Source organism: Zingiber officinale, chromosome 7A (genome assembly GCF_018446385.1).
Source record: "Zingiber officinale cultivar Zhangliang chromosome 7A, Zo_v1.1, whole genome shotgun sequence".
Lineage (NCBI taxonomy): Eukaryota > Viridiplantae > Streptophyta > Magnoliopsida > Zingiberales > Zingiberaceae > Zingiber > Zingiber officinale.
The window spans coordinates 126,264,488-126,408,666 of record NC_055998.1 but is presented as its reverse complement, the minus strand read 5'-3'; the positions used below and the strand labels follow the sequence as shown (position 1 = coordinate 126,408,666).

The window sequence follows — 144,179 nt, the reverse complement described above, 5'->3', positions numbered from 1 at the left end:
ACTAGTAGTCACCTGCAGCTCTTGTCAAAAACATCAAAATATTCCCCACTAGCCTACCAAGTTCCTAAAAACCTCAATAATCTCTTGCTTTTTCGATTAGTGGGGAATGGAGATTGTGAACCCTTTCCTGATAGCTCCTTCCTAAAAGAAACTCATACTCATTGATCCAGTGGTAGGGTGGGGCCCGCCCGGTAGAGGGTCAAGGTGGTCAATGCCCCGGGAGTTCGTCCGATCGGGCGACCCTTCCTTCTCAATTGGGGCAAGGAATACCCGATCCGTCACTACGATAGCTCGGCCAAATATCGAGCTTCCAACGCTCAAAAAGCTCAACAATGAAAGGACGAAGGTCGAGCGGCCATCCCACTCGGTTAAACAATGGATGCATCCCCGACCAAGCAAGCACGGCTCCCTCGCTCGAGAGGACGGAGCCGAGACAACTGACCATTGGTCGAGCGGACTCTCCTGCTCGACCCGTCCATGATGTCACCCGGACAACAAATTGGTCGTGCGGCTCTCCTGCTCGGCCCAATAACGAACAAAAGGAGTCGTTTGCGATATCTTCGTAGGGACCAGTGTCACCGACAGGTAGCATGGTTGGCGACATAGTCAGACTGAGAATCGTACGGTGGAGGCTTCCATTATCACGTCAGGGATATACTCGGGCTGTTAAGGTATGGCGTCAGTCATGCTTTTCTGACATGTCCTCTCCAGGTAGGCTTTGAGAAGCATGCACACCTTGGGAAACGTGCACGCACCTCCCGGGAGCCCTATATAAGGACCCCCGGGCTTCGACGGAGGTATGTTCACTTCTACTGTAGCTACAGTTACGCTGCTGCTCTTTTCTCTTCTCTACTTCATTCGCTTGCCGCCGATGACTGACTTGAGCGTCGGAGGGACATCGCTGGGGAACCCCTCCCCGGCTCGACACTAACGACTTGTAGTTGCAGGCATAGCTCGTTGGAGGTCCACGCCATATTCAGTCTACATCCAGTCAACGTGAGTGTCATCTCCCTAGCGTCTGTCGACTCGACTCTCGGATAAGATCAAATTTGGCGTCGTCTGTGGGAACGCACCTGAATCCCAGCCGAAAAGATGAAAGAAGCTAGACGTCTCCACACCGTGACGCTCACTCAAGAGGAGCTCGACGCACTCATTCAAGTATAATCGACAAAAATAGTTGAGCAACATCAGCAAAAGACGCTAGCCGATCGGCTGGTGCAATAAGCGACATCGGCCTCGGGAGGCCGGGCGACTCACGAAGATCGACCGGAGTAGCTTTCCATCTGGGGGAAGAATAAAATTCCGACTGGCACTCATGGAGAAGCTCCACCCACGTCCATTCCATTTCACCGGGAATTATTCCAGACACCCTCAGAGATTTCTTAGACCAACCAGGAAAGGGACTCTTCCTCAGACAAAGCTCCCGTTCGGGACTCAAGAAAAGGCAAAGCGCCCTGAGCTGATCTATCTCCTGAGCGGATCAACCGACAATTCTCCGAGGTAATTCTGCAAGATCCACTGCCGAGGTACTATGCTCCCTTAGCGATCGGAGAGTATAACCGGTCGACCGACCCTTACGACCATCTCGGTAAGTTTGATGATGCTGCTACTCTCCGTCAATATACTGACGGAGTCAAGTGCCGAATCTTCCTCACTACATTATCCGGCTCGATATAACGTTGGTTTCGGAGGTTGCCGGACGGATCGATTCGAAGTTTCAAGGACTTCCGAACGACTTTCCTTCATCAATTCACGAGCAGCAGACGCTATCAGAAAACAAGCGTCAACCTGTTCTCCATAAAGCAAGGGCCAAGAGAGACTCTCCGAGCCTACATCCAGCGCTTCAACCAGGTAGCAATGGATATTCCCTCGGTCTTGTCCGAGACCATGATAAATACGTTCACGCAAGAGCTTGTGGATGGGGACTTCTTCCGGTCGCTCGTCAGGAAGCCGCCTCGCGACTACGATCACATGTTGAAGAAGGCCAATGAGTACATAAAAGTGGAAGAAGCCCAAGCGGCCAGAAAGAAGGAAGCTCCATCTGAACCATCGACGTCGATCGAACAAAGGTCGTCGACCGATCACCAGCCACCAAAAGTTACCCGACCCGAAGGAGCACGACCACATCAGGAAGCAAGGCCACACGTTGTCCAACATGTGGCCTCCGAGCGGCCAAAGCCAAAGGGAAAGGTATGGACTCCTATGTTCTGTATTTTCCATCAGTCAACAACCCAAAATACCCACGATTGTCACAGATTCCCCTCGGTCGCCCAATCGGCGCCTAGAAATTATCGTCGTCGATCGCCTTCCCCCGACAAGCGAAATAGGTGTCGTAGCATCGGACGGCGAAAGGAGACTAGGCGATCACCTAAGTGACAGCACCATCACCAGCCAAGGAGTGGCGACCATCTCCGAGCCTCACACGAACGAGGCAGACCATCCGCTCAGGAGGAGGAGAACAGAAGCAATGCCGCCCGAGGGGAGATCAACATCATAGCTGGTGGATCGACCAGCGGAGACTCCAATCGAATCTGAAAGTCACACGCTCGACGGCTAGAGATCCACGCCATAGGCTGCAGCAAGGAGAAGGCGAGCTGGCCCGAGATCAGCTTCAGCCCCAGGGATCTCGAAGGAGTCAAAATATCGCACGACGACACCCTCATTATCCGAGCGGTAATTGCAAACTATACCATTCACCGTGTATTCGTTGACACTGGCAGCTTGATCAACATCATCTTCAAAGGGGTGTTTGACCAATTCCAAATTGATCTAAGCGAGCTGCTACCGATGACAACCCCACTGTACGGGTTTACCGACAATGAAGTCCAGCCAATCGGCCAAATCAAGTTTGTCATATCACTTGGGAGGAACCCCTCAGAAGGACGAGGACCACGAACTTTATCGTGGTAAACGCTCCCTCCGCCTACAATGTCATTCTGGGCCGACCGACTCTCAATGAATTCTGAGTGGTCGTCTCAACCTTCTGCCAGAAGATCATGTTCCCGGTGGAAGATCAGGTAGGAGAGGTCAAGGGCGATCGTTGGTCGCTCGACAATGCTACGCTGAAATGATCAAATTAGAAGCCAAGTCCACACGGAAGACACGACTAGAGGTTAGCGCTATAACTGAAAAACCTCCTAGTCTAGTTTATAAGGAAAAGGAGGAAGTGCAGATACATCCGGATCGAGCGGAGGTGACAACCTTTATAGCGGCTGACCTGGAAGCCGAGTAGAAGGCCAAACTAATCAAGTGCCTAGAGCAGAACCATGACGTATTTGCATGGTCCACACATGAGTTGCCCGATATTTCCCCGAGTGTCACGCATCATGAGCTCCATGTCCGATCAGACGCTAGACCAGTGAAGCAAAGGAAAAAAGATTTCAGCGCTGAACAAAATTTGATCATCAGGGCGGAAGTCGAGAAGCTTTTGGAGGCCGACCACATACGGGAGGTTCAATTCCTGTGTTGGCTCGCGAATGTAGTACTGGTTTCCAAGCTAGGCAACAAGTGGCGAGTCTGCATTGACTTCCGAGACCTCAACAAAGCCTGCCTAAAGGACTTCTACCCACTACCCCGGATTGATCAAATGGTAGACTCCACGGCTGGGTGCGAGCTGATATGCATGTTGGACGTATATCAGGGGTATCATCAAGTGTCGCTCGCCAAGGACGACCAGGAGAAGGTCAGTTTTATTACCGCCAATGGAACATACTGTTATAATGTGATGTCGTTCGGGTTGAAGAACGCAGGAGCCACCTACCAGAGGCTGATGAACAAAGTGTTCCGATGACATATCGGTCGTAATATGGAGGTATATGTTGGCGACATACTAGTCAAATCCCTCCGAGCGGCTGATCTCTGTGCAGATATCAAGGAGACCTGCTAGACCCTCAGAGCGTACGGAATCAAGTTAAATCCTCAGAAGTGTCTGTTCGACACGAAAAGTGGGTGTTTCTTGGGATATATCATCACTGAGCGGGGCATTGAGGTAAATCCCAGCAAGGTAAAAATGCTCCAAAATATGCCACCACCGAAAAACTTGAAGGAAGCTCAGCGCCTCACCAGTCGGATAACAACATTATCTCAGTTCATCTCCAAGTTGTCCGACCGGAGCATACCCTTCTTCAAGATATTGCGCCGAGCCACCAAGTTCCAATGGGATGAGGAGTGTGATCAGGCCTTCGGGAAACTCAAGGCGTATCTGAACTCACTACCTGTACTAGCCAAGGCAACTGCCGGTGAGCCACTCTGAATCTATTCGTCCACGACCGAGCATGCTGTGGGCTTAGTGTTGGTTCGACAGAATGGGGAAGAACAACCAGTGTATTTTCTAAGTCACATATTAAAGGACGCTGAATCCCGCTACACTGGTCTCGAGAAGCTTGCTTTTGCTTTAGTACTTGCCGCTAGGAGGCTTCACCCATACTTTTTCGCGCATTCAATCGTTGTCATGACCAATAGTCCTCTAGGGAGGGTTCTTCTCAATCCTAAGGTGTCCGAATGGTTGATCAAGTGGACAACAGAGCTCAGTGAGTTCGACATCCAGTATCAGCCCCGAACGACCATCAAGGCACAGTCCTTGGCGGATTTCATCATCGAGGTGCAGAATCCTGAACCCGAGACTGCTTGGAGGATATATGTGGATGGGTCGTCCACTCGGTAAGGGAGTTGAATCGGCATACTGCTTATCTCCACGCAAGAAGAGCAGATGTAGTTGTCCGTTCGGCTAGAATATCGGGCCACTAATAACGAAGCTGAGTATGAAGAGCTTATAGTCGGCCTACAAGTCGCTCGGCATGTCGGCGGCAACAAGGTTCTGATCAACTCTGATTCTCAATTAGCCGCTCAGCAGCTGACTGGAGCATTCGGGATCAGCAACGTGCGGCTCAAGCTGTACGCGGAAGCCTTCGAAAAGTCGAAGACCAACTTTCAAGAGGTAATCATCCAGAAGATCCCCCGAACAGAGAACCAAGCGACGGGCGAGCTGTCCAAACTGGCGGACTCACCTTCCCTAGCGATTGGAGGACAGGGATAACAGAGTTTTTACGATCGGGAGCCACGCCGTCTGATCGGAAAGAAGCCCGCTTATTGAGAAGAAGAGCTGGTCGTTTTACCCTGATCGGGGATCAACTCTACAAGAAGGTTTTCTTCCGGCCTCTACTTAAGTGTGTCAACTCGGAGGACATCAACTACATTTTGCGAGAAGTACTTCAAGGCTCCTACGGAGGACATCCGGGCGACCGGTCGCTAGCGAGGAAGATTCTATTGGCTTTATATTTTTGGCCTACCTTACAGGAAGATGTCGCTCGGACAGTGGCCACTTGTCTGTCCTGCCAAAGGTACCATAACCTTTTGCACCGATCCACTGAAGAAATGAAGGCTTCCATAGTATCATGCCCGTTCGACCAATGGGGTATGGACATCGTGGGGCCCTTCCCCATGGCGACAGGTCAGCGGAAGATCTTGCTTGTCGCAGTGGATTATTTCTCCAAGTGGGTCGAAACCGAGCTGTTGGCGAGAATAACCGAGCAGATGGTCCAGAAGTTTATATGACAGCACATCATCTGTGGGTTCAGGATTCCGCATCGACTTGTCTCAAACAATGGTAGACAGTTCACCGGGCAGAAACTCAAAGAATGGTGCGAGGGGTATGACATTCAGTAAGCCTTCACCTTCATAGTATACCCTCATAGCAACGGACGGGTTGAAGTAGTCAATCGGGAGATCTTGCGGATTCGGGTCGACCACGTCGGAGGAAGCTGGGTGGACGAGCTCCCCGGTATGCTATGGGCAATCCGCACGACCCCTAAGGAAGGTACGGGGGTAGCCTCATTCCACTTGGTGTATGGAGGCGAAGCAGTCGCTCCCGTCGAGATCGGAGTCGAGTCCGACTGGATACAGAACTACGGCGAAGACAACGTTGAGCAGAGGCTATTGGAATCAAATAGCCTGCTTCGATCATCCTCTCAAGCTTCAACCTCGGTGGAGAGTTTCACAGCAGCTCATCTCGATCTTCTAGAGCCATCGAAGGGTGTTCCCTCCGGTGGAATTTGGCTCGCAGCAAGTCTCTGTTCCAACGTCGTTTGGAGGTGTTCTTCCAATCGGCGACTCCGATTCTCATCAGCGACATTTGGAGGTGGTCTTTCGGTGTTCCTGAACTCCATCCGACAGTAATCTGCAATCCTATCCGACAGCAATCCGCAACTTCATTCCAGATCCAGAGATTCCATGTAGCAAAAATCCAGATTTTCTGCACTTGGAGTGGGTTTAGGGTTGTTCTAGCTCATCGGAGGTGGTCCGTCGACGTTCTTGAGCTTACCTTGAACTGAGACGCAGCTGAAGTTCTTCATTGAGGTCCGGAGTTGAGTATTCTCGACTTCGGCACTCTTGTGTGAAGGCGCCAAAATTTAATGTCAGCTCGAGTGTCGTGCTACAGGAGCTTATCAAATTACAATTAAAGTTACCGAACTCCTCTGCACTAAAGTAGTATAGAGATGACTCGGGTCGTCTCCCAAAGAATGTAACGATAGGATGATAACTTCAGGATTGGTTATGACTTTTGGATTTTTGATATGAAACTGGGGGGTTGGGTTTTGAATTTTGAACTACTATATGAAATAACAAACAAGTATGAAATTTAACCTAAGGAACAAAAGTGCAATGCAAGTATGAAATCTAATACTAATTAATAAAAGACATCTTATATATCCACTAGTAGCGATCTCATAGGGCATTGTCACTCTACGCTACGATTCACCATTAATGGAATTAAACTAAGGAGTAAAATAGTAAAGCATTAAATGAAATCTAATCTAGTAAATGAAAGACAGTGCAAGTAGGAAAACCTAATCTATCTTAAACTATGATTGCAAAGAAATTAAAGACAACATAAAGTAAGCAAATAATGAAATTAAGTTTGGAACAAAATCTAACCTTACCTAATTGCAATTAAATCAAGACATAAGCATAAGAGAACTATGAATCATTCAATTAACTAAGCATTGCAAGAATCTAAGCTAAGAAAAATGCAAAACTAGGATGACAAAGATGGTTGGGCCATTTCAACAAACACTTGGTAAACATTAAGTAAACTAAGCAGAGTACGTGCAAATTGAAACATAGGGAAATCTATCAAATACATTCACTCCTACTTAACAAACATTAACAATCAATTCAAACAAAATATCTATGACAAAGAGGGCTGCTGCCGAAATCTGATGAAGGAAGAACTGCTGATGAAGGCAGAGCTGTGATTGTGAAAACGTGGAGAAGATGTTGCTGCTAGAAGAAAAGGTCTGCTGCTCGGACTGGAAACTCGCTGTGGCTGTCCAAATTTGGAGAAGGGCTGCTAGAAGAAAAAGGCAGGGATGGCGTCGGAATATGAAGAATCTCACCGGAGAACCCCTCCGGTGAGGTGGATGATCGGAGAAGCAGCGTCGGACTGGCGGCTGTGAAGAGGTAGAGATGAGGAAGATCTCCCTGGCGGCTCCGTGAATAGAAGAAGGAAGGCGATGGTGTCCGGCCGGCGGCGGCGGTGGAGTGGAGGTGGCCGCCGGCCATTGGTGAAGGAGGAAGAAGAAACGACGGTCGCGAGCCCTAGCTCAAGCGAAGAGGAAGACGCGAACGGGATCTGGTCTCCCGGTTCTGTGCCGTGCGAAGAATAAAGGAAAGGAATGGTTTTCTCCTCCTTTAATCTGGGTCGTCCGATTTGATGACGATGGATCTATTTGATCTAGTCGATGAAGAGATGAGTGGTGCGAATCTAGTTGCCTTCTTGCTTTTGGATATAATGGTCCATGTAACTTCAAATCTAGATGGAGGGCTGGATGGCTTAGATCTGAATGAAGGAGGAAGATCTCTCTTGATCTGGATCAACGGCTCATATTAATTCTGCTTGATCTCCCTCATTTAACCTCCAAATTAAGTCTAATTTGATCCGATTCGACCCTAATTGATGGCTCTTTTGATTTCCTACAAAACCATATTAAAAATATGAGAATTAATTCCACAATTATAGGAAATTTATAATAAAGTCTAAAATAGGTTTCTACTCGCAATTCGTGATATAAACACAATAATAAGCATGCAAGAAGGTGAAAATATTAAGTATAAGAGCAAAAAATAATGCATAAAGATGATAGTTATCAACTCCCCCACACTTATTCTTGCTCGTCTCGAGCAAATAAAATAAAACTAAGAAGCAACTAAAATCTTATCTCCCTATCAATTCCCATGCAATACTATGAAAATAGTAAAAGAAAGGTATTTAGGATCATCAAGTTTTAAGAATCAAGGTATTCATGGTTCCAATTCTCACAAAAGTCAACAAGCATGGTAATTTCAATCAACTTGAAAAGACTAAGCATGATAAAGGCTCACAAGGACAATATATACACTCATGCTCACATAAATAATAGACATGAAGGTGGAGCTCTCTCCAAAGCAACTCATGACATTGCACTACCATATGCTTGCTTATTTTCTACTTCTCCACTAATATAAACATAAGTGCACACAAATCAAGAGGACTTGTCATGAATAATAATGAAACCACAAATGTAAATAATGGAACAAGAAGGATAGACAATAATGGAATTCAAAGAGAATATGAGAGCATTGGGGTAATCAACATGAAGAATACAATCAAATAATATGCTAAAAAAACCCACTCAAACATCCAACACTCAACTCTCCTTGCACATTCTCAATTGATATACATCAACCATTATACCATCTCCAAAATACATGTATTCACAACTTAACTCATGAGAATCTCTCAATAACAATATAAAATGAGTATACATCAATCTTTCCATTGAGACGTTCCTTCTTATTTATCACTAACAAAATAACAAATGCTTGAGAATTTTTCTCTCTCTCTCTTATTTTTTTCAACTTTTTTTTTTCTTTCTTTCTTCTTTGGTTTTTTTTCTTCTTTTTTTTTTGCTGTCTTTTTTTTTTTTGCTGTTTTTTTTCCTTTTAGTACATAGAGAGATTTTTTTTCGACAAGGATTCGTCTATACAAATTTGCCTCCCCCCACACTTAAACTTGTCCATCTCGGACAATACAACAAATCATCTAAAACTCAACAATAGGGGGCTTAAAAAAACAATAAAGATATGCCAAAGAAAATGTAACTTTTCATGCAATCACCCAATTCTCTCATCAAAGGACTAGGGAATGAATGAATCGATAAAGATATGCTAGTGAAAATATAACAACAATGAGAATATATGACAAGGGAAGTACAATGATAATGATAATGAAAATATAATGGCAATGAGAAGATATGACAAGGGAAGTACAATGAAACATGAAAGCAATAGGTGAAATGGTTACTGGTAAGAACAACAAAGGAGAGGAACAATTAAGAGATGAATAAGAAAATTTGCCTCTATCATATTCATGCAATCTTATGTTACCATAATTTCAAAAAGAATCAAAGTAAGTTCTAGAGTGTCAAGTATCACAAGTGCTATCACACACAAGAGGATTAAGGATAAGCGTGGAAAAAACCTCACTAGGTGAATAACAAAATATCATGCATAATCTAACAAGATAGAGTCCATCACCACAACAAATGACTAATGCAATTAATGTATCCAACAATAACAAGGAAACCAAAACTTGATAGCCAAACTTAACTGTTTTTCAATTCTCAAAGCATTATAAAGAGACATCTAGGGAGATATGACTCAAAATCAAGCAAGGTATAAACAAGACCAAACAAAATGCAAAACAAGAAAGCAAATTATGAAAGAAAAGTATGGAAGCAAAGTATAGAAACAAACAAACATGCAAGTGTAAAGATAAAGAGAAGCAAGAAAACGAAAGGAAAGGAACGAACTCCCCTTTATTCCTGGCGGCTGAAGACGGTTTAGAAGTAGTATCCACACAGGTAGTGGAATGATCCTTCCCGGTGGTTGCAAACGATTAAGGTGCAAAATCCAAGTTGAGAGTGGAATGTTTGCATTTAAAGTAAAGACCGCTCCCTTCACCCTATTCTTTTTGAAAGTTTTTCCCGGAGGTTGAAGGCGATTCAACTTAAGCATCCACTCCAAGGGCTTGTAAAAACCTGCAAGGTCAAGGACAGAATGCACCTTCCACATGCATGTGGGGTAAGGAAGAGCTGAAACAATATCAAACTTAAACAACCATGAATCCAAATATGAGTCACATCCAATAAAATCAATATTAGGAACCTCTATGGAATTCTCTAAAAGATCACAAGAAATATTTACCTTGCTGTACTGAAATGTACCTGGAGGTTCTAGAACAGTGGATGTGACTTCCTCTTCATCAAATAATAACTCAGACTCTGGTTCTGGCTCAGGTTCTGGTGGTGCATCAAAAAGAAGTGATTCTTGGGGCTTTGTCTCCACATCACAAGTCCCTACACTCTTATCATCAGGTGGTCGTGTAACAAAACTAGGTGATTCTTGAGACATTGCTTCCACCATGCAAATCCCTACACTTTCCTTTTCGATAGATGCATAATCAAGCTCAGCTAGCTCCTCAACATCACCAACAACACATGTATCTACAATATCTGCAACAACAATATTAGAAGAAGCAAAATCATCTACAACTACAACATCATCACATAAAAAGGTAGAGGAGTCCTGTATGGGAGTATAATCAGGGTCAGGGCTATGACATTCTCTCAAATCCATCTCCTCAGTCCTCACTAGATAATTGGGCTTGTCGCTGGCTGATGGATGCTGCAAATTGATCTAGATACCTCTGACAATTCTGTAGTGATGCCTCATTTCTTTGTTGAGACTGGGTATATGCCTCTTGTTGTTGCTGCATCAACTACATTACATCCTTCAAATCTTGAAATATTGATTGACTAGGGACATGAACTTCTTCAGTGCTCTCTTGAAATGCCCCCCAAGGAGCTGGTTCGGTCTGCTAGACCGAATGTGACCATGTGGGCATAGAATCACCCTGAAATCCTTGTGGCCTCTGATATGATGGAAAAGATTGATCCACTTGTTGTTGCTCATTCCCATACATGAAATTTTTATGGTCTATCCAGTCTGAATTGTAACACTGAGGATGCTCAATAGTCTGTTGCTGTGTATTCCCATACTGCTCAAGAATCTGGGGTTGAAAGTACTGAGTTGAATAATTACCTCAGTCCTGACTATAGGTACTAGGAGCTGGATCATATATAGGCCTGTTGATATTGATGTTGAAAATACTGGGGTTCCATAGGAAATCTAGCAGTCTTTTGAATGAGATGACATATAGCAACTGAATGCGATGGACTGCCACAATTAGTACATATGTGTCTCACTTGCCCAGTATCCAAATTATGATATTCATTGAAACTTCCAAATTGCTGAAAATAAATATCCATGTTGAACTGAAAGAATTATCCTGGTCTTGTACTGAAACACTAACAGACAAGATTAGAAGACACAGAAGTATATGATATCAAACACATGAATCTATGAACATTAAAGCATTTGACAATTTTTTTTTTTAGAAATTTTTTTAAGAAAAAATAAGAAAACAATCCTAAAATTATCAAACACCACTACAAGATCCCCGGCAACGGCGTCAAAATTTGATGTACAATGTCTGTCACACTCGTAAATCAAATTAACCATGTATATTCCATGAACCCCTTAACCACCCAATAATGTTGTAATAACGAGCCCAGGATCGAACCTCGAAGAACCAACGGTAAGATGTAATCTAGGATTGTATTTTATTCCTATTTTTGGGGTTTTTAACATAAAAATAGGAGTTTAAACTTGAATCTAAGTCTAACAAAAGTGAAGTACAGCAATAAAGAAATTAATCTAAAGCAAGAGTGAAACCTAACTATGTGCCAATGATCAAACCATAATGCATTGTCACCCTACATTATAATTAAACCATCAACACACTTAAACTAAATATGAAATAATGAAATGCAATTAAATCTGATCTAGAACACCAATTAAAACCCTAGCTTGAACTTAACAACCTAACAATTAAACGAGCACCAAATAAGACTTAAACTAAGCTTTAACAAGGTGATGAAATGCTAAACTACTACTAAAAACATAACAACATCAAAATAAATCTGTGCCAAGCTACAAAACAGGACTAAAAGGAACTAAAATGGTAAACCAATCCATTCTCACAACCAATCTATCAAGCAACACACTCTTGTCGTCACACAAGAGTGTCGAAGTCGAGAACATTAACAAGGTGATGAAATGCTAAACTACTACTAAAAACATAACAACATCAAAATAAATCTGTGTCAAGCTACAAAACAGGACTAAAAGGAACTAAAATGGTAAACCAATCTATTCTCACAACCAATCTATCAAGCAACACACTCTTGTCATCACACAAGAGTGTCGAAGTCGAGAACACCCAACTCCGGACCTCAATGAAGAACTTCAGCTGTGTCTCAGTTCAAGGTAAGCTCAAGAACGCCGGCGGACCACCTCCGGTGAGCTAGAACAACCCTAAACCCACTCGAGTGCCGAAAATCTGGATTTCTGCTACCTGGAATCTCTGGATCTGGAATGAAGTTGCAGATTGTGGATTGCTGTCGGATGGAGTTCAGGAACACCGGAAGACCACCTCCAAATGTCGTTGATGAGAATCGGAGTCGCCGATTGGAAGAACACCTCCAAATCGGCGCTGGAATAGAGACTTGTCGCGAGCCAAATTCCACCAGAGGGAACAACCTTCGATGGCTCTAGAAGATCGAGATGAGCTGCCGTGAAACTCTCCACCAAGGATGAAGCTTGAGAGGATGATCGGAGAAGGGGTCGGAATCTCGCTGGAAAATGCTGTGGGATGAAGCTATGTGCGAGGACTCGACGACGCAGAAAGAACACTGTAGCTTCCCTTTTGAATCTGATCTCAGAAATGATCGGACGGCTGGGATGCTTCGGAGCTAAATCAATAGTGAAAGTTTGCCTAAAATCCGATCCGGAGGTACTGATCTTGAGCTAGGGTCTGGATCTACTCTCTCTTAAGTCGGATCGACCAGATCTTCACTGGATGGTTCTGATCTGCCCAATCTTTGATGAATGGTCCAGATTAATTCGGGCTTGATCAATGGCTGTATGAACTCAGATCTGAATCAAAACCTTTGGATCTTCATCTATGGCTGAGATCTCCTCCTCATTAAGTTGGATGGACCAGATCTTCAATGGATGACTCAGATCTGCTTGATTGTAGATGAACGGTCCAAATACCTTCAAGGTTTGATCTTCTCGTTTCAACTCCGATTCGAGCACAAATTTGGTCCAAATAGATCCAAATCCAAGATCCTTTGATGCCTACAAAATAAGAATCAAATATTAACATCAAATAATACAAAAATATAATAATTTGCAATTAAGTCCAAGAATAAGACAATGTACAAAAATGTGATGTAACCATGATTTAAACCTATGAAATCAACATCAAACCATGCATATATGAATCAAAATAATACAATAAAATCATGGTTATCACCGTGCGGGTCGCACCCATCCGATGACGCCAAAGGAGAAATTTCCCAAGTGTAAGTCCTCAGGGGGCCGAATGGCCTAGGAAATCAGCCCTACGTGGACTGATCGAGACGCAATCCATTGGCCGATCGGTCAATCGGTCACCAGACTATTTGTCCAGCCAGTCAAACTTGCAGCCTCCTTCGACTAGACTTGAGGGGGAGGCACATGATCCAGTGGTAGGGTGGGGCCTGCCCGATAGAGGGTCAAGGTGGTCAACGCTCCAAGAGTTCGTCCGATCGAACGATCATTCCTTCCTGATCGGGGCAAGGAATACTTGATCCGGCACTACGACAGCTCGGCCAAATATCGAGCTTCCGATGCTCAAAAAGCTCAAGCATGGAAGGACAAAGGTTGAGCGGCCATCCCGCTCGGTTGAACAGTGGGCGTAGCCCCGACCAAGCAAGCACGGCTCCCTCGCTCGACAGGACGAAGCCGAGACAGTGGACCATTAGCCGAGCGGACTCTCCCGCTCGGCCCGGCCATGATGTCACCCGGACGACAGATTGGCTGAGCGGCTCTCCCGCTCGGCCCAATAACGGACAAAAGGAGACGTTGGCGATATCTTCCTAGGGACCAGTGTCACCAACAGGCGGCATGGTTGGCGGTATGGTCAGACGGAGAATCGTACAGTGGAGGCTTCCACTGTCACATCAAGGATATGCTTGGGTTGTTGATGTATGGCATCAGGCACGCTTTTCTGACACGTCCTCTCCAGGTATGCTTTGAGAAGCATGCACGTCTTGAGAAATATGCACGTGCCTCCCGAGAGCCCTATATAAGGACCCTCAGGATTCGACGGAGGTATGTTCATTTCTACTGTAGATACAGTTACGCTGCTGCTCTTTTCTCTTCTCTACTTTATTCGCTTGTCGCCGGTGATTGACTTGAGCGTCAGAGGATCATCGTCGAGGAACCCCTCCCCGGCTCTGCACTAACGACTTATAGTTGCAAGCGTAGCTCGTTGGAGGTCCACGCCATCTTCAGTCTACATCCAGTCAACGTGAGTGTCATCTCCCCAGCGCCCGTCGACTCAAATCTCGGACAGGATCACTCATGGTAATAGATAATTTTTCAGTGCATTAAAGTTGGATGTTATGTTATCTAACCTTGTTACCAAGTATGCAAGATTTGACGGGTCTGGAGGACCTGACACCAGGCTGAAATCTATCTAGGTTTGTTAGACTTGATAGCTGGTGGGAAACCTAGATAGGTCTGGAGAACCTGATATCTGGCAGGAAGTCCAGTTGGGTCTGCCAGACCTAACAGTTGGACGAAGTCCAGTTGAGCCTACGGACCTAACAACTGCCAAGAAGACATGGTGGGTCAAAGAAAAGTCAAGCGATGCTGCATGGTAAGTGAGGTAAGTCATTGGAGAATAGTGATCTAATAAGAATGAGTCTCAGTTAGAGACTTTAGGTGCTAGTCCAGTTTGGATCCATTTTGAAAATTTAAGCTTATATCAAAACTAGATCCTGGTCTCGAGAAAACATGATCTAATTAACAATCTTCTTAAATTGTGCTAATTAACTCTATTTTGTAAGTTAAATATCTTTCTATTAGACTAGTGAATTTTTATAGGAGCAAAAATAAAGTAAAGCCTCAAATGAAAAGTCTGAGGTGCCTTGGAGGGTCGAGGAGGCCAAGGCGCCTCTGAGTTACATGGAGGTGACCTGGATCCAGAGGAGGCACCCTTACGTCGATGAATTTTGAGGCTAAAGTTCTCACGGCGAAGAGGTGCCTTGGAGCTCACTAGAGGCGTCTCAGAGTGCTTCGGAGGCGCCTCCGAGCACCTGGAAGGTGACCTCGAGTGGATAGAAGTCGCAGTCTGCGGGACTTATCACGACTGAAGCTTAAGGGATCAGATTTACACTTGGAGGCGCCTCGAATGAGGTTGGAGGCACCCTCAACACTCCTTAAAAGAGTTATTCGGCCAGCAAAATAGACAAAATGATATTCGAGCTACTATGACCTTTTTGTTGTTATATCTTCACACTACTGCCTTGCTACTCTGTGCTACTATCACATCGACCACTGTCAACAGACCGATACCAACACACGAGCTCTCAACTTCGACAATCACGTTTTGGTAACTTTTAATTAAAGTTAGTTACATTGTTATTATTCAAAAGGTAGTGTACGTTGTTACACTATCCTTTATTTTTGTACTCGATTCATTTTTTCAACAGTTTCGGAAGATATTTTTAGTGGATTACCTATGATATGGTCCGAGATATTGTGAGTCTTGGAGTAGAAGTCGACGAAAACTCCGAACCAAGTAAAAAAAATATTTATGCCCCTTTTTACTTGTTCATTTATTTTTTTACTGCATACTCGTATTTCTAAAATTAGAAAAGGAAAATTTTAAAATACATGTGTTCCCCTCCTCCCCTCTCATGTGTATCGATCCTACAAATTCTTCCAAATGGGCGGAAGCAGAAGCTTTGACTAGAATTACCAAACACGCGATCATCAAGTTCTTATGAATCACCATCTTATGTCGATTCAAGATTCCTTGGAAATTGGTATCTGATAATAGAAGGTAATTCCAAGGACACAAAATTATACAATGGTGTGAAGGCTTTTTATATTCTTCAAACTTTCACTTCGGTGGCCTATCCTCAAAGTAACAGTCAAGTAGAAGTTACCAACTGAGAGATTATCCGCAGACTTAAAACTAAGCTTGATCGTGTAGGTGACAGCTGGATCAAGTAATTACCAAGTATTTTATGGGCATATCAAACCACTTCGCATGAAAGTACTGGTTTAACACCTTTTCACCTAGTTTACGGTGGGGAGGCAGTAGTGCCTATAGAAATTGAGAAGCAATCTACTCGGAGGTTACTTTATGACCAAGGCAACGTCGATTGGCGTCTCCTCAATCTAGATCTCATCAGCGAGACAAGATAGAAAATAGTCACTCAGCTAACTGCATATAGGCAGAGGATGAGACAAAATCATGTACTACCTACAAGATGCAAATGGTAAGAATCTTGGCTGACCATGGAGGGCAAATTATTTGCAACCCTACATGGCTTAAAGGTACTTATAAATTGCTTGAAAGACCATGGAGGACAAAAATCTTCTGATTATTGATGAAGTTCTCAGGAATATCCACTATTAAGTACCTGGCCTCACAAAGTTATTTTATAGCCTCATTCACTCCAAAGGTAAACATCTTCATTGTTCAGTCATCTAGTAGGGCGTTGAAATCATCAGAGCAGAGGTACTCAATCATTTTTGCCTCAAGGTGCTCAGCTTCCCAGCCTTGTAGCTAGCTATTTATGCCTTTAAGGCCTCCAGTTTGACTTCCTTAGCTTCCAAAATCTTTTGCTTTTCTTTAGCCTGTAGATTTTAGGCTAGTAGGTCGGCTATTTTTTCTGCCAGCTCTATGACATAAGTGGTCTCTACTTCCTTGAGTTTTTGCGAAAGGACCTTGGCTTCAATAGTCTTTTTGTCCAGATCTGATAGAGTCCTTACTTTCCGAATGCTTTCCGACTTGACCTTGGACTTGGCTGTCTGAATATTAGCCTGGAGCCTTTTAATAGTGGTCAACTGGGAATCCCCCATCTCTTTTTCCTCAATAAAAACTTTCTCAACCTTAAACAACAACTCATTTTGGCCAGCTATCTCCTTCCTCAAATGCGCCAGCTCCTCTTGGGTCTGTTCAAGAGGGGCATGGGAGGATTCCAACTCCTCCACTTTCTTCTTCAGGACCTTGTTCATTTGATCCAGGCCTGCTAAAATTTAGCAAATGTCCAGCCCTGTGACCCAAAACTAGAAAAATACAAAAATAGTGAGCTTAAGGAGAAAACAAATGAGGTGCAGAAATAGACTTACCCCTGTCACATCTTGAGTGAAGTCATTCGTCAAAAGGCTCGGCGTGCAGTTGGCAATGTGCCCCCACAAAGTCCTCTCGGGCCTCAGTAAGTTTTTCCTTTAACCTTATCAGGTGTTGTGGTGTAAGCAATTTAGAAGAAGTGGCGGGCCAACCCCTCTGGGAAGGCAACCTAAGGGTTACTCTAACCTTCATTGAAGTATGCCCGCGTGATGAGCTGGGCCTGGAAGCAGAACCCCCTAAGGGGAGCCGATCAAAGGGGTGGTAAAAAGGAGATTGGCTGAGCAGGGATCGGGTCGATAGGCGATAAAGGATTCACCAAAGGTTGATTGTCGAGCAACTTAAGGGCTAAGTCTGGAACGACAACCTACTATTCTCGAGCAACTGACGTCGAGCTCTCCCTTTGAACGGACAAGCATGGTAAAAGAGTCTCTTGAGCATCTTGAGCAGATGGAGTAATCAGTTTGGGCCTTTTGTGGTGCACCCAAAGTGGTTCATCAGACTCTGTGGACTTTGAAGAAACCTTAACTGGCACCATAAAAGGACAAGGGGGTTGTAGTTCCCCTGTACTTGCCACTGCATCACTGTTGTTGGATGTTGTGCACGTGAGAAGGGGTTGAATCACGTGATTTTAAAAAACAATCTTTTCTTTTGAAATCAAGTGTACAACGAAAAAACTAAACTAAGTAAGAAAGAAAACACTACAAGAAAGCAAACACAAGTATTTTACTTAGTTCAGAGTCTTCGGCAACTCCTACTCTAAGACCTAGGTCCTTTGGACCTTTTCGATGGGTAATCCACTCATTTCAATCAAATAATTATAATGTCATAGAAAGTTAAAGTGCAAAATACAATTATACCAACAACAAAATGTAGAATCTTGAACGTTGGTTATCAGGATAGCTTCTTAGCGTTGTGGAGAGCGTTTTAGTGCAACACATAAGTAGAAGAGTTGTAGCAAATGATGATTTGAGGCTGCTAGTCGAAACCTCTTTTATAGGCCTTTCCGGGCACTTGGACCACTCCTGGGTGTCTGGATCGAGGTCTATATGATCCTTTTTTGTTGTGGAATTATCTACTTCCAGGTGCCTGGACCCGATCTGAGCGCTCGGACCGCTACCATGGGAGAACCTCAGCGAAGCTCTATTAGGTAGCCTCTATCCACTCTTGGGTGCTTGGGCTAGCCTTGAGCGCTTGAACACTGACGTGTGTTGATCAATCAGAGTGTGTCACCTCATTTGCGCAAGTGTTTAGGTTCAGGCCAATCTAGGCACCTGAACCTGGTCCGGGCGCTCAGAATCCCTTTTTCCAGCTTTTACTCTCCTTCACCACAAAGTTAATTAGCACAAGAAATAATAATATGTAAAATTATTAATTAGATTCTGTCTTATCAAAATCAGAATCTAGTCATGGTCTTAGCTTAGACTTCCAACATGGATCTAAGTTGGATCAACGCCTATAGTCCCATCGGGGCTCGTCCTTACTAGATCTCTCTCCTCCAGTGGCTTACCTTCACTTACTAGTTGCAGTCTTTACTTGACTTCTTTGACTCACCAGGTCTTCCTGCTAGATGTCATATCTAGACTTCAGCCAGCTATCAGGTCTCTCAAACCGAGCTAAACTTCCTGCCAAGTATCAACCTACATAGGCTTCAGCTAGTTGTCAAGTCTCATTGACCCAACTGGACTTCCTTCCAGGTATCAACCTACTTGGGCTTCAGCCTGGTGTTAGACCATCTCCAACCACAAACTCTATTTTGGTGCACTTTCAACACCAATTTGGTGTCATTTGAGCACCAAAATTTTTTCCAACTCCAACCATGAGACACCATTTCCTACACTAAAAGGAATATTCTTTAGAATATTTTATTTTTTCATCTTATAATTTATTATTCAACATACATATTAATTTGTTAAATATTTTTATTACGATAATAATTACTATTAATTTTTATGACATTATGTTTTTAGTTACAAGAAAATTAAAATTAATTGTTATGTATTTTGAAATTTAAATATTTAATTGTGTGTTTGTTATGAAATTACCAATATTATAAATTTTAATATATTTATAATCTTAGCAACATAACCAATATTAAAATTTATAATATATATTTAATTGAAATTTATAATATATAAAATTTATATAATAAATTCAATTAAATTAAATCATATTAATTTATAATATTTAAAAATATTTTAAATATAACTTGTCTATTATGATATTTTATATTAAAAAAATCTCTACTTGCACCAAAATGGTGCAAGTGAACAGTGCGGCACCAAGATGGTGCTGCACTGTTTACTTACACCATTTTGGTGTAATTTTTGGGGTCACCATTGGAGAGGATATGGTGCCCTTTTTACACCAAAATGGTGTAAAAGGGCACCGGTTGGAGATGCTCTTAGGTTATAAGCCTTAGACAAACATAACACCTAACTTTAACCTTTTATTATACGTCAAAACCTAAATTTGATTGTTAGTGCAAACTGCATTAACAACAACCTCCTACCCCACTGACCTCTGCCTCACTGGCAATGACTTCATTTGTAAAGTCGATCGGAGGTTCGTGTTTTTCCAACTCGGCTTTTCCATGCTAGTTGAACTCCTCTTGTTGAAGCTTGAGCGTCTTACCCACGTTAGCCTCCCATATGGTTTTAGCTGCATAAAAGAGGAGATGACCTCAGTTAACTGTAATGTTCGGGTAAAAAAATAAAGCCCTTACCAAAACTAAAGGGCAAGCTGGCATTGATCGGCCTCAACCCAAAAAATATATAAGATGCCCTCTTGGAGCAACTTCTTCATGTTAAACTTCAAGTCGTCTAGGGTTTCATTGGCAGAAACGTAGATCGGCTCCCAGGGAAAGTCACCTATCTTTGACACAATGGGTAACTCATCTGCTAGCCAATTAGCTAGGACACTAGAAGAACTGGTCGGATGAAAAAATAGAAGGATTTTTAGCCTTTATTAGACAAAGGCATCTTATCAAAAAAGACAAACTTCATCCTGACTTGTTGGATAAAGACCCCTGCTTCTGATTTTTTTGGATAATAGAAATAATGAAACACACAAAAGGTTAGGGGACACGATATAAGTAGAAGAGAATAACCACACCACACAATAGCTGGATGGAGTTCAGAGCTAACTACTGAAATGGTATGTGGAAAACTGAGAGATCTCTGAGAAAAAAGAGCGGACGGGAAACGAAGGCCCTCTAGAAATTGATCATTGAGGAAAGTAATATACCCAAGAAAAGGAAGATGAGGACGATCATGGTCATTAGGGATAATGATGTGGTTTGGAAGTTCATAGGTTAGCCACACTTGATCCACCTTCCCGCCATTGAAGTCGGAAACGATAGAGGTATACCATAGAGTGGGAATGTTCACAAGGACATCTGAAGCCATAGAACAAGGAAAATTAGAGGATGCAAAAAACTCAAGGAAAACTTACAAAAGATAGAGTCAAAAAACTAGATCTCAAGGGCAAGCAACAAGCACAAGAAGAAAGTAGAAAGCATGAGCAACAAAACCCTTAGTCGGTAAGGCTTATAAACTCGAAGGTATTAAGCTACCAACGTCTCATCTCGCTAGGGTAAAAAGTGGTCTAATCACTATGACTGTTGGATCAAAAGGCTAGAACCGCCAGTCATCTACTCCATGAATGTCTCTTCGAGAATTAAAAAAGCTGACATGGTCAAAGCAGTTGTCAACATTATAGGAAAGGACATTTATGATAGATGTGATTAGCGAATCAGTGCCATGATATGCGTCATGCGTATTGTCGCACATTACTATATATTTATGGCGTATGACATTCACCCCTTTTTCAAACAAAAAGGGAGGGAATAAATCTCCAAGGGGGATCACCACTACTAAAAAAAGACCCTTTAACGACGAGATTTCCCATTGTTAAAGGGGTGATTCCCGTCATTAAAGTTCATCAATGATAATAATAAAAAATTGTAGGAGGTTGTAGCTAAAAGTGTCCGTCGAAAAAAGATTAGTGACTGTGATAAAAGTGCCATCGATAATAGCACTTAATGCCGGTATTCATTACCGTCGTTATCGATAGTATAACATGGAGGAGTGATGAAATCTTCACTATAGAATTGATTGACGAGAGGCCCAAGAACAGGGGGATTGAGGGCAAAAGAAGAGGAAGAGAAGAAGAGGTTTAGGTTAAAAGAAGGGTTTGAACTTTGAAGTGTTGAGAAAAAAATAACTAGGTTTAGAGAATAAATAACCCACTTTATTAAATTTAGATAATTATTTTTTACTACATATACTACATCATATATATTAAAATTTCTACAATCTTTAATTTTTTATTATTTTCTTTTCTTTCTTTTATTTTTTATTATTATATTTATGAAATGAGTGGAAGGAGAGAGATTGAAAAAAATTAGGAAAGGAAAGAGATTAAAAAGAAATATTATTTTACTTTTATGATAGATGTTTCATTCCCTAAATTTAGAGAATCACTATTCATTAAATCTAAATTTAGGAAATAGATAGGGTAGTTGATACAAAGGTTTTTTTAGTTATTCTATCTAAAATTTAAGGTAAAATCTTTGAATAAGGTAGATGATGTGGATCCCCTTAATATGATTCACATTTATACAAAATGTCAGTATAGATAATCTAATATGAACTTTTATTTTTAGAATTAATAAATTTTAGTAAATATCATTAAAAATTACTTATTGTCACATTTTAAATAAAATGTTCTTAAGAAAAATCTGTTGTTAAAGGTCTTACAATAATGACAGGAGGAATTTCTTTCATTAAAAGCATGAAATTAATAATTGAAATATAAAATACTGTCGTTGATGATAAAGCATCAATGACAAGAGAAAACATCGTCGTTAATGCATATACATCAACGACATACACTAAATCCAGTCGCTATTGAACCACCAATAATGACAGTATTTGATGTCGTCGTTAATATTTCATCGTTAAAAGCAATTTTTCTAGTAGTGCACAGAGTGATGCCAGCAAAAGTTTGAAAGCCCGAGCAGGAAAATTAGAGGGCATAGGGGTCTAGTAAGTATGAACTAAACCTTCTTCAACTAGACTTGAAGGGGAGACATGTGATACGAAAAATAGGAGAGGACCTTTCAGTGGGACCTAAGGGGTTAATGGGCCTACATAAGTGAAAGTCAAAGTCCAAGGGAGAACTCACTCGGGACTCTGCTCCCTCTCTCTTGATCAGTCCTGCTGATCAAATAGCTCTTTATAAACCCCATTCTTGGCTCAGACCGGATTCCCTCGGGGCTCTGCTCCTCCTCTCCTGATCAGCCCTGCCGATCAGACAGCTCTCTATAAGCCTCATTCTTGGCTCAAACCGGACTCCTCGGGGCTCTGCTCCCCCTCTCCCGATCGGCCTAGCCAATCAGATAGCTCTCTATAGGTCCTGTTCATAGCTTTGACCGAAATCACTTAGGGCTCTGCTCCCCCTCTCTCAATCGACCTTGTCTATCGGACATGCCATAAAGGGATCAACATGGGCTTGCTAGACCACCCATAAAACTTTACCCCCTTTATCGGGGCATGTTGCTAATGTCGGTGTAATAGACCTTTAGGATTTTGATATTTTTTTGACAATATATTTATCAGAGTCTAGTCTAGTCAGGTCTAGCAAAGGGGTGAGAGTCTTGGAGGAGTGAACTTCAAGTAATGTGAAAGTCCTAGTGAGTGAAGCTAGGTCCTAATGAGTAAAGCTAGGTGATGAAAGTCCCAGTGAATGAAACTAGACAATGGAAAACCCTAGGGGGAGGTAACCTTGGATAACGAGAAGTCTTGGAGGAGTGAACTCCAAGCAAGTTTGACGTGCACGGTCGACCGGACCAGAGGATTTTGGTAAACCTAAGTATAGTTTTACCAACACTATTTTACATTACTATTATTGTTGTTGTGCTAATTTAGTATCGTAAGAAAAGTTTTAGTAGATTAAGCGATCAAACACTAAGCAAAGAAAGTCCAAACAGGTCTGGAGGATCAGATGTTTGGATGGTGATTTGAGGTAAGCTCCTGGAGTAAGTATAGTAAGGTTGTGTCCCAATTTAGGACAACCCTTAGGCGCTGATCCGACTAATGAAACCAACAGCGATTTCTAAATCGAGATCAAGACAGACCTATCTCTCATTCTTTTATCATGTATATATATATATATATATATATATATATATATATATATATATATATATATTCTAATGTTGTTTTGCAGGTAAATATTATTTTTATGCTAATACTATTTTGTAGGAAGTGAACCTTAAATTATTCTATCGATGGGTAAGATGGTTCCATCGACGGATCCGTGAAAACCTAGAATGATCAACATTATGATCAAAACACAAAAGGAAAATGTTGTTCCATCAACTTATCAAATTTATCAGTCGATGGATCAGGGATTTGCGGAGATTAGATTTAATCTACCAAATCCAACAAAAAAAAAAGATAATATTGGCTCTGTCGATGGATAAACTTGTTCCATTGACGGATCAGAAGTTATCATGAAGATCAGACCGATTAGCTAGATCTAGGGGAAAGGAAAGTTTGGGTTTCGTTGACAGATAGAATGGATCAGTTGACGGATTAAATGATTTCGGGGTGAATCAGATCGAGAAGCTTCACGAGAACCCGGGGAAGTTCATTGGGTTCTGTCGATGGATCATCAGGATTAGAGCCGTCAATTTGGGTTGGGCCCGTCGGGTTGGCCCGCCCGGCCAAACAATTTAAGCGGGTTGGGTTGGAATTTTATCAACCCAAGTCCGTCGTGGGCAGACCCGCCTAGGCCCGCGACCCGCGCGGGTCGACCCGCTCAGGCTTGGGTTGGCCCGCGGGTTGAAAAACACATGTAGGCTAAGTTTTAGGCCAATTTATTATCTTTCTTTGTTATAATTTTGAAATAAAAATAGTAGTTTTCATCCAACATAAATATTCGTTTGTGTTCATTTATATTTAAAATACATGTTTATGTATACATTTAATTGTAGAAAACTTTTTCGAAGTAAAATGTTGAAGATATGAAATTTTTTTAATTTTTTTTAAAAATTTTTGATGGGCCCGCAGGTTGGCTCGCCAAACCCGCAACCCGCCTTAGAATGAGTTGGGTTGGAAATTTCCCAACCCGCCAAGTTGGCGGGTTGGCCCGCCCCGCCCCGCCAAATGGTTAGCCCGCCACGGGCCGACCCGCCCTGTCACGGGTTGGCCCGTCTGACTGCTCTACTCAGGATCAGTCGATGTATCAAGTCCGAATTTGAAAGTTTAGCCGAATCAGTGGGATCTGATCGGCCGGTAGCTCAGCTATAAAAAGAAGGCTCAAGAACAAAGTCATATTATCACTTTTATGAAGAAACGACTACTCTATATCATGCTCTCATTCTTCACGCCAAGTTCGTCTTCGAACAAGTCTCCACATCGAGAGTAACACTGACAAAATGCTTCAACTACTATCATTCCTTTGTCAGTAATATTGTGCTTAATTGCATATATTATCATATCATTGTAATCAAAATATTGCTACTGAATTAACCAATGATACGATCCGATGGATCGTGAGTTCTTGGAGTAGGAGTCGACTGAGCTTTGAACCAAGTAAAAATCAAAATGTCATTTTCTGTTAATTTTCTTATTTCAATTTCCACTGCATACTCGATAAGTTCTTTAAAAAGAAAATTTTTTAAAGCAATGAGATTCATCCCCTTCCCCTTCTCTCGTTCTCAACGGTCCTACAGGTAAGGCCCATTTAGGCCACATATATAAATGGACTCTTTAATAAGTACATCTTCTAACTAACAGCCTAACAGTCGAAATGACCCTTGACCCAAAAGTCTATTTTTCGCCATTAATACAACACGTGGATTTATCAAAGTCAAAAAATTATATCAGTATACAAATATGCAATACATGCAATATATGCCACATATTATCCCCATGCTTGTGGTGTGCCAGCTGCATATGATATAAGCATAGTGATGGGACAAAATGTCTGATAGCAGGATAATATCTCATTAAATGCAGAAGTTTTAAGAATCATTATAAAAGAGGTCCTTCTCCATTGGTACAGGTACACGTGCATGTCTACATATTAGTCTTCATTTTGAGTCTTTGCATCACCATTGCTTTCTGACTTAATTATTGGAGTAGCTACACCAAGGACCCTTCTCTGACTTGTTTACTGACGATTTCTTTCTCCCTTTCGTTGATTGTCCACAAATCATCGAGGTTCTGTAGCTAGGCATTTTGCGAAGTTCTCAGAGCAAGTCAGATTTCATGTCACATCATCAGTGGTCCACCCTTCACCGCTTCCAAATGGAATCATGTGCCAATCTCCTTTTGAAATGTGATCGCCACCTTCTAACAATATACAAGGCCCTTGTTTTAGTAATGGTATTGGATCCCCTAATCAATCACAAGATTCATCTACTTATCTCAAAAGGCAAAAAAAAAAAGAAAAAGAAAAAGAAAAAGAAAAAGAAAAGTTCAATTCTTATGACCAATCCTGAAGAAGAAATATGAGTGTTAATATTCCTCCGACCTCAATTAGATAAAAAAGTAAGCTCATGCCTGCATTCCTCTAGCATGACATTATTAGCGCAAGTTCCACTTTTAATAATATGTTTAGTTATAGTAAACAATGGTTATATTATCTCACATATTCGGTTGAGAATTAACTCTTATTCTATTATAATAAAACTGTCATCTCCTAATTAATTAGCACCTCGTGGGAACATAAAGATCATTTAGGGATGGATTATGTTTTTGATTTGTTTAGTGTATTCTTTTACTCATTCTCATGGCAAAACTTTTTGAATTTAGACCGGTCTCTTTGGTAGATCATGGGCCCATGTTGGAAGTCGGGACCTCTGAAAGACTAGTAACTGTTGGATTGAGTTGTAAGTGAGAGAGGGTGAATCATATTATTTTTAAAAATAAATTTTTCCAAGAACAAAGTATGAAGAAAGCGAAATAGAAAAGTAAGTAAAAGAGTGTATTCGGTTTTACTTGGTTTGAAGTATTCGGTGACTCTTACTCTAAGACTCAGATCTCGTGAATCTATCGATAGGTAATCCACTAAAATACCTCTTCCGGTACTTCCAAAAGAGGTAATCGAGTACAAAAGAATTCAGAATAAGTGCAACACACTGTACTTGTCCTTTACAGTAATTAAGTACATAAATGAAAAGATTACCAAAACACTCTTTCAATATGGTCAGCTTGAGCTTGGTGTTTAGGCAGCTTCATAGTAGTAGATGAGTGCAGTAGCATCGCAGCAAAGTTGTAGCAGGAAGCCGAAGTGTTCGAAAATCCGATTGGAAGTGCAAATGTTCATATGAGTATGTGTTTTGATGACTTGGGCGAGCACACCTTATATTGAGCATGGAATGCGCCTTCAAAGGCCTTGAAGACGCCTCCAATGTGGTAATTCTGATCCCGAACAACTTGATTCTTATCTTTGACGAATTCTGAACTTTATCCTAAGGAAGACGCCTTCCATGTATTGAAGACGCCTTCTATGAACAGTGTCAAGGCACCTTCAGTGCTTGAAGGTGCCTTGCATGAAAGCGCCTTCTATCTCCTGAAAGGTGCCTTGGGTACTTTTCACCTGAGGCTTTTTGTACTCTTCTTACCCTGCAAAGCGTGCTAGTCCAATAAGCCAAATAATAATTTATAAAACAAGTGTTAATACAATAATACTAGTAATTTGATCCTGTCTCCCCGAGACCAGGATCTAGTTAAGGTATCAGTTTAGGGATCCAAAATGGACCTAAACTGGATCGACGCATACTGTCCCTTAACCGGGATGCGTCTTCACCGAGTCACTCAAGTGACTTCCCTTCACTTACCAATTTGTCGTCGGTTGACTAGCCTCTTGACCTACCAGGTCTTCATGCTGTTGTCAGATCCGCAGATCCAACTGAACTTTTGTCGGTCGTCAGGTCCCACGGATCCGATTGGACTTTTCGCTAGATATCAGGTCGCCCATTGACCTATCTAGACTTCGCAGCAGTTATCCGGTCTCTCGGATCTAACTAAATTTTAGCCTAGTGGCAGGTCCTCCAGACCCATCAACTTTTACATACTTAGTTAAATAATTAAATCACAATAATACCTAACTTAACTCACTTATCATTTATCAAATTAGAGCATTATTACAAATTGTACCCACAATTACTTCCTTCTCTCATTATCTCAGACTTTTTTTTTTCTCCGTCACGTTGCTTTCATTTTATTCAAGTGTAATAATACAGATTTGATAAGTTATTCTTTAACTTAGAGAATTATTAGATAAATGACACTTGTGTGTTGATGTAACTATACTACAAAGTGACCGGATTGAAAACTAAGTTAGTTTGTGTTTGACAAGAGTTTAGTTAAGCTCATCAAGTGTTTCTAATGCGTGCTATCAATTAGGGATTTAACTAAGACTGCGTTTAGTAGCCTGTAATCTACCTTATAATGTAATCCAGATTATATTACAAAGTCGATTATTTTGTTTGGTTTGATTTAAAACTTGTAATGTAATGTAATCTGGATTACAAAAGGTAGTAAAGATTTGTAATCTGGATTACAAAGCAAATGCTATGTAATCCGATTACATTACGAGGTCATTGTTTCACCAAAGTTTAAATGCCGAATATACCCCTAGTCTGTTGTCGACCGCCACCCGCCACCGGTCGCCGTCCTTCGTCGCCGGCCGCCACCGGTCGTCGGCCGCCGGTCGTCGCCTGTCGTCGGCCGCCGGTCGCCAGTCGTCGGTCGTATCCCGCCACCGATCGCCGCCGTCAATCGGCCGCCACCGCCGCTGCCAATTGCCGGCCGTCGATCGCCAGCCGCCGATCGCCATCCGCCTCCGCCATCGTTGTCCGCTGGTCGTCGCCCACCGTCGCCCGCCTGCAGTCGCCCATCGCCGCCGATTGGCGAAGATGGTGGCCTGCTACGACGACCGACGGTGGCGGCGGTAGCTGGTTACCGATGACTGCCGCAAACTCCGGCAGAGGTGTGGCGACCGCCGATAGAGGTCACAGGATATTTTTGTCATTTTATAATAATATGAATTACATTCCTTATAAAAAATAATGGACATCAAACAAAAGAATGTAATCACCTTTGTAATCAAAGATTACATACATTGCATTACCAAACGTAGTAATGTAATCAAAATTACATTACATTACATTACATTACAAATTTGATTACATTACATGCTAGATTACATTACACCCAACCAAACGTAGTTTATGATTCAATGTAGTGAATATGCAAAAGGTAATTCACTCGTTTTTATCATTCCTGTCAATTCGTCTCTAGATCAATACGGAAAAGATAAATTATGAATAATTACTAGCCATTAGTATAAGTGGTCAAGGCATGAGGAAGGACATGCTCGAACATACCGAGTTTTGACCTCAAGATCTCATATGGTAATATGTCATAGCATCGTCATGAAAGAACATCATTCAACATAGTCAAGATAGCAAAAGACGAATACGCTCGATCATTCAACATAGTCAAATTATTATGATAGATGACTTGATGAAATTGAACTTTATGATCAATGGCTCAAAGGATTCTATTGAGATGGAATTCTTTTAAGAAGAATGATAGGAAATATTCCAGAGAGTAAAAATTCCTTGCGAGATGGACTACTCTATGAAGGTAAGCGAAATGTACTTGTAGATAAATTCGATGCCAAACCCGGTATATTCTTTTGAAGATATAAGAGCATCTATATCAGTTACCCTATCTAAAGATTTTATCCTAAATTTTAGATAGGATAACTAAAAATTCTCTACATCAATTACCCTATCCATTCCCTAAATTTAGATTTGATGAATGATGATTCTCTAAATTTAGGGAATGAAACCTCTACCCTAAAAATAAAATAATATTTCTTTTTAATCTATTTCCTTCCACTCAATCTCTCTTCTTCCACTCATTCCATAAATATAATAATAAAAAATAGAAGAAAGAGAATAAAAAAATAAAAAAATAAGGATCATGGAAATTTTAAGGTATTTGATGTAGTGTGTAGTGAAAAGTGATTATCTAAATTTAATAAAGTGGATTATTTATCTTAAAATTTAGATATAGTAATAGAGAAACTGACGTGGATGCTCTAACCTGAGTGAAGTCATTATCTATTTATCTTCATGCAAATTCAACCTACCGTCGGATATATATGAATGGAGAAGCGATCGAAAAGAGAAGAAGTTTTATTGTGAATAGGACTTTAGTCTCATATTGAGAATTTTAAGGTATTTTAATGGGTTTATATTAATTCATATGCTTTGATGATGTGAATAAATATATAGGGAGAGACTTTCTCTCATGTGTAAATGCACAAGGGGGTATAAATTTAGGATTCAAATTACACTGAACCATGTTGACTCGTGTGTGGGCACGACATGTGCACGCCAAATGCCAGACCAGTCGGGACAAAATTTGCTCAAGTGGATTAACACCGTCCATTGGTTTGAGCTCCTATAGTAGTCGGGTACCGGTCGCACACTCGCCTGGTCGCTCGTTAGTTCGGCCGTCCTTTCGCTCATTCGATCACCTTGGTACTCTGCCTGATCGACCACTTCACTGCTTCGCTCGTCCAACCGCGCGCCTGATCGACCATTTCACTGCTTCGCTCGCCCAACCGCGCGTTCACTCAATTGCCCGAGTCTCTTGCTTGGTCGTCTACTCACTCAATTATTAATAGACTGAGATTATCAATTTATGTCATTTCAATAGATAAGTTGAATTTAAATATTAAATTTTTAAAATCACCAGTAGATTATTTTATCAAACACAACCAACTTTGACAAACATTTCATTTCTGGTGCTAAAGGGAGATGACAACTTTTGTGGCACTTTGAGGTTTTTATTTTAAGAATAATAATAAAATTTTAAAACTATTATTTTCTCTTAAAATCCAGAAACTGGATGGAATCATAGAGGTATTAAATGAAAAAATAATAAATGGATGGAGCTAGAAATTTTATATTAAAAGGGTAAAAAATATATATTTATATTGAGGGGAGAACATCTTTAATTAAGAGGTTGTTATAGATGCAACGTTTGATCTTTATATTTTAAGCGAGTTAGTAAATTTTAAATAATTTCTTTCCTTTCAAATTTAATAAAATGGGTGAGAACAATAATGAATAATAAATGATGCATAAAAAATTAATAATGTAGGATAAAAAAAAGTTATATGAAGATTTTTTTATTGTGAAAAAATAATAGATTTTTATGTTTTTAATATGATATTGAGATGATATTAGAGATTAAAAGAACGCTTATAAAAAACATGAAAAATTTATTTTAAAGTTTAAAGAAAATTAAAAGAGTATTTTGTATTCCACTCATTTTTTAAAAAAATTATCAAAAACAAGATTTCCCTCATGATTATTATTATTTTATTTAAAAATATAATAGAAAATCTTAATAAAAATAAAGCATTTAATTGTTTGTATTTTTTGTTTTAATAGCTAATTATAAAAAAATAGAAGAAAAAAAAACAAAAAAAATTTATTTATGAAGTTGTTTTGCCCAAGACAGCACAGACCAAAGCAGGTCCACCAAAGATCGAAGATGGGTGGGGTTCTTGTTCTTGTCGGATTTCAATTTCGGATCCTTAGCGGATCCAAACAAACCCGACTTCGACGCCATTAATTCTCACTGTAAAACTAGGAAAGCTGGTTGTGTGCCCCCACGGGCGGGATCAACCGGTTATGACATGATATTCTTGCATCATGAGTCGGGAGGTCGAGGGTCTGCGGCAGCAAATGTGATAACATCAATATCTGTCCGTGTTAAACACCTGAGATAGCCATGTCATAGCCGGGCCCGAATTCACCGTGATTTAACCTTTTGCATCATCAGGAAAGCTGGTTGTGTAGTCCAGGAGCAGCCGTGCGCGGGCCAGAACGAAAACCTCGGCGGCGAGTGAGGATGGCGGCGCCCAACCTCAAGGCGGAGACGATTTCTCTCATGGACATGAGAGCGTCCATGGAGGCCGAGATGGACGCCATCATCGAGTCCCTCTGCGGCCCTTCCGGCCCTGGTCTATCCGGCAACCTCGTTGACTCCGAGGTCACCAGCCCAACCTTGCAAGTTTCCTTTTTCTGCTTGAAGAATCTCATTGACCTTCTTAATGTAATCTGATTCTCTCTCTCTCTCTATCTATCTATCTATGTTGATGTAGGGATTTCCGAGGACAGACATCGACCTTTCGGCTGTACGATCGCAACGCCGCCGGCTGGCTGGTATGTTGAAAATGGAAAATTAGCAAATATAGAATTAATAAAATGGTTCACGGGGAATTAGTTGTCGAAATGTTTGTGTTCTGATTTATACTCCACCGAAGCTTAATTAGAAGCGTTGCGTTTGTGTTCTTAGCAAAATGTGGGGGTTATTTATTTATCTATTCTTATCATTAATGGATAGATTTACTGATGCTCTTTCATTATGTGGCACATTCACCAGCTAAAGAAGAGAGTAGTATATTGGAAGCTATTATTAGTTAAATATAATGCTTCTATAGCTGAAACTGAGCCCTGGCATGTTGTAAGTCATTTGATTATTTGAGTTTGTGTGTTTTGGAGTTCTCAAAACCAAATAAATCGTGAATTTGCTACTTGTCAGATGTCAGTATATATATATTCTCATCAGTTATTTCTTTGGCTGAGTTAACAGGCTAGTTTTAAGGTTCGTAAGCTCTTAGTTGGACCTCCTTCTATCTTTATGTTAAATCTGCTTTTCTTTTGGGTTTTCAGAGCTTCAAAATGACTACAAGGATATCACAGGACAAATTGAGAAAAACCTGCAGGTGCTGCACTCACTAAATAAAGTCACTCCACTGCCACCGGTGAGTTCAGGTATGGTGATTAAATAATATACATTTCTTATTTAGTTAGGCTTATTATAAATAGGAATATGCCATCATTTATGTTGGGATTGTATGTTTGATAGGAGCCATTAATTTTAGTACATGCTCTAATAGTAGCTTATATTCTCTGTACCTTTGTTGCATAATCATATTCACATGTATAGTTTGTTATTTTTGTTTTCATGCTTATTTGAAACCTTCATTGAAGTTATAACCACATACACTTGGTATGCTTTTGAGTTGCTAAAAATGCTTGTGACACAATTGTACACCATAGTCACAAGAATATAAGAGCATAAATCAACAAGGAATAACAATTTAACTTGAACAAATAGCTTAATAAATGTTATCTATATTTACAAAGTTTCTCATTAATAAAGCAGTTCATGACAAACATCGAAAACATAAAATGAAGTGTGGAGAAACCTAAATAACTAAAAAAGGAAAGTCCATAAATTGCAAGAACTCTGAACCAAGTGGTATCAAGTTTCAAAACACCATTAGCACGTCTATTGAGTGGACTTAACACCTCTAGTAGTCTCTGATTGATATGAAGAGAATAATAGACTTGTCAATAGAAGCTGGTAGGAGAGGCCAAAAATAATAGAAGTAAGATAATGTAAGAGAAAAGCAATGTTAATGTTTGAATCTCTATCATGGAAATAATTGGAATCTTAATCATAATCGCATTGTTAAGAGAGGGACTTGGCCTAGGCAACCCTCTTGGATTGAGAGATAGATATAGGTATGTACATGAGATTATAGCATTTGCATTTTTATCTCTTATTTATCTTCTCTAATTTTTTGCCTCCCAGAAATCTCTTCTATCAGTTTTTTACTTATAAGCCTACTTTACATTTATCTTTAAATCAGTCTGCAGATGCTAAGTCAGTTTATTAGACATGCTACTCATATTTTTAGATGTTGCTACAACTGTGTTCGAAGTTCATACAATCTTTGCAATTTTCCTTTCTAGTTATCTATGTTTCTACACTCCTCATTTTATGTTTTCAATGTTTGTCACGTGCTGCTTTATTTATTTGAAACTTTGTAAATATGGATAACATTTGTTTGGTTTTTTTTTCGAGTTAAATTGTTATTATTTGTTTGTATGATGCTCTTGTATTATAATGTATGGTTGTATTTTGAGTATTGTCTAGTGACTTAGAGGCATAACCTTTGACCGACTCGAGGGATGTGTCAATGAAATTGTCCATCGGTGATGGGACTATTCCTAACCATGGGAAGGAACATTTTGCAAAGAAAGGGGTTGACATCACCCTGTGCAAAGTGGAACACACTTTTCTCATTGATACTACATTATTTCAAAAGTTTGCATGATTTGTGACTAAATCAAATATCTCTGGAGTAATTTGGACACAATTCACTAACCATATCTTTGTCTTTAATGCAGACCAAACTTCTTATGGAAATTTACCTCAAGGATCTCCTATGATAGAGGATCCTGTACTCCGGGTACCTTTTGCTATTATTGATGAAATTGCAGATGACTCGCCATCTGCAGAAGATGGCTTACAACTTGGCGACGAGATTGTGAAATTTGGGAATGTCCAGATGGGTGATGAATTACAAGCAAGGCTTTTGGCAGAAGCACAATCGAATCATGGCAATCCAATACATATGGAAATAGTTAGGCAGGGTGTACTGATGCATGCTACTGTGACACCTAGAGCATGGCGAGGTCGTGGACTTCTGGGGTAGGCTTCTTTATCTTCTATTTCTTTCATCTTAATACTTGAATGTTGGAATTTATTTGCTCCTTGCCCCTCCTAACACTTGATGCTTACAATGATGGTAGTACGAACAAGGGTATATAGCTCAAAGTTTGGGTAAGCGTGTACCTAAAAGTTTGCTAATTGTACATTCCGAAGTTCTTAAGTTATTCATCTTCTAGTCCATCAATTGTATATAGTCTAGCATTCTTCAAGCATTTGTTTTCTTGAACCTCTAAACTTGATTATTACTTGGTTTAGGAACTAAATGTCAAGTAACCAGCAGGTCACATGTTTTTTTTTTTCATTTTTATAAGTTGCTTTAAGATGGTTGCCAATGCATCTATATTTTCACTACTTAAGCTGGGCATATTAACTTGTTTCTTCTCTCAGTTATATTCTGAGTTACATACTCTTGGCAATCATTTATTGTTTATAATTTATGTTTCTGTTTCCATATTCTTTAGTGATTGAACAGAAAATTAAAATTTCCAAGTTTATATAGTCACATAAACTTGTGGAGTTAACTATGAAACATGTTTTGAATCAATATTCGGTTTTGACCAAAGAGCACACTTTCTCTTACCTTCATATTTTAATTCCTGAAATACTCTTACTAAGTAGTTTTAGCTCTATTAACCATCATTGAATAATCTTAGTTTAAAAATTATTTGGAAGATCAAATCAACTTTAAATAAAATACGACTTGCTATTTGTTTCTGAGAGCATAAGGAGTGTAAATTTGACCTTAAATTTTTCCCAAAGTTTTTAGTTCACGTTTTGACCAAGATTGCTTGATGATAAAAATTGCTCTAAATAACAAAATAAAAATGGACATATCTTTGTGGTAGTGTAAATATCGGTTTTATTATGTGATTTATGAATTCAATTGATTTTCTTAGGGTGATAAAAACTGGTCTTTTCAATCTGATTTTAGCTCGTTTAGATACATAATCGATTTGATTGTATAACCCATAGTCAAGGATTGCAATCTCTAGTGTCGGAGTTTTAGTCATTTCAAGTAACATGACCAGTTGTCTTGATTTTCCAAAAATTTGCCTAACAGTTGATTTTCATAAAATTGGCCAGTCTGACTGTCTGGTCTTCATAAAATTGGTCTGTTCTATTGGCTGGTTTTCAGAAAACTGGCTGGTCCGATAGATTTTTTCACATGCCCAATCTATGAGCTAACTTGGGAAAATATTCGGTTTTGGATTTGAATCATCGCCCGGTTTGATTTTTATAAAAATGGTAAAAGTGGACTGGTTCCCTAGTTTCTATTTTCCACTTTGACTGGATGATGCAGTTTGTTTCTAGTAACTATGCCGTGAAGAACCATGAAAATTATATATATTTTTTTCTACATGAAAGTTATGTTTGTCTCCTTTTGGTTTTGTTTAGGTTTTAAATTTTATTATTTTTGACAAATAAGAGAATCATTGAATTCATGAGATCAAGATTTATTTTATTTGAATATTTTTTTGTCTTTTTGAGTTGAATTGAATTGTTTTCGTCCACCTAGCGAAGTTTTGACCAAAACTATTTCATGGATCAAACGTTTCAAAATCAAAGATTAAAGACAGATTTGAATTCTTTAAGTTCTCAGGAATAATATCTTGTATTATTTTATAGGTTCTCTTATTTTTATAGTTTGGAGTTCATTTGATCTGTTAAAACTTATTTTGAATCAATATAACTTGACAAGAACATTTTTGGGAGAAAAAAAGAGGAACTAAGAGAAGGTGAGGTGCGTTCTTTGGTAAAAGCAAATAATGAAACACTTATAGAAAGAACTGGAGCACAGGAACACCTTTAAAAATCTACCATTTATCTTTGTTCTTTTCCTTTTGCATTTCGACTATGGAAAAGGTGTACATTTTGAATTTCATTCCAAACTGCATTTTCCTGAGCATGTATGTATTGGAACAGTTAAACTTTGTATTTTCTTTTTTCAGTAGAGAGCAAAAAAATAGCCGCTGTAAGTTTATTTGATAGTGTAATTCATCATTTTCCCATTGTTAATGAATTTAAAGTACGCTGCAGTGTTGCATTTTTAAATTGAGAAAGCCATGCTTCTTTTTGCAGTTGCCATTTTCGCCTCCTGTGATGCTGACGTCAACATAGCTGATTGGGGGAATCTTTGTGGACACATTTCCCTAATATTCTGATGTATTGCAACGTATGAGATATTTCAGATCCGCTGTCACTTGCTTATTGTTGTCAACTTGAGTACTTCTGTAGTTGAAGTATCATAGATAGTTACTTGTGACTTTCTCAAATTCTTCAAGATTGCTAAAGTCCCCTTTGTATCAAATCTTCTTGCTTCAATTTTTTGCAATAATCGTTTGTTCAGCTTTATATGATTGAGTTCTTTATTATGCAATTGAGCTTGCTGGGAGACGTAATACTTCAGTTGTCTTTTGGTCTCTACGTGATAATCTTTGCTCAACAATTTTTCTTCACACTGATCCAACAACATGATTTACAGCCGTGGAATGTGCTTAAACCTCTTTTTTTTATTATTTAATTACGAATACAATGGTGATTATGTCTAATTTAAATTTATCCAATTGTCAGTGTTTCACCAAGGATGCTCGCCTAAACAATGAAGCCATATATTTAGGGTGGTAAATGAGTCAAACGTAGTTAAGTTTTGTGGTATTTAAATTTGTTTGTTAAAATAATTGAGTCTTAAGTTCAGCCTAAAATAAATTAAATGGTAGAAATGGTTATTCAAGTTTGGCTCGATTTTTTTTTATAAGCTTGAATTTGGTTCAAGTTTAGTTTGAGCTTGGTTCATTTAGATGTCATTGAAATGAAAAAAAAATAATGAACCAAATAACACTGAATCTGGGATAATTAGCTTAGCTTCATAGAAGTTTTCTACCGATTGTCAGGATAAATCGAGAAGTACTCGCGGCGAACGGCCTAGAAGCTGAGCATTCCGTGGCTATGTATCTCATTTGGAGAAAAAATCTCAGCAAATGTGTCGTAATTGCAGATCGAACCGTGGGTGTCTGGGTGACAATTTGACGTCCTTTTGTTACAATATAGCATCGGGGGCTTGTTTAGATATTATCGAACTCTTAGTTTAAGTTTGTTTGATTATTTAAAAATTTTACAATTTTTTAAACATGTTTTAAACATTTTTGTTACAATTTTTTAAGTTAGTTTAAATTTATTTGTTCATTTTGAAAGTTTTTTATTTATTTACCTTGAGGAGAGATTTATTAATAAACATTATTCATAAATATTGTTCATAAACATTGTTCACGAATTATTTACAATCTTTGTTCATGATCATTAACGAGCTGAATATATATGTGTTCAAATTTGTTCATTTAATTTAATTTGTTGTTAAGCTTGTTCATTTAGTTGATCAAATACTAAACTTGCACATAAACATTTGATTCATTCATAGCCCTAAATATATGCAGAATAAAATTTCTCCCCTTACGCATCAGTACATTGTGGTTGTAGAACTAAATCAGCAAGCTCCAACCATATTGGCCAACTGCAAAATGTTATTTTCAACGAATTCCATGTATAATTTTCTGGATATTATCTTATCAATTTTGATCTCGATCATTGCACGAACTGTTAAAATGGAAACAAGGAGAACTGATGCCCATCAGGTAGACTGTTTTGTTTCACTCCCAGATAAATTTAACAGTCAGTTATTTCTATGTAGGTATCACATATACCTTTCTAAATTCAGCACCAAAGAATAATATCAGACTTGTTGCATGATTGCATCATCAATCAAGGCGATGGAGAAGGTATTCCACTTCCACTTGCTTTGTGAAAGGTATGACCCAATTTCCATAAAGATGATAAACTACATTTGGATCAACCTTGTACTGGGGACGACTGCTCTCGTTTGTGCTTGTTCCATTATCTACAGTCACATCTTGCCCAAACACCTTGGCCTTCTCCTCCACCCTCCTCTTCACTGTTTCTTCTTGAACCTCAAACGTTAGCAATCTCATCAAAGCATCCCTATCCTGTACAAATATGGACGTCTCTGAATTTTTATTTTTTTTGCAAGAGGGAAAGAAGAAAAATGGAGAGTAATTGAGATACTACTTTAGCTCTGATTGCACTGCTGTAGTTATTTGGGGCATCTCTGAACTTGGCTTCTGACACAAATCTTCCATAGTGGATCCTCCTTGAAAGTGCCTTCAAACATGCAGACAGCTAAATTATTTCTTCTTTTCTGAAAATGACAAGCATTCATTTGTGATTGTGTTTGATAAACAGCTATTTACCTGTAAACACACAAGATCTGCAGCTGCTGTGAGTGCATATCTGCCATCATCTCCTTTTGAAGTGAATTGTGGAAGAAGTTGATCAAAATACATTTTCCATATGGTGTCTCTAACATTCACTGATGCAGCAGCAGGATATAACACCTGTGAGTGCACTTCCGAGAATTAGAATCATCACCAAAATCTACAAGGAATGAGCGGAGAGGAACTAGCTGCAACTAGCCATGATAGGTGACTCAATTCTGTATTTCTTTCTTTGTAATTAGAAGGAAATTTTTACAAAATTGTTGCTATATCGATCGGCATATAATAGCAATCGAGTTGTATTGATATTACCTTTGGATATTGGTAAGGAGGGACTAATGGCGGCACCAGACTCTCTGGGAAGAAGGGAATCTCCTCTGGGTTTTGATATCTTCCGGCCTATAGAAAGTTGAAAATAATGCAAGTCAACCCTTTGAGAAAACGTGGGAGATGGAAATGGAAGTCTAACTTCTTACCCTGGCCTGCACTGCCTCCGACTCCCTGACAAAGATGTCGACCAGGGAATGGTTGTGGTATGGGAAGGCTGCTCCGGCCAAGTAAGAAGGATCATAAACAGGAAAGTTGGAGGGGTATTTGGCCCTCTCTATGAGGCTGAACACAATACTGTCTTCCTCCCTGGTCAAGAACTCTCTCACTGATGCGAGACTGAACTGGTTGTCCTTCTCCTCGAGTTGTCTGCAGCTGCAGATGGAAGCAAAGGCGAGGAAGGAGAAGGCATAGAGGAGAGAGCGAGAAGCCATGGACATGAAGCTTGATTGCCAGGTAGAGTTTCTGAACTCCCCTCGTTTATATAAAAACTTGAGTTGTTACAAGGGAAGAGAATTTACACCTTCATATTTTTAGCACTACTTCCCATGAAATAGCTTTTTTTTGTTTGAGTCCTCCTTTTAAATATTGGTGTAATGCAATAATGCATAAATAATTTTCTTTTTTTAGAATTTTAGAATTATTTTATTCTACTTTCCTGAAAATCGTCTTTTTGTAAAAAATAAAGTAAGGCGTGTACAATGAATCCTTTTCCGGAATTCCGCATAGCGAAAGTTTCTTACATCAGACTTTTTTTTGTACTTTCCATCAAACTAATGTTGATTCCCATCAATATGATTAGGGATGATCACGGATCGGGTTGGTTCAATTATTAAGGTAAAAAACTATCCGACTCTACTAGATCAGATAATATAATATCATGATCTACATCCGGTCTTATATCCGACGATTATTATGTATCAGATATCCGACGAGTTGTCAGTTATTTGGATATCTGATCCTATATCCAATGAAATATAAAATATAAATATAAAACAATAAAAAAAATAAAAAAATTTAAAATGATAATGGGCAATATTTATTGCACGTTGTAGCAGCTAATCGTCAGTAGCTGCTACAACGTGTATTCACTTATCGACAGTAACTACTACAACGTGTAACAATTTATCAACAATAGTTACTATAAGTAGGGATGATTATGGATCGGATTGATTAAATTATTGGGATAAAAAATTATCTGTCCCTAATAAATCCGATAATATAATATCAAGATCCTACATCCGACCTTATATCTTATGGAATTTTTTTTGTTCGGTTCACTGCTCGCCCCTAAATATGATAGCATTAATTGTCTTCCATGTTGGTTCAGAGCAGATGTTGGTGAGGAGATATAATAAATAAACAACGATGTATTATTTGTTTTTTTTATTGTTTCTTTATGAATTTTGTACAGAGCGGATGGTTTTTCAAAGGTTTGGTTGGGAAGGAGAGAAAGAAATAGGCGGCGAGTCTTGATTCTCTTGGATTGTTCGATGAACATATCGATCAATTCGAGTTTCAGCAGATGCTTTTCTTTGACTTTGGGACGCTGTTGACTTTTGAATGTTAGTCAACAATTCCGCTTTCGAGAGAATTATTTTCACAATTATATATTTGAGAAATAGCACGGTTGACATTTGGATTTATGATGGAGCATTCGTGGAAAGATTGTTATCCCTTTCAAACTCTGACCCTTGACCACTTACCATCTCGGCGATCTCGCTACCTCCCCGTTTATTGCATACCATGAAGTTGTCTATCGAAAGTTGTTTATTAGCTGTTATCTTGAGTCCAAATCTCATGGTCCATATGTTTTGGATTAAGGGATGGATTATATAAAATTATGGTTGGAGTGTGACGATGATCCAGTTACAATTCATTATGATTTCTTTTTAAGTTCATTGTCCCCTAATTTATGTTTGGATCGGGACGGATGACTCGCGACCAGTGGTCACATCGGTAGTTCGGACGGTTTCCAACCATCCGTCCAAATATAAATTATAATATGGGAGACGATGATCTTAAGAAGAAATTACAATCAATTATGATTGAATCGGTGTCATGATCCGACTACATAGATGGGGGAGGAAAGCTAAAACTAAAAGTAAAGAATAAATTTTCAACTCAATTCATATATTTGACTAAGGCATTCTGTGAGTAGAATAAAATTCAACAAATCGAAGGTCATTCACATGTTTCACAAGATTGATTTATCTAAGCTGAGGAGTAACGTAAGTTTATTTTAACTTCATGGTCTAAAGTTTTAAGTTTTTAATCTTATAGTAAGATGATAAATTAAGGAAGGTGGCTATTTGACAATCATGATCCTTTCCAATTTATTTGACGAGTGGAAAATAAGGAATTAATTAATTCTTAAAAATTAAATATCTGATTAAATAATAATAATAATCTTAACTTATAAATAATATTGAATAAATATCTAATACATATTAATTTTTTTTTGGATGAAATAAATGAAATCAGATGATAAATTTAGTTTGGATTTAATTAAAATTAACTGGTTTGTTTGAACCGGGTTAATTTATTCAAATAGAATTAGGGAGGTAATTAAGGATTTAATTACTCTTCCCCTTTTTCTCTCCTAGGTAACACCCGCTCGTCAAGCGCCGCCTCTTCTTCCGCCAGACGCCTTTCTTCTTCCTCGTGCGACGCCGGCCATCCCAATCGCGGGCAGCCTCCTCCACCAGCCGTCCTACCTCCCGACGGAAGCCCTCTCCTCTTCTCTTTTTTCTTACCGTACCGTCGCAGCCGCCGTCGCCGATCGAAAGTGGAGGACAGCGGCTGCTGACCTCCCCTTCCCTCTCCTTCTCCCTCCCAATCTCCTTTCCTATTCGCGCCCGTTCATCCACGCGCACACGGCACCTTCTTCTCTCTTCTTCTTCTTCTAAATCAGTATATCGAGGGTTTCCTCCACTCCGTAGCAGCGCATCTTCGTCCCTTCGTGTACGGTGAGTGTTGCAATGGTAACTCACTTGCTTCTTATGCTTTGGTTATGCATAATGAGTTGTTGCCGCTTTTGACTAGATCGGGTTGCTTAGATCGCGAGCAAACATTGAGCCTTACTTTTTTTTTTCCCTTCCCTCGCAATGGGCTTATGGAGATATAAATTCTATACTGCTGCAATTTTTTGGGATATTGTACGTTCCATATTGAGATAAAACTTTTCTTTTCCATCTGGCACGATCTTGACATATTCAGTGATTGAAAAACTCCAATTTTGCAGTTATGTATTGAATCAACATGGCCGAGATCTTTGAGTGCACTGCTCACAGTATTGCGTTCACCAATCTGGTTATGAATTAGTTCAGACCTTAGCAGTAACGATTGGCAATGTGGAATTTAACTCGACAATGAGTCTATTATTATTAATGCAATAAGCAATAGGCATGAATCTCCTTTTATTCAACTTTTAATGCTTTATGTATTCATTTATGCAAGGTTCGTTTGGATTTGATGCAATGACATTCAATGGTTCAGAGGTCCATACCAGGCTTCAGCATCTCCTTGTTCAACTCCAAATTGAGGCTGGAGTCCTTGATCGAATTGTCTACAGGAACAAGAACCAACATCGACATGGCTCTTACTTTCAATATCTCTTAAAGGTCCTAGTGTTTTTTTTTTTGTCTCCATTTATTGCATGTTTTATTTTGTTCTCTTTTTTTCTGACTGATACTTCTTGCTAAAAGGTGAGAAGAGACTTGAATCTTCTTCATTCTACTGAGTTAGGGCGAATACTGAAAATGCTCTTTCCCATTATTGATGGGAAAAAACCTGCTCGAATGGCGATTGTCCCCACACGGTATTTGTGCTTTCAAATATTTTTTTCTTGGTGACATTGTGAACCTTTTAATTTTGAAACAAATTGTTGCTATTGGTTTTTATCCCTTGGAGTGTACATGAACAAGACATTGAAGGAGCCAGCTGTTATTATAATGTAATCTACATCGGCCATTTTTTTAACCAAAATGTGTCTTTTTTGTTATATGCCAAAATATTTCCTTAAAAGTTTTGAGCAATTTGTACTCTTATAGTAGATGCTTTTAGAAACTTAAGGAATGACATCAAGATATACAATCAGCATATCGGCTTATGGTAGTTGAGGTATTAAAATAAGATCTTTATATGGAATCTTTGCACTCTGATGGAAAAAAGAAATCACATCTTCATGTTATTTGGTCTTTTTACCATTTCAATCATATGATCTTCTCTTTTATTACATCTAACAATCTTAGACTGGTAATGACTTGGACAATTGAGTATGAAATTGAGTGAGAGGAATTTTGCAGAGTTACATCTAGATGGTACAGGTGCATTTTTATTGTTTGTTATCCTTCCTTATTTGTATAAAACCCTGGTAAAGGGTAGAACAATTATTATTTTGAGGTGTTAATTGGTAAGAGCTAGAAACAGCATTATTTTTTCAGCAAATTACAATTCATGTGTAAAAGAAATTTGTCAGAACCATTATTTCTCCTTTTCATAAGAAAAAACATTTCAAATTTCTGTCATATATCATTCCTGTTGGAAAAAATAGTATCGCTGCTAATCAAGCATTAACAAGAAAGAGAAAGGTATACCTTTGGCACAAACTTTTGATAATTGGTTTTGCATGCCCTAGTTTATTTAGTTATTATTGCAATACATTTTGGAAATTGACAATTGTCACAATAAGAAATTATTAAGAATACACATGTTGACAACAATTGTCTTATTTATGACACAATTCATTTGCACCTATATTGTCTATGTTCAAATACATGCATGCCTCCATCTTTAAGAATAAAGATACTGCAGCTAAATATGTTATGATTTTTTTTTGCTTTTCAGTTTAAAGTCAAACGGCATTGGCTCAAATCACAATTTGAAAAATCGCCTATTAGGATGTGCACGTTTATTATCTCAGGCATGTGCACTCTGTCTTTATTCTCTGTCTTAATTTTTGTCTTACCATATTGATATGTTATTCTGCTTCTGCAAAATTATGCATCATTGCGCTTTGTTAACTAGATAGTTGTGTTTGATAAACAATTTATATAACCCACAAATTTGTAATACATAGGCTCTCATAGTTTTGTATTCTGAAATTTGTATATATTGAGCCTTCTCAATTTTATTGTGTTTGTTGACTCTTGAGCTGTAGATCTTATCCATTTCACTTATTTACTTTTATGTAAATCTTAATTGGAAACAATACAAGTTATACTCTTTAGCTAAGTTCACATAGACAAAGGGACTTGGATTTGTATCTTTTTTCTGTGTATTATGTATTATTGAAAAGTTATCTTGATTTCTATTAGACATGGTTGGCAAAGTAAGTATCCTGCTTCTGGCCAGTTATTGTGCTCACACATTTTATGTGCAAGCATGTAAAAATGTTCTCATAGCTGAGATGCAATTTGTAAATTCTACTTTTTAATTTCTTTATCTGTTAATCTGACTTGTGTTGTTTTTATCTTCTCCAGATGACAGAACCAATACTCAAGGCAGCAATGTATCCTCAATTTTGTATTTTTTTTATTCATTTGAAGAACTCAATGCACCTCAACTGTTCTTTTTGATTGGCCTCTCACTACGTCAGTTCCCTCTGTTGCAATGGTTCCTGATTCTACCACATTGATGACAATATAGTCATATTGAATATGTCTAATTAGTGGTTTGCTAGTTTTATCTCCATATTTATGAGTAACAAGTTCTAAAGTGGACCTTGTTTGTCCTCCAAACTTTTTGTGATCCTTGATTCCATATATCTTATAGATATTTCTTGCTCATTCCTGTTTCTATCAAATCATATTTTCCCAATATTGTCCTTGTTTAATAACATATAAAGACTTTTGCAGTAGTGTAAAGCTTACTTAAATAATGAAACAGAAAATGTAACTTAAAGCTCGATGAAACTAACCATCAGCACTCAGTAATATTTGATGTTCCAGATGAACAATATGATATATTCCTTTACTTTTTATGCAGTCAGATATCCTTATTGCTTGCTAAATCATTTTTCTCGGGATTTTGTATCACTGTAATGGCTTTGCTTGCGCGTCTCAGGGTTCTTGTTCAGCAGGTAGTATTCGTCAAAACAAATTATCATTTTGGTTTTTTGTGAAATTATGATCTCACTTCTCAGAAACTGAATGATTTGACCTGATGAATTGCTTATGAGAGGCTGATGATTGATGGTAACACAAGATTCTTAAAGTGCCTCATTATTCCAACCCTCCATTGTTTTATCTTATTCATGATTGCTTCATCGGTATCTTGTTGAATAATAGATCTAAGATGTTTTAAATTCTACCTTTCAGGAATTTCAGAAAAAACAATATTAATCAGCAAAAAGTCAATATTAACTTGATCATGACTGTGTTAATGATCCTTAACCTGCTTAATTCTTATGTGCCATAAGTGGACACTATATTGTTTGTAACCACATATGGGATTATGAATGGTTTTGGGGTAGACTTTTCAGAACAATGGGTAAAATGATTGGACCTTTGAATTTCGTATAAATGTGTATCTGGCGAACATGTTATTATTTCATCTCTTTTCAATTTTATATACATACATTAACTCTTGTTCCTACTTGTTGGACTGCTATGAAGCATTGCCAATCTTACAACATTGTAGTAGCTAAAATATTTTGTCTTTGATGCTTGAGAAACATACATGTTCACCAGATGCCATATTTGGCAGTCTTTTTTTTTTTTTTTGTTCTCATAGCCTATTGTTGTGCTCTTGTGACAGATGCTACAAGACGTGGTTATGGTTTTCAACAAGGTTTCATTTCTTACTACTGAAAAGCAATCTATAAAACTATCTCAAGATGGCGTAGAGGTCTGTTTCTTTTCTCATATTAAGTTTTGACTAATTCATGGCTGATTGGTGGATCTGTCTATGTTTAGTTTCTTGCTATGATTTTAGCTATTCTCTAAATAAAGAGTTATTATCCTGTGCACATCCTTGGGTAAGGAACAACGGCTTAATCTCTTACCATTTCAAGCTAATGCAGGTTTACAGGGAATTCCACCGTTCAGTACATAAGAGGATTGTTTTGGAATGTGTTTGGAAAGGAGATAAATATTTCTTGCTTGAGAGGACAGAAAATAAGGAGGATGAAACCAGAGAAGAAGATATACAAGCTACTCCATCCTCCACTACAACTATTCATTACAGAACATTAGAACTCTTTGATGAAGGTATCTTCTTTGCTCTGCTGTATCGTTTATTAGTTTAGTTAATTCTTCTTCTAAATAGACTGTTTTATCTCTCTCTATTTTGCTTAATTCTTCTTTTTCTAAATATTTAACTATTAACTAATGAGCATTTTACCGAAAAAGTGGCCTTCCTAATTAGTATTCATTCAGATGTGCTCTTATAGATTTTTGTACCAAAAACATTTTAGAATTTTAGGGGTCAAAGAATGAATTTTTTGATCTTAAATCTTGCTGCAAGATAATTTACAAATCCACTTGTAGTTCATTTTATGCTATTATTCACAACACAAGTTTATTTACAAATCAACTTGTACTCTAAAAATCATAAATAATTTATAGTAAATTTATTTTTCAAACACCCTAAGTTCAACATTTGAAGTCTTTTGATGTCTAAGAGTGTATTGTTTTGTTGCTAAATCATAGCGAAATAATTTCTAATCATCCTACAACACTTTTCTTACTGCACCTTTTGGTAGGAAAATTAAATTACAACTGTGGTTAAAAGATTTGGGATGTCTTTTGATTTGTCTTCTTTTCATAAATTGCTGTACTTGCATTCTTTCATTATTTGCAATGGTACCATGTTATATCGGTCTGCGATAACTGCTTCACCATGAAATTGTTGTGAATTTTCAGAGGAAGAAACCTCATGTCCACCGACAGATGCAACTAATTCGTCCCAAGCCCAAGTGGATAAATTTACTGCAACTACTGAGGCAGCAACAGGGAATGTGCCTGTGGAACCCCAAACTCAATCGAGAAGGAAGGTGGCCTTTGTTTCAGTGAAAAGACCTGCTGCTGCTGCTTCTAACTCAAACGAACCTGTCAAAATTCCAAAACTTGACTTGGTTTCAAACAATTCCCTAGAAACTGTCGATCCATTTTTAGATCTACTCTTTTCTGGAATAAACAGCTCTTGTGCTACAAACAAGTAATCGTATACCTTTGGTTGGACTACAATTTGGGGCTTAATGAAAGAGGGGAAATGGAAGAAGCAACAAATATATATCTAAGTTTATTTTTCTTTCATTTATTTACTTTGCTAGATGAATGCTCCCGAAACATCAAGCTTAATTTGGATCCACAATTAAGTTCATTGGAGTAAGTCTAATCGTTGTTGAACAATAATTGAGCCACTAAACAAGTTGAAGAAGAGTAATTTCTTCAGCGATTAATGCATGTGCTCCAATGATTCCTGCTACTTGTAGAGTTATTGAGCATTGATAAATCACAATCACTCAGCTTAGTTAGAAACGTACGGTTTATGGCCTGTGTACTTATATGAACCTTCCTTCATATCCGTGGGGCCAGCGCTAGGGGGGCCGTTAAGGTAGCAGATCTACCTTTTAGTTAGAAACGTACGTCCACTATCTGTTCACAAATCACAACGGTGCTATTGATCGTTGTCCCAATTTAAGAATTTGAACTCGATTTCCTTGCAAAGCTGGTATAAAATCGCCTTCTTCGATACTGTTTGGCAATGCGTTCTATCTTAGTCTATTAGGTACCTTATATGATAAAGAATAAATATCTTAGCCTATTAGGTAACTTATATGACAAAGAATAAAACATTATATACAAAACTGCATCTGTCATTAATTGCAAGAATCAAAAAATTCCTTGATGTTCGTGGGATGTTTTTTTTTTACGTATTTTAATTTGAATCCTATACCACCCTTTGGATAGACGTGATTCTATGTCTGAGCTCAATTATCTAAGGTGTTAAAAATTCCGAATAATCATGAAAATGACCGGTCCAAATCTATAAAAAAATTTCTACTTATTATTAGAATAAATCAAGAAACACTAAACAATATTACAAATAATTTAAACTCTTTAGATATAATATGCACTGAGTAACATTCGAATTCTCATTGTACTTACTATCACACCAAAGTCCAGGGCAAAATAAATCATATAAAAGACAAAATACTACATTTAAATAGAAAACGTCCAATTATTAATCTACACAATCATTAATATATATAAAATGTATCTCTCACATTATATTAAATCATCATGTGCAATTTTGTATAAATATTTAATGTGAACCTAATAACTCATATATAACATATATAAAGCATATATTACATAATAATAACACAGTTTTAATTGGTTACAAATATAATTGATCCACTCCACCTCGTTCATTTATCTAATAGGTAAAGTATACATCAGATAGAAAATTTCAGACCTTGGTGAGAAATTAACATCAAGTGGACTCGATCGGTTGGTTGGGAAGGAGGAGCTCAGGTCGGCGGGGAAGCTTCGACAAAGACTACCGATCGACCAGTGTCGATGGGTAGGGAAGAGAAGCTCCTGGAGGTACTAAGCGACGGATAATCTCAAGCAGCTAGCGTTGATTGGCTGGGGCGGAAGAGCAGCAGTAATAGAAAACCCTAAATTACTGTCTTCCGTTCTCCCTTTCGTCGGCTCGCACATAGGCAAGAAATTCTCGCAACTCCTCTAGTGTTCTTTTCTCCCTTGCACGTCCTCCTTTCCCCATTACTGTACGGCCATCATTCTCACATTGAGATAAGATTTTTCTTGTTTCATTTTAATCTTGCAAGATCTTGGCCGATTCAGCGATTAGAAAAACTCCTATTTTACAGTTGAGATAAAAGATTAATAGTTCATTAAATAAACACTAATGTAAGTAATAAGTGAAAAAAAACAGACAATATAAAACTTTAAGTTGTAAGTGATCAGCCCACTACCAAAATTGATATTAAAAATAAATATAACAACTCTAATCATAATTAAACAAACTTAATAAACTCACAATCACACGTAATAAATTAAATCATGATGGATAAATAAACATTGAATATATAACAATAAAATATATTAAAATTTCACCTTGAGCAAAGAGGGGAAGGCGCCATTAGGTGGGTTATAACTATTAAAAAATAAACAAAAGAGCTATAATCAATAAAATAAATTTACAATCACAAGTAAAACAAAAATTGATATTAATTAATAACATTAAACATATAATTAGCAAAATATATCATATTTCACATTACAAGAATGACAGAATCAGAAATCTGTTCGAAAATCGATGAGATAAAAATTAAGAATGTGGGCATTCTATTGACCGCTTGTAGACTCCGTTTTACCTGCAAAATAGATGACGTTAGTGCCGAGCTAGGGAAGGGGTCCTGGTGTTGACCCTCTGACACTCAAGTCAGTCAACGGTGATGAAATAGAAGGCGGAGCAACAAGAACAAAGACTGTAGTAAAAATAGTGTATCGCGTACTTTCGCCGATGTTTGAACCCCCCTTTATATAGAACTTCTATAGCGCGCGTGCCCACTTCCCAAGGAGAGCACGCTTTCCAAAGTTTCTCCCGAAAAGACTTGTCAATAAAGTGTCCCTAACACAATACCTTAACAAGCTGAGAATATCTCTGATGTGGCAATGGAAGTTTCCGTCGTACGATCTTCTGGTTGACCATGTCTGGTGTCAGCGATACTAACTTCCAAAAGGATGTCAATGGATAACACAGGGAGTCTGCTGCTAGGCCGAGTGGAATAGTCGCTTGGCCAGAGTTGTTGGGTGCTACTTGGAATTCTGTTTTGTTTCCCTTGTTCAAAAATTTATACAAGAATAGAACTTTTCCTAGCAGCCCATGTGCTCTACAAAAGTTAAACTTGGATTGTAAACGAAACTTAACAATTTTAATCCAAGTTTTTCTTCAGAAATTAAACTTGGATTGGAAACGGAACTTAACATTTTTACTCCAAGTTCAACCCATGTGTTCTTCAGAAGTTAAACCATATTACAGAAGTTGATTAAATATCTATTTCAAAGATTGGCTTTCAGGTTAAACATGGCGAGACACTCGACCTTCTTGGATATGAGATCATCCACCACTTCCTAGACAAAGCTTTTCAAAGAAATTGAATATTTAAACTTCTTACAATAACCTTAGGTTTAACTATAGAGACCACAATAGAAACACAAAATCGAAATACAAAATCGATAGCCTCTTGTGTTGGTATTTCAGGATCCATACAAAGAACACAAATTAATTATGCAGCAGAAATAAATAATTAGTTATACCTTTCTTTGCAGCTAAAGACCTCTTGATCTTCTGTTGTATTCCTCTCCTCCTCTTGGACGTCGTGTGAGCAACGATCTACCAAAATGAAGACACCCGACCTTCTCCTTCTTTTCCAAGCTTTCGACCACCAAAAAATACAAAGTGAAGAGACCTCCTCCTCCTTCTTCTCCTCCAAGCAACCACCCACAAGGTGAAGATCCTTCTCCAAGTGCCGCCGACCCTTACGAAGAGGAAAGGAAAAAGAGGGAAGAGCCGACCACAAGAAATTAGAAGAGGAGCCTTGGTTGTTTTAGTTTTTGGGCACCTCCCTCCTCCTCTTTTATAATCTTTGCTAGCGGGTAATAAGGAAAGTTTTTAATAAAATTTCCTTTTATTTGCTATTGTAGATGGTTACAAGAAAGGAAAGATTTTAACAAAATTAAAATTTCTCTTTTAAACCATTGTAAATAGCTATAAAAGGAAAGATTATAACAAAATTTTATTTTAAACGAAATCTTCCTTTTATTCCTATAATGGTTGGTTACAAAAAAGGAAAGATTTTAACAAAATTAAAATCTCTCTTTTAACCAAAAGAGGAAAGATTTTAACAAAATTAAAATATCTCTTTTAACCATTGCAGATAACTACAAAAAAAGGAAAGATTTTAACAAAATTAAAATCTATCTTTTAATCTATTGTAAAAAGCTATAAAAGGAAAGATTTTAACAAAATTTTATTTTCAACAAAACTTCCTTTTCTCTTCTTGTATGGCCGACCCCATGCTTGGGCACCAAGCATGGCTTGGCCGACCCATATCTTGGGCACCAAAAGGGCTTGGCCGACCCCTTGCTTGGACACCAAGCAAGGATGTGGCCAACCCCTCATTTGGGTAAGAAGGAAAATCAAAACGGGTGAACGCGAGGTTTTATAGAGGTTACAACAGGGACCGATAGGAGGAATTGGTTTTGGCCTCCCGATGAGCTTGAGCTTCCTGTGTTCGACCCAAACACCCAACTCAAATTCATCAATAATAACTCATACCACTAAAGAGTCATTATTGAACTACCGCACCAATCTCATATTATATTATGGGCTCCTTCTTATCATGAGTACATTAATCTCCCTGTGTTTAAAATATCGAATATCCATTAATTAAATGAGTTACTGACAACTCACTTAATTAATATCTAGCTCCAAGAGTAGTACCACTCAACTTCATTGTCATGTCGGACTAAGTCCACCTGCAGGATTTACATGACAATCCTTATGAGCTCCTCAAGGGGACATCATCAACCTAGATAACTAGGACACAATTTCCTTCTATAATCAACAACACACCATATAAATAATATTATTTCTCAACTTATCCGACATATTGATTTAACGAATAAATCTCACCCATTGATAAATTAAAGAAATAAATACTAAGTATATGTGCTTGTTATTATATCGGGATTAAGAGTACGTATATCCATAATAACAGAGGTTATGTTCTTTTATGCAGCCAGTATAAAAGGAATAACCTCAAATAGTCCTGCTCAATACACACATAGTGTATTAGTATAATTTTATAGTCAAGATAAAATAATACCAAATTACACTATAATCATTCCAATGGGTTGTCCCAATCCATCTTGGTTGTGAGCCACTATTTATAATTTATAAGGAACTGATAACGTGATCTTCTGTGTGACACCACACACCATGTTATTTATAATATAAATTAAAATGGACAACTGTATTTTACTAAATGTAGACATTTAACTAATGTGATTCTTATTTCAAAATAAATGTTCATACAAAAAACTAGGCTTTTAGTATACATCCTAACAAGAGTTTCACTGCGTCCGTACTACGTCAGCTCGGCCGTAACTCCACTGCGACTGTCGAATCTTGTTGTCGGGCCGAGCGGGGTAGCTGCTCGGCCAGGATACCGTATCCTCTTGGCGTCCAACACCTCCTTAAGCGTTGGCTGTTCGGCGGATCCCCCCAAGTCAAAGGTAGGGTCGGATCGGGCACCTTCTCCTCCCAGTCGGGGACTTGATGACCCGACCGGCCGATACACTTATCGTTCATCCGGCCATATGATAACCGAACGTTGACCCCCTTGACTTTGACCTCTATCGTGGCAACTATCCCCCGTAGGGTGGGCCCCTCCTTATTGTTGGGGGCAATTTCCCTTGGTCAAGGTTGACCAGTTTGACTAAGCTTGAGTTGAGTTAAGCTTGAGTCGGGGGTTGAGTTTTGATGTTTGACAATATATGGAGATTGCTAGGGCAATCGTCTAGTTATGGAGATGGTCAAAGGGTTGACCAGGTTGATGAGAATACAAGTCAAGTAGGTCAAGGTTGGCAGGAGACTTGACTAGGAAAGTCCTAACTAGAGGTTAGGCATATGGAAGTCCTAACTAGAGGTTAGGCGTATGTGAAGTCCTAACTGGAGTTTAGGCAGTAGTGGAAGTTCTAACTGGAGTTTAGGCAGTGGTGGAAGTCCTAACTGGAGGTTAGGCAAATTAGAAAGTCCAAGTGTGATCTTGGCAAAAGAGAAAGTCCTGGTGAGAAGCCAAGCAATTGAAAAGTCCAAGTATGATCTTGGCAAAGGGTGGAAAGTCCAAGTGTGATATTGGCAAATGAGAAAGTCCTGGTGAGGAGCCAGGTAATTGGAAAGTCCAAGTGTGATCTTGACACAGGTTGTAAGTCCAAGCATGTGGTCTTGGCAAGGTAAGTCCTAGTGTAACTTGGCAAGAAGAACTCGATAACTAGGATGAGGCCGAAGGAAGCTCTTGAAGGCAAGGTGTGAAGGATGGAGAGATATCCGAGGGACGCAAGGCTAATGGAGGAGGCTAGAAGGCTAGTTCGAGGTTAGTCGAGTGTGGTGGTATAATTCGACAACTAGGATGAGGCTGAAGGAAGCTCCTGAAGGCAAGGTGTGAATGATGGGAGATATCCGAGGGACGCAAGACTGATGGAGGAGGCTAGAAGGCTAGTTCGAGGTTGGTCGGGTGTGATCAAATACTAGGCACGGAGACCCAACAGGTCATGGTTGACCGGGAGTTGGGTTGGAGGCTTTAGACTTGAGTTTAAGTCAAGTCCAGGCTGGTCAATTGATCAGGTGATCGATTGAACTAGGGTCCAATCGATCAGGCGATCGATTGGTGTGCGCTGCGATTGTGGGAAGGCCTAATCGATCGATCGATCGATTGAGATGTGAAATCACAAGCACAGAAGTTTTCCCAATCGATCAAGCGATTGATTGGGAGCTGGCCAATCGATTGGGCAGGGGAGTTCTCGCATGATCGCCTTCTGAATCGATCCACCGATCGATTCAGATGTTCCCAATCGATCGGTCGATCAATTGGGATTCGAGCGTTGCGTAGGAAACGAGCGATGGATGGCTACGATGAAGCGGTGTTGACGTGGCAATCGATTGAGGATGAATTGGATCGATTAGGAGCACTGTTTAAAGCCTGGGAGGAGCGTTTTCTCCGTAGATTTTTGCGATATGGTTTCTGCGATTTTCAGCGATTCTTCACAAGCTTTCTCTAATCTACTCATGTCAGTTCTTGAAGGCACTTGGGGAGTTTCTCCAAGGTTCAAGAGGCGACGACAAGCACAAGTAAGCAAGAAGAAGGGTGTATTACATTGTATTTTTGTTTCTTCTTCTTGTGTTCGTGTTCGTGTTTGTGTGTGAGTACTGTACGAGGCTTCTCCGCCTCCGGCTGCGATCGAGAAGGAGGTTTTCAATAGTCGAGTGAGCGTGTCGTGTGGATCTTTGGATTAGTTACCTCTTCTTGAGGTAGATACCAAGTAAATCCGTAGTATTAGCGTTGTGTGTGTCTTGTATTTATTTCCGCTGCACATTATCAAGACGAAGCAACCAACAAGCGCGACGAAACGCTATTCACCCCCCCTCTAGCATGCACAAAGGTTCTAACAATTGATATAAGAGAGAGGTCGCTCTTCTACGGACTAACCGCCAAGAGAGCAAGAAGCTAGAGGAAAAAGAAGATGGACTTGGGAGGTCCACTTGGATGGGACATTCGGATTCCTCCACCATACGGCAAGGAAGACTTCGCCTTTTGGAGGAATATGCTGGAGACATGGTTCCAAATGGAGTGGAACCAATGGGTTGTCTTGAGTGATCCATTTGAAGCTCCTACGGACAAGAAGGGTAAACGCCTCCGACCTCGACTTTGGACCGAAGAGCAACGAGAGCAATCGGAGGTGGACAAGGAGGTAACGAGAATTTTGCATAATTTACTATCTTCTAATATTTTGTTGAGTGTAGGTGAAACCACAAATGCAAGTGATCTTTGGAAAAAGATCATTGTCTATCATGAAGACCCTACACAAGTCCAAGGAGTGGAAGAGCCCAAGGAGAAAGACTCATTGGTCCAAGAAGAGAAGGACCAATCCGATGTTGACACGAGGTCAACATCCGAAGAAGAGGAGTAAGTAAAGATGCAATCTGATGTTGACAAGAGGTCAACATTCGAGGAGAAAAAGGAAGAGAAGGAAGAGGTGGAAGAGGAGAGATCTTCCACATCCTCAAGAGATGAAGAAGTGGAAGAGTCCACATTCTCAAGTGAAAAGGAAGAAATAGAAGATGATGCCATCTCTACATTGCAAGAAAAATCAAATGGAGGATCAAGCATCAACTCTACAAGCAAAGGTATAAAGATTTCAATTATTAAAGATAAAAATCATATCATTTGCTTTGAGTGTAGGGAGTATGGGCACTACAAGAGCAAATGCTCCAAATTGGCCAAGAAGAAGGCCAAGTAGTAACAAAGGGCAAAGAAAAGCTCAAGGAAACCAACCCCACAATAAAGAGAAGCAAGGAGCACATTGTGTGCTTCTCTTGCAATCAGAGAGGACATTACGGAAGTCAATGTCCTACAGGGAAGAAGCCAACCAAGGTAAATTTTATTAATGCAAATTCTCTTAGAAATGATAAAAAGCATGCTAGTTCAAATTTAAATCGTTATAATGTTGTTTATCATGAAAATAGAATGCATGATAAACCTAAGGACAAATATATACCTCCTCATGCTAAATCTACCATACCTAAGATTAGGAAGGTAGATAACTACTTAGGCAACAATTCTAAGGACTTTAGATATAAGTCTAAGGCTAGCAATGCTCATAGGAATCAACAAAAATCCAAATCTATGGATTTAGTAAGGGAAAACCAAGTCTTAAGGTCAAAACTTGATAACTTAGAGAGACTTAGCAAGAATGAAAAACTTGTTTAAGGGGCAAAGTGAGCACAACCTTTGAAAAGCTAGACAAGAGTCATCCAATGGCTATAGAGGTTTAGAATACAAACCCAAAGCCAAGAAGGATGTGACTTCTTTTCATAGAGTTCCATATAGCTATGGGATCAACCCTATGTTTAGAGGTCAAGTCAAAGATGCAAGGGAAGGAATCCCTAAAAGTATTTTTTGGCAAGACCAATGTGACTAAGACTTCCAAGAAGTCTAACAAAGTCACAAAGAAGGTCACAAGGGAAGTCATTCCTAGAGTTGACCTAGTAAAGGTAACTAAGGTTCCAAAAAGGCTAAACAAAGTCACAAAGAAGGTTACAAGGGAAGTTATCCCTAGGAGTGACCTAGTAGAAGTGACCAAGGCTTCTAAGAAGCCTAGGTCCTTAGGAATGTATCTAGGGAAGTCATCCCTAGTGAGTACCTAGAGCATCCAAGGAGCACCAATAGATTTTGGGTTCCTAGGAGCATATTCTCTACACCCTAAATGAGTTTAGAGAGTGTCAACTCAAATTGGAAGGGTAGTTAACCCAACCTTATTAAAGTTGACACTTGAGAACATTTTCAAGGTTATTGTTAACCTTTGAAAATGAAAAGGATTATGGGGTTACTCTTTGAAAGAGTAATATATGTGCCAAAATTTAAAGAGTTGAACTTAATCTAAATTGGCACACTTAAGAAAAGTATAAGAAAAATCAAGTTAGAATTTTGATACTTTCTTAAGGAATTAAGAGACAACCCAGGCTTTAATCAAATGAGATTAAGCCTTGAAGGGCAAAAAGATGCCAAGTGTTGAGGAATTTGTTTAATTTAAAATGACACAAATGCAAAAAGAAATACTAAGTTGGAAATTTGGTATTCTGTTGAGGGGTTAAGGAAAAATTTAAACCTTAATCAAATTAATTACTCTTTGGAAGAGTAAGTTGTGCCGAACCTTGAGGAATCACATCAAAGGTAAGTTGACATACTTGGAAAAAGGATAAGAAATGTCTAGTTGAGATATTAGTATGTTCTTAAGGGATTAAGAGCAAAATTAAGTCTCAATCTAAATGTTTGATCCTTAAAGAGAGTAATATGTGCCAAACAAATATTTGAGGATTGAATTCTTAATTTCAATTGGCACAAATAAAAAGGGGGTAAAAGAAATGCCAAGTTAGGTTTTGGCGTTCCTTCAAGAGATAAGCAATTTAGGCTTAATTTTAAGGTTTTAGTTAAGGTTTAAGGATACTTAGATAGATTATCTAGGTGTATTTTATTTATGCTAAAATGCCATGATTGCCTATCATATGTCATGACATCATGCGTTGCATTCATAATTATTATGAAAAATACAAAAATACCATGTCATGTCATACATACATCATGTAGTTATAGGAAATTTTCTTTTGAAATATTGCTTATTTTGATGTATGCCATTAATCATCATGCATTATGTAAATTTTCTTGTAATTAGGGACAAAAGACATTTATTATGAATATAAGTGTCTCAACAAGTGGGATCATATCAAGTGATATCCTAGATGGATAATCATGATTTTCACAATGCCTAGATAGAGATACATGATCCCTTAGTTTAGGGAAAACCCAAATATACATCTCACAAAGAACCATAAGGTGACTTGTATGTGTTTTGGTACATATTAGATACAAGTGAGATATTAGGATAGTGAACCAAACTCAAGATGTTGATTTAGTGTATCTTGTTGAGTTTTAGGTTCATCAAAACACATAGTTATGTGTCTTCCAATCATTGGGAAAGCTAATGTACAAGTCATGTGCATTGAGCCCAAAGGACATGGTTGGATATTGGTTTTGAAAATCATTTTAAAATACATTTGGAAAACCTTGGTGAAGACTATCTTTTTATAGTAATCATCATTGGAAAGTTAAACACAAACTAGGAGAAAACATTGAAGTTTTCAAGACTTTTCAAGTTTGTGTCAATATTTGAAAATAGGTAGTATTTTCATAGAAAACTATTTTTCCTTGATAAAGTATACCCTAAATAATGTCTACATGAATTTTCATGATTTTTAGAATTTTGTAGAATTTTTGGAGAGTTTCTGAATTTCGCTGAAATTGAATTTCAGGAAATCAGGAACCCAATCGATCAGCTGATCGATTGGGATGTGTTCGATCGATTAGTCAATCGATTGGGAAGCCAATTCCCACGAACAAAAGGGTAGTGAATCGATCACCCGATCGATTGACCAAGGCTGGATCGATCAGTCGATCGATTCAGAGGGAATTTCTGCGAGCAGTAGCTTGCAGAATCGATCAATGGATCGATTGAAGTGATTTCAATCGATTGAGTCCCAACTTCAATCGATTGGGAAGTTTGATTTTGGCCCGAAAAGCTGATTTCAGCACTTCAAGTCACTTCGAGTCTCGTTAATCACTCCAAACATCTTGGAATAAATTTGTATACGTTTAGGGGGAGTTTTTCATGATGAAAACAAGTATGGATTGGTTAAAAAAAACCAAAGTGAAGTTTAGGATAAGGTTTAGTTTCAATTCTGAATTGTAGAACTTTAAAACTTCAAGTTTTGGTTTTCAAGGGTCATTAACCATTCCTAACCCTTTGGAATACATTTGTATACACTCAGGGGGAGTTTTCATGATAAAATCAAGCATGGATTGGTTAAGGTAGACTTATGTGAAGTTTAGATTGGGGTTTAGTTTCATTATTGAATGTTGAACCTCAAAACTTCGAGTTTTGATTTTCCTAATTATTTAGGAACCCCAAGTCATGTTGGTGCAATGATAGAAGTTTGACCATGTTTTTAGAGGGAGTTACTCTTTGAAAACATAAAAATCTTTTCAAAGACCTTGGAAGGGGGTTAAACCTTCGTGATGAATTAATACTAAGGGTCGAGGATTGGGGAGCAATGGAAGATTGGTTATCTTCATTACTAGGATGATAAATGCTCTCGGATGAGCATTGTGGAGTAGATTACTGCTCAAGGGGGAGCATTGGGTTAATGAAGGGGATTAGACTTTCATTGGTTAAGTGGAAAATGCTCTCGGATGAGCACTGTGAAGAAGAGTTAACTCTTATGGAGAAGAATTTGTTTTCTTGGTTTGATGTGTGAAAAAGGGGGAGAATGGAAGATTAAGTTAGGCCTTCATCCCAAGTAGGGGGAGTTTACACTCTAGGAAAGGGAGAGAATGAAGGAAACCTTCATTCAAGCCTTGATATAAAGAAGAGGTTAAGACTATGGAATTTAGCCTTAGTATAAAGAAGAGGTTAAGGCTATGAGATTTAACCTTGGTGTAAAGAAGAGGTTAAGGCTATGAGATTTAGCCTTGTGATAAAGAAGAAGTTAAGGTTATGAGATTTAGCCTTGTGATAAAGAAGAAGTTAAGGCTATGAGATTTAGCCTAACTTAGAGGAATTGTCAAACATCAAAAAGGGGGAGATTGTTGGGGCAATTTCCCTTGGTCAAGGTTGACCAATTTGACTAAGCTTGAGTTGAGTCAAGCTTGAGTCGGGGTTTGAGTTTTGATGTTTGACAATATATGAAGATTGCTAGGGCAATCGTCCGGTTATGGAGATGGTCAAAGGGTTGACCAGGTTGATGAGAATACAAGTTAAGTAGGTCAAGGTTGACAGGAGACTTGATTGGGAAAGTCCTAACTAGAGGTTAGGCGTATCGAAGTCCTAACTGGAGGTTAGGCAGTGGTGGAAGTCTTAATTGGAGTTTAGGCAGTGGTGGAAGTCCTAACTGGAGTTTAGGCAAATTAAAAAGTCCAAGTGTGATATTGGTAAAAGAGAAAGTCCTGGTGAGAAGCCAGGCAATTGGAAAGTCCAAGTGTGATCTTGGCAAAGGGTGGAAAGTCCAAGTGTGATCTTGGCAAGTGAGAAAGTTCTGGTGAGGAGCCAAGTAATTGGAAAGTCCAAGTGTGATCTTGGCATAGGTTGTAAGTCCAAGCATGTGGTCTTGGCAAGGTAAGTCCTAGTGTAACTTGGCAAGAAGAACTCGATAACTAGGATGAGGCCGAAGGAAGCTCTTGAAGGCAAGGCGTGAAGGATGGAGAGATATCCGAGGGACGCAAGGCTGATGGAGGAGGCTAGATGGCTAGTTCGAGGTTAGTCGAGTGTGGTGGTATAATTCGACAACTAGGATGAGGCCGAAGGAAGCTCCTAAAGGCAAGGCGTGAAGGATGAGAGATATCCGAGGGACGCAAGGTTGATGGAGGAGGCTAGAAGGCTAGTTCAAGGTTGGTCGGGTGTGTCAAATACTAGGCACGGAGACCCAACAGGTCATGGTTGACCGGGAGTTGGGTTGGAGGCTTTGGACTCTAGTTTAAGTCAAGCTCAGGCTGGTCAATCGATCAGGCAATCGATTGAACTAGGGTCCAATCTATCAGTCGATCGATTTGTGTGTGCTGTGATTGTGGGAAGGCCCAATTGATTGGTCGATCGATTGGGATGTGAAATCGCAAGCACAGAAGTTTTCCCAATCGATCGAGCGATCGATTGGGAGCTGCCCAATTGATTGGTCGATTGATTGGGCAGGAGAGTTCTTGCGCGATCGCGAGAACACAAAACACTACTGAATGATCCACTGATCGATTAAGATGTTCCCAATCGATCGGTCGATTAATTGGGATTTGACTGTTGCACAGGAAACGAGCGATGGACGACTACGATGATGCGGTGCTGACATGGCAATCGATTGGGGATGAATTGGATCGATTGGGAGCACTGTTTAAATTCTGGGCGGAGTGTTTTCTCCGCAGATTTTTGTGATCTGGTTTCTGCGATTTTCAGCAATTCTTCACGAGCTTTCTCCGATCTACTCACGCCAGTTCTTGAAGTCACTTGGGGAGTTTCTCCAAGGTTCAAGAGGCGACGACAAACACAAGTAAGCAAGAAGAAGGGTGTATTACATTATATTTTTGTTTCTTCTTCTTGTGTTTGTGTTTGTGTGTGAGTATTGTACGAGGCTTCTCCGCCTTCGGCAGCGACTGAGAAGGAGGTTTTCATTAGTGGTGTGAGCGTGTCATGTGGATCCTTGGATTAGTCACCTCTTCTTGAGGTGGATACCAAGTAAATCCATAGTGTTAGCGTTGTGTGTGTCAAGACGAAACAACCGACAAGCGCGACGAAACGCTATTCACCTCCCTCTAGCGGGCACAAAGGTCCTAACACTTATCAGCGCATCACATGCCTCTTCCTCAAGTCTAGTCGAAGGAGACTGCAAGTTTGACTGACTGAACAAATTGTCAATGACGCTTTTCACCCGATCGGCTTATGACACTCGACTTTTGATCGGACTAACATGACCCAACGGTCGGCTATGTGACCGCTCTTTGTTGGTTGGCCTGTTGAAGATTGTCGTTCGACCATATGTCTACTCCCTTAAGCCGATCGGCACAATGAACATTCATACTTGTAAATGTTTTCTTAGGCTTCTTTGGGTGAGCGCGATCTGGATTTACATTACCCATATTTCTGGGAAATTGTACAAATCCCTACGCATTATGACTGAGCGCGCCCCCATGCCTTTGAATTGCCTTCATTAAATATCAACCCATGGCGAGGCGCCACGTGTACCCCCTATTGCAGCCGCACGCTGGACGTGACAAGCAGATATCCTCTGGTGATGTGACGTTTGGCGGTTTAAATTCGACGACTAGATCTATGTTTAGGTATTCGCGACCCTTGATCGGACGACTCTAATCGATCGGTCTTGGGGTTTATAAACCCACTGCATCGCCTTCTTCCTCTACACTTCCCCATCTTCGAGCTTTTTGGCATCACCCCGTCTTCGTGTTCCGGCGAAATTCTTCCTTTCCCGCTCCTCCAGTGACCTTCCAGTAAGCTTCCTTCCAATCGCATATCGTCTTCTTCCTCTTCACTTCTCCTTCTTCGAGTTTTTCAGCATTTCTTCGTCTGTGTTTCGATGATATTCTTCCAGTAGGCTTCCTTCCAATCACATCTTTTTGTTGTCTTTTTTTTGCGATGGCAAGTTCCTCACAACCTCCTATCGGTGTCCTTGGGCCTTGGTACACCTCTACTGAGTCCAGATTTGACGCCGGGGACGCTGAGAGCCTGACAGCCGCATTTGAGTTCCCTTTCGAATATAAAGTTGTTCTTCCTTCTCCTTCCGATCGGCTAAATTCTCTGTCGTCCGGTTCTCTTTGTTTCTTTAGAGATCAGTTTACCTTCGGTCTGCGATTTTCCATCCACCCCTTCTTTCCTGCCGTATGTAAATACTTTCGCATCTCCCTTCATCAATTAGTATTGAACTCCTTTCGGCTACTGTGCGGGGTAGTGGTTTTGTTCTGCCTGCACGACATTCCCCTCACTCCCCAGATTTTTTATTACTTTTATTATCCCAAATTGTCCGAGCCAGAGACTTTTCTTTTCTAAGCCCGAATGAGCTTAGTTTTTTCGATAAAATGCCGATCTCCAACAAGCATTGGAGGGAATACTTCTTTTTTGTGCACCTTCTCGAGCAGCCAGACTTCCCGACCAATTGACAGTTTGAAGTGGTGAGTCAACCTCCCTTAAAACAGTACAAGAGTCGATCGGATTACCTCAATGCAACTTCAATGTTGGCCAGTTAGAAATATAACATTCACAAGTTGCTACTAGATGGTGTCCTCTACATTTTCGGCTTGAGTCCGATCTGCACTGGCTTCAGTCCAGCCTAGGTATACAACTTCTTCACTCCTTCCTTTGATTCTAACTGATTTTTCTTTCTCTTTTGAAGTTAAAGTAATGTTATATGCGCGTCTATCCAGAAAGGCTAAGCTTGCGGATGCCGCAAGATGAGTTGAAGAGTCGTGGTTTGCAACCGGTCGACTCTAAAAAAGATTCGCAAGGCGAGAGCGAAACGACTCCAGCCTTGGTAAGCGTAGGGGCAGACAGCCGGACGCCTAGCGGTGGAGCGGTTAGTAAATCACAACCTCTCTCCGAACGACCTCCGATTGTTCGGGTTGAGAGGGCGACGGACTTGGCCTCCTCCGGAGAGCCCCTGATAAGGCGCAAGAGGCATCAGGCGGAGATTTCATTGTGATCCGCCTCCTCGATGGTGTGGACCCCTATTGGCACTAGCCCGCGCCCTTCCATCGAGCGGGTTGAAACCTCAATCCCCGTTCCAGCTCATGAGATTGCGGCCCCTATGTCGTCTGACCAGACGCCATCATTATCCGGTCTGCCACAGGGAACTCTTTGCGCGCCGCCGATGACCTTCATACCACCGCCATCGAAGGTCAAAATGTCTGGCATCCGTCTGGCGTCCTCATTTCGGTCGTCTGGCCGAGCGACCTCGGCCCAATTAGCTCCGAGCGGCCAGCGCCACATAATGGCGGTTCTTCATCTGCTGATTGCGGAATGGCGTGAGTCAGCTAGCGTTGAATCCCGAGCCCCCGAGCACCAAATAATTATTCAGGTGTCGCTTGTATAGATATAGGCTGACACCCGAGCCCATGCAACGATGATGCCTCCGGGGGCGCTCGCAGACAGTCACACCCAAATGTTTACTAGGGTAAGTGTTATATTCTTCTTAATTTATCTCCGATCAGCGCTTATATTTTCCTAGTTACTCGCAGTATTGGGTAGAGAGTCTGGTCATGTGTCAAAGACTTGCATTTTTAGAGTAGGAGGTCAAGCAGCTGAAGATGTCGAGCGACCAATCATCTGCCTCTTAGGAGCAGTTGGAGTAGGTGAATGCTGAGGCGGCTCAGCTGGCAAAGAGCACCGAGCTGCTAAAGGCTGAGCGGGGAAAGAGCGCAGAACATGCCTCTCTACTGGCTCGGCTTAACAAGCAAGTCAACACTTTTGATGCCAAGATTGAATCAGCTAATGCGAGGAAACTCCGGGCCATCGAAGACCTGGACCTGAAGAATAAAGAGGTCCGGGCTCTCGCTAAGAAACTCAAAGAAGCTGAAGATTTTCTGATTGCCGAATGGAAAAGCCGGTCGGCCGAAGAAGTTGTCCTTCGAGGCCAACTCTCTGCAAAAAATGATAAGCTAACCACCGCGAAGGATGAGCTGGGGGGCCTCTCGAGCAGCTTTGAAAACTTATCAAGATGTCGAGCCTAGCCGGTTTGAGGCTATGACGAAAAACTACATCCGCTCGGACGTTTTCAATGACAAGGTCGTCGACCGGGCACTTCGCTTGTTCGACCTGGCGATCGAAGGGACGTTCGACAAACTCAAGGCAGGCGACTACCTCCCTGCTGCTCTATCAAGCAAGATCATCAGTTGGTACAAGTTGATTGTGTCTTGGGCTATCTAGAGTGATCTCTGCTCGAGTGTTTTTCTATTCATCCCTCTATTTTTAATCCTTATGTAAGATGTTTGTAATCCTTTGTAGTAGTAATGAATGATCGCCCGTTCGACGATTTTTTCTTATTCATTCATCCCTTTACCGCCATTCGGCTTCTCGATTTGACTCGTACTTTAGTTCGTGCACCACGAAAAATCCTTAGCAAGATCACAAGTTGCTTATTGCGACTTGGTGGCCTTCCGATTGGTGACGAGAAGTCATAGTAGAATAATCCCGAGCGATCACCGTATCTTGAAGACTTGGAGCTTTTTTGAGTAGCGCGTATCCATAGTCGGTCGTTCGTCGTTCTTGCTTGATCGCTCATTGGGACCAGGGTTTAAGGTCGCCGCTCGACCGTTGGTGTATATGAGGGTTGAAGGTCGTCACTCGACCATTGATGAAGACGAGGGTTTAAGGTCGTCACTCGACCGTTGACGAAGACTAGGATTTAAGGTCGTCGCTTGACCATTGGGGAAGACAGGGGTTTAAGGTCGCCGCTCGACTGTTGGGAAATATGAGGGTTTAAGGTCGTTGCTCGATCGTTGGGGAAGACGAGGGTTTAAGGCCGTCTCTCGACCATTGGGGAAGACGAGGGTTTAAGGTCGCCTCTCAACCGTTGGGGAAAACGTATCTCAAGAGTGGCATTCTTTGCTTTTATTCATATTTGTCATGCGTTTAGGAAACATACAAAAATACATGTATTCACTCGTGCACCTCTCATCCGGTCGTGTAGGGTTGGAGATGATTCGCGCTCCATGGCCACTCGAGCTGTCTTCCCCCCTCATCCTCCATGTAGTAGGCGCCTGAGCGAAGCTTTTACACGACCTTGAAAGGTCCTGCCCATGGGGTTTCGAGTTTGGTGGCGTCGCCGACTGACTTCACTTTTTTCCATACGAGATCACCTAGCTGGAAGGACCTCGGGATTACCCTCCGATTGTAGTTCTGCTTCATCCGTTGTCGGTACGTCATTAACCGAACCGCTGCTTTCGCCTGCGCTTCGTCCACCAAGTCGAGCGAACTCTACTCTGACCTCTACAGGGATGGCTGCTTCGCCGCCGTATACCAAGTGGAAAGGAGTTACGTCGGTTCCCTCCTTTAGAGTTGTGCGAAGGGCTCACAACACACTTGAGAGCTCGTCGACCCAGTTGCCTCCGGTGTGGTCGAGCCGAGCATGTAGGACCCTGAGGATTTCCCTATTGACGACTTCTGCTTGTCCGTTGCTCTAGGGGTAGGCCACCGAGGTGAAGGCTTGCAAGATGCCATAGCCCTCGCACCACTCCCTGAGCCTCTGACCGGTGAATTGTCTCCCATTATCTGATACAAGCCGACATGGGATGCCGAACCGACATATGATGTTCTGCCAAACAAACTTAATGACCATATGCTCGATTATTCTTACAAGCGGCTCGACTTTCACCCCACTTCGAGAAGTAGTCCATCGTGACGAGCAAAAATCTCCACTGCCCTGTCGCCATGGGGAATGACCCAACGATGTTCATGCCCTATTGGTCGAACGGGTAAGATACTATAGGCGCCTTCATTTTTTCGGTCGGCCGATACGAAAGGTTGTGATACTTTTAGCAGGACAGACAGGTGGCTACCATCCGAGCAGCATCTTCTTGGAAGGTCGGCCAAAAATATTAAGCTAAGAGTATCTTTCGGGCTAATGACCGGCCGCTCGGATGGCCTCCGCAAAAACCTTGGTGCATTCCCGCATAATGCATTCAGCATCTTTTGATCCGACACACTTGAGTAGGGGCCTAGAGAAGACTCTCTTATAAAGCTGGTCTCCAACCAAGGTGAACCGTCCTACCTTTTTCTTCAGTAAGCGAGCTTTTTTCTGATCGGTCGATGTAACTTCCGACCGTAGAAACTCTATTAGAGTCGTCCTCCAGTCGTTCGGGAAGGTAATTCCTTCCATTCGATCAATATGTGCCATGAGCGATACCTATTCGATGGGCTGCCCTATCATGATCGGTGATAACAAACTGACTAATTTTGCCAACTCGTTTGTTGCCTAGTTCTCCAATCAAGGGATCTTTTATATAAGGACTTCCTAAAAGTTAAACTTCAGCTTCTCATAGGCTTTCGCATAGAGCCTGAGTCGGGCATTGCTTATCTCAAACGTCCTTGATAGTTGCTGAGCGGCCAATTGAGAGCCCGAATGAATGAGGACTTTAACAACTTCCACATGTCGGGCTGTCTGTAAGTTGACTATCAATGCCTCATACTTTTCTTCATTATTAGTGGCGCGATAGTCAAGCCGAACGGATAGCTGAATCCGATTTTCCCATGGTGAAATGAGCAAGATGCTGATCCCGCTACCTTGTCGAGTGGACGAGTCATCAATGTATATCTTCCATGTAGTCTCTGGCTCGACATTCTGGATCTCTGTGACAAAATCTGCCAAGGCCTAGGCCTTGATTGTCGTTTGGGGTTGTATTGTATATCGAATTCGCTTAGCTCGGTCGTCCATTTGATTAGCCTTCCTGATGTCTCAGGATTAAGAAGGACTCGCCCCAAGGCACTATTAGTTAACACGATGATTGTGTGCGCTAGAAAGTACGGACGAAGCCTCCGAGCAGCGAATATCAGTGCATAAGCTAATTTTTCCAGACCGATGTAACGAGATTCTGCATCCTTCAATATATGGCTTAAAAATATGCATGCTGTTGCTCTTAGCTGTTCTGCCTTACTAAAGCCGACTCAACCGCATACTCATTGGATGATAAATAGATTCATAGCGGTTCACCAACAATTGGCTTGACTAATATAGGCAAAGAGTTAAGATATTCTTTAAGCTCTTCCAATGCTCGATCGCACTCGGCGTCCCACTGGAATTTTGTAGCTTGGCGAAGCACTTTGAAGAATGACAAGCTCTGGTCGGATGACTTGGATATGAATCTGAACAGTACCGTGATCCAACTAGTTAAATGTTGACCTTCCTTCAAGCTTCGAGGCGGCGTCATGTTTTGTAGCGCATTAACCTTGCTCGGATTGGCTTCGATGCCCCGCTCGGTGACGATGTAACCCAGGAATCGATCACTCTTCGTGCCGAACAAACACTTACTCGGGTTCAGCTTTATGTCATAAGCCCTTAGAGTTCGGCATATCTCCTCGATATCTGTGCATAGATCAGCAGTTCGGAGGGATTTTATTAATATGTCATCGACGTATACCTCCATGTTACTGCTGATCTGCCGTCTCAACACAGCGTTCTTCAGTCCGAATGACATGACGTTATATTAGTACGTCCCATCGGCCGTGATGAAGCTGATCTTCTCAGGCGAAGGACACTTGATGATACCCTTGGTACGCGTTGAGCATGCAGATCAGCTCACAACCTGCCGTTGAATCCACCATCTGGTCCATCCTGGGTAACGGATAAAAGTCCTTCAAGCACGCCTTGTTCAAGTTGCAGAAGTCGATGAAGACCCGCCATTATTGCTTGACTTGGAGACCAACACTACATTGGCTAGCCAACTCGGAAATTGAACTTTTCTATTAATGTCAGCCTCCAGCAACTTCTCTATCTCCGTCGGATGATCAATTCTATTTTCCGTTGAAGACCCTCTTTCTTTGTTTCACAGGCCGAGCGTTCGGTCGAACATGGAACTCGTGCTGAACCACACTCTGGGAGATACCGGGAAACTCGTGTGTCGATCAGGCGAATACATCATGATTATTCCTGAGACATGTGACCAGCTCTGCCTTCTTCTTAAGTTCCAGATCGACCGCGATGATGGTGGTGGCCTCCGTCCGGCTTGGGTGAATTTGAACCTCCTCTTTTTCTTCGTAGACCATTCCAGGAGGCTTCTCGATGACGGCGTTCACCTCCAAGCGCGGATTCTTTCGAGCGCTTCTCGCTTCAGACTTGACCATCTCAACATAGCATCGTCGAGCGGCCAGCTAGTCACCTTTGACTTCATCCATCTGATCGTCCGTTGGGAACTTTAACTTTTGGCAATATGTAGACACCGCCGTCCAAAATTCGTTAAGAGTCGGTCTGCCCAATATTACGTTATAGGCCGACGGAGCATCCACCACTATGAATTTTGTGGACCTGGTTCTCAATGGCTCTTCCTTGAGAGAGATGGTCAGCCAGGCCTATCCGAGCGACAGTACTTCGTTGCCCGTGAAATCGTAGAGCGAGGTTGTCATAGGCAATAACTCGCTTCGATCGATTTGCGATTGATCAAACGCCTTCTTGAAGATGATGTTCACTGAACTCCCTATATCAATGAAAGTTCAGTGAATAGTGTAATTAGCAATTACCGCCCGGATGATCAGCGCGTCGTCGTAAGGGATCTCCACTCCCTCCAAATCTCTCGGGCCGAAGCTGATTTCGAGCCATTTGGCGTTCTCCCTGCTGCATCCCATGGCGTGAATTTCTAATCGCCAAGCATTTGATTTCCTAGCTCTGTTAGAGTCACCGTCGGTTGACCCCCGACAATCATGCTTATTTCTCCTGGGAAAGTGTTGACTCTGTTATATTCTTCCTGAGCGAAGGATCTATTCTGCTCAACCGGAGCATGGGAGGGGTTGGTGTTATCCCTCCGCTGATGTTGATGGCGTCGCTTGGGCTCCCTTCTTTCGTCCTCTCGCCGCCCGGTAGATCGAAGTCTATGTCGTCGATCGAGAGATGGAGATCAGTGGCGGTATCCTATTGGGGCCAGTCGATTGATAATCGATGTCAGATCGTGTTGTGTCACCGGCTGATGAAAAGAGTAGAATATTTGGCATCCATACCTTGCCTTTTGTCGTCTTCTGTCGACTGGAGGCCATATGCTGCACGACATGTGTTCTGGCCTCCGGGTGCGGCCTTGCTCCCTCTGCCCTTGGCCCTTTGGGCTACTGGTGGTTGTTCGATGGTCGTTTCTCGGGTGCTAGCACAGGCTCGGCCGACGTTTCCTTCTTCCTTGCTGCCTGACTTCTTCCACATTTATGTATTCATTGACCTTCTTGAGCAGGTGATCAAAGTCCCTGGGCGACTTCCTGATGAGCGACCAGAAAAACTCTCCTTTGACGAGCCCCTGGATGAAAACGTTTATCAGCATCTCAGAAGAGACCGATGGAATATCTATGACTACTTGATTAAAGCGCCTGATGTACGCTCTGAGCGTTTCCTTAGGCCCTTGCTTTAGGGCAAAAAGGCTGACACTTATCTTCTGATAGCATCGGTTGCTGGCAAAATGGTGCTAGAATGCAACTCGAAAGTTCTTGAAGCTACGTATTGATCTGTCCAGCAGTCTTCGAAACCAGCGCTGCGCGAGCTGGAGAGAGTAGTGAGAAAGACTCGGTACTTCAACCCATTTGTGTACTAGTGCAACGTGACCGTGTTATCAAACCTATCCAGATGATCATCTGGATCGGTCGTTCCATTGTATTCCCGAGAGCATCGTCCTAGGATGATCCTCATTCCTGGTTCGCCTGAGCTATTTCTGAGGGGATTTGGAACAAGACGCGGTGAAAGGGGATGGAAGTAGGCGACGCTTCCTCCTGCGTGCCGGTCGACCCTCTGTTCTGCCCTCATATGGAAACTTATTCGGGTCAATCTTCTAATCTTGCTCGCCCTCTTGCTGCCAATGTCGCCAGCTGCTGCACTTGCCAATCGGCTAGTGCCTACTGTTGCTGCTACTCGAACATCTTCGTCGCTCGGGCTTGCACGAGCATGTCGAGCTCTTCTTTGGTGAGTGTCACGGTGGTGAGTTATCGAACGTCCTCTATCTTCTCAACTCGGATGTAAGTTAAATTCTCACAGACAACACCAATATGATCATGTCCGAAAGTCGATGAGATAGAAAGTTGGGAATGCGAACATTCCGCTGATCGCTTGTAGACTTCGCTCCGCCCTATAAAATAGATGACGTCAGTGTCGAGTCAGGGAAGGAGTCCTCGATGTTGACCCTCCGACGCTCAAATCAATCATTGGTGATAAAGTAGAGGCGGAGCAACAAGAACGAAGACGATAGCGCAAACAGTGTATCGCGTACATCCGCCGATGCTTGAACCCCCTTTATATAGAGCTCCTATAGTGCACGTGCCTGCTTCTCAAGGTGGGCATGCTTCCCAAAATTTTTCCTGAAAAGACTTGTCAATAAAGTATCACTGACACAATATCTTAACAAGATGAGCATATATCTGATGTGACAGTGGAAGCTTCCGTCATACGATCTTCTGATTGACCATGCCTAGTGTCGACGACACTAACTCTCGAAAGAATGTTGAAGGATAACACAAGAGGTCTGCTGCTAGGCCGAGCGGAATAGCCGCTCGGCCAGAGTTTCGTTGCGTCCGTATTACGTCCGCTCGGCCATAACTCCGTTGCAATTATAGAATCCTGTTGTCAGGCCGAGCGGGGTAGTTGCTCGGCCAGGATATCATATCCTCGTGGAATCCAACACCTCCTTAAGCGTCGACTGTTTGACGCATCCCCCCGAGTCAAAGGTAGGGTCGGATTGGGCACCTTCTCCTCTCGGTCGAGGACCTGATAGCCCGACTTGCCGATACACTTATCGTTCATCCCGTCATATAATATCTAAACATTAACCGCCTTGACTTTGACTCCCATCGTGACAACTATTCCTCGCAGGATGGGCCCCTCCTTATCACTGCATCAACAAAAATTTTAAATTAACAGGTACACATTCGAAGAGACCACAAAGCAAGACAACCAGACAACACAGCTAAAGTAAAGGAAAAATGGTTGGAGGATGGCTGAAAATAACCAGTGGCCACAAAACGAAAATAGATGGTAGAGTTGCACGTCGAGTCAAAAATACTAAGGAGTCAGGAGTTAGGAAGTAAAACCATGGATAACACTTCAAATTTTATCATAATTTTTTTTTTTTTTGATTCAGTAAACATACCGAGACCATTCAAGGGGACTGTTTGTGCTGCATAGGTTACCTAAGTAGTCTACTTGAACCACTTTTTTAATGACTAGATGACTTTGTCTCAATTTTTAGTAACCCGAGAGCGACCCTCACAAGTTGCGAATTCATTTTCAAACATTGATCCATATTCAAGAAGTTCATCTACTCAATCTTCTCTCCTTCATGAGGTAAAATCGTTGTTGGCTCATGTTGAAGTAGAGAGAGCAATTGTGGCATCGCCTTTTTGATCTCACTTATGTCTTGTGACTTTCAGAAATTGTGTCCTTAAGGGTGTTCAAATGCTGTCCGATTCTGCAAACAAATGCTTGTATCAGGGTGGAAACCCTAGTGGGATATGTTGAAATGTGTGTTATTGTAGTTCTGTAGAACATATGTTAGGCAGATGATATTTTGCTGATGTTAAAACTTGCGCGTGCAATGTATACTTTTAACTATTTAGATTTATACTAATATTGGCGGGCATTGTACCTGCCATTTACCCTTTTTTAAAAGGGAAAAAAGAAAAACAAATGATAGAAGAGTAACTTCAGAATCCAAAGTTGTTCTGGGGATTCATACGCCAACAAAATTCACTAACCCTGGACTAGCGGATAATGATGCCCTAGGTGCTCAAGAAACTTTCTTTAGCTATAATGTGGGAGTGGTGCATCTAAAAGGCAAGAAATAATTGCCTTTTCAGGAACAAAATTGGCAATTAATTAAAGACCTACTTTCTAAATTACTAGATCTGACTACAACCTGTGTTCGAACCGGATTTGACCCAGAACTTGATTCCGATCAACAGGCTCAGCCCATAATCAATCTGTCTTTAGACAGGTCAGTAAAGGGTCGGGTCCCAAATGAACTGTCGATTCAATCACAATTTAACTGCAAATAATTATCGTTTTATTAATATGTTTTAAAAAAAAGATATATTTTTTTAATTTTGTTTTAGATTTTTTTTCAATAAGAGCCTTTTATTTAATAATATTTATAAAAATTTAGTGATATTAATGGTGTGGTTCAATTTAAATTAACCATTTACTTTAAATTTTTCCAAGATCATTCAACTTTTCTATTGAAGTTACGTGACTATTTTACTTTTAACTTATTAAATTTATTAAACTCATTTAACTATCTTAATAAGTTATTCATGTCTCAATCTATCTTTTTTTTCCATTCAACATTGAATTTACAGAGACTATTTGACTTGTATAATATATCTAATAATAAATTTGTCAAAGAATATAATTCATTCAACAATAAAATTATATAAATAATAAAGATTATCATCGAACATACCAAATTAATCAAAAATATAACTTAGGTTATATATATGTCATACTAAAATATAATATTAATGTTAAATTAAAAAAACATTGATATTAAAATATAGTGATGATTAATTCATGATTTAGTATAATATTGTTCTCGATCTACTTTAGCTCTCAACTTTTTAAAACTAACACACTACTTGATAATTAGTTGAAAATTATGAAAATAATAAAAAAAAATATATATAACTTTCAGAGGCCGAATTAGAATATATTGATATTGAAGGAATAAACAAATTACGTGATTTTAATTCCCTTATATTTTACGTGGATAGATAGACAATATAAATAAATTCGTACATTTATTTTAATTTTTAATTTCTCAACATTTATAAATCTTTAAATATATATTTTTAAAATATATATAAATAATAATCTTGAACCATCGTGGATGTGGATGGTAAACTAAACCATAACTGACAATTTCAAATCATAAGCCGTAATTACCTTTAAAGATTAAAGATCAAGATTTTTTTAACTTAAACAGTCGAAACCTTGATCTGGTCTATTATATTACTAACATTCTTAGACCCTAATAGCACATTTCTTCTGTACTAATTTAAAGCCTACAACGCAAACTAATTCCCATGCTTCTAAGCTCATTTCAAATTCTGAAATAGATCTTAGGGATATTTGGTCCCTCCTTAACTAAAATAAAGTTGGTAAAAATATTCTCCAACTTCAAAGAATAAACCTCATAGAATATAATAGCAATCTCAACGACAAAAATTAAGAGATAGATTAGTTAATTAGGATATTATCGACAAATAATTATCAATAGATGTTGATGGCATGTTTACCATGTACTTCTTCTTTGATTTTTTTATCTTGATTAATCTTAAAAAGGATATAGAAGAAGGTCTATAGATTAGGTATAAAAATTCTTCCATTCAGTAATCTCTATTACTTAAAAGACTCAAGCTGTAGAGTTGAGTATTGGAGCAACATAAAATGGACAATTTTTTTTCATGACTAATGATTTAGAGATTATTATAAATCATGAATCATTTTCAATTCTAACTATCATAACTAATCCTTGAAAACAATTCTTGATTTAATATATTTATATTAAATATTGTATGATCATCAGAAGAAAAGGTCTTAGCAGAAATTATTTTGACTAAAAGATAATTTTAATGATAAGTAATATAACTTGCACTACATATTTTCTCATGATGGAATAATAACATAAAATCATGAAGATAAATATATCTGTATGTCTATGTAATCTTAATGAGATATTTTTAAAATGTAGGTAGGCAATATTGCTCTAAATCCTCCTTTTAATGACAGGGAAATTCATGAAAGGATATCATAATAAAACAATTTGTTGCACTAACCTAATTAACCATAAGCTCAACGAACCATCTGAGCATGCAATGCAGGTAATAAAATATGCCAAGTTAAAATCCGTCAGTCAAATAAAATTAAGCTCTTAATTTTTTTCGAGCCCAAACATGGCATGTCACCCTGTGGATATATAAAAGCAAATAACTAGAATACAATGTTAATAATATTGATAAAACTAAAGTGGTATACCGACATGTCTCTGACTCAATTATAATAACAACCAATTTCTTTTTTTTAGCAATTTGTCTATAATTATTTTTTAAAGAATATTTCTAGGAAATCTGTTTGCCTTTGACCATATATATCTTGAGACGCAATAAGACAACAAGAATTGATGGAGAACAAGACTTACATCTGACACCCTTGTTTTGTCAGTATAGATTCCTTTCAAGAGATCAATATTGCCTCCACTTAAGGCATATACATATATGTTTTGTTCATGTCCAATTTACTTTAGGTTTGGATGATTTGATTGTATATCCTGGCGAGATGATGCACAATTTTAAAGAATTAAAAGGAGCAGGTATAGTTATATCATTGTTTAAAATGAAATCATATCATTTTTCAGATTTTATTCCAGCATGAAAATAATTAATTCTAAATAAACAGCATATAGTATTATTTTATTCTCTCTTCTTAATTAATCAGGACCAATAAAGTAATCACTCTATAGAGAAAGCATGTGAACTATAAACATACCAAAAAAAGAAGCAACAAGAAGCCTTCTTCTTACCTCAAAGTGAGAGATATCGATGTTTCTTAACTTTCTTCACTATATATTACATGAACTTTTGACATCTTTTTTTGTAAGAACAAGAGGATCTGTGAGAAATATTATACGTATTGTTTCAAGCATGACGAAATTAAAGTGAAAAAAAAAGTAACAATAAGCTCTTTCCTTATCTTACCTCGATAGATGGAAGCTGTTCACAGAGCGTATTCCATTAATAATGGATGTAACTCTATCAGTTACCAGATGAAAGAAACAAAGCCACGCTCAACAAGGCCTCTTGGAGCTTCGTCGTCAAAGAACACACTTTCCCAACAGAAAAACAAACTGACGAACGGACTAAAGGCGAACACACTTTACCATATCTGTCGAGAAGATGCTGACAAATGGGACTAAAGGCGAGGGTGGTCCTTTTGAATCACAAAATGAAGATATCAACAAAGAAATGATCGACTACATATTTGGAACAAATAAGAGTGTGGAGATGGAGATATGAGGGCTCTAGAAATCAACCTGCAAGGAAGAATAAAAAGGGAAACACAGCAAGTAAAAAGAATTGTTTTTTTTTAAACGAATAAAAATAGAAACAGATGAAGAACAGTGATTCCGTTAAATTCGAAAAGATGGCATGCAGAAGCAAGCGGTACATGTATGTATTCAGCGATGCAAAGTACTCGCCTAGGATTCGACCCCCGCAAAAAAATTAATCTCGGAAGTCACGCTTCCAGGCTTAAATCAGTAGGAAGATGTTTTTTTTACCATTTTTATTCAGGTTCTCGTTCCAATCTGGTCTAAATCGAGTAAAATAAAACCAAAATGAGGAAGCGTTCGAGACGAGAAACAAGTACACCCTGTAATCACATGCTGTTGCCTCCTCGGAAACCCACTCGGACAAGACTCCAGCTGACGGGACAGAGTGGGGAAGATAAAGGTAACCGACATCGGATAAGATGAATGGTGGCCTGCATCCCAAAGCTCGAGGACGAAGGCAAAACCGAAAAGATAAAATAAAATAGAATAAAATAAAATAAAGCTCGATCGAGCCAACATCTTGTTACTCTCGTCCCATTTCTCCATGGAAGCAAGAAACAGGACGCAGATCTGGGCGGCTGGTGACTGTGCGGCGCCGGTGGCGCAGAGATCATCGGGATGACAGACAGAGCAGTGAGCACGCAACAGCAATGTCACCGCAGCTGATGCCCTCCCCGCTGCGTGCTCACTCTCTTCTGTCAACCCAAATCATCTCCCAAAAACTACAAAATAAAGAAGAAGAAGAAGATTCGTGCATCGATCTACCAGAAGAAAATCCAAAGAACATAGAAATCTTAGAAAAATAATCAACGAACAAATAGCAGTAGATCATCTCCCCTCCGCCTCCGCTCGATCTCCCCAACGCTTCCTCTCTCTCTCTCTCTCTCTCTCTCTCACCCAGTTCTAGGGTTCACGCCTCCATTTATCGCCAGCCTGCACGTGCGGTTTCAACGTCGTACGAAATTTGAATTAAAACATTTTTGAGGACTAAAAAATAAATTGGACGCGGCATACCTGGAAGTCGTACACGCACAGTGGGAGTGAACGATCGATCGCATGGACGCAGAGAGGGAAGCATTTTATGGGATTGTCCCGAGGCCATCGTCCGTATAAGCCGTCCGCTCCTTGGCAGCGCGAATCTGGATGCGGTTCGTGGATGCGAATCTACGTATATATTTTAGGAAAATAATAATAATAACAATAATAATAATAATAATAATAATAATAATAATAATAATTAAAAGGAATTTGTCCCCTAAAATCCTTAATAAAGGCTTTTAAATTCGCTAAAATTGGTTAGCACGTCTGATTAAATCAACTCATGGCGCAGTAATTTTAATTAAAAATTAAAAATAATAAATAATAAATAAATAAAAGAATTTTAAAAGAAAATTAAAAAGACCTTTCCTCTTTATAAAAAACTGCTAAATCATTAAAGTCAAATGGCTCAAAAATAATTACATAAAAATTCAATTCAAAATTATTACATAATTATTTTTTACTTAAAATATATATATTTAAATATATAAATGCATTTAAGATATAAATAAACTTTAACTATGCTTTGAAAGTGACCGACCGCGCATGATCAATGCACTATAATTTCACTGAATATTTTAGGATTTATAACATGGGGGAGCTTATAAAACATATAATGGCCCATAAAATTATTCTTTCAGGAACTATAGAAACGCCCAGCTAAATTGGTTATCCTACTCTTTAAGGACAAAAAGTTTATGCACAGTATATATATACATTCTTCGAAAACATGAAATCAATCAATAATTGATTACCTTCTTCTTGCAACATATCTACACTTTCCATCTTGTTGAATCAATAGCTTCCTGACGAGTTGTAGGATTCCTTTTCTTTTTTTTCAGAATAATATGTTGCTGCATAATGTAAGTCTCAAGTCGATAAACACTACTCCAATCGAGACTAGTGTAGATCTTGTCGTCAATCTGGGGTATTAGAGAAATAAGGTGTGGCAATGCCTATTTCGAGTTCGGAGTCTTTTTATCGTTCTTGTGCATGGCAAGCTTCATCTTTGCTTGCTCTGCTTCTCTATGGGCTCTTTTCCTTTCTAGCTCTTGTTGTTTGGAGTTCTCCTCGTGTGCACGCTCAAACATTCTTGTGAAGTTGAAAAGTGTAGAGATGACTATATTAAACAAATCAATGATTATTAGATAGGATTGAGTTTATAATGGTCCAGGTGACAATGTAGCAGTAAATTAATAAAGTAGTTTGTTGTATAATACGGTACGTGAAGAGATAAAAGGAGAGAGAGAGAAGCCATCATATGAAATCCAAGTTCAGGGTTAAAGGAGGTCAACCTTGCTCAAACGAACAACGTGCAGGATCTTCACCAAAATATTGAACCAATGCATCTGCATTTCTATTCTGAAAAGAAAACAAAGATTTTCCAGAGCTAATATAAGTTATATGTAAATACGAAAAACTATTATATAACATTGAAGACTTACGACTGCAGTATAAAGTGAAGTAAGGGATCTGACTTCAGCTTCAGCAACAACGAGAAACCTCTTCAAATGCTATAACAATAGTTTCGTAGGTTAGCAAAAAAAGCTTTCAAGAGAACAGGTAGGTCTTCAACATGACAAAAGATAATCGAAAGTGGAGACTTCTATATATCATGCAGCCAAAAGGAAAGCGAAAGTGCTTACTGCTAGCATTCACTTGATTTACAATAAGGCTCAAATGTCTGATTCTGATGAAAGGAAAAGGAGCAATTTTAATTCGGAGTCACAAACCTAAAGCAATGAGGTTGTAATCTTCCTGATAAGGAAGCAAGGTGCCCAAGAAAGGATTTGTCATTTGGTCAATTGATTATTTCAAAGGTGGAAAATATTGTAGTTTAAAAGCTTGGTTGCATGAGCCCATGCAACCAGGAAATACCAAGGAATTTTATGAAACCTGCATGATATGCCAATAAGCATTCATGGAAATGTGCATATTCTAAAATCAAGATGAAAGTTGCATAATATAATAGAACAGAGATCCCAAATCTATAAATAAAGCTATGTGCAAGGAGGTGTTGGTACAGCATTTAAGGAGAAAGTACTCATATAGAGATTAAAATTTTATTAAAAACGGAGATTGATCGAAGAAGTGTATCAGGATCTCTTTTCTAGACCCAACAATAATTTAGTCTCTTAAAATAGGCTAAGTTTTCTAAAAATACTGACATAAAAATACTACAATTCTAAAAATATACTAGACCATTATCTGATTTATTTTGCCGACTAATTTATTTCTAAAATGATCCATTATCATTTGTATCATTCTCCTTAACCAAACAATAGGATCCATTATTATTTATTTCTAAAGAAGAGAGATCCCAAATTATATATAAAGCTATGTACTCTCGGTAGGAATGACAATGAGATGGGGTGAGGTAGAATTTCCATTTCCATCATTGTCCCGTATACGAAGTGGGGTAGTGCGGGAAAAGAATTTTTTTATATCACAAAAGCTTAACTGAAAAGATCCAAAACATCCAACACATTCGACATTGGATCAACTCTAAAACATTAAAATCAAGCCCAATCTAAGCCCGGCTTCAACCCAACACAAACCAAGGATGATCTACACCTAATCTAGCCATTAATTAGCCAATCTAATACCAACAAAATTGAACTAGATTATCACAAGGTCGCAGCTTCTAAATATCCCAATTCAGTCCTCAGTATAATCCCAAATATGTATAATTATCCCTACTTCTCAATTAAACCTTGAAATGTACAAAATGTTATCCTCATTCATTGGCTATCTTATTAATTGTGTTCATTGAATGGTAAAATGTATTCTTCTGTGTCTTAATCCTTAGATAATTATTTTTCTCAATGACTGAGAGAGTTTATAATTGTCTGTTTTGTTCTTGAATCAACTTGGACTTAGATATGACAATTAATCTTAGATTCACATACTTCTATGCATCTTACTGCCCAATTTATTTTCTTAACTAATTTTAGCCTTTCTTTTCATGAATTTATCTCGACTTTGTCAACTTTATCCTCTTCTAACAAACTTTTATCTCCTTAAAAGCGATGACTAAGTGTCCATATGTGTTTCAAGTAATCCGGTGTTCATGACTACACTAAAGAAATTGAAGTTGATTGCTATTTGTATGAGACGTTATGTCCAAGAAGATCAACATCGTCTACTTTTCTCAAAGCATATTATATTTTTACTAAGTCATTTAATGAAAATTGATTATTTTGTGTGTATAAGATGCTGAACATGAAACATGACTATGCACTAAATTGGATTCTCTGTAAGATGAATGTATTCCCATCATGATGTATGGCAAACAAAAGGAAAACATTCCTAACTAGGCAGATATTTCACATTCCACTAGGAAGGTTGGCTTCAATCAACTGCATTTTCTTGTAGTTATAGTGTTTCTTTCTAGTTAACACATTGCATATATGAACAGATTGTGTGAGCAAGTTCATTCTTGCATTTTAGTTTTAGTACTAAAAGAAAAATTAATTTTAACCGATTAATGGTTGATTGAAAAAAAAATCAAGAAAACATTGGATACAGGATAATGAGACTATGGAAATCATTATGCAAATAAATACCTCACAAAATGTTTCTGATACAGGGGGGTCATCATTGTTAGAGGATATTAATTCTTGTTCAACGTTCTTCACTCCATTACTAATGGCCTGCATTTCTTCAGCCAAAATCTTGAACTCTAACTATATATGGTCATATTGTTCATTGTTAAAATTAAATGAAATATAATGTGTTCATACAAAGAAAGTAAATTAAGAACCTTTGATGCAGCTTCTAAGAAAACAAGATTTTTGTGAAAATCAAGAACTTCTGGAAGCTTCTCTTCAAGAACCTGTATAAAAATGTAACAGGTGAAGATCTAATTTGGCTGCACTTTACTAGTAGCCTAATACCATTTTATACGACACTTAGAACATAGATCAGCATGCTTCTAAATTCTAATAACATTGATTAGCAAAGTTAAAAGTGCATATAATAGGAGGAATATTCCATGGAAGCTGACTGCAGAGTTGAAGCGGCAAGGCCACATGCAGATGCCAGAGGATCACGATTGGAGTAACAAGAAACTGAAGTGGAAAGCAATCCTGCCACCTTTAGGGAGTTATATCTCCTTCACAGATGCAGTGATGGACAATATTTAGGGCTTTGTAGGCACAACCAATGAGGACCCTTGAGAAGATGATGAAAGTCACCTAATGAATGCAATGCTTGAAAAATCAACCAGTGATTACCTTGCCAAATGGATACCCTATGTCAGCTATGGGTCCAGTGGCGTTCTTCTAGAGTTCTTGGGAGAAATATCAATTATAGTGACCTTAAGAATAGGCTAGCCGTGCTAAGAAAACCAAAGGCTTGCTTCTCGTTCATTGAAATTAGACATAACTTTTTCATTGTTGAACTTTCAAGCATAGATATTCTTCTCGATGGCCCAAGGTCAATCTTAGATCATTATATCTCAGTTTAGAAGTGGTCCCCCAATTTCTTGCCAAGCAATTACGCTCGACAAGGTGGCAATGTAGATTCAAATTCCAAAACTCCCATATGAGTACCTCAATGATAGCTGCCTCCAACTGCTTGGTGACATAAGACAATTCACATTGATGAATTTACTAGAAATCTTTCACAAAGAACATATGGGCATTTGTGCATGGAAGTGAATCATAATAAGAGCTTTATCTCTCCTCCTTCTAGCTAGGGAAGAGATCTTACAGAGTATGAAAGTTACACTTAGTGCTTCAACTGCAATAAAATCAAGCATATCCTAGATGCTTGTATTTCCACTAAAGCTGAAAAAAGGTATTTCCCATCCTGAGCCTGTAGGGAAAATCCACCACACCACAGTGATGTAGGGCACACAACTCAAACACCCATGATAACTCGAAGGATCCTGAACTGCTATTTGCTTTCTACTAAGACCAATCAGTCCCACACTGTATCCCACATTAGGGATGGGATATGACACTAGAAAGGATATAATCAACGTTAACTCCACCAGAGATAACTTTCCTTCACAGTGGTTGTGTAACTCTTGTGGTCATGGTTGATAATTAACTTTAGCTTCTCGAGGTTTCTAGTTGGAGAGTTGGAAGGTACTTTTAATCCTTCCCAATCTTCCTAATTTTTTTTCTCTGGAGGTGCTTTCTTCAAATTGAAGGGGTTGGTGAGTCTTCTTTTTGAAGAACTGTGATGGATCTTATTAGATTGCATCACCCAGGTATTATCATTCTTTCTTCAGGATATTAGAATTAGCAACACCAAGTGATTGAACTAGAAAGAGGAATTTCTAGTTTCAAGAAGTTTCATGTAAGTCATCTGACTTTTGTGGAGGCATTTGGATTTGGATTTGGATTTACACAAGCCACTAACCAATCAATGGAAGGAAGCTTCAATATTCTCTTAAAACTACTGCTATGAACATATCTGGTCCTTGGCTAGTTTTGGGGATTATAACGAAATTAGAGATTCGTCTGAAAGAAAAGCTAGGGGGCTCATAAATAATTGGTGTGCCCTTGCTTACCTACTGTCACTTGATGGTTGTGGACTTTTGGTGTCAACATCTTAGGTCCCCACTTCACCAAGGGGAGTGGCAAGTGCAATGATATGGACAGACTTTTTTTTAAAAAAAAAAAACTAGGAAATTTCAGTTTTCATTCTACCTAGAGAATGACATTCTCAGAGGGCTTGGCTTTGACCCTTCAAATTCACGATGGCTTGGCAATTTCATGCTGACTTCAGCAGAGTCCTATCTTTTGGTTGGTACCAAACCATCAACTGAAGGAAAGACAACCATCCAAAGGAAATATGCTTCCTTGGAATAAGTAGGTCCTTGGGAATATTCATTACTGAAATGGTGTTTAGCCAGACTCAAAAGGTATTCAATCCGGTTACTTCCTAGGGAGCGACATTACACAATTTGTAATGTGAAGAACAATGTAGTTATTAGTCAACATGTTTACTCAATAGGAATATACAACTGAGCTAGAACAGAAGAGATTTGTGACCATACTCTTGTGCATATTAAGTGACAGATAAAAAGGTTATAATTACCAGTAAATGGACTGATGGAGTCAGTTCAGGAAATAGTTGGGCTATAAAAGAATCTGATGGCTGCCTTTCAAGTTAGCCTATGGTCCATACTTCAAGGGAATACTAGACTAATGTGCATTGACCCAACTTTTGGACATATTTGTAATGTTTTGATCTTTTCTTCCCACAGAATCAGAGTAAATTTTTTCTTTTCCCAGAATAAACAATGCAACTCTAACACCAGCATCATATGGGTCATCTAAGGTGTCAATTACTAGAACAGGGTCAAAATCTAAACATTCAACTAAAAAAGATTACATAATATTTTTCAAACATCTTCATGCAAAAAATCTAAACTATGGCTATCTCCCAAATCATTCAATCTTTGATTGCAACTGTGCAAGTCAGCCTTCCTAATGTTTGTTGTCTAGTTCTATCAAAATCTAGTACCATTACGACTCATATTTGACTGGACATGCTCATGGTAATCAATATTGCCTACCCTTATCAACTATTATACCTTGAATGGTATACAGCTTTTCCCACAAGATGTTAATAAGCTTGTGGAAACAATAGAAATTGAATCGGCAATGAAGAGCAAATACTACTTTGCTTCTAAATTTTTTTATAAATTATAATTTGTAAGAAAATGTTAAGAAGGTATATAGCCACAAGGAAAGAGAAAAAGACACCTTGCATAGGTAATGCAGTAGAGTCATTTTATTGTTGCGCGCACGAATATCACTAAGCTTCAGGAGGCTATCCAACCTAAATCCAATGGCAGAACCTGTAAAAGAAGGAAAGCTGTCCAAATTCAGTTTCTAGGCATGTTGCAGGAGACGACATCAGCAGATTTACCAAGACAATTTAGTCCCAGATAAGTAACATACATAATTTTTAAAAAATCAAGACTGTTATTGTGCACATGCATCAAAGCATAGTCTTGATGCAGAAAACCAAAATGAAAAATGGTATCTCAGAAGAACAATGTGCTTGATAAAACAAGGAAATGATGGAAAACTTAAACTAAACAGATTAGCGTCATAGGCTTCGAAATGTCCCTTCATGTGTTTGGGCAGGCAGATAACCATATCGTAGCAGGTATGCCATTCATACTGGCCAGAAACGGTCCATTTAACCATTTTTGTCTTCAATCTACCTTGCAAATTTGTTTTTATAGATTGTGACGTGGTGGATAGGTAAACCTACACATGGCAGGGCCAAGTCAAAAGTCAAGTCAACGGGTCAAGAGTCAAGCAGAGATGGAGGTCAAAGTGGTCACCCGACTCCTCCTATTCGATCACCTGACATCTCCAACTCGGTTCACCACACTCCTTCAGCTTGGTCAACAGATTCCTTTAGTTCACGAGACTCCTTCAGTTTGGTCAACTAACTAATTCAGGTCGGTCATCTGACCTCTCTGATTCGGTTCACCCGACTCCTCCTACTCGGTCACCAAACTTCTCCGACTCCTATTCAATCATCTGACCTTCCGACTTGGTTCATCGGACTCTTTTACTTCAGTCACCCTCAGTTGAGACCTACATCTTATGTGGCTTACCGTACCATTTTTTCTGAAGAACGTGAGTGACATAACCGTTTCTCCCGGAAGACGTGTTCAACATAGCCGTTTCACTAGGAAGACATGGGCAAATGTGTGGGTAACGTAAGGACACAATTACAACCCTTTAAAAGGCTGCCTGCCTTCGCGGACAGAGGTACTCGCACACACAGACACTGTTTTTCACCTTTCTCTAGCCCCTATTGCTAACTTGAGCGTCGGAGTGGTCATGCCAAGTCCAACCTTAACGCCCATTCTAACCTCTTGCTAAGTGTTTGTAGGAACTTTGTAATTCCCCTTAGCCATCGTGTCGTCTACAACTTTCTCCACAACAGTTGCTCTTCGCGGACTCACCCGACAATGATGAACAGATTATATCAAACAATTTGGTGTGGTTCTAGGCAAAGCCCCTGTCCAGACCAAATCAAACTATTTAAGGCACATGTATTCGCTGATGCTCATTGGGGATCATATAACCATCCAATGAAAAAGAAGATTGCACTTCCATCTAGCCAATTGTTATGAGTAAGTCTAGATTGGTCACCTCTTCTATGTTCAAACAGTTAGAACTTGTAGATAAGTGATCAATCAATCACATTTACAATGATATGGAAGAAATTCTGTCCATGAATCCTGGCAAAAAATGCTAATCACAAGTCAATCCATGTGTGGGCATGGACAGCAACTCCATTTCAGTTTATCCATTCAATTTGATGGGAAACATCAAGAGCATTAAAATCTAGTTTGATCTCCTTCTTATAAATTTGAGTTTTGAGGATCAGAAATCAGTTAATCACATTTAACACTAAGAAATTGAGTTCTTAGCAATTTGTTCTTCCTTAAGAAGTTATAATTATCTGGTAAAGCAAACAAATTATCAAGCAGATAATCTTAATCCACTGACGTCATCATAGGAAATGTGTATGCAAGAGCATCTGATGTGCTCTTCAATCACTAATGAGGAATGCTTCATCAGGACAGCACGACAAAATTTTATTGTTGCAGTTCAGTACTCCTATTATCAGTAGGATAATAAATTACCTCTAGCAGTTCCTTGGTTTAATGCATTTCCCAATGAAAGAATTGCCTGCATGATCCTTTTCAGCTTAACAGAACCTCTAATCTGAGGATGAAGAGGTTCCAAAATTAATCATAGAAATCTATTAAATTTCAAATGGGTAAACAAATCGCTTAGATTTTACCTCTTTGGCAACAGAGTTTATAGTGTTCAAATTGATTCGAAGATCAGCAACCTATAACAATCATTCTACAGTTGGGTGTTATGTCTCAAGGAAAATGCTTCCTCAGCACAGAAAATAACATACTAAAATAGAATAAAGACCTGGGAGCGATATTGTATCTTAAAGTAAAAGACTCGCAGTTTGGATTCCACTCTTGGTACTTTCATTAACTCCAAAAAGAACTGGTTATAAACAATAATGTGCAATATTCAGTTAGCTTGGATTTTAACACAACATAATTTGGTGCAATATGGAGGAAAACTATGTTAAAAACTGAGTAGACCCATTTAAACAAACATACAAGCTTTCTAATGTGGGTGAAATTGTCCGCTAAACTCAGTGACTTAGGATAGTTGGCATGTGCATGCTATGAAAATTAACATTGTGAAAGGAATTTATTTAGATGTTTGAAGATTGACCAAAGGTAAACTGGCATGTATCCAGTCAACACAGGGAAGTTGTTTAAGGGATAGGCTAATTCACATGAGCTTCTTGGCTAGATGGTGCACATTGTCATTGGGTAGATGCTCACTTTGAGGCTATAAAAGGCATGTTAGGGCAACAAAGAAAGAGACTTCTGAGGGGAGAAGCAGGGAAAACAAATAACATTAGTCAACAAGGGTGGCAACTACTTGCCACCTCAATCAACTAGCCTTGTTTCACTCCACTCCGTAGCTAAACACCAACCTAATCTGTGTTACTAGAGTAACCTCACTTCAACTCACCTCACAGGAATTGCTTATAAATTTGCCAAATTCAACTCACTTCAACCGAACTCTGAGCAAACAAACCTTAACCCAACTCAGCCAAACTCTTCCTGACTTCGTCTTCTCTATCCATCTTTCCTGGTAATTTTGTTGACTATTATTAATAATATCCTTTCATGCTTTGGTTAAAGAGCTAATATCATGAGTTCATAATATGTACTTTAAATAAGAAATCTTTAGTGACTTAGTTAATTAATTGATACAAGAAAGAATTGATTTACTAACCATACCAAAGTTTTAGTTTATGACTGAACAATATAGTTTCAGTTAAAGGTTTAAAATCTTGACCCGTATCAAAATTTCGGTCCTAGACCGAAAGATACGGTTTCGAAAGTGCCGATATGGTTTCAATATTTTTTAAATATAAAATATATAAACTAAAAATAAAAAATTAATCTAAATATTTAAAAATAAAAAAAATTAAAATATATATTAAATTAATAGGATAATTTTATTAGGTTTAATTAAGACTATTTAAATCACAGTTCAAAATTTCATTCCGTGCCGGGCGGAAAGGGCGAAACTTACCGTTCTGCCAGCGCATCGAAACTGACACCAAACTAGCGAAGATTTCGTCGCGTCGTGCGTCACGTGCAGAGGAGTCACGCACGCTCTAGAAGGAATAGCGCATGCTCGTAGTCGCATGACAGCATGGGCAGCGTCGCCAGCGCTTCCAGTGCTATCGGAAGCTTCGTGGGGCGCCTGAAGCGTCGCGGGCGCTGGAGGCATCGCAACGCGATGTTTCTGGCGGCGCCAAAGGCGTCACGAGACTCTTCCGAACGCCTCCGGTGTCGCCGGATGCCTCCGGCGCCGTTGGAGGCGTCCGCGAGAGTCAGAGGCGCCGCTGGTGAGTCACAAGCGTCGGGTGTGGGAGTCACTATGCAAAATTATGAATCAAACAATTCTCACTCCCACTTAATTGTGATATTTTAAAGAGACTTTCATAAACCCTAATTAAATTATCTCAATAAAATATAAAAAATATATTTATTTTTTTTTTAAAAAATAATAAATTTTATTAATAATATCTTGAAATTATTTTTACTATTTTAAAAATTTAAAAAAATTCTTCAAAATTTTATATTCTTATAATAAATAAATATATATTCTTATATATATATATATATTTTTTAATTATTTTATATGTTTTTACTGTTTTAATGTTTAATTGATATTCAAATTTTTTTACTATTTTAAATATATATTATTTAAATTATTAATTAATTAAATAAACAAATAGTTAATTTATATGATTATTATATATAAAATAAGATTTTGTATTAATTTATATTATTATGATTATTTAATCTAGACATTGGAGAACTATAAAGATTATCTAAATAAAATATTACAAGAACTAGTGTTTCCATTTGATTCACGTCACTCCTTTTTGCAAGGTAGCATATTATGATATTATGGTGTATCAATTTTTATTCAAGTTATTTATCGTTCGAAATGGTGGTCGAGGCGGCTGCCTAGGCATCGCCTAGGCGAGAGGCAGGCATCAACCGCACCTTAGGCTGAGGTGGTGCTTTAGGTGGTAATTTACCTTCTTCCACCATCGACACACCGGGAGTCGCCATTGCTGCTGTTTCGGACACCGCGACACGTTCGGATATATGGCTTGAGCCTGACGATGAGTTAGGATGGGTCGTGCGAGCCCGAATGCGACGTTTGGCCTGTGATGCATCTGGAAGCGTCGTGCATGCCCGGATGCGTTGCCCGAGCTTGGCGATGGGCTCGGATCGCCCGAGCCCAACAATAGGCCTCGACACATTGCTCAAGCCAGTGACACGTCCGAACTTGTCGTGCAATCTCGACGATGTGTCAAACTCGTCGCCCGATTAAAACAGAGTACACAAGTAAGTTGTAAGTTAGGGTTTAATTATATTACTTTATGTTAACAATTTTAATGAACTCCTAACTATGATTGGGATAAACTAACCTAATTAACCATAAGCTCAACGAACCATCTGAGCATGCAATGCAGGTAATAAAATATGCCAAGTTAAAATCCGTCAGTCAAATAAAATTAAGCTCTTAATTTTTTTCGAGCCCAAACATGGCATGTCACCCTGTGGATATATAAAAGCAAATAACTAGAATACAATGTTAATAATATTGATAAAACTAAAGTGGTATACCGACATGTCTCTGACTCAATTATAATAACAACCAATTTCTTTTTTTTAGCAATTTGTCTATAATTATTTTTTAAAGAATATTTCTAGGAAATCTGTTTGCCTTTGACCATATATATCTTGAGACGCAATAAGACAACAAGAATTGATGGAGAACAAGACTTACATCTGACACCCTTGTTTTGTCAGTATAGATTCCTTTCAAGAGATCAATATTGCCTCCACTTAAGGCATATACATATATGTTTTGTTCATGTCCAATTTACTTTAGGTTTGGATGATTTGATTGTATATCCTGGCGAGATGATGCACAATTTTAAAGAATTAAAAGGAGCAGGTATAGTTATATCATTGTTTAAAATGAAATCATATCATTTTTCAGATTTTATTCCAGCATGAAAATAATTAATTCTAAATAAACAGCATATAGTATTATTTTATTCTCTCTTCTTAATTAATCAGGACCAATAAAGTAATCACTCTATAGAGAAAGCATGTGAACTATAAACATACCAAAAAAAGAAGCAACAAGAAGCCTTCTTCTTACCTCAAAGTGAGAGATATCGATGTTTCTTAACTTTCTTCACTATATATTACATGAACTTTTGACATCTTTTTTTGTAAGAACAAGAGGATCTGTGAGAAATATTATACGTATTGTTTCAAGCATGACGAAATTAAAGTGAAAAAAAAAGTAACAATAAGCTCTTTCCTTATCTTACCTCGATAGATGGAAGCTGTTCACAGAGCGTATTCCATTAATAATGGATGTAACTCTATCAGTTACCAGATGAAAGAAACAAAGCCACGCTCAACAAGGCCTCTTGGAGCTTCGTCGTCAAAGAACACACTTTCCCAACAGAAAAACAAACTGACGAACGGACTAAAGGCGAACACACTTTACCATATCTGTCGAGAAGATGCTGACAAATGGGACTAAAGGCGAGGGTGGTCCTTTTGAATCACAAAATGAAGATATCAACAAAGAAATGATCGACTACATATTTGGAACAAATAAGAGTGTGGAGATGGAGATATGAGGGCTCTAGAAATCAACCTGCAAGGAAGAATAAAAAGGGAAACACAGCAAGTAAAAAGAATTGTTTTTTTTTAAACGAATAAAAATAGAAACAGATGAAGAACAGTGATTCCGTTAAATTCGAAAAGATGGCATGCAGAAGCAAGCGGTACATGTATGTATTCAGCGATGCAAAGTACTCGCCTAGGATTCGACCCCCGCAAAAAAATTAATCTCGGAAGTCACGCTTCCAGGCTTAAATCAGTAGGAAGATGTTTTTTTTACCATTTTTATTCAGGTTCTCGTTCCAATCTGGTCTAAATCGAGTAAAATAAAACCAAAATGAGGAAGCGTTCGAGACGAGAAACAAGTACACCCTGTAATCACATGCTGTTGCCTCCTCGGAAACCCACTCGGACAAGACTCCAGCTGACGGGACAGAGTGGGGAAGATAAAGGTAACCGACATCGGATAAGATGAATGGTGGCCTGCATCCCAAAGCTCGAGGACGAAGGCAAAACCGAAAAGATAAAATAAAATAGAATAAAATAAAATAAAGCTCGATCGAGCCAACATCTTGTTACTCTCGTCCCATTTCTCCATGGAAGCAAGAAACAGGACGCAGATCTGGGCGGCTGGTGACTGTGCGGCGCCGGTGGCGCAGAGATCATCGGGATGACAGACAGAGCAGTGAGCACGCAACAGCAATGTCACCGCAGCTGATGCCCTCCCCGCTGCGTGCTCACTCTCTTCTGTCAACCCAAATCATCTCCCAAAAACTACAAAATAAAGAAGAAGAAGAAGATTCGTGCATCGATCTACCAGAAGAAAATCCAAAGAACATAGAAATCTTAGAAAAATAATCAACGAACAAATAGCGTAGATCATATCTCCTCGCCGATCTCCCCAACTCGCTTCCTCTCTCTCTCTCTCTCTCTCTCTCTCACCCAGTTCTAGGGTTCACGCCTCCATTTATCGCCAGCCTGCACGTGCGGTTTCAACGTCGTACGAAATTTGAATTAAAACATTTTTGAGGACTAAAAAATAAATTGGACGCGGCATACCTGGAAGTCGTACACGCACAGTGGGAGTGAACGATCGATCGCATGGACGCAGAGAGGGAAGCATTTTATGGGATTGTCCCGAGGCCATCGTCCGTATAAGCCGTCCGCTCCTTGGCAGCGCGAATCTGGATGCGGTTCGTGGATGCGAATCTACGTATATATTTTAGGAAAATAATAATAATAACAATAATAATAATAATAATAATAATAATAATAATAATAATTAAAAGGAATTTGTCCCCTAAAATCCTTAATAAAGGCTTTTAAATTCGCTAAAATTGGTTAGCACGTCTGATTAAATCAACTCATGGCGCAGTAATTTTAATTAAAAATTAAAAATAATAAATAATAAATAAATAAAAGAATTTTAAAAGAAAATTAAAAAGACCTTTCCTCTTTATAAAAAACTGCTAAATCATTAAAGTCAAATGGCTCAAAAATAATTACATAAAAATTCAATTCAAAATTATTACATAATTATTTTTTACTTAAAATATATATATTTAAATATATAAATGCATTTAAGATATAAATAAACTTTAACTATGCTTTGAAAGTGACCGACCGCGCATGATCAATGCACTATAATTTCACTGAATATTTTAGGATTTATAACATGGGGGAGCTTATAAAACATATAATGGCCCATAAAATTATTCTTTCAGGAACTATAGAAACGCCCAGCTAAATTGGTTATCCTACTCTTTAAGGACAAAAAGTTTATGCACAGTATATATATACATTCTTCGAAAACATGAAATCAATCAATAATTGATTACCTTCTTCTTGCAACATATCTACACTTTCCATCTTGTTGAATCAATAGCTTCCTGACGAGTTGTAGGATTCCTTTTCTTTTTTTTCAGAATAATATGTTGCTGCATAATGTAAGTCTCAAGTCGATAAACACTACTCCAATCGAGACTAGTGTAGATCTTGTCGTCAATCTGGGGTATTAGAGAAATAAGGTGTGGCAATGCCTATTTCGAGTTCGGAGTCTTTTTATCGTTCTTGTGCATGGCAAGCTTCATCTTTGCTTGCTCTGCTTCTCTATGGGCTCTTTTCCTTTCTAGCTCTTGTTGTTTGGAGTTCTCCTCGTGTGCACGCTCAAACATTCTTGTGAAGTTGAAAAGTGTAGAGATGACTATATTAAACAAATCAATGATTATTAGATAGGATTGAGTTTATAATGGTCCAGGTGACAATGTAGCAGTAAATTAATAAAGTAGTTTGTTGTATAATACGGTACGTGAAGAGATAAAAGGAGAGAGAGAGAAGCCATCATATGAAATCCAAGTTCAGGGTTAAAGGAGGTCAACCTTGCTCAAACGAACAACGTGCAGGATCTTCACCAAAATATTGAACCAATGCATCTGCATTTCTATTCTGAAAAGAAAACAAAGATTTTCCAGAGCTAATATAAGTTATATGTAAATACGAAAAACTATTATATAACATTGAAGACTTACGACTGCAGTATAAAGTGAAGTAAGGGATCTGACTTCAGCTTCAGCAACAACGAGAAACCTCTTCAAATGCTATAACAATAGTTTCGTAGGTTAGCAAAAAAAGCTTTCAAGAGAACAGGTAGGTCTTCAACATGACAAAAGATAATCGAAAGTGGAGACTTCTATATATCATGCAGCCAAAAGGAAAGCGAAAGTGCTTACTGCTAGCATTCACTTGATTTACAATAAGGCTCAAATGTCTGATTCTGATGAAAGGAAAAGGAGCAATTTTAATTCGGAGTCACAAACCTAAAGCAATGAGGTTGTAATCTTCCTGATAAGGAAGCAAGGTGCCCAAGAAAGGATTTGTCATTTGGTCAATTGATTATTTCAAAGGTGGAAAATATTGTAGTTTAAAAGCTTGGTTGCATGAGCCCATGCAACCAGGAAATACCAAGGAATTTTATGAAACCTGCATGATATGCCAATAAGCATTCATGGAAATGTGCATATTCTAAAATCAAGATGAAAGTTGCATAATATAATAGAACAGAGATCCCAAATCTATAAATAAAGCTATGTGCAAGGAGGTGTTGGTACAGCATTTAAGGAGAAAGTACTCATATAGAGATTAAAATTTTATTAAAAACGGAGATTGATCGAAGAAGTGTATCAGGATCTCTTTTCTAGACCCAACAATAATTTAGTCTCTTAAAATAGGCTAAGTTTTCTAAAAATACTGACATAAAAATACTACAATTCTAAAAATATACTAGACCATTATCTGATTTATTTTGCCGACTAATTTATTTCTAAAATGATCCATTATCATTTGTATCATTCTCCTTAACCAAACAATAGGATCCATTATTATTTATTTCTAAAGAAGAGAGATCCCAAATTATATATAAAGCTATGTACTCTCGGTAGGAATGACAATGAGATGGGGTGAGGTAGAATTTCCATTTCCATCCTTGTCCCGTATACGAAGTGGGGTAGCGCGGGAAAAGAATTTTTTTATATCACAAAACCTTAACTGAAAAGATCCAAAACATCCAACGCATTCGACATTGGATCAACTCTAAAACATTAAAATCAAGCCCAATCTAAGCCCGGCTTCAACCCAACACAAACCAAGGATGATCTACACCTAATCTAGCCATTAATTAGCCAATCTAATACCAACAAAATTGAACTAGATTATCACAAGGTCGCAGCTTCTAAATATCCCAATTCAGTCCTCAGTATAATCCCAAATATGTATAATTATCCCTACTTCTCAATTAAACCTTGAAATGTACAAAATGTTATCCTCATTCATTGGCTATCTTATTAATTGTGTTCATTGAATGGTAAAATGTATTCTTCTGTGTCTTAATCCTTAGATAATTATTTTTCTCAATGACTGAGAGAGTTTATAATTGTCTGTTTTGTTCTTGAATCAACTTGGACTTAGATATGACAATTAATCTTAGATTCACATACTTCTATGCATCTTACTGCCCAATTTATTTTCTTAACTAATTTTAGCCTTTCTTTTCATGAATTTATCTCGACTTTGTCAACTTTATCCTCTTCTAACAAACTTTTATCTCCTTAAAAGCGATGACTAAGTGTCCATATGTGTTTCAAGTAATCCGGTGTTCATGACTACACTAAAGAAATTGAAGTTGATTGCTATTTGTATGAGACGTTATGTCCAAGAAGATCAACATCGTCTACTTTTCTCAAAGCATATTATATTTTTACTAAGTCATTTAATGAAAATTGATTATTTTGTGTGTATAAGATGCTGAACATGAAACATGACTATGCACTAAATTGGATTCTCTGTAAGATGAATGTATTCCCATCATGATGTATGGCAAACAAAAGGAAAACATTCCTAACTAGGCAGATATTTCACATTCCACTAGGAAGGTTGGCTTCAATCAACTGCATTTTCTTGTAGTTATAGTGTTTCTTTCTAGTTAACACATTGCATATATGAACAGATTGTGTGAGCAAGTTCATTCTTGCATTTTAGTTTTAGTACTAAAAGAAAAATTAATTTTAACCGATTAATGGTTGATTGAAAAAAAAATCAAGAAAACATTGGATACAGGATAATGAGACTATGGAAATCATTATGCAAATAAATACCTCACAAAATGTTTCTGATACAGGGGGGTCATCATTGTTAGAGGATATTAATTCTTGTTCAACGTTCTTCACTCCATTACTAATGGCCTGCATTTCTTCAGCCAAAATCTTGAACTCTAACTATATATGGTCATATTGTTCATTGTTAAAATTAAATGAAATATAATGTGTTCATACAAAGAAAGTAAATTAAGAACCTTTGATGCAGCTTCTAAGAAAACAAGATTTTTGTGAAAATCAAGAACTTCTGGAAGCTTCTCTTCAAGAACCTGTATAAAAATGTAACAGGTGAAGATCTAATTTGGCTGCACTTTACTAGTAGCCTAATACCATTTTATACGACACTTAGAACATAGATCAGCATGCTTCTAAATTCTAATAACATTGATTAGCAAAGTTAAAAGTGCATATAATAGGAGGAATATTCCATGGAAGCTGACTGCAGAGTTGAAGCGGCAAGGCCACATGCAGATGCCAGAGGATCACGATTGGAGTAACAAGAAACTGAAGTGGAAAGCAATCCTGCCACCTTTAGGGAGTTATATCTCCTTCACAGATGCAGTGATGGACAATATTTAGGGCTTTGTAGGCACAACCAATGAGGACCCTTGAGAAGATGATGAAAGTCACCTAATGAATGCAATGCTTGAAAAATCAACCAGTGATTACCTTGCCAAATGGATACCCTATGTCAGCTATGGGTCCAGTGGCGTTCTTCTAGAGTTCTTGGGAGAAATATCAATTATAGTGACCTTAAGAATAGGCTAGCCGTGCTAAGAAAACCAAAGGCTTGCTTCTCGTTCATTGAAATTAGACATAACTTTTTCATTGTTGAACTTTCAAGCATAGATATTCTTCTCGATGGCCCAAGGTCAATCTTAGATCATTATATCTCAGTTTAGAAGTGGTCCCCCAATTTCTTGCCAAGCAATTACGCTCGACAAGGTGGCAATGTAGATTCAAATTCCAAAACTCCCATATGAGTACCTCAATGATAGCTGCCTCCAACTGCTTGGTGACATAAGACAATTCACATTGATGAATTTACTAGAAATCTTTCACAAAGAACATATGGGCATTTGTGCATGGAAGTGAATCATAATAAGAGCTTTATCTCTCCTCCTTCTAGCTAGGGAAGAGATCTTACAGAGTATGAAAGTTACACTTAGTGCTTCAACTGCAATAAAATCAAGCATATCCTAGATGCTTGTATTTCCACTAAAGCTGAAAAAAGGTATTTCCCATCCTGAGCCTGTAGGGAAAATCCACCACACCACAGTGATGTAGGGCACACAACTCAAACACCCATGATAACTCGAAGGATCCTGAACTGCTATTTGCTTTCTACTAAGACCAATCAGTCCCACACTGTATCCCACATTAGGGATGGGATATGACACTAGAAAGGATATAATCAACGTTAACTCCACCAGAGATAACTTTCCTTCACAGTGGTTGTGTAACTCTTGTGGTCATGGTTGATAATTAACTTTAGCTTCTCGAGGTTTCTAGTTGGAGAGTTGGAAGGTACTTTTAATCCTTCCCAATCTTCCTAATTTTTTTTCTCTGGAGGTGCTTTCTTCAAATTGAAGGGGTTGGTGAGTCTTCTTTTTGAAGAACTGTGATGGATCTTATTAGATTGCATCACCCAGGTATTATCATTCTTTCTTCAGGATATTAGAATTAGCAACACCAAGTGATTGAACTAGAAAGAGGAATTTCTAGTTTCAAGAAGTTTCATGTAAGTCATCTGACTTTTGTGGAGGCATTTGGATTTGGATTTGGATTTACACAAGCCACTAACCAATCAATGGAAGGAAGCTTCAATATTCTCTTAAAACTACTGCTATGAACATATCTGGTCCTTGGCTAGTTTTGGGGATTATAACGAAATTAGAGATTCGTCTGAAAGAAAAGCTATGGGGCTCATAAATAATTGGTGTGCCCTTGCTTACCTACTGTCACTTGATGGTTGTGGACTTTTGGTGTCAACATCTTAGGTCCCCACTTCACCAAGGGGAGTGGCAAGTGCAATGATATGGACAGACTTTTTTTTAAAAAAAAAAAACTAGGAAATTTCAGTTTTCATTCTACCTAGAGAATGACATTCTCAGAGGGCTTGGCTTTGACCCTTCAAATTCACGATGGCTTGGCAATTTCATGCTGACTTCAGCAGAGTCCTATCTTTTGGTTGGTACCAAACCATCAACTGAAGGAAAGACAACCATCCAAAGGAAATATGCTTCCTTGGAATAAGTAGGTCCTTGGGAATATTCATTACTGAAATGGTGTTTAGCCAGACTCAAAAGGTATTCAATCCGGTTACTTCCTAGGGAGCGACATTACACAATTTGTAATGTGAAGAACAATGTAGTTATTAGTCAACATGTTTACTCAATAGGAATATACAACTGAGCTAGAACAGAAGAGATTTGTGACCATACTCTTGTGCATATTAAGTGACAGATAAAAAGGTTATAATTACCAGTAAATGGACTGATGGAGTCAGTTCAGGAAATAGTTGGGCTATAAAAGAATCTGATGGCTGCCTTTCAAGTTAGCCTATGGTCCATACTTCAAGGGAATACTAGACTAATGTGCATTGACCCAACTTTTGGACATATTTGTAATGTTTTGATCTTTTCTTCCCACAGAATCAGAGTAAATTTTTTCTTTTCCCAGAATAAACAATGCAACTCTAACACCAGCATCATATGGGTCATCTAAGGTGTCAATTACTAGAACAGGGTCAAAATCTAAACATTCAACTAAAAAAGATTACATAATATTTTTCAAACATCTTCATGCAAAAAATCTAAACTATGGCTATCTCCCAAATCATTCAATCTTTGATTGCAACTGTGCAAGTCAGCCTTCCTAATGTTTGTTGTCTAGTTCTATCAAAATCTAGTACCATTACGACTCATATTTGACTGGACATGCTCATGGTAATCAATATTGCCTACCCTTATCAACTATTATACCTTGAATGGTATACAGCTTTTCCCACAAGATGTTAATAAGCTTGTGGAAACAATAGAAATTGAATCGGCAATGAAGAGCAAATACTACTTTGCTTCTAAATTTTTTTATAAATTATAATTTGTAAGAAAATGTTAAGAAGGTATATAGCCACAAGGAAAGAGAAAAAGACACCTTGCATAGGTAATGCAGTAGAGTCATTTTATTGTTGCGCGCACGAATATCACTAAGCTTCAGGAGGCTATCCAACCTAAATCCAATGGCAGAACCTGTAAAAGAAGGAAAGCTGTCCAAATTCAGTTTCTAGGCATGTTGCAGGAGACGACATCAGCAGATTTACCAAGACAATTTAGTCCCAGATAAGTAACATACATAATTTTTAAAAAATCAAGACTGTTATTGTGCACATGCATCAAAGCATAGTCTTGATGCAGAAAACCAAAATGAAAAATGGTATCTCAGAAGAACAATGTGCTTGATAAAACAAGGAAATGATGGAAAACTTAAACTAAACAGATTAGCGTCATAGGCTTCGAAATGTCCCTTCATGTGTTTGGGCAGGCAGATAACCATATCGTAGCAGGTATGCCATTCATACTGGCCAGAAACGGTCCATTTAACCATTTTTGTCTTCAATCTACCTTGCAAATTTGTTTTTATAGATTGTGACGTGGTGGATAGGTAAACCTACACATGGCAGGGCCAAGTCAAAAGTCAAGTCAACGGGTCAAGAGTCAAGCAGAGATGGAGGTCAAAGTGGTCACCCGACTCCTCCTATTCGATCACCTGACATCTCCAACTCGGTTCACCACACTCCTTCAGCTTGGTCAACAGATTCCTTTAGTTCACGAGACTCCTTCAGTTTGGTCAACTAACTAATTCAGGTCGGTCATCTGACCTCTCTGATTCGGTTCACCCGACTCCTCCTACTCGGTCACCAAACTTCTCCGACTCCTATTCAATCATCTGACCTTCCGACTTGGTTCATCGGACTCTTTTACTTCAGTCACCCTCAGTTGAGACCTACATCTTATGTGGCTTACCGTACCATTTTTTCTGAAGAACGTGAGTGACATAACCGTTTCTCCCGGAAGACGTGTTCAACATAGCCGTTTCACTAGGAAGACATGGGCAAATGTGTGGGTAACGTAAGGACACAATTACAACCCTTTAAAAGGCTGCCTGCCTTCGCGGACAGAGGTACTCGCACACACAGACACTGTTTTTCACCTTTCTCTAGCCCCTATTGCTAACTTGAGCGTCGGAGTGGTCATGCCAAGTCCAACCTTAACGCCCATTCTAACCTCTTGCTAAGTGTTTGTAGGAACTTTGTAATTCCCCTTAGCCATCGTGTCGTCTACAACTTTCTCCACAACAGTTGCTCTTCGCGGACTCACCCGACAATGATGAACAGATTATATCAAACAATTTGGTGTGGTTCTAGGCAAAGCCCCTGTCCAGACCAAATCAAACTATTTAAGGCACATGTATTCGCTGATGCTCATTGGGGATCATATAACCATCCAATGAAAAAGAAGATTGCACTTCCATCTAGCCAATTGTTATGAGTAAGTCTAGATTGGTCACCTCTTCTATGTTCAAACAGTTAGAACTTGTAGATAAGTGATCAATCAATCACATTTACAATGATATGGAAGAAATCCTGTCCATGAATCCTGGCAAAAAATGCTAATCACAAGTCAATCCATGTGTGGGCATGGACAGCAACTCCATTTCAGTTTATCCATTCAATTTGATGGGAAACATCAAGAGCATTAAAATCTAGTTTGATCTCCTTCTTATAAATTTGAGTTTTGAGGATCAGAAATCAGTTAATCACATTTAACACTAAGAAATTGAGTTCTTAGCAATTTGTTCTTCCTTAAGAAGTTATAATTATCTGGTAAAGCAAACAAATTATCAAGCAGATAATCTTAATCCACTGACGTCATCATAGGAAATGTGTATGCAAGAGCATCTGATGTGCTCTTCAATCACTAATGAGGAATGCTTCATCAGGACAGCACGACAAAATTTTATTGTTGCAGTTCAGTACTCCTATTATCAGTAGGATAATAAATTACCTCTAGCAGTTCCTTGGTTTAATGCATTTCCCAATGAAAGAATTGCCTGCATGATCCTTTTCAGCTTAACAGAACCTCTAATCTGAGGATGAAGAGGTTCCAAAATTAATCATAGAAATCTATTAAATTTCAAATGGGTAAACAAATCGCTTAGATTTTACCTCTTTGGCAACAGAGTTTATAGTGTTCAAATTGATTCGAAGATCAGCAACCTATAACAATCATTCTACAGTTGGGTGTTATGTCTCAAGGAAAATGCTTCCTCAGCACAGAAAATAACATACTAAAATAGAATAAAGACCTGGGAGCGATATTGTATCTTAAAGTAAAAGACTCGCAGTTTGGATTCCACTCTTGGTACTTTCATTAACTCCAAAAAGAACTGGTTATAAACAATAATGTGCAATATTCAGTTAGCTTGGATTTTAACACAACATAATTTGGTGCAATATGGAGGAAAACTATGTTAAAAACTGAGTAGACCCATTTAAACAAACATACAAGCTTTCTAATGTGGGTGAAATTGTCCGCTAAACTCAGTGACTTAGGATAGTTGGCATGTGCATGCTATGAAAATTAACATTGTGAAAGGAATTTATTTAGATGTTTGAAGATTGACCAAAGGTAAACTGGCATGTATCCAGTCAACACAGGGAAGTTGTTTAAGGGATAGGCTAATTCACATGAGCTTCTTGGCTAGATGGTGCACATTGTCATTGGGTAGATGCTCACTTTGAGGCTATAAAAGGCATGTTAGGGCAACAAAGAAAGAGACTTCTGAGGGGAGAAGCAGGGAAAACAAATAACATTAGTCAACAAGGGTGGCAACTACTTGCCACCTCAATCAACTAGCCTTGTTTCACTCCACTCCGTAGCTAAACACCAACCTAATCTGTGTTACTAGAGTAACCTCACTTCAACTCACCTCACAGGAATTGCTTATAAATTTGCCAAATTCAACTCACTTCAACCGAACTCTGAGCAAACAAACCTTAACCCAACTCAGCCAAACTCTTCCTGACTTCGTCTTCTCTATCCATCTTTCCTGGTAATTTTGTTGACTATTATTAATAATATCCTTTCATGCTTTGGTTAAAGAGCTAATATCATGAGTTCATAATATGTACTTTAAATAAGAAATCTTTAGTGACTTAGTTAATTAATTGATACAAGAAAGAATTGATTTACTAACCATACCAAAGTTTTAGTTTATGACTGAACAATATAGTTTCAGTTAAAGGTTTAAAATCTTGACCCGTATCAAAATTTCGGTCCTAGACCGAAAGATACGGTTTCGAAAGTGCCGATATGGTTTCAATATTTTTTAAATATAAAATATATAAACTAAAAATAAAAAATTAATCTAAATATTTAAAAATAAAAAAAATTAAAATATATATTAAATTAATAGGATAATTTTATTAGGTTTAATTAAGACTATTTAAATCACAGTTCAAAATTTCATTCCGTGCCGGGCGGAAAGGGCGAAACTTACCGTTCTGCCAGCGCATCGAAACTGACACCAAACTAGCGAAGATTTCGTCGCGTCGTGCGTCACGTGCAGAGGAGTCACGCACGCTCTAGAAGGAATAGCGCGCGTTCGTAGTCGCATGACAGCATGGGCAGCGTCGCCAGCGCTTCCAGTGCTATCGGAAGCTTCGTGGGGCGCCTGAAGCGTCGCGGGCGCTGGAGGCATCGCAACGCGATGTTTCAGGCGGCGCCAAAAGCGTCACGAGACTCTTCCGAACGCCTCGGTGTCGCCGGATGCCTCCGGCGCCGTTGGAGGCGTCAGCGAGAGTCAGAGGCGTCACTATGCAAAATTATGAATCAAACAATTCTCACTCCCACTTAATTGTGATATTTTAAAGAGACTTTCATAAACCCTAATTAAATTATCTCAATAAAATATAAAAAATATATTTATTTTTTTTTTAAAAAATAATAAATTTTATTAATAATATCTTGAAATTATTTTTACTATTTTAAAAATTTAAAAAAATTCTTCAAAATTTTATAAAAATTCTAATAAATCAAATTTATATTCTTATATATATATATATATTTTTTAATTATTTTATATGTTTTTACTGTTTTAATGTTTAATTGATATTCAAATTTTTTTACTATTTTAAATATATATTATTTAAATTATTAATTAATTAAATAAACAAATAGTTAATTTATATGATTATTATATATAAAATAAGATTTTGTATTAATTTATATTATTATGATTATTTAATCTAGACATTGGAGAACTATAAAGATTATCTAAATAAAATATTACAAGAACTAGTGTTTCCATTTGATTCACGTCACTCCTTTTTGCAAGGTAGCATATTATGATATTATGGTGTATCAATTTTTATTCAAGTTATTTATCAGCGTTCGAAATGGTGGTCGAGGCGGCTGCCTAGGCATCGCCTAGGCGAGAGGCAGGCATCAACCGCACCTTAGGCTGAGGTGGTGCTTTAGGTGGTAATTTACCTTCTTCCACCATCGACACACCGGGAGTCGCCATTGCTGCTGTTTCGGACACCGCGACACGTTCGGATATATGGCTTGAGCCTGACGATGAGTTAGGATGGGTCGTGCGAGCCCGAATGCGACGTTTGGCCTGTGATGCATCTGGAAGCGTCGTGCATGCCCGGATGCGTTGCCCGAGCTTGGCGATGGGCTCGGATCGCCCGAGCCCAACAATAGGCCTCGACACATTGCTCAAGCCAGTGACACGTCCGAACTTGTCGTGCAATCTCGACGATGTGTCAAACTCGTCGCCCGATTAAAACAGAGTACACAAGTAAGTTGTAAGTTAGGGTTTAATTATATTACTTTATGTTAACAATTTTAATGAACTCCTAACTATGATTGGGATAATTTAAATAGACTTAATTAAAACCTAATAAAATTATCCTATTAATTATTTATATACATGGTTTAAAGTGTAGTGCCGAGACGATCGAAACGGGTGGACATCTCGTTCTGCTCGGCAACCGGCACCGGCACGACCCCAGCACCAGACCTACAACAACTGCGATGTGTTGCACGATCCCCTGGCAGCAGCAGAGGGGTTGCTCCACCCCACAACAACAGCAGAGGGGTCGCATAACCCTTCCGCCGCCGCAGAGGCATCGTGCGACCCTGCGGCCGCTGCAAAGGGGTCGTATGACCACTGCGGTTGTGCCGGAGGAGTCATGCGATCCCTGCGGCCATGGCTGAGGGGTCGCGCAACCCCGCTGCAGCATAGAAGTAGTGCGAGATCGTGAGTGGTGTCGGATTTTTTTTTTTAAAATTAAACTTAGGTTAATTATTTTAATCAACTCCTAGCTATGATGGAGATAATCTAAAGAGGTTTTATTAAACTCTAATAAAATTATCTAATTAATTTTATATTTCATTTATTTTAATTTAAAAATTATAATAAAATTTGTATTTATTTATTTATCTATTTTCATATTTTTTTTAAAGATTATTTTTTATATTGTTTATTTTTTAAATATTATGTTAAATATTTTATTTTTTAATTAATATATTTTATATTTAAAAAATACTGAAACTATATCGGCACAGCATGATACGGTACCGAAACCATATCGTTCCGATCTAGGACCGAAACCTCGACACGGGTCGATATTTTAAACCATGTATATATATATATATATATATAATTGAATTTTTATTTAGATTAAATATTTATTTTTTAATTAATATATTTGATTAAAAGTAAATATTATAAAGAATAATGATTATTTATAATATTATGTATAAAAACAAGTAAAAATTATTCAATCGCCTAGGCACTGTATAGGCGGCCGAGGCGGTAGCCACCTGCCGCCATTTACAACACTGTTATTTATACATCAATTGTTTTTTTTAAAGAAAACTATATTTAATTATTTTTATAACAATATTAAGTTGTTTAATAATAAAGAACTTATATAAAATCAATATATAACTTATTTTTAAATTATACACAATAAATACATTTATCTAGTAATTACTATATATAAATAAAAAAAATACCGAAACCGTATCGGTACAGCACGATATGACACCGAAATCGTATCGTTCTAGTTTGGGACAAAACATCAGCACGAGTCGAAATTTTAAACCTTGATTTCAATTATACCAACTATAACTAGGAGTTGAATGAAATTATTAACTTAAGTTTTTTTAAATTAAAGGATAAGTTGACTGTTCTTCCACTGTGTTTTGCGCCATCGCAAATCTGAGGCCCATGTGTGGCATCTGCGGTGATCGCAAGGCCCACGCGTGGCCTCCACGAAGGCCGTGAGGCCAGCGCGTGGCCTCCACGAAGGTCGTGAGGCCAATGCGTGGCATATGTGGCGACCTCGAGGCACTACGTGGCCTCCGCGAGGCCATCGCATAACCTCCGTGGCAGTCGCGAGGCCATCACATGGCCTTCGCGGCGGCCGTGATGCCTGCATGACCGTGAGGCCCACGCATGGCCTCCGTGGCAGTCGCAAGGCCATTGCGTGGCATCCGCGATGGCTGCGAGGCCATTGCGTGGCCTTCGCGACGGCCGCAAGGCCATTGTGTGGCTGTCGCGAGGCCCACGCGTGGCCTCCGTAGCGGTCTCGAAGCCCAGCGAGGCCTTCGCGAGGCCTTTACGAGGCCTTCGCGAGGCGCACACAACGCCTCCACAGCCGTAGTACCTTAGGCGTGCCGATTTCGATCAGCGGGCGGAATGATATATTTCGCTGGTATGGGGCGACATAACATGGTATTTTAAACTTTAGTTTCAATACTATATCGTATAGTGCCGATACAATTTTAGTATTTTTTTAATATAAAATATATTAATTAAAAATATTTTTATTAATATTTGATGGCTATAGATGCTTAGTATGGAGTTATATTTGCGATGTTGAATCTTGAGTTTAAGTTTTGATAGAGATAATTGATGCTTATTATTATTGCTAATAATTAAATAGTCTTAAATACTTTTTATCAGTTTAAAAAATTAAATCAAATTTATATATAAAATAATTTAGTTCAATCATAATAGTATATATAAAGGAAGAGGGCAACGTTACGTTACGTTGCCAGTCAGCGTCAAAACTATGGCAAATATTCAATGAATAGATCCATTAAACTATTGTGCTAATGCTAAGTTGGTCCTCGGAAGGAACACGTTGCAGGGTCCGACTGTAACGTCACGGTAAGGACCGCTACATCTCCAGAACTCGGGTGTAGTGCTAAATATGCAAGAGTTCGCGTTATAGGGTCCGACTGTAACATATCAGCAACGACTGTCATATCTCCATGAGAACTTGGGTGTAGTGTTAAATAGGCAAGAGTTTTCACACCATAAGTTGGATAAGAACAAATATGATAGGAAAACTAATAATTTAAGATTTGAAACATGTAACATAGAAACTCTCACTAGTAAATCAATGGAGGTAGTAGATATGATGATTAGGAAAAGAATTAGTATTTTGTGTGTAGAAGAGACAAAATGGACAGGCGAGAAGGCAAAGATGATAAAGAACTCGGATTTTAAGTTATGATACACTGGAAAGAGTAAAGCAAGAAATGGAGTGGGTATTATTGTAGATAGTTTGTTAAAGGATGAAGTTGTAGGAGTAGTTAGAAAAGGGAATAGAATTATAACCCTTAAGATAATAGTGGCGAAATAGTTTGTTAAAGGATGAAGTTGTAGGAGTAGTTAGAAAAGGGAATAGAATTATAACCCTTAAGATAATAGTGGTGAAAGAAACTATGAACATAATTAGTGTATATGCACCACAGGTAGGATTAGATGAAGCTACCAAATCAAGATTTTGGGAGGACTTAGATGAAATATTACAAAATATTCCACCAAATGAAATGATTTTAATAGGAGGTGATCTAAATAGGTATGTCGGAGTGAAAAATGAGGAATATGAGAGAGTACATGGGAGTTATGGATTTGGAACGAGGAAATTTGAAAGGGAAACTATATTAGATTTTACGATAGCATATGACCTTATATTAGCTAATATGTTTTTTAAGAAAAGAGAAGAAAACTTAGTCACATTCAAAAGTGAGAATAATAAATCGTAAATTGATTTTCTTATGGTTAGGAAGAAGGATAGAAAGATTTGTAAAGATTATAAAGTCATCCCTGGAGAAAGCTTACCTACCCAACATAGAGTAGTAGTGTTAGATATACGCCTCAAACATAGTAACAATAGAAAGAAAATATATACGATTCCAAGAATTAAGTGGCGGAAGTTAAAGGATGAGAAGCAAAATATATTTAAGGAGAAGGTAGAAGTACAAGAATTAGGTAAAATATACGATGACTCTAATAAAACATGGATAAGATGGTATCAAAGTTGAAAATAATAGCTAAGAGTGTACTCGGTGAGTCAAAGGAACATGCACCACTAAGTAAAGAATCTTGGTGGTGGAATGAAAAAGTACAAAAGAAAGTGAAGGAAAAACGAATAGCTTATAAGAAATTATATATTTGTAAAAACGAGGAAAACTTAAAAAATATACAAAAGCCAAGAAAGAAGCTAAGAAAGTAGTGAGTGAGGCAAAAAAAGAAACTTTTGAATGATTATATAAAAAATTAGATACAAAAGAAGGAGAAAGAGACATTTATAAAATAACTAAAGTGAGAGAAAGGAAACAAGAGATCTTAGCCAAATAAAATGTATTAAAGATGAATGTAATAAGGTATTAGTAAATTATGGAGAAATAAAAGAGCGGTGGAAGAGGTATTTTCATCAACTTTTTAATGAACGTTTAGGCGATCAACTTAACTTAGATAATTTAAGTAGGTCAAATGAGTATAGAAACTTTAATTTTTATCGTAGAATTCAAACTTCATAAGTAAAACAAACTTTAAATAAGATGCACAATGGAAAAGCCGTTGGACCAGATGATTCTCCGATAGAGGTATGGAAATGCTTAGAGAAACAAGGTATTAAATGGCTTACAAAATTATTTAACATAATATTGAAAACGAAAAAAATACCTGATCAATGGAGGATAAGTACTCTAGTTCCCTTATATAAGAACAAGGGAGACGTACAAAATTGTGCAAACTATAGGGGTATTAAATTAATGAGTCATACTATGAAACTTTGGGAAAAAGTAATAGAAAAAAAATTAAGGAAGGAGACTGCAGTGACAGAAAATCAATTTGGGTTTATGCCTGGAAGGTCAACAATAGAAGTTATACATCTTCTCAGACAATTAATTGAAAAATATCGGGAGCAAAAACAAGATCTACACATAGTATTCATTGACTTAGAAAAAGCTTATGATAGAGTCCCAAAAGAAATTATATGGAGAATTTTAAAAAAGAGAGGTGTTAGCGTAACATATATTGAACTAATTAAGGATATGTATGAGGATGTAACGATCAGAGTAAAGACTTCAGGCGGAGTAACCGAAGCATTTCCAATAAAGATAGGATTACATTAAGAATCAGCTCTAAGCCCCTATCTTTTTACACTAATTACGGGCGAACTCACTGCGTGTAAAATACCGGAAAATGACGGATAATAATAAGGGATTTTTCTGGAATTTTTAGAAATTTTTCGGAGCTCGTACGGACGAGTTAACGGGGATAAAAACGAGGCCCGGAAAAGCCTGTTGAGGTTACCCAATCTAAGCGAGGAAAAGTTTATTTATTTTTATTCTTTTCCTTTTCTTTTCTTTCTCCCCAATCGTCGTTTTCTCTCCCTAACCGCCGGCCGCGACGGTTCCATCTCCTCCCGCGTGCCTAAAGCCGAGACCAAGAGAAGCCGGCATTTCTCTTCTCCTTCTTCCTCCCTGAGCTGGTACCACTGCCTTCTTCTCTTTCCTTCTCTTGTGCCCTAGCACCCCTCTTCCTCTTCTCCTCTCCGGCACCGATTCCTCCAGCGCCGATGGTTGAAATGCCTCATGAAGTTCAACCGGTGGCCGTCCGAGTATCCCGGAGTTTCTTCTCCTCAGACTGCCACCCGATCCTATCCCTTCGGCAACCCAAGCTTCTTCCTCCCGGAGCTCGTGACATTGCCGCTCTTGCTGTGCTCAAGTAGTAAAGGACCGTGCCCTAGATCCCGATTTGTGGTCGCCGCCGCACGGAGCAGTGTCGACCATTGCTGGAGATTTCTTGCTTCCGTGCCCTAGCCTCGGTCCACTGCCACCTCTGCACGCGTTTGGTTTCGGACAGGAGCAAGGAGTCGAGGCCCTCTTTCCGATCCAAGCCGCCATCTTCGATCTGTCGAGGATAGTAGGCTGTGGTTTCTGTCAGCGGCCAGATTGGTGACATTGCCGGCAGCGATTTGGCTGCCGATCCTTAGAGAGGAAGGGATTTTTGGCACAGAAATGGGGTATGTATGATTCGTATCAGATTTTATTCTTGTCTGGTCAGTATAACTTAGGTTAATACTGATTACGGGTGATTCACGATTCCGATGATCCAGTTTCAGCGGTGAACTCCTTGGGTCGTATTCCACCAGCAGTAATAAGGCTGTGAATAGAGGGACTAGTGTTGATTGGGGATAATCGCATAGAGGGCAGTAGCAGTTTACCTTACTCCTACCACCAATTTCCAGCAGCGACCATCCTATGTTGTGAGTCAACAGAGAAGTCTTCGAATTGGTAAGTTTTGTGTTAAGTTATGTTAGCAAGAAATGTTCATGTAGGTATATATATTGAATTAGGTTTTTGGATTATATGGTTAGATGATAGATTTATATTAGGTGAGATTTGGTTGATTTAAAATCTAAGGGTGTAATTTTGGGGTTAATGAAACTAACCCTAGATGTTTGGTGGATTAGGAAGTTGTTTAGCTAATTGTTTAATTAACTTAGCTAAACTGTACGATTTACTACATGACTTTGACGCGAGACGGGTATCTCGACGTCGGAATTGGACCAGATACGATCCTTTCTATTGGAGGCGGGTACTTTGACTTATGCCTTTTGATATGTATAATAATGTGTTTAACATATAGCAATGATTGTGTTTTCCATTTGTTTCGGTTGGTCACTACATGATCTGATTCATGCTTTCTTGTTTACTTATTATGCACTACATGTTAGTACTTACCTGATCATACCTGCTTTTAGAGGTAGTGACACAACCATATTATACATTATGTTCAGGACCTAGGGTTTATTTGATACCCTATCTGATCTGTACTTTTGTATTGTATATGTTATATATTTTATATTTATATATGATTATCTTGATGATATTGCTCATTTTGTAGTTGTGCATCATTTATGATCGTATTGTATGTGCGCGATAGTCTGCTCCATTATTATCGAGCACATCGCCCCATATCGTATCCGACACGCCACTCAGCGTGGGTTAGTGGTAGATCGTGTGTGATTCACATGTTTAGCCTTGGTCCAGGTGACTCGGTGGTGCGGTGCCAGACGCTTCGCCTGTTGCTCCGTTGGTTTAGTGTAGCAGTGGTAGTCGCGGCGGTTGGACTCTGTTTGCTCCGGGTCCGCCATGGGGTAGTGTGACGACGCTGCGCGTAGCAGAGATACCTCCCGTCATCGGTCTCGAGATGAGCATCGCGCCCCCACTTATGATTTGGGGTAGGAGGATAGGCGATACTCAGATCCCGTCCACCTCGGTCACTTATCGGGGTAATGATGTCGAGTTGGCGGTATCTGTACCCATTCGGACTCACATTGAGTTGGTCGATCGTCGGGGGTGACCGATGACATTGCGCATCATACGCGATCGTCATTATTGCGTTCACGCATTGTTGCACTGATTTATATGGACGATATGATGACATCGGCATACGGATTACGACACTCTCGATCGGCGACCCCTAGTACCCTTATACCTTGGTCGGGTTAGATGCACTTTTCTCCTGCGATTTCTAGATTGCTTTACCTTTCTTGTCGTGAGTACTCTCGAGTGTTGGACTCACACCCTCCTCGCTATTTCGAGGTTGATCATTGTGAGAGAGTTCCATCAGCTAGTCCCCGCACCACGAGGATGGTTATTTATCTTTTGGCTTGATGTACTAGACTATGTTTTGAACTTGTTATGTTTTGAATACTTTGGATCTTGTATGGATTGTTTTACTTGTGGATGACTTTTATTCGGATTTGTTTTTACTACATGCCTGCCTAGAGGACAGAAGAGGTAAGTTCGTTGTGATTTGAGCTTTATGAGTGTAGTGGAGTAGGATATCGGTTTTGAGCTTTACGAGTGTAGTTGAGTAGGGTTGTTTTTGAGTCATATTATCCCTGTTCTAGTTTGTTATCTATTTAACTGCATGGATGGCTGTGTGATGTATCTTTATTATTGTTATTATTCCAGTCGCATGTGGCTAAGGTATATGGTGATTGTAGAAAGTTTCAGATTGTCAGATTGTCCGCCGTACAGGGGAGATGCTGCCGAAATTTCTTCGGACAGGGACTCCTCCAAGGTGTGACACTGCGCACATTCAAGACATAGTACCGTGGTGCATGTTGTTTGCAGATGATATTATTTTGGTAGATGAAACACGTGAAGGAGTAAATGCTAAACTATAATCTTGGAGGGAAACATTAGAAGGGAAAGGTTTTAAGCTTAGTAGATTAAAGACAGAATATATGGAATTTAAATTTAGCAATATTAGAAGTAATGAAACAATTGTTAAGATAGGAGAGGACGAGTTGTCCGGAACCAAAAGATTTAAATATTTAGGATCATTTTTGCAAAACGATGGAGGGATTGAGAGAGATGTCTTACATAGAATACAAGCAGGATGAGTGAAATGTAGAGGAGCATCGAGTGTTTTATGTGACCGTAAAGTACCTCTTAAACTTAAAGATAAGTTCTATAAAACCACAGTTAGACTTGATATGTTATATGAAGCTGGATGTTGGGCTATGACTCGAGCACATGAGCAGAAGATGAGAGTTGCAGAGATGAGGATGTTAAGGTGGATGTGTGGATATACGAGGATGGACAAAATAAAAAATGAGAGCATTAGAAAGAAAGTCGGAGTTGCATCTATTGAGGAAAAACTCCGAGAGACACGTTTAAGATGGTACGGACATGTACTTAAACAACCAATAAATGCTCCAGTTAGGCGATGTGAAACTATGATAAACATGCATATAAAACGAGGAAGACCAAAAAAGACTTGGTTAGCAACAATAAAATAAGATAAAATTTATTTAAATATAGATGATGATATAATAGGAGATAAAACTCAATGGCGTAAAAGGATTCATACAACCAACCCCACCTAATGGGAAAATGCTTGATTGTTGCATAATAGTATAATTTATAAGATTAGAAATTATATTATAGTTAATTCTTCTTTCTATCTTTCCTTATAATCCATCTCCACCTCCATCCTTAATGAGGTTTTCTCCCTTAGTCTCTATTTACCCTCGTAGATGGATGAAGGAGAGAAAGAAATTAACAAAGGGAAAAGAATTAATTAGGTAACAACGGCCTCATGGAGGCCTTACCACCTTGCAAAGGGTCGGTAGCCTCGCCTGGCCATGAGGCCGCTGCCACCTCGCGACTACCAAGCAACCATCAAATTTTCTAGTTAATAAATAGTTATAGTAAGTCACTAAAGAAAATAGTTATAGTTAAAGTTAGTAAAGAAAGATAAATATGGAATAAAACAGGTCAAAAAATTATTCTAACTTGGCATGACATGGGGTCATGAGTGCTTTCTTCTTCTTTTTCTTCTACCTTCAATTTTGGTCACTCATTCTTACCATGGCCTTTCTTTTTCACCCAAAATATGTGACATTTAATTTTGATTTCTCTTCATTATCCTTCTTTTCTTTACTATAGCTCTTTCCCTTTTTTCCTCATCTTCAAGTTTGGAATTTTATCTCTCCATTGTGCATGTGTATATTCTTCTTCATTATCTTTCCAGTCATGTTGGCCATTTCACTTGCTTTATCGTCGTTTCTATCATCAATTTGGTAATGCTCCTTCTAAGTCAGTGAAGCTACATTATGATAAACAAGCACTTTTAAATCAGAATTCACAAAAAGACAACATATAGAGAGATTGATTGTTACTTTATTAAGGGAAAGCGTGGCTGAATGAAATTATCTCCTCTTTCATAGTTCTAATGATTAACTTACAGATTTGCTAGAAGTTTTCAGGAAATCCTAGAATTGAATTTGCTCGAGTCCAGAATTGAGTATATTCAAAGCAAGCTAGGATTTTATACTATTTTCAAACCATCTTCAAAAAAAAAAATCATTGAGCATCAAACTTAAGGATGCAAATGTAAAATGACAATGAGTTATAGCGGGGACTATCTTATGGAATAATCATAATAATTCCCCCCTTTTAATAGTTTTAAACAAACAAGAATAGATTAAGAAATACTTACATTACATATAGATAACATAGATTTGTTGAAGTGTTTATAAATACAGTTTTGACTTCTAGTTGCATTTGCACAAGAGTACTGTTGTCGACCATAAAAGCATGGTTTGAGATCTCATACCATGTTAGGCGGCGAAATGGTCGAAACATATCATTTTAGTAAATCAAAGAAACTCGATACCACTCGTCACTAAGGTTCAAAATGACGAATCGTGTTGCAATCTCAATCTTTAAGTGGAAAGATATTGTTCGAGTATCATACTGATGCTCTGATGCATGGTGTCGATGACAAATTGAAGGATGAAGGAGAAAGGAGATGAAACAAAGGAATAATACATTGTATGTCTTAAATGGTATTAAATTTTGATAATTTACCGGAATAATATGTTTCGATTATTTCGTCTAACATAGTATAAGATTTAAAACTATGATCGACACAGATATGGACTCTCCTTCTTATGCTTCATCTCCTTCGTTTTTCAACTCTAATCCATTATTGGCACCATGCATCGAAGCATCAGCATGATATCGAAATAGTATCGTCCCACTTAAAGACCGAAACTTCAGCACGGCTTGAGATTTTGAACCTTGCATAAAAGGCACAATTTTCTAGCTAAGATCAAAATCATGCCAATATATATATGACGTCTCAACTTTATACTCATGATTAGGGTTTTATTTTAAATCTCCCCCTCCTTATGTGGATAAGGTATATTTCTTAACATTTTCTAATGAAAATATCAGAAAACGAAATGTTTTGTACTCATGTCTGACTTGTTATCATTGGCAAACAGCCACATTAAACAAGATCACTAATCAAAGAAATAAATTCACTGACCTGCTCGCATTTCCCAAGGCTTTCTGTATCTCCTTTGTAGCCCTGGAATTGGTTGATATTTTACATCAGAGAGTGACAATAGAGAAGTGAAGAATTTCGACCAATAAAAGAGAGAAGTAAAGATTTAAGGCTGATTGCAGTATCAATGTCAATGACAGTAATATACCTGCAATAGCTCCATTTCTTCTTTTGTTGGACAGAACTTTATCAGATTGTCGACCTGATCCACATCTAAAATAGACTCATCAAGTGCCAGCATCAAAGTCTGTAATGTAACAAGGAGAAGCAAAACTTAATCAAGGAACAAACATTTTTAAGATAACATATATGAATTCTAAAGCACTATGTATCTTCATGTTAATCTAGAGAGATAAAATCAGTCCAGATTATGAAACCTAGGCATAGAAAAAGAGCCACAATCTAGTTTCATGTTTTAGAAGCAAAGAAGATATCCTATTACAAGTTTATAACAATGGTGCATAAACATAATGCAGAACCTGTTTAATTTCATGTTTCTGTACTTTAGGAAACAGAGTTACAGAAGGCCACTGCCTCAAACTTGAAAATCAATGTTTGAGAACTTACCATTAAATCATGTATTGGAACCTTGACTTTTGTAAGCATTATTTCGCAATTATTTGCTCGCTTAAGATCAATCTACAATAAGTTAAATATAAATCAATAACACCACCAGAATCATGTGAATTACTAAAATTTACATTGGTAAGACTTGTAAATCTCAAAGTTGTGCATTAGAGAAGATTCAGGCATGATATTTGGAGTTCGACTACAATCTCTACCTTTAACTATCTTCTTTGAATATTGATTACCAAGACAGTGGATTAACATTAACATTTGCCTCCTTAGATGATATTTAATGCGTCCAGAGTAAATCATCTATTTAAGGTTGAACTGTCTTCAAAATATCAATGCATCAACTAGCACATTACAGAGATTAGCACCAAAGAAAAGTAAAGGACATTTTTAATGAACTTGTGATGTAAAAGCATCAAAGTAGAACTTTTAAGTGATTTAATACAAGTAAATTTTTTAAATACAGGATTAAAGTTGCACAATTGGTGCTTCCTGATACACATAGTAGCAGCATTTGTGCAATAATCTGCCCTTCATTTTGTACTTTATGAAACCTTCATTTTTCAAGACAAACTACCTTAATGAGCTAATATGAATACATGGTAGTTTCAAGTTTCAAAAATGGTAGCTTTTCTAATTACCAAGTCAATAACAATACCATCTTTCCTAATAGTGTGATGAAAATTAAAAGGAAAAGATGGAGAAGATATTATGAGCACACTAAATTAATTTAATGCAAGTTGATAAAGGCAAACAAAGTAACATACAGACAAGTACATTGCAACTGAATACATGTCAGAAAATCCTTATCTTTTACTGAGACTAATTACTTTTCTACCCCAAGTTATACATTATAAGAAGGCATACTAGATGGATTTTGTTAGATTTTCCACCCACTGAGGCACGAGGTTTTGAGTTTGGCACTGCTGCAGGGAACAAACTCTCAAGTTCGGACATGTCAATCTCTAGAATCCTAAAACAGATAAATAGGAAATATAAAAAAAGTAATAGAATCACAATAGATATTTTCACTTGATCATCGAATAGTACTTAGAGAGCTCATCTGATTTTTGTGTCTCAGCCCATAAGCTTCCGGACATTACTCTTGTTACTTTAACCCAGTGCAATGGCTTAAGAGATGTCTTTCTTGATGCTGATTGGACTGAGTAAACACTCTTGGAACTTTTGACACGTGTCAAAGTTTTCTTGGTTCCTAATGATAAGCTAGTAAGTGAGCTACAAGAAGAATTAGGTGGTGGTGGTGGTGGTGGTACAAACTGAGTGTTATTAGACTGAGAAGCTACCATGATACAGGAAGAAGTAGCAGGAGGTGCATGTGAAAAAGGTTCCAATGTCAAGGAAGAAGATTCATCACATTGCTTTGATTTGAGATGAAGTAATGGTGGTGGAGGTGGTGGCATGATGCTTGTCATTTTAGTTTTCTCCATAGGTGATGTAGGATGAGAAGTTGTTGGGGGTGGATGAGAGGCCAATGTGATGGTTGTCGGCTGAGGAGGTGAGGGCATAGCTGATGGTGGAGGTGAGGGGATGGTTGAATATAGAAGAGGTGATAGGACAACTAGCTGAGGAGGTGAGGAGACAGCTAAACATGGAGGAGGTGGAGGTGGAGATGGTGGTGGTGGTGTTGGAATAACCGGTGGTGAAGGAGGTGAGTTGATAGATAAATGGGGAGGAAGTGGAGACGATGGTAGGACATCTAGCTGCGGTGAGGAGATAGCTAGATACGAATGAGGAGGTGTTGGAATCTGTGGTGGAGGAGGTGAGGAGACAACTATACATGAAGGTGGAGGGGAGGGGATAACTTGTAGTGGAGACGAGGGGTTAACTCTTGGTGGAGTTGAAGGGATAATGGAATATGGAGGAGGCAAAGGTCGAGGTGAGGAGATATCTAAACGTGAAGGCAGAGGAGGTGGAGGAGATGAAATGATAGCTGAGTGAGGACAAGGAAGAGTAGATGAATACTTGTTTAAAGGGTTTCCTAAAGGTTGCAAATGGTTCTCGGATAGATCATTAAGGTTATCACATATGTTGGGTGATAGGTTTGAACTAGGGGAAGGAAGAGATACATCAACAGAAGTCAATGACTCAGTAGCTGATATCTCTTGAGGTTGCAGTGATAAGAGCAAAAGGGATTTTGAAATTGCCGATGACGGAATTGGAGATTTTCTATGTGGTTCCAATTTTGATGGGGGTTGTGATGGGAGTGGTAATGGAGATAATGCAAGTGAAACATTGTTAATAGCATGAAGAGATTGTATTGATGGTGATGGTGGTACAGGAGGAATTGCCACATTTTTTTGCTTAGAGATAGCATAAAACGATAGCTCTAAAGATGGTGGAAGTGGTGGTGGCAGTGGTGGTGCTGCTGGTGAGGGTGATGGCGGTTGCAGCAGTGCCGAGTGCACAATTTTTTCAACAGGTTCAGATGATGGTGGTTGAGACGTTGATGTTTCAGAAGATTCGGATTGTCCAGAAACAGAAGTAGAACGTTGTGACAAAGGAAAGGTCAACTTCGCTCTAGCAGTTTCACTTTCAGATACATCACCTTCATTTTTGTCATTAGACTGAAGCTTCTCTGAGATAATTTTAGTGTTAGAAGACTGTGGTGGACTATGGGATTCCACTTCTTCTGAGTTTGGTGATACCATCTGTCGGAGAATCTGAAGTGCTGCATCTTCCTTCTCTTCTAGCGAATCCAAGTGGCTGAAGATCTCATGCACTTTAGAAAATGCTTCCACAGGAAGTCCTTTATCCTCAATATCTGTCAATTCTGTAGTTGTAAGTGATGAAGCTACATCCATATCATTAAGAAGAACCTGCAAGCAAGAAAGTTCTTGATCAAAATAGAACTAATGGGTAAACTATGATAACAGCTTTACTACACAAAAGGCACCTCAGCTCTGAAATCTTTTGAGAAACGGTCTTTTGCACCCCACAAGATATCAATTTGATCACGATTTAACATTAAGATATTTGACCTGATGAAAGCTGTGTTGAGTACAACTGTAAACATCATTTCTTCTTGTTCCATATCTTTGTCCAAGTTAATGCACTCGATTACAACATCTCCTTGAATGTGGCAACCTATGCCAATTTTTACTAGTTCACACTCTGCCTGCAAACCTTAAATACATTAGTACTTAATACAACATGGACTTAATCTATGCTCCTAAAGGAGTTTCACTATTGTTTGTGTTAACAAGATGAATATCAGACACAATTATAAGTATAGGTAGCTTACAGTTCAATTGACATGATAAAAAAAACTAACATGCAAATGTGATGTATAACTTAAAAGAATCCCTTTTATATTCCATGGAATTAAGAAATCAAACTAGGACTTAAGATACTAGAAACTGATACAAATACACAGTTACATGCTCTAGTTCTCAACAAAAATTACACATGACTAATGTGCAAATTTGCAGTAACCTGTTTGTAATGTCGGACCAGTTTGCTCTTCTTTGTAGTTGAAAACAGAACTTTCGTTGTCTTTTCAGAAAGGAAAAGTGGATCTTGTCCATAAATTCGAAATATAGGTCTGCAACCACCTTCTGAATCAAAAATTGGGATCATTCTGAGAATAATACAGTCCAAGGTAAGTGCTCTATCAAGTGGAGGCCACTCTGAAGCAACACTCCTTGAAACATACTGTAAGTATCTTAGCTGAGAAGGGACAGGATTCAGGGGTGAAAGAAACTGCAGAAGCTCATGAGGGGCCTGCTTGTAGACCATATCCAATGTTCTCTGCTCCCCTGAATACTGCTTTAGGTATATCAAAAGTGCAGCTAACATGAAAGCCAGAACTGGCCATCCTGCTCGCTCACAGTGCATCAGTAAGAGGTTCCGCTGACCTAAACAGAGCCAACTCTCACATGACCTCAAGAAATGGCGGACCATGCCCATCTTAAGCAATGGACATCCTTCATAATGTCGAGGGTAATCCATCACAGTCATATCAAACTCAGACAGGATGTTGGCTATTTGGCTTTCAGTCTCTCCATCCCAGAAATTAAAAACCATAAACGAGCCATCTGGAAAATGACTCCGGCATTGCATCGCGATAGCTTCTATGTATTCTTTATAATCCTCTTCCCTGACAACATCAGTTGAGAAGCAGTGATCAAACACTGCAAGAAGAAAATTCTGATTAATATAGGGAAAAGTGTTTGTGCTCTAATCATGCATCAGCTAGAAAATGCTGCCAAAAGAAATTGCAAACTTTGCTTTAAAATAGCATCAATAATGAGAAAAATTCCAACTACCTGCTTCTATCTGCACTTATAACTTCTAAATGAACCTCTTATAGAAAGAAGTATGTATTGCGAAATATATGCATATCTTGTAGGAACTAAATCAGTCTTTGAACTTAACACAAAGTTTTACAAGGTGGAATTTCACCTTAGCTGGACTAGTTAACTTATTCACAGCTTCAATTCTCTTGGTTTTCCCCCAATTATAACTGAATAATACTCTCCTTCCATATTTTATGTGAAGTGGAAAAAACTTGAATATTCATTAACCCCTTTCTTGTGACCTTGCAATAGAATCAGCGTTGCTTGTTTGGGAATCAAAAAAATCAAAAATACATAAGCAGACAAAATTTAGTCTTCTTTTGCAAGAAAATAATATGATTAATTTTGTGTTTGATTAAGATGAAAAGTTCTCAATACATGCTTAGACAATTATATACACTATCCACGAGAAACGATAAAAAATGGAGAACATTGCTGCCACACTAGTGATTCCGAAACAAGTTTCACTTATTCAAGGCGAACAATTGCTTTTAAAAAAAGAGCGGCCATTCCTGCTAAAATAGATTTAAAAACAAAAACACGATCCATGCAGTAACAGTACACAAATCACACATAGACAACACATACGGCGACGTCATTTTCTTACCGTAGACCCTCTCGGAGATCTCAAGCAGCCCGTCGGGAGGCTTCCTGAAGAAGAACCTCTTGAATAGCGCCATGTCTGGAAACCAACCAAATCAAACCCTAGAAGTCAAGCTGAGAATCACGCGCTCCCCTGGACCAATCAGCAGGTTGCCAAGGAAGTAGCGACTCAGACACCAATTCCACAACTTCAAACGAACCCCGCTCTCTGCCGGCGAAAGATTGCCGCAGTTTCAGTTGCCAAAATTGAGAAACAGAGGTCAACTTCGGGGATACACCGATCCGTTGAAGAGATGAAGCAACTATCTGGGAGCTTTAGAGGTCATCGCCGCGAGAAGACGTTGGCGCTGTTTGTTCTCGTTTGTTAAATGCCCTCCAGCGTCGCAGGCTAGCGAGATGTTTGCCACGACGGAGGGCCTCGATCGTTGTTGGGGTTTGGTGCAGGGGTAGTCGTGTCATTTGGGGAGCTGTTGGACGGCGCTGTGGGCGGCCGTCATCTCGCCCCTAGCGGTGCAGCAGAAAACGGTTCGAGTTAGGCGACCGTTGTCTGTTGGACGTGGCTCGTTGGACCGGAGCCGTGGCTAAGGGCATCTCCAATTATTAAATCTCTCTATAAACTTTTTTATAATTTTCAATATACCACATTAACACCACATCAATTGGAAAAAAAACCTATTATTTTTTTCACAATCAAAAAATCTCCATACAACTTTTTTATGGGTCCTACATTAAAAATCACACATCTTTATTTATTACTTTTTTCATTTAATATCTCTATATAATTTCTACTTAATAATTTATTTAATTCTCATCTTTAATTTAATTTATTTGTAATTTTTAATTAATAAATTAATGAATTTATAATTTATAATTTATTTTATAATTTATAATTTATAATTTATAATTTCTCATCTTTATTTAATATTTAATTTATAATTTCTCATCTTTATTTAATATTTAATTTATGAATTTTAATTTAATTATAGTGATTGTTATTTTTTTAACTTATCAAATATATTTATTTTCAAAAAAAGATTACATATTTAATCATTCATGAAATAAAATATTATAATTAAATGCTTCACAAAATTATCTTCATCTTTCATTATCTTTCATTGATTATTTTCATCAAGTGCCCATATATGTTCAACCAAGTCAGCTCGAAGTTGATGATGTGTTTCACTGTCACGCAACTCGCAATTTCTCCAGATGTATTCTTGGAATTCGGGTGTGGAGCCTTGTTTTACCGGCGTCAGATGATTTTCTTCATCTCCCATCCAATTAGATACTGCATCTCCTTCATCTTCAATAATCATATTGTGCAAAATAATGCACGTATACATGATATCTCTCAATATATCTCTCGACCAATATCGTACTGGACCTCTGACTATTGCCCAACGAGCTTGGAGAACTCCAAATGCCCGCTTGACATCTTTTCTTGCAGCCTCTTGTCTTTCCTTGAACTTTTTTCTCTTTGGATCCTCGGGACATGGAAAACTCTTGACGAAGGTAGCCCAAGTTGGGTAAATCCCATCTGTTAGATAATATCCTTTAGTATATGTCGTGCCATTTATTGTAAAATAAACCTCTGGTGCACCTCCTTCCAAAACTTTGTTGAATAGAGGTGATTCGTAAAGCACATTTATATCATTACGTGATCTCGCAGCTCTAAAAAAAGCATGTCATATCCATAAGTCAGCAGATGCGACTGCTTCAAGCACAATTGTTGGGTGTCCATGATCGCCTCGAGTAAACTAACCTCTCCAAGCGACGGGACAATTTTTCCATTCCCAATGCATACAATCAAGGCTACCCAACATGCCAGGGAAACCATGCCTTCGCTCATGCATTTCAAGTAAATGTTGGGTGTCAGCTGCAGTTGGTCTTCTCAAGTATTGGTCCCTAAATACTTCACATACACATTTGCAGAAGTTGATCAAACAGTCAATAGCAGTGGTTTCAGCAAGCCTTAGATATTCATCGGATTGGTCGGCAGGGGCTCCATATGCCAATTGGCAGAGAGCTGTCGTGCATTTTTGAAGTGGTGACAAGTATATCCTTCCCGTTGCATCAATTCTCCATTGAAAATACTCTGAATGATTTTGTAATTTTTCGACAATGCCCAAAAATAACTCTCTTCGCATTCGAAATCTTCACTGAAACATTTCATCGGTATAAACTGGTTGATCAGAGAAGTAATCATTGAAAAGACGAGCATGTCCGACTTCACGCTCCCGATCCAAATATGTTCTTGTATGTGTTCTGCCCGCTAAATAACTCATTCATACTTCCATCAACATTTGGTGTTGTTGCATAAGCATTAGCATGAATCTTTCATCAGCATCATCCGTCAGTTCATCACGTAAGAATTGACAGATCCTATTGCTTCTAGCTAGATTGTCGTCGTTTGACATTAGAATGATAGGATCAAATGAGAAGTTTGGATGAGCAATAAAAAGATAAGAAGCAGCAATGACTTCTTATCTCTAAAAATATGAATGGAAAAGATAAGAGAAGTAGAAGTTTGAATGGAAAAGATAAGAAGTTCATCACTTATAAATAGTAAAAAATTTAAAAATTAAATAAAATAAATATACTAATGTAAATATAGCAATGGATAATTGTTAAAATTTATTTATACTAACATTGTAAATTGAAGCAGGAACGACTAAAATAGCAACGGCTAAAATAATTTTTTTAAAAAAATATTTTTTAATTATTTTAAAAGAAGTCAACATACACTATTATTTCTCAATGATTGGTAACTCCATCCCCAAGAGAAAAAAGCAGGTTTGATATTTCAAACCTGCTCTTAAAATAAAAACCTCAAACCTTATCTCTCCACTCATTAGAGCTTTTTTGTTGAGCTTTTTTATTTTTACAAATCTTTTAAAAAGCTTGCATTGGAGATGCCCTAAGCTCGTTAAGTCATTCGGAGAAGGGCCACGCTCATTTACGAATGGATCAAATGACCGTACTATACGTGATTACTATCAAAGAATGTACTTAATTGACTATTCTTTCCGTTCTTCTCTTCTATCTAATACATACAATTTCTCTTATATTTCCTCTCTTAGATATATATGCAATGCATAATATGAATTTAATATGATTTCATATCATACTCATGAAGTTAAAATTTATCTGATTCTTCCGATAAAATTTTAATACCTTTGGAGAAGTTAAAATATACAATGGACAACACCGTTGAACTTCTTATCGTCTCAGAAATCTCCAGAATCTAAAATGGGTACAATCAAACTTGTTTAGGTTTATCAATGAATTTTGGTCAAAACTCACTGATCGATTAGAAACTTTAGATTGTAATTATCTCAGGTCTTGTGGATTTTTAAGACGGTAAGGAGTCTAACAATATTATTTATTACATATTTCGATTTCTCCGAAGGTATTAAAATTTTATCAAAAAAATAACTAAAAAATATAAGTCCATTCATATCAAACCCAATGTGAGCTTGATATTTTTCATATCAGGCCCATGGGGTTACGATTTTATTAAATTTTTGATAAAATTTCAACACATCTGGAGAAATTGAAATATGCAATGGATGACATTGTTGGACTATTTGCAGCCTTAGAAATCCCCATGATCTGAAATGGATCCAATTGGACATATCTAGGTCAATTAGTGAGTTTTAGTCAAAACGTACTGATTGTTCTATAGACCTCAAATTGTAATCATTTTAGGTCCTATGGATTTTTAAAGCTTCAAGGAGTCCAACAATCTATTACATATTTTGGCTTTTTTAGAAGTGTTAAAATTTTATCAAAAAAATCAACTAAACCATAAATACATTCATATCAAGCCTATACGGGTTAAGGTTTAACTATTCTTCCAATAATATTTTAACACCTCTAGAGAAGCCAAAATATACAATATATGGTACCGTTGAACTCCTTGTAGCATAATCTACAGTACCTAAAATTAATCCAATTGGACTGGTTGAGATCCATTAGTGAGTTTAATTTGGTCAAAACTCATTGATCGACTTAGAGATTTCATATTGCAATTATTTTAGGTCCTGTGAATTTCTGAAGCTGCAAAGAGTCCATCGTTACCGTCCATTGCATATTTTGACCTCTCCGGATATGTTAAAATGTTATCGAAAGAATCAGCTAAACATTAACCCCACGGGCCTAATATGAATGTGTTTATAGTTTAGTTGATTTTTTAAATAAAATTTTAACACTTCCTGAAAAGCTGAAATATGCAATGGACGGAACCGTTGAACTCCTTAGCAGCCTCACAAATCCACAAAATCGGAAATGATTGTAATCTGAGGTCCATAGATATAGATTAGTAGGTTTAATTTGGTTAAAACTCATTGATCGACTTAGAGACTTCAAATTACAACCATTTTAAATCATGTGGATTTCTGAGGCTGCAAGCAACCTATTAGTACTGTCCATTGTATATTTTAGTTTCTCTGGAGGTATTAAAATGTTATCGGAAGAATAAGCTAAATCCTAACCTCGTGGCCTTGATATGAATGTGTTTATGGTTTAGTTGATTTTTTTTTGATAAAATTTTAACACCTCCAGAAAAACTGAAATATGCAATGGATGACACGGTTGGATTTCTTACAGCCTCAAAAATCCATAGAACCTAAAAATAGTTACAATCTAAGGTCTATAGGTCGATCAATGAGTTTTGACCAAAATCCACTGATGGACCTAGACATGTTCAATTAGACTCATTTCAGGTCTTATAGATTTCTGAGATCGTAAAGATTCCAACGATGTCGTCCATGCATATTGTCACTTCTTTGGAAGTGTTAAAATTTTATTAGAAAAATCAGCTAAACCCTAACCCCTGTAGGCCTGATATAAATGTGTTTATGATTTAGTTTTTGTGATAAAATTTTAACACCTCCGGAAAAGTCAAAATATATAATGGACAGTACCGTTAAACTCCTTGAAGCCTCAGAAATCCATAGAATCCGAAATGATTGTAATATGAGGCATATAGGTCAATTAGTGCATTTTGACCAAAATCCACTAATTGACCTAGACAAGTCCGATTTGATTCATTTCAGATTCTGTAGATTTTTAAGATTGCAAGGAGTCAAATGGTGTCATCCATTGTATATTTTGACTTCTCTCGAGATATTAAAATTATTAGTGCAATTTTCCTAGGTCAAGGTTGACCAATTTGACTAAACTTGAGTTGGCCCAAGTTTGAGTCTTGATATTTGAGTTTTGATGTTTGACAACATATGGAGATTACAAGTGCAATTGTTCGTTATGCAAAGATTGGTCAAGGTTTGACTAGTTTGATGTGAAGAAAAGTCAAGTAGGTCAAGGTTGACTGGATACTTGATTGGAAAGTCCTAACTGGAAGCTAGGCAAGGGAAAGTCCAACGGGAAGGTTAACAGAAGAAGAAAATCCAAATATGTCAGTGTTGACCGGACACCTGGTGTGGAAAGTCCTGGTGAGTGAAGCCAAGTGAAAAGCTCTAGTGAGTGAAGCTAGGCAAATGAGAAGTCCTAGTGAGTGAAGCCAGACAGTTGGAAAATTCTAGTGAGTGAAGCCAGGTGAAAATCCCTAGTGAGTGAAGCCATGTGAAAATCCCTAATGAGTGAAAGCAGGTAAAAGTTCTAGTGAGTGAAGCCAGGTAAAAGTTCTAGTGAGTGAAGCTAGGCAATGAGAAAGTCTTGGTGAGTGAAGTCAAGCATGTGGAAATCCAAGTGGGTCAATGGTTGACTAGACACCTGGTAATTGGTAAGTCCAAGTGGGTCAATACTGACCGTATACTTGGCATGAAATGATAAGTTCAAGTGAGTCAAGGTTGGTTAGACACTTGGTGATTGGAAGTCCAAGTAAGTCAAAGGATTGATCGAATACTTGGCATAAGAAGAAAAGTCCAAATGGGTCAAAGGATTGACCGAACACTTGGTGAAGAAGTCTTAGCAAGTCAAGATTGACCGGATGCTAGGCAATGAGAAGTCTCAAAAGGTCACAGTTGACCAGATATTGGGTAAGAGAATCCTAAACTTTATTTTAGAAGTTAGGATTTGGTAATCGATTAGGCTAATCAATTACCATAGCTTAAGCGATTAGGGTAATCGCTTAAGCTCATCTTCGCGAGTGCCCAGAGAGTTGCCTAATTGATTAGGCTAATCGATTAGGCAAATCTTAAGCGATTAGGGCAATCGCTTAAGAAGTCCTCTGTGTGAAACAAAAATTACGGTAAGCAATTAAGCAGGGAAGCTTAATCACTTACGGTCTATTCTCGCGAGAACAAAAAGGCTCTTAACCGACTCAGCTAATCGATTAAGAACACTTAAGCGATTAGAGTAATCACTTAAGGTTGAAAACTAGTCATTGTACGCCCGATAAAAGATTTCGCGTGTACTGTTCAATGCATCTTTTCTCCCACTCTCTTCACTAAGGTCAGAGGTCATCACCGTCGATTCTTGAAGCTTCTTGGAAACAAGTGCTACTACACTTCCAAGGTCAAGAGGTGTTCCCAAACAAGAAGAAAAAACAAGCTAGGGTTTCATGATTGTAATCTTGTAAGATTTCATTTTGTATTAACTTGTATTTTCCTCTTCTTGTATTTCTTTGTGTGTGAGCTTGTACAAGGCTTCTCTGCCTCTGGATTATTTTCGAGAAGGAGTGTTTCATAGTGGAGAGTGTGCATGAGCCAAATCCTTGAATTAGTCACCTCTTCTTTAGGTGGATACCAAGTAAATCCATCTTATTAGCATTGGTGAGCTTTGCGTCGAGTTTATCCGCTGTAGCACATCATCATCGACAAAGCATGAGAAGCTATTCACCCCCTCTAGCTTCGAAGTGACTCAACAAGTGATATCAGAGCAAGACCGCTCTTTATCAGAATCATCGCCAAAAGGACAATGAGCTAGAGGAAGAAGAAATTGAAGCCCCAAATTTCAACAAGTCAAGATTTCAAAAGTTCAACTTCAAGATAAATTTCTGAAATGGACTCGGATTCGACACGAGGGTGCCTCCACCATTCACAATGACAAGCTTCAATTCTTGGAAATTAAGAATCGAAAACTTCTTCATGATGGAGATAGAGCAATGGTTTGCTCTAATGGAGGGTTTTCAAGCTTCAAGAGATTCAAAAGACAAACTCATCTAGAGGAGCAATTGGAGCGAGGAGCAAATTCAAAGAAATGAGGCAAATGACAAAGTGACCAAATTATTGGTCAATTTATTGTCAAGCAATATTTTGAGGTAAATTGGAGACTATGAAGATGCTAAGGAGATTTGGAGTAAATTGGCAAGGATTCATCAAGATTCCTCTACTATACTAATCAAGATAAATCCAAAGAGAGAGATTCATTGGATCAAAAGGAAGAAGAAGAGGACTCCAAAATTGAGAGGTGTTCAACATTGGAAGAAAGTGAAGAAGAGTCATCTTCAAAAGAGCATGAAGACAAAGGCAAAGGAGTGTACTTCTTGTTTCATATGCATGAGGATGAAGATGAAGAGGCCTCCACCTCTAGGATTGAGAGGAAGCGTCATTCATTGACACCTGAGCAAGAAAAGGCTTCCACATCCGGATCAAATGAAGAAGATGGTGCCACCTCCACAAATTAAGAAAAATCTAATAGAGGATCATGTGTCAACCCTACAAGCAAAGGTATAGATATTTTAATTTGTAAAAATAAAAGTCATATCATTTACTTTGAGTGTAGGGAAAGAGGACATTACAAGAGTAAGTACCCAAAGTTGACCAAGAAGAAGAGTCAACCAACACCAAAGGGCAAGGAGAAGCCCAAGAAGGTCAGTCCCTCGATACGCAAAGGCAAGGAACACATTGTGTGCGTCTCTTGCAATCAAAGTGGACATTATCGGAGTCAATGTCCAAAAGGGAAGAAATCAACCAAGCTTAAAAGAGGAAGCACAAGTCAAGGGAGAGCTCTTAAGAGCAAATCCAAGGTATTTTTTATAGATGTTGTTCCCTTAAGTCATGAAAAAATGTATGATGGAAATAATTTATATCATTTTAATACAATTTATTATGAAAATAAGAAGCATAATAGGATAAAGGAAAAGTATATAACTTATCATACCAAAACTACCGTACCTAAGGCTAGAAAGGTAGATAATAAATTAGTCAATAACTCTAAGGATTTTAAATATATGTCTAAAAATAAAAATGCTCATGGGAATCAAGAAAATTCTAAACCTATGGATTTATGGAAAGAAAATCAAGTCTTGAGGTCAAGGCTTGATAGATTGAAAAAGATCCTAAAAAGAATAGAAAATATCTTTAAGGGGCAAAATGAGTATAACCTAGGTTTTGATAGGCAAGAGCCATTCAATAACCATAGAGGTTTGGGTTACAAACCTAAAGTTAAGAATAATATGACTTCTTATCATAGGGTTCCATATAGTTATGGAACTAAACCTAGGTCAAATGGTCAAGCCAACGTTACAAGGGAGGTCATCCTTAGAGTTAACCTTGAGAAGACCAATGTGACTAAGGCTTCTAAGAAGTCTAAGAAAGTCACTAAGAAGATCACAAGGAAAGCTATCGCTAGAATTGACCTAGAGGAGTCTAGCATGATCAAGGTTTCTAAGAAGTCTAGGAAGGTCATTAAGAAGGTAACTAGGAAAGTTATCCCTAGTGAGTACCTTGAACACCCAAGGAGCATCAATCGGTTTTGGATTCCTAGGAGTGTGTTCTCTACACCCTACATAGGTTTAGAGAGTGTCAACTCTAATTGGAAGGGTAGTTAACCTAATCGTGAAAAAGTTGACACTTGGAGGATATTTTGAAGATAGTTGTACTTCTTGAAAATGAAAAGAATTGAATGTTTACTCATTTGAAGAGTAAAATGTGCCAAAATTTAAGGCTTTGACTTAATTTAAATTAGCACAAATAAGAAAAAGATAAAAGAAATGTTAAGTTGAGTTTTGACATTTTCTTAAGGAGATGAGGGCAATCTAGGATAATTTTTAAAATTTAACAAATAATTAGGGATATTTAGATAGATAATCTAGGTATATTGCTTATACTAAATTGCTATGGTTGTTTGCCATCATATGCCATGACATCATATTTTACATTTATTTTCGTTATGAAAAATATAAAAAAAAATCATATTATGTCATACATACATCATGTAGCTAAAAGAGTTTTTCTCTTGAAAGATTTGTTGGCGCAGCAGGCCGGCAAGAGGGGAGGGGTGAATTGCCTGCAATAAGAAAATACCCTCCTCGATCTTTCAACTCTAAAATAGCAATAATAAAATAATAATAATAATAAATAAAATAAATAGAAAATAAGAGACTCAACAATTTGACTTGATTACAACCTAGATGGTTGTTAATCCAAGGTGGTTAAACAGCGCACTAAGAATCTCCTTCTCTGACAGCGGAGAAACCTTTTACACACTTAAAGAGCTCAAGAGTTGCTAGGAAATCGAATACAGAGTTGAATAATTAATTCCTAGCTCTATGGGCCTTTATATAGCTCCTGGAAATCCTATCTCGAGTCTTGAGGGCGCCTCCAAGGGGATAAGTGGATACAACTTTATTCGCTCGCAAACGGTTTGTTTGACCCAATTGAGGGCACCCTCAAGGGCATTGAGGGCACCCTCAATGCTGTTGAGGGCACCCTCAATACTGTTGAAGGTGCCCTCAATGATGTTAAGGGCACTCTCAAGCTAAGAGGGCATAGGTGCCTCCAACGACTGTTGAGGGCGCCTCCATCTGCTTTTCCAACATTTCTTCATCTTCTCTTTAGCTTCCGAAGTTCCGATTGCTTGGATGATTACGGCCAACCAAAATAGGGCTCACCCGAACCCAATTTCCGGCCTTCTCCTCGAACAGGCTTTCGCTCCGGCTTCTCGTCCCTCGAACGTCACACACGTTCTTCTCGTCCACCGGTGTACTCTTCCGCAGCTCTTTTATCCTTCGGACGCACCGAGCCCGTCGGCTCCCTTCCCATGTCGTCCTTCTCGCTAGCTACATCTTCCGCTCGACTTCCTGTTCTCCTAAGCTCCTACACACCTAGACACAGGGATCAAAACCAAACATGACCTAACCTAACTTGGTTGATCACATTAAAATAACCATAGAGATCAACAATCTCCCCCTTTTTGATGTGCATCAACGCAAGTTTATGTTAGGGTAAAAACAAACAAGAAGTAATTTAAAGAAATTACTAAAGTAACATTTTAAGCGTAAAGATTGCAATAATAGAATTTGTAATTTTCTAAGAAAAAATATTAACTTGTTCCTATCCATTTTTTTTAAAATACCAATTTTTTTTAAAAAAATATTAACTCCCCCTAAACTTGTTCCTATCTTTCTCCATTTGATCACAACAAAAACGAGGTAGGAATTTTTTTTCAAAATAAATTCTAAGTTAACAAAGAATTCTAACCTTTAGGTAATTTAAACAAAATATTTTTGAGAAATTTCCAAAAATGTTTTAAAAAAACTTGTTAAAGCATTATCTAATTTTTATTTTCATGCTTTATTAGTAAGTTAATTAAACATTTTATTTTAATATTTTGGCTTTCAGGCAGTGGCGAGGCATTAGGCCTTCTTGGTTATTGAAGCAACAACCACTTTCTTAGACAAAGCCTCATAAAGAAATTAACTGTTTAATTTTTCTTGCTGAAAGCACTAACTCACAAAAATTTAATCTAGAAAAGATTTTGGAACCCAGTATAGGTTCCTTCATACTGGATTAATCAAGTTTTTATGAGGTACATAACTTTTCTAAGTATAAGTTTTCTAATATATCAATTCAATTTTCCATAAATTCTAAGTTTTTAATTTTTGAAATTTATTTGGTTTAAAGCATGCATCAGTTTTTAGATTTTCAATTTACATTTTCAAATTATCATTTTTTTATTTTAAATTATCTAACATTAATTTTAAATCAGCAATTTCTTTTTTTGATTTTACTAAGTCTTTTGTAAGAACTTTGATAAAATGAAAAGACTATTTAGGGGTTAGAGTAAGTACCTTACTTACCTCTATTTTTTATGCTCCCCCTACATCGTAGCTTTCTTCTGATGATTCCCCCCTTTATTTATGCTCATCTCTAAGCTAGTTTCTTCTTCAATTTGATGGTTGATTGATAATCATGATTTTACTGCATTATTTTGATTCATATATGCATGGTTTGATGTTGATTTCATAGTTTAAATCATGGTTACATCACATTTTGTGCATAGTGTGTATTTTTAGACTTAATTACAAATTATCTTATTTTTGGTATTATTTGATGCTAATATTTGATTTTTATTTTGCAGGCATCAAAGGATCTTAGATTTGGATCTATTTGGACCGAAATTGGGCTCGAATCGGAGTTCAAACAAGAAGATCAAGCTTTGGAGCATTATGGGCCGTTCATCAAGAATAGGACAGATCTGGACCATCCGTTGAAGATCTGGCCGATCCAACTTAATGGGGAGCAGATCTAAGCCATTGATGAAGATCCAGAAGTTTTGATCCAGATCTTAGTTCATCCAGCCATTGATCCAGTTTAATTAATCTGGGCCGTTCATTGAAGACTGTGCAGATCCGGGCCATCCAGTGATGATCTGATCGATCCGACCTACGGTAGGGTAGATTCAGACCCTAGATCAACATCAGTACCTTCAGATCGGAATTTGGATGACTTTTCACCGTTGATTTAGCCCGGAATCAATCTCAGCCGTCCATTTCAGATCCAGATCTGATTTAAATCTGAGAAGCTACAGTGAGCTTCTTCGTCGATCCTCCACAGCGCAGCTTCGTCCCGGCGCGCGTCTTCTTCCGGATTTCGGCCCCTTTCTCTTCTCCAATCAATCTCCCGAGCTTCTATCTTGGTGGTGAGCTTCTCGGCGACGACATCCTGATCATCTGGAGCCATCGGAGAGTGTTCTCTCCGGTGGAATTTGGCTCGCGACATCTTCCTTTTCCAGCTCGATTTGGCGGTGGTCCTCCAAATCCAAGCTCCGATTCCCATCAGCAACATTCGGAGGTGGTCTTCCGGTGTTCCTGAGCTTCACTCGACGTTCATCCGCGTTCCACAGCCTTCCATCAGATCCAGAGGAAGATTTCCAGATTTTCGACATTTTCTTGGGTTTAGGGTTATTTCAGCTCGTCGGGGGTCCGTCGGCGTTTTTTGAACCTTCCTTGAGCTGATACGTAGCTGAGCCGATCCATTGAGGTCCGGAATTGGGTGGTCACGATTTCGGCCTCTTGTGTGACGGCTTGAGTGTGTAGCTTGGTAGATGATTGTGAGAATGGATTGGTTTACATTTTAATTCATTTTGTTATTGTTTTTATAGCTTAGCACAGATTACTTTTATGTTTTGTTATATTTTTATGCAAGTAGTTAGCATTTCTTTCCTTGTTGAAGCTTAGTTTAAGTTTTAGTTGATGCTTGGTTACTTGTTTAGTGTTTAAATTCTAAGCTAGGGTTTACATCTGGCTTTAGATCAGATTTAATTGTGTCTTGCTATTTTATATCTTAGTTTGATGTGTGTTAATGGATTTATCACAACGTAGAGTGACAATGTGTAATGCTTTGTTCATTGGCACATAGTTAGGTTTCACTCTTGCTTTAGATTAATTTCTTATTCGTTGTGCTTTACTTTTGTTAGATTTAGATTCAAGTTTCAAACCCCCCATTTATATGCAAAACTTCCCAACTCCATTTTTATATCGAAAACCCCAAAAATAGGAATAAAAAGACAATCCTAAATTACATCATACTGTTGATTCCTCGAGAGCGATCCTGGGCTCGTTACTACAACATTATTGTTTAATTAAGGGGTTCAGTGAAGATTACATTATTAATTTGATAAGCCTATTTGTGACATTTAATATAGATTTTAGGCATTATCAAATTTTGGCGCCGTTGCCGGGGAAAACGTTAATATACAATGTTTAGTAATTTTAGGATTGATTGTTTTGATTGCTTTCATGTTTATATATCCATGTGTTTGATTTTATTTGTTCCCGAGTCTTCTAATTTTATTTGCTAGTGTTTTCAGTGTAAGAACAGGATTTTTTTTTTTTTTGACCATGGATCCATATTATCCGTATTTTGGAGATGAGATAGAGAATTATAATTATCAGCCTCAGACTCAGTTTTATCAGCTTGAATCTCAGTCCTACCTACCTATGGAGCAACGGAATAGGTATGAGGATGCACAAGAACAAATTGAAGAATCAATGTGGAAATGCAATGAAGTTATGCAACAAATGAGAGAGCATCAAGAGCAGCAATTTGCAAGGATACAGAATATACAGAGTCAGTTAGATCATATAGCATCATCTATTAATCAGTTACAAGCACAAATAGCCAGTGAAGAGGTGGATTGTGGAGATCTTGTCAGGCCTGACACTACTTCTATTTCTTCACAACAATTTTCTAGTTTTATTTGTGATGATGTAGTTGTTCAGATTTCTGATTCTACTAATAGTGTTGCTTTAGATGATGTGAATGATGCAGGTCTTGTTGCAAAAGATAATTTATGTGTAGGGGAATGCTTACTGGAAGCATTACCTCAAGAATCACTAAGAATTGAAGATGTAAGTGTAGGGACTTGTGCTATGGAGCCAAGCACCCAGGAATCACTACATAAAGATGTACATTTACCAGAACTAGAGTTTGAGCATTTATTTGAGGAGAAAGAGGTAACAAACACCACTCCAGGTACCTCTCAAGATGACAAGGTGAGTATTTTGTGTGATTTTTCAGAAAATTTTATTGAGGTACCAATTATTGATTTTATTAGATGTGATGCATTTCTTGAAATATCTTTTACCCACACTAATATTCTCCTATTTTCTTTTGACCCCACGTGTGTGTGGGAGGTGTTTTGTTTTATTGATTGTGTAGGAGAATATAAGCGTCTGGAGTGGGTACTTAAACTGAACCGCCTCAGATCTCCAGAGAGAATTTTGAAAGGAAAAATGATTAATAAGAAGAATTTGAGTAGAACCATGATTACTCCACTTCCGGGGTGGATACTACTTCTAAACCTTCTTCAACCACCTGGAAATGAAAGGGGAGTTGGTTCTAATTTTGCTTCCTCTTGCATTTTAATTCATGCTTTGTTAATAAATTTGTTATACGTTTCTTTGGTTTAATACTTTGCATTTGCACTTTGTTTTTACATTTTGCACTTTATTTCCATATTTTCTTCCATACATTGCATTTTGCTTGGTATACATAGCATGTCATTTGAATAAAATTCACCATGGGAATTTTCTAAGTAATATTTGTAAGATGGTAAAAGTCTCTTAAATTTGACCATCAATTTTAGGTCATTTAACATGATTGGATGCTTTACTTACATGATATCGGTTAATATGGTGAAGGATTCTATTTTGATCAATTGAGCTTGATTGCAATAAAATACCTAGAGAGGACCACCTTAAGCCTATACTTCATTATTTTTTTGTGTGTGATATGCACTTACAACAATTGAAACTCTAGAACTTGCTTAGTTTCTTTTCAAAGTCACAATAGCATATGTATCCATGAAAAGAAAGGATATTTGTCATTTTTATTCCATCATAAATTCTAATTCCTTTCTCCACAATTTTCTTGAAGCATTTTCATCTAGAATTCGAATTCTTTATTATCTTTGCTTGTCATTATTTCATTGAGAGTATTGGTTGAATTCTTGATGAGTTAGATTTTGCAAGATGACAAAAGAATTAAGTGTGGGGGAGATGTATAGAGCTTTTGAATGCTTGGATTCATTTGTTAATGGATGGGATTCAAATTCAAGCTAAAGATGAAGTTTTGGGAAGATGTAATAGAGTTAAATGCTTAAAGGTTTTATGGTTGTGGTGCTACTGTTCTAGAAAAGTAAATGCTGAAATATGTTGTTATGAATGAAGTGCTCTTAAGATTGTATGCTAAATGTATCCATTTCTTGAGTATTATCATGTCAAGAGCAAGCTCCAATTGTTTGAAGTGTAAGACTTGATACTATGTTGATGCATTCAAAATTGTAAGAGACATATGTGGTAAGAAGGTTTTGGAAATGCTGAAATCTTAACTTTCTGTTGGAGTTGCTGTGTTGTGCTGTGCTATGCTGTGCTGCATTCTGCAGAAATTGAATATTGCAGGAATTCTACAAAAACAGTGTAGTGCAGAGCTGGAATATGGAGGTGTGTTTTGTATCAGTTTTGTATCAAAAATTAGAATGCAATATCCAAACGAGTGGAAGCTTAGTTGAATTTAAGAGTTGCTGAAAACAAATGGTATGCTTACCTTGTATGGCATTTGCAAGATGAGAAAAGATGAATTCAGGGATTTATCTGGACATAAAATAATGCAAGAACAATGAGTTGTATAGCCACTGGAATGTGATTTAAATGGATCAAAATTCGGAATTCAATGGGTGGTTATTATTTCATCAACTGAGCATTCAAATGGAGTATCATTTACTTGGAAAAGTTGAAGAAAAGGGCAACAATTGGTACATTAAACAGTGAAGTAAAAATGTAGAAACAGAATTCAGAAACAAATGAAAACAAATGTGTGCAACTCTTCATTATCAGCCCTTGGAACCTTTGGAGAATAAATTGAACCTCTTGAATGATCAACAGCATTTGTTGTTTATCTTCTTTCTATTCTTTTCAAACCTGCTGGATATAATTCGGATGGTATCAAAAGTACAGAATTCTGAAATTGTAGTAGCTTTCTAAGTGATGTTATTGGTTGAATTCTAGACATTGTATTGTGCAGAAATGCAGAAAAGCTTAAATGGAACTGATCCTGTCCGAACCAGGAGTCAACGGACGCTGGGGATGTGGCGCTCTCTGCTGGAGCCTCGAATGCTCCGGCGAACCTGCACAGAAGTCGGGCCGGGGAGATCCCGGCGACGACCCTCCGACGTTCAAGTCAGGCAAGGGAATAGGCGAAGAAGGTGGCTGCAGGATGAAGACTCGCGTGCCTTCGGTTGAAGAAGTGGAGGCCTTATATAGACCTCTCGAAGGAGCCTGGGCACATCAATCGAAGCAATCACCTGCTTTCGACCATGCCCAGGTGTGGGCCTGTCAGAAGGGCATCCATAAGATCATACTGTTGATACAATCACCGACTCTCGACCGTGCCTAGGTGTGGGCCTATCAGAAGGGCATCCATAAGGCCATACCACTACTGTATCAACCTTTCCGTGACGTGATGGTGGGGACTTTAATAGTGTCATCTTGCATACAGTCTAATCATCATGCCTTTGCTGACATACCATATCCCGAGCCGAGCGAATAGGCCGCTCGGCTAACCACTGTTCCCTTGCCACGATTCCGGCCGAGCGGACACCTCCGTTCGGCCACTCGGCTCCGGTTCTCCTTTGGCGTCGGAAACCCAAACCTTTGGCTGGGTAATCTCGGGTTCCGCTCGGACGGGACCCCATCTGTGGGTCCCCCATTCTTACCGCAGGATCACTTGCCTCCCCTTCAAGTCTAGTCGAAGGAGGCAGTGAGTCCCACTGACTGGACTATGTGTCCGAGCGGGCGGTCGTCGCCTTATCGATGCTGCTGACATCCCGTGAGTCGTTCGGCCCTCATGCCAAATTTAGCCGCTCGGCTCTTCGCTTTATATGCCTTGGCGCCCAACGTGGTTGTTTGCTTGTCTAAATCCTCTTGAAAATCACGCCAATCTTTTTCATTAAGCCGAAGCATGCGCGGTATGGGCGCATTAATTGTGCTCGGTGACAGAGCGCCACGTGGCTCGTCTCTATTGGAGGTGACGTTCCGTACGATGGGACGCCCTTTGCTTTGAAATGAACGGCTAGATGATGAGCTCGTCTCTTGTGCCCTACATCCGACGGTGGAGGCCGATCGACTTCGGCCGTATAAAGCCTCAGTCCTCCTCTGCCGCACCTTTGCTCGTGCTTTGTCCTTCTAACTCTTCTACTGCTACGGCCTCCGACGATCCAGTTCCTGTTTCTCGGCGGCTACCATCTCACCGGTGATCTCTTCCGCCCGTCTCCTTCTCAGTGAGCCTTCTTTCTTCGCTTACTAGGTCTTCCTTACTCATTTTGCCTCTCTTTCGTTCCCATTCCTCCGATTTCTTGCTGTCCTTTTGTCTCTTCGAGATGGCGAGCTCTTCCGAACCCGCTGCCCAGGCTCACGGTCCGTGGTATATGAGTATGGAGAGTAGGTTCGATGAGGAGCGCGCACGGCGCGTTGTTAGGACCTACGGGATCCCTGACGACCATGAAATAGTTGTAGCCGGCCCGACCGATCGGCCTCATAACCCTCCGATCGACACCATTTGTTTTTTTCTAGACCAATTCCAAGGCGGTCTTAGATTTCCTACCCATCCATTTATTTTGGAAGTTTGTAATTATTTCCGCATCCGGCTCGGCCAACTTGTGCCGAATTCCTTTAGGTTGCTGAGCGGGATGGTCGTCCTCTTTAGGCTGCACAGTATCCCACTTGACCCCAAAATATTCCACTACTTCTTCTATCCCAAACAATCCGAGTTGGGTACTTTTATTTTCCAAAGTAGAATAGGCTTTAAATTTTTTGAGAACATGCCGACCTCCAACAAGCACTGGAAGGAATTCTTCTTCTATATACGACTTCCCGAGCGGCCAGCATTCCGAACCAAATGGCAGACCGCTGTGCCGACCCAGCCGGAGCTCGGCAAATTCAGAAGCAATCCGGCCTACCTTCATGCGGCAAATTGCTTGTCCGGTCAGCGGTACAAGATCGACCAGTTGCTTCTCAATGGGGTGTTGTATATTTTTGGATTATCTCCCGTTCGGGCCAATCTCCCCTACCGCATGGGTAAGGATTCTTTACTCCCTTCGCCTTTTTTGTCTAACTGATTTTAATTTCTTCCGCTGCAGCTGAAGTCATGTGGCGCTCCAAGGCTACCGATCATCTGAAATTGAAGGCCGTGGAGATTGAGGCGGCTACCAAAAAAGAACTCGTCGAGCGGGGTCTTATCCCCAGCCGCCCGGCAGACGCAGGAGAGGGGGGGGCACAGTCCGCCCCTGAAACAGAAGCTACCCAATCCGCTTCAACGGAGGTTGAGGCGGATCCTATTTCCTCTGCTCCAGCCGAGTTGGGAGTCCCCCAGGCCGGGGATTCACCACTGGAAGTTCGGCGGAAACGTCGAAGAGACCCCAGCCTTCCGCCGACCCAAGAGGGCGAACCACAGGCGCCAATCGAGGTAGCTTCGCCAGATCGCACGCCGTCGCAGATCGGGACCCCAGTGGCCTCGCCCCCCGCACAGCCCTCTGGCTCTCCTCCACGGACTCGTCGTCGCTTACGACGGTTGGGCGAAACTTCAACCATAGGGGAGTCCTCGGGCCAGGCGACTGAGGCTGAGGAAGTGCCGGTTGGTCACCCGACCATCAAGACTACCCTTCGATTCCCATCGGAGGAATATTTATTGTCTGCCGATCGACCATCAAGCCCCGTTCATGAAATAACCTTGACGGGTCCGCTCGCCAAACTTTTCGAGGACGCCCAGATTCGGGTGGCCCTCATGACGCCCAAGCAGCTCGGCGATAACCACATGCAGCAGGCCACTCAGGTAGGTTCATTTTTCTTCTTGTGCCCTGCTACTGTTTGGTTCCTGATTTTATTATTTCCCTTACAGCATTAGGCCGAGCAAATCGCCACTAGCCATCGGCTAGCCGAGCTGGAGGATCTCATGGAAAAACTCCAAGTCTCGGGGGGTCCATCGGCCGAGCGGGGGAAACAAGCCCTCAAGGCCGAACAGAAGAAGGCCGCCGACCTGGCTACAGAGGTGGCCCGACTTGAAGACTTGGTGAAGAAGCGCGACGGAGACTTGAAGCGCGCCAGTAGCCGGAAGAAGCGGGCGATTGATGATCTGGACAAGATGAAAGTTGAAGTCCGAGCCCTAGATCAGCAATCTAAGAAGCTAGAAGCCCAACTAGCTGCCGAACGGGATGGGCGGTCCGCTGAACGCACTAAAGCGGAGGTGGACCAGAAAGTTCTCCAGGACTCGCTAATTGCCTCACGGGCGGCGCTCAGAAAATATAAGGAGGGAGAGCCGAGTCGCCTAGCAGCAGCGCGCCAAGAATACCTCCGCTCGGAGCGGTTCGGCTCAAAATTCGGTGTCATCGTCTCCTCAACTTTCGCCGAGGCGGTCAAGGTCACCATGGCGTACTTGAAGAAGGGTGGCCACCTTCCTGCGGGAATGCACATTCCCGCCCCCGATCTAGCGGCCATGATAGACGACATTCCGGACGGTTTCTTCAACTTCGAAGACCCCGAGTGAAGAGTGTTCCTCGTCTCTATCTTGCTTTTGCGTTTCTAACGCCCAGCGCAAATTTTTGTACTTGCCGTTCTGCATGCTTTCCCTTTAATGCAATTATGTCTTTGCTTGCGTCTTCTTGATCCTTATCCATAACATTCTTCTGTTTGCTTAATGTTCATTCTTAGAGTCAGTCATGCTCTAAGTGTTCTCCATCACGCGGCCGATCAGCTTAACCCATTAATCAAGATCCGATCGGGAGGGCCTACTCGCTCTGCACGTATCTAGCCTGTGTGAAGTCAAACGCCAAGTATCGAAGGACCAACGCCCGAGCGGGCCTAAATGTTTTAATACTTGTGGTTTCCGCGGTTTCTTATTCTCTGATAGAGCGTCGGCGCGGATATTTATAGCCGATCGGCGTGGCTCTCGATCTTTAACGACGGAGCTCGTCGGCGCGGATATTTATAGCGATCGGCGCGGCTCTCGATCTTTAACGACGGAGCTCGTCGATTTTCCGCTCGGTTTCTATAGACGCCGGCTCGTCTCTCGATTTTTAACAACGGAGCTCGTCGGCGCGGATATTTATAGCCGGTCGGCGCGGCTCTCGATCTTTAACGACGGAGCTCGTCGGCACGGATATTTATAGCCGGTCGGCGCTGTAGGTCCCTTTGGAGGCCGGCAAGAGGGGAGGGGTGAATTGCCCTACAAAATAAAACCAAAAACCCTTCTCGGATATTCAACTAACTTAAAAGAACTTGTAATTAAAAAGGCAGAGACTAATTAAAACAGAAAAATAGACACAGAGGAATTACTTGGTTTGCAATCAGAGGATTGCTAATCCAAGGCAAAGAAGGCACACTAATTGATTCTCCTCTGGGCGGAGTAGCCTCTTACAGCATTGAAAGCACAGAAGGAAATAACACAAATGAAAGCACTGAATTACAAGTAGTTACATTTAATGTACAGATCAGTACTTTATTTATAATCTTGGTCGGCGCCTAAAAGTGGTTCCGGCGATAAACTTTATCCCCAACGGTCGATGCAAAAATTGCGATTACGGTCAAAATCATACTCGGGCCAATGGTTCAGGCGCCGAGCAAAAATCAATCATTGACTTTTTGTCGGATGACTTCTCGTTAAGTCCCGGTCTCGGTCCGGGTCGCTCCGGCTCAGCTAGCTTGGGTGATCTCGGCCTTCCGGAATAGGGCTCACCGAACCCATGTTCCGACCTTCTCCTCGAGCAGCCTTCCTTCCCGGTTTCTCGTCCCTCGAGCGCCGCGCACGCTCTTCTCGTCCACCGGTGTACTCTTCCGCGGACACCTCGTCCCTCAGACGCACCGAGCCCGTCGGCTCTCTCCCGTGCCGTCCTTCTCGCTAGCCGCGTCTTCCGCTCGACTTCCTGTGTTCCTAAGCTCCTGCACACTTAGACACAAGGGTTAAACAAACGCAGGACCTAACTTAGCTTGTTTGATCACATCAAAACACCTTGGGGTTCCAACAATCTCCCCCTTTTTGATGTGAGCAACCCAAGTTAAGTTAGGGTAACCATATGCAATAAAAACAATTTATATTAAAATAAGTCCAAATATTTTTCAATTGAAAAATTATAGTACCTCCCCCTAGACTTAACATACTTCTCCCCCTTTGATCACATAAAAATTGGGGTTATAAACAAGTCTAAGGTAAATTCAGACAAGAACTTTTGAGTGTAAAATATTTAGTAAAGACACTCTTCAGAATTTTTCGTTTGAAAAAAAATATTTTTCAGATAAGAACAGTCATAAGTGTAAAAAAATTTAAGTGTAAAACTTATCTCAGCATTCCCCAAAAAAAATTTTCAAATTTTTTTTTTTAAATGATAAGGCAAAAAAAAATCTAAGTTAACTTTACAAAAAAATTCTAAGTCAATTTTCATGAAAATTTCTAAGATAATAAAGAATTTCTAAGTTAAGTTAGAAAGTTTTTAAATATTTTCTAACACAAATTGAATAACTCTTTTAAAGCATTAAGTAATTTAAATTAATGCTTTTTCAGTTAGTCAATTAAATTTTTCATTTCGATAGTTGGCTTCCAAGTCGTGGCGAGGCACTAGGCCTTCTTGGTTATTGGAGCAACAACCACTTCCTTAGACAAAGCCTCATAAAGAAATTAGTTGTTTAATTTCCTTGCTGAAAATGCTAAGTCTGACTTTAATTTTAAGTTAAACAGGTTTTTGGAATCCAGTAAAGGTTCCTACCTACAGGATTAATCAAGTATTTCCTGGGTATATAGATTTTTGATATATTTCTAATTTGACTTTGATGAAATCTATAATACCAATTTAAATTTTTAAAAGTAGGAATATTTGAACCATTAGATTTTTTCAATCTTTCTATTTCTTCTTTTAGTTTTTCATTTTCAATTTTCAATTTTTCAAAATCCTCTATAAGACATGATTTTGCCAAAATTCTCTTTGTTTCTAAAATTTCATTTTCTAATTTGGCATTTTTATTTTCTAATTTATACATGGATTTAGTCATAGCTTTGATACCAGAGTAAAGCTGATCAGGGGGTAAGAGGCATACCTCACTTACCATGTCAGATTTGAAGCCTGAATCTCCCCCTGCTTCGCTGCCTTCATCTGAGGTCGCTCCCCCTTCATCGATGCTAGGTTCTGATATACTTTGTCTATCGTAGCTTGCCATTAGTGCTATTCCGGCATATTCTTGAGCTTCTGATTCGGATGAAGAAGTGTCGTCCCAAGTTGCTTTTAGGTTGTGTTTCTTGGGAGACTTCCTTTTGGCCTTTTGAGTTCTGGGCGTCTTCTCTTAGGTGTCCCTCCTTCGACACTGGTAGCACCGCACCTTTCTTCCACCTTTTGATTCCTTTTATTCTGCATTTTAAATTTATTAGATCTAAAAAACTTTTTAAAATTTCTTACCATGTATGCTTCTTGATCGTCTTCGGAGTCTGACTCGAGTTCATCCTTCTGGGTTGCGTTCAGCGCCATAGTCTGGGTTGTATCCTTTGTCGTTCCTGCATACCTGGTTTCATGCAATTCAAGAGTAGAAAACAACTCTTCTAAAGTGCTTACCTCCAGGTCTTTTGAGATGTAGTAGGCGTCGACGATTGATGTCCATTCCGGAGTTCTTGGAAACGCGTTGAGCGCGTAGCGTATAGTGTCCCGGTTTGTTACCGTTTCACCGAGGTTTTTGAGACCAGTAACTAGTTCTTTTACCTTTGCGTGTAAACCAGCTACTTTCTCACCTTTCTCCAGACGGATGTTCATCAGTTTGTTGCGGAGGATGTCCCTTCTAGCGAGCTTTGCTTCGGACGTGCCTTCGTGGAGTTCCAAGAACTTCTCCCAAAGTTCTTTAGCAGATAAATAGTTTCCGATGCGGTTGACCTCTTGAGGCGGTAACACGCTCAGCAGGTGATGTTCCGCACGGCTGTTTGCTACCGACTCATTCTGCTCCTTCTTTGTCCAATCGCTCTCTTCTTTTTCTTTTCCATCTTTATCTATTGGAGCTACAAAACCGTATTTCATAATAAATCGAATTTCATAATCTGTTTTTAGGAATACCTCCATACGACGCTTCCAGTCTGCGAAGTTCCCCTCGAATTTTGGTGGAACGATGCTTGGTCCGACCATCTTGTTGCTTCGATCGGCGGTTAGTCCTCCTGAAGCGCCTGGCTCTGATACCACTTGTAGGTCCCTTTGGAGGCCGGCAAGAGGGGAGGGGTGAATTGCCCTACAAAATAAAACCAAAAACCCTTCTCGGATATTCAACTAACTTAAAAGAACTTGTAATTAAAAAGGCAGAGACTAATTGAAACAGAAAAATAGACACAGAGGAATTACTTGGTTTGCAATCAGAGGATTGCTAATCCAAGGCAAAGAAGGCGCACTAATTGATTCTCCTCTGGGCGGAGTAGCCTCTTACAGCGTTGAAAGCACAGAAGGAAATAACACAAATGAAAGCACTGAATTACAAGTAGTTACATTTAATGTACAGATCAGTACTTTATTTATAGTACTGGTCCGGGCGCCTGAAAGTGGTTCCGGGCGCCCCCGGGGGGATAAACTTTATCCCCCAACGGTCAGATTGCGAAAATCGCGATTCTGGTCAAAATCATGCTCCGGGCGCCCGGAATGGTTCCGGGCGCCCCGGAGCAAAAAGTCAACTGCGGTTGACTTTTTGTCCGGGATGACTTCTCCGTTAAGTCCCAGTCTCGGTCCGGGTCTGTTCGCTCCGGCTCCGCTAGCTTGGGTGATCTCGGCCTTCCGGAATAGGGCTCACCCGAACCCATGTTCCGGCCTTCTCCTCGAGCAGCCTTCCTTCCCGGTTTCTCGTCCCTCGAGCGCCGCGCACGCTCTTCTCGTCCACCGGTGTACTCTTCCGCGGACACCTCGTCCCTCAGACGCACCGAGCCCGTCAGCTCTCTCCCGTGCCGTCCTTCTCGCTAGCCGCATCTTCCGCTCGACTTCCTGTGTTCCTAAGCTCCTGCACACTTAGACACAAGGGTTAAACAAACGCAGGACCTAACTTAGCTTGTTTGATAACATCAAAACACCTTGGGGTTCCAACAGGCGCGACTCTCGATCTTTAACGACGGAGCTCGTCGGCGCGGATATTTATAGCCGGTCAACGCGGCTCTCGATCTTTAACGACGGAGCTCGTCGGCGCGGATATTTATAGCCGGTCGGCGCGGCTCTCGATCTTTAACGACGGAGCTCGTCGGCTTTCCGCTCGGACGTTTATAGACGCCGGCTCGTCTCTCGATATTTAACGTCGGAGCTCGACGACGTGGATATTTATAGCCGGTCGGCGCGGCTCTCGATCTTTAACGACGGGACTCGTCGGCCTTCCGCTCAGGCGTTTATAGACGCCGGCTCGTCTCTCGATATTTAACGTCGGAGCTCGACGGCGCGGATATTTATAGCCGGTCGGCGCGGCTCTCGATCTTTAACGACGGGACTCGTCGGCCTTCCGCTCGGACGTTTATAGACGGCGGCTCGTCTCGATATTTAACGCCGGAGCTCGACGGCGCGGATATTTATAGCGGTCGGCGCGGCTCTCGATCTTTAACGATGGACTCGTCGGCCTTCCGCTCGGGCGTTTATTGACGCCGGCTCGTCTCTCGATATTTAACGTCGGAGCTCGACGGCGCGGATATTTATAGCCGGTCGGCGCGGCTCTCGATCTTTAACGACGGGACTCGTCGGCCTTCCGCTCGGACGTTTATAGACGCCGGCTCGTCTCTCGATATTTAACGTCGGAGCTCGACGGCGCGGATATTTATAGCCGGTCGGCGCGGCTCTCGATCTTTAACGACGGGACTCGTCGGCGCGGATATTTATAGCCGGTCGGCGCGGCTCTCGATCTTTAACGACGGAGCTCGTCGGCGCGGATATTTATAGCCGGTCGGCGCGGCTCTCGATCTTTAACGACGGAGCTCGTCGGCGCGGATATTTATAGCCGGTCGACGCGGCTCTCGATCTTTAACGACGGGACTCATCGGCCTTCCGCTCGGACGTTTATAGACGCCGGCTCGTCTCTCGATATTTAACGTCGGAGCTCGACGGTCTTCCGCTCGGACATTTATAGACGCCGGCTCGTCTCTCAATATTTAACGTCGGAGCTCGACGGCGCGGATATTTATAGCCGGTCGGCGCGGCTCTCGATCTTTAACGACGGGACTCGTCGGCGCGGATATTTATAGCCGGTCGGCTCGATCTTTAACGGCGCTCGATAAGGCTGGAGATGATTCGCACTCCACGGTCGATCCAGGTGCCGCCCGTCTTCGGACGTTTATAGACGCCGGCTCGTCTCTCGATATTTAACGTCGGAGCTCGACGGGCTTCCGCTCGGACGTTTATAGACGCCGGCTCGTCTCTCGATATTTAACGTCGGAGCTCGACGGGCTTCCGCTCGGACGTTTATAGACGCCGGCTCGTCTCTCGATATTTAACGTCGGAGCTCGACGGGCTTCCGCTCGGACGCGTTTATAGGCGCCGGCTCGTCTCGATATTTAACGCCGGAGCTCGGCGGCGCGGATATTTATAGCCGGCGCGGCTCTCGATCTTTAACGACGGACTCGTCGGCCTTCCGCTCGGACGTTTATAGGCGTCGGCTCGTCTCGATATTTAACGTCGGAGCTCGACGCGGATATTTATAGCGGTCGGCGCGCTCTCGATCTTTAACGACGGACTCGTCGGCCCGACTCGGAGCGTTTATAGACGCCGCTCGTCTCTCGATATTTAACGCCGGAGCTTGACGGCGCGGATATTTATAGCCGGTCGGCGCGGCTCGATCTTTATCGACGGCTCGTCCGCTCGGACGTTTATAGACGCCGGCTCGTCTTTCGATATTTAACGTCGGAGATCGACGGCGCGGATATTTATAGCCGGTCAGCGCGACTCTCGATCTTTAACGACGGGACTCGTCGGCGTTCCGCTCGAACGTTTATAGACGCCGGCTCGTCTCTCGATATTTAACGTCGGAGCTCGACGGTCTTCCGCTCGGACGTTTATAGACGCCGGCTCGTCTCTCGATATTTAACGTCGGAGCTCGACGGCCTTTTTAAGGCTAACTTCAGTACAGCCGTTCGGCAACGATATCTTTCTCCCAACTCGGATAACGTACTCCCGACCGAACGGCTCGGGGTCTTCTTCGTCAAGCGCTTGGCTCAGATAACATACCTCCGGCCGAACGGCTCGGGGTCTTCTTTGTCGAGCGCTGGGCTCAGATACTGTACTCCTTGCCGAACGGCGCGGGGTCTTCCTCGTCAAGCGTTTGGCTCGAATATTATACCTCCGGCCGAACGACTCGGGGCATTCGGCATCGAGCGCTTGGCTCGGATACTATACCTCCGGCCGAACGGCTCGGGGCCTTCATTGGTCGAGCGCTTGGCTCGGTTATTATACCTCCGGCCGAACGGCTCGGGGCCTTCATTATTGAGCGCTTGGCTCGGTTATTATACCTCCGGCCGAATGGCTCGGGACCTTCATTATCGAGCGCTTGGCTCGGATATTATACCTCCGGCCGAATGGCTCGGGGCCTTCGTTCAGAAAATTACGATGAATTCTACGCCCGAAAGAAACTATATCTGAAAAACTAACCTGCCGATCAGCATAAGATCTAACGCAATTTCTCAACTCCCGAATACCCGTGGAGTGAGGTGGATACAATGTACTTCGTCGAAATTTATCAAGGCCAGGAGGATGGCGAAACTTCCCGGTCGGTCCTCCATGGCCGCTCGGCCTACCAGAGGTGGAGGCGGCCTGCTGCTTTATCCTTTTACTTGAGCCTTCTGCTCCCATTGCTCCACGAGCCTTCGTCATCGAGCGCCTGGCTCGGATACTATACCTCCAGCCGAACGGCTCGAGGCCTTCTTCATCGAGCCAAGAGCGCTTGGCTCGTATCTTATACACCATGAAGATAGGCAGCTCGACCAATAATTCCAATTGCGCACATTATAACATTTTGCCTTCTACATTTCAAATATACAACCAAACGGAAAATATACAGCACATATTCTATTGGTGCACCTCTCGCCCTGCCCCGGACAGGCTGGAGATAATTTGTGCTTCATGGTGGATCCAAGTGCCAATCCCTCTTCATCCGCTCGGCGGCTCGTCCACCCAACTTCCTCGTATGCGGTCGATTCATCGCCTGACATCAAACTCCCGCTCTTGAGGTTCCAGAAGGGGGGGCTTGCTATAAGTCGAATTCGGGAGATGAAGTATCTACTTTTGAGGGAAATGGAACTGTGGCAGTCGGTGCTTCCGCTCGGGAGAAGCGTCCGCTCGGAGGGTTTTGCCTTTTCTGTTATTCCGTATTGGTATTTCATCTGACGAAGATCCCCGATTGCGATTCACCGCTACAGCATCAGGAGGCGTCCGGAATAGGGCCCGACGGAATAGGACGGTTGCCGGTGGTGTTCCCGCTCGACCACCAGACGCTGACGTTGCTTGCTTCTCCGGCCGCTCGGCTGTGACTTTCTGTTTTTGCTCCACAAGCTTGGCGGCCCTTATCTCGATCAGAGCGTCGAGTTCCTCCGTCGAAAGCGTCACCGTGTGTTGTCGTCCAGCCTCGTCCATTGTTCCCGTTCGGATGCAGGTGCGTTCCCACAGACGGCGCCAATTTGATCCTGTCCGAACCAGGAGTCAACGGACGCTGGGGATGTGGCGCTCTCTGCTGGAGCCTCGAATGCTCCGGCGAACCTGCACAGAAGTCGGGCCGGGGAGATCCCGGCGACGACCCTCCGACGTTCAAGTCATGCAAGGGAATAGGCGAAGAAGGTGGCTGCAGGATGAAGACTCGCGTGCCTTCGGTTGAAGAAGTCGAGGCCTTATATAGACCTCTCGAAGGAGCCTGGGCACATCAATCGAAGCAATCACCTGCTTTCGACCATGCCCAGGTGTGGGCCTGTCAGAAGGGCATCCATAAGACCATACTGTTGATACAATCACCGGCTCTCGACCATGCCTAGGTGTGGGCCTGTCAGAAGGGCATCCATAAGGCCATACCACTACTGTATCAACCTTTCCGTGACGTGATGGTGGGGCCTTTAA

General features: G+C 39.5%; 6 protein-coding genes and 2 long non-coding RNA genes across 15 annotated transcripts; 3 read left to right on the top strand and 5 right to left on the bottom strand.

The window, feature by feature from the left end:
- Window positions 1–31,218: 31,218 nt before the first annotated feature.
- LOC122002421 (26S proteasome non-ATPase regulatory subunit 9-like) lies at window positions 31,219–36,300 on the top strand. The gene is made up of 5 exons (XM_042557584.1): window positions 31,219–31,443; window positions 31,556–31,616; window positions 32,127–32,228; window positions 33,654–33,957; window positions 36,058–36,300. Exons 1-5 carry the CDS (start codon window positions 31,303–31,305, stop codon window positions 36,077–36,079), a joined length of 630 nt encoding a protein of 209 aa, XP_042413518.1. The 5' UTR covers window positions 31,219–31,302; the 3' UTR covers window positions 36,080–36,300.
- Window positions 36,301–37,428: 1,128 nt separating this feature from the next.
- LOC122000471 (chorismate mutase 2, cytosolic-like) lies at window positions 37,429–39,031 on the bottom strand. Its single transcript, XM_042554863.1, has 5 exons — window positions 38,741–39,031; window positions 38,577–38,663; window positions 38,241–38,384; window positions 38,059–38,151; window positions 37,429–37,976 (listed from the first exon to the last, which is right to left on the bottom strand). Exons 1-5 carry the CDS (start codon window positions 39,029–39,031, stop codon window positions 37,731–37,733), a joined length of 861 nt encoding a protein of 286 aa, XP_042410797.1. The 3' UTR covers window positions 37,429–37,730.
- LOC122000472 lies at window positions 38,055–39,244 on the top strand. The gene is made up of 2 exons (XR_006117144.1): window positions 38,055–38,471; window positions 38,594–39,244. It is a non-coding gene; the product is annotated as an uncharacterized LOC122000472 (long non-coding RNA).
- A 1,929-nt stretch (window positions 39,245–41,173) lies between these two features.
- On the top strand, window positions 41,174–46,833 carry LOC122002420. Of its 4 annotated transcripts, XM_042557579.1 has the most exons (11): window positions 41,174–41,560; window positions 41,637–41,749; window positions 41,836–41,883; window positions 42,051–42,214; window positions 42,299–42,411; window positions 43,440–43,515; window positions 44,075–44,103; window positions 44,580–44,673; window positions 45,351–45,440; window positions 45,616–45,802; window positions 46,457–46,833. In XM_042557579.1, the coding sequence occupies exons 3-11, from the start codon at window positions 41,853–41,855 to the stop codon at window positions 46,753–46,755; spliced, it is 1,083 nt and encodes a 360-aa protein (XP_042413513.1). In that variant the 5' UTR covers window positions 41,174–41,560; window positions 41,637–41,749; window positions 41,836–41,852; the 3' UTR covers window positions 46,756–46,833. The 4 variants fall into 4 exon arrangements, with proteins under 4 accessions (XP_042413513.1, XP_042413516.1, XP_042413515.1 ...); XM_042557582.1 differs by lacking the exons at window positions 41,637–41,749; window positions 41,836–41,883; XM_042557581.1 differs by lacking the exon at window positions 41,637–41,749 and having other exon boundaries at window positions 41,836–42,214.
- Window positions 46,834–47,855: 1,022 nt separating this feature from the next.
- On the bottom strand, window positions 47,856–75,151 carry LOC122000470. The gene is made up of 3 exons (XR_006117143.1): window positions 73,877–75,151; window positions 73,702–73,790; window positions 47,856–48,421 (listed from the first exon to the last, which is right to left on the bottom strand). It is a non-coding gene; the product is annotated as an uncharacterized LOC122000470 (long non-coding RNA).
- A 733-nt stretch (window positions 75,152–75,884) lies between these two features.
- On the bottom strand, window positions 75,885–84,955 carry LOC122002419 (formin-like protein 17). Of its 2 annotated transcripts, none has more exons than XM_042557577.1 (9): window positions 84,201–84,955; window positions 84,061–84,111; window positions 83,900–83,981; window positions 81,990–82,084; window positions 79,031–79,102; window positions 78,834–78,953; window positions 76,713–76,781; window positions 76,563–76,629; window positions 75,885–76,387 (listed from the first exon to the last, which is right to left on the bottom strand). In XM_042557577.1, exons 1-9 carry the CDS (start codon window positions 84,264–84,266, stop codon window positions 76,224–76,226), a joined length of 786 nt encoding a protein of 261 aa, XP_042413511.1. In that variant the 5' UTR covers window positions 84,267–84,955; the 3' UTR covers window positions 75,885–76,223. The 2 variants fall into 2 exon arrangements, with proteins under 2 accessions (XP_042413511.1, XP_042413512.1); XM_042557578.1 differs by having other exon boundaries at window positions 84,061–84,125; window positions 84,201–84,284.
- A 4,775-nt stretch (window positions 84,956–89,730) lies between these two features.
- On the bottom strand, window positions 89,731–116,817 carry LOC122002417 (formin-like protein 6). Of its 4 annotated transcripts, none has more exons than XM_042557574.1 (17): window positions 116,425–116,812; window positions 114,955–115,652; window positions 114,416–114,637; window positions 112,552–114,338; window positions 112,369–112,474; window positions 111,493–111,564; window positions 111,074–111,172; window positions 110,908–110,949; window positions 98,047–98,127; window positions 97,907–97,957; window positions 97,746–97,827; window positions 95,836–95,930; window positions 92,877–92,948; window positions 92,680–92,799; window positions 90,559–90,627; window positions 90,409–90,475; window positions 89,731–90,233 (listed from the first exon to the last, which is right to left on the bottom strand). In XM_042557574.1, exons 1-17 carry the CDS (start codon window positions 116,495–116,497, stop codon window positions 90,070–90,072), a joined length of 3,900 nt encoding a protein of 1,299 aa, XP_042413508.1. In that variant the 5' UTR covers window positions 116,498–116,812; the 3' UTR covers window positions 89,731–90,069. The 4 variants fall into 4 exon arrangements, 3 of the variants coding, with proteins under 3 accessions (XP_042413508.1, XP_042413510.1, XP_042413509.1); XM_042557576.1 differs by having other exon boundaries at window positions 114,955–115,618; window positions 116,425–116,811; XM_042557575.1 differs by lacking the exon at window positions 98,047–98,127.
- Window positions 116,818–117,532: 715 nt separating this feature from the next.
- On the bottom strand, window positions 117,533–118,211 carry LOC121999705. The gene is made up of 2 exons (XM_042554350.1): window positions 118,183–118,211; window positions 117,533–118,091 (listed from the first exon to the last, which is right to left on the bottom strand). Exons 1-2 carry the CDS (start codon window positions 118,209–118,211, stop codon window positions 117,533–117,535), a joined length of 588 nt encoding a protein of 195 aa, XP_042410284.1.
- Window positions 118,212–144,179: the final 25,968 nt, after the last annotated feature.

Bases quoted from the DNA above. Each gene is read 5' to 3' on its own strand.
- LOC122002421 (XM_042557584.1), top strand. From the start codon at position 31,303: ATGGCGGCGCCCAACCTCAAGGCGGAGACGATTTCTCTCATGGACATG. The intron at 32,229-33,653 runs GTATGGTGATTA...TCTTTAATGCAG, and splicing joins ACTGCCACCGGTGAGTTCAG to ACCAAACTTCTTATGGAAAT. The intron at 33,958-36,057 runs GTAGGCTTCTTT...TTCTTTTTGCAG, and splicing joins CGAGGTCGTGGACTTCTGGG to TTGCCATTTTCGCCTCCTGT.
- LOC122000471 (XM_042554863.1), bottom strand. From the start codon at position 39,031: ATGTCCATGGCTTCTCGCTCTCTCCTCTATGCCTTCTCCTTCCTCGCC. The intron at 38,664-38,740 runs GTAAGAAGTTAG...AACTTTCTATAG, and splicing joins CGGAGGCAGTGCAGGCCAGG to GCCGGAAGATATCAAAACCC. The intron at 37,977-38,058 runs GTAGTATCTCAA...ATATTTGTACAG, and splicing joins GCAGTGCAATCAGAGCTAAA to GATAGGGATGCTTTGATGAG.
- LOC122002420 (XM_042557579.1), top strand. From the start codon at position 41,853: ATGGCCGAGATCTTTGAGTGCACTGCTCACA. The intron at 43,516-44,074 runs GCATGTGCACTC...TATCTTCTCCAG, and splicing joins GTGCACGTTTATTATCTCAG to ATGACAGAACCAATACTCAA. The intron at 45,441-45,615 runs GTCTGTTTCTTT...AAGCTAATGCAG, and splicing joins TATCTCAAGATGGCGTAGAG to GTTTACAGGGAATTCCACCG.
- LOC122002419 (XM_042557577.1), bottom strand. From the start codon at position 84,266: ATGAAAGTACCAAGAGTGGAATCCAAACTGCGAGTCTTTTACTTTAAG. The intron at 83,982-84,060 runs GTAAAATCTAAG...CTTCATCCTCAG, and splicing joins TAAACTCTGTTGCCAAAGAG to ATTAGAGGTTCTGTTAAGCT. The intron at 79,103-81,989 runs GTGTCTTTTTCT...ATTTTTATACAG, and splicing joins TACTGCATTACCTATGCAAG to GTTCTTGAAGAGAAGCTTCC.
- LOC122002417 (XM_042557574.1), bottom strand. From the start codon at position 116,497: ATGGCGCTATTCAAGAGGTTCTTCTTCAGGAAGCCTCCCGACGGGCTG. The intron at 114,638-114,954 runs GTTACTGCAAAT...TAAGGTTTGCAG, and splicing joins TGGTCCGACATTACAAACAG to GCAGAGTGTGAACTAGTAAA. The intron at 90,234-90,408 runs GTTGACCTCCTT...TGTTTAATATAG, and splicing joins ACGTTGTTCGTTTGAGCAAG to TCATCTCTACACTTTTCAAC.
- LOC121999705 (XM_042554350.1), bottom strand. From the start codon at position 118,211: ATGGAAAAATTGTCCCGTCGCTTGGAGAG. The intron at 118,092-118,182 runs GTTAGTTTACTC...TGCTTTTTTTAG, and splicing joins TTGTCCCGTCGCTTGGAGAG to AGCTGCGAGATCACGTAATG.